At 42.7% G+C, this 144,179-nt stretch overlaps 4 protein-coding genes and 1 long non-coding RNA gene across 7 annotated transcripts in view; 2 read left to right on the top strand and 3 right to left on the bottom strand.

Annotated features, from left to right (window-relative positions):
- Positions 1–6,911, bottom strand: part of LOC138959032 (beclin-1-like) — a 26,727-nt gene extending 19,816 nt beyond the window's left edge. Inside the window, exons 1-4 of the mRNA XM_070330396.1 lie at positions 6,561–6,911; positions 4,636–4,700; positions 4,353–4,405; positions 2,026–2,110 (exon numbers count right to left, since the gene is read on the bottom strand). Coding sequence (XP_070186497.1) covers positions 2,026–2,110; positions 4,353–4,405; positions 4,636–4,700; positions 6,561–6,705 — 348 coding nt within the window. The 5' untranslated portion in view covers positions 6,706–6,911. The remainder of the gene's footprint in view (positions 1–2,025; positions 2,111–4,352; positions 4,406–4,635; positions 4,701–6,560) is intronic.
- Positions 6,912–12,128: 5,217 nt separating this feature from the next.
- Positions 12,129–74,169, top strand: LOC138959039 (uncharacterized). 3 transcript variants are annotated; one of them, XM_070330400.1, is made up of 8 exons: positions 12,129–12,237; positions 23,323–23,469; positions 38,576–38,617; positions 40,469–40,565; positions 41,022–41,166; positions 56,481–56,565; positions 62,831–62,916; positions 68,633–74,169. In XM_070330400.1, the coding sequence occupies exons 1-8, from the start codon at positions 12,186–12,188 to the stop codon at positions 68,675–68,677; spliced, it is 699 nt and encodes a 232-aa protein (XP_070186501.1). In that variant the 5' UTR covers positions 12,129–12,185; the 3' UTR covers positions 68,678–74,169. The 3 variants fall into 3 exon arrangements, with proteins under 3 accessions (XP_070186501.1, XP_070186502.1, XP_070186504.1); XM_070330401.1 differs by having other exon boundaries at positions 12,152–12,280; XM_070330403.1 differs by lacking the exon at positions 12,129–12,237 and adding an exon at positions 22,622–22,704.
- A 6,604-nt stretch (positions 74,170–80,773) lies between these two features.
- Positions 80,774–120,742, bottom strand: LOC138959035 (elongation factor Ts, mitochondrial-like). The gene is made up of 6 exons (XM_070330398.1): positions 120,615–120,742; positions 97,074–97,240; positions 85,854–85,982; positions 84,991–85,098; positions 83,317–83,482; positions 80,774–81,383 (listed from the first exon to the last, which is right to left on the bottom strand). Exons 1-6 carry the CDS (start codon positions 120,622–120,624, stop codon positions 80,989–80,991), a joined length of 975 nt encoding a protein of 324 aa, XP_070186499.1. The 5' UTR covers positions 120,625–120,742; the 3' UTR covers positions 80,774–80,988.
- Positions 118,148–120,377, bottom strand: LOC138959034 (uncharacterized). Its single transcript, XR_011453576.1, has 3 exons — positions 120,074–120,377; positions 118,792–118,933; positions 118,148–118,362 (listed from the first exon to the last, which is right to left on the bottom strand). It is a non-coding gene; the product is annotated as an uncharacterized lncRNA (long non-coding RNA).
- Positions 120,743–129,974: 9,232 nt separating the features above from the next.
- Positions 129,975–144,179, top strand: part of LOC138959036 (uncharacterized) — a 26,847-nt gene continuing 12,642 nt past the window's right edge. The window contains exons 1-2 of the mRNA XM_070330399.1: positions 129,975–130,211; positions 134,882–135,688. Coding sequence (XP_070186500.1) covers positions 135,505–135,688 — 184 coding nt within the window. The 5' untranslated portion in view covers positions 129,975–130,211; positions 134,882–135,504. The remainder of the gene's footprint in view (positions 130,212–134,881; positions 135,689–144,179) is intronic.

Consider the following 144,179-nt stretch of genomic DNA (forward strand, 5'->3'; position numbering starts at 1 on the left):
TCAAACTAACCTCTATAACTGATGAACTAAGTCAATTTAACTTTTGATTTTGTATTCTACATGAAGCTATTTATAAATACAATGCATGTGTGTTTTGACTTCCCTCATTCCTCAAGACTGGGTGAAAGCTTTAAAAAAAACAAACAAAAAAAACACACACACAAAAAACATACACTGTACCACAACTTAATTGAATAAATGTAAATTAAGTCTTCTAGATCTATACAATGAATGTTTTTCAACAATACAGGCCATAACTGTACTGCGTAATTCAGTTAAGCTCATAATGCAGACCAATGGAGACTACATGAAACTGACAAAGTTAACCCTTCACGATTTTTACATTTAGTCAAGTTTTGACTAAATGTTTTAACATATAGAGGGGGAATCGAGACGAGGGTCGTGGTGTATGTGTGACTGTGTGTTTGTGTGTGTGTGTATGTGTGTCTAGAGCGATTCAGAGTAAACTATTGGACCGATCTTTATGAAATTTTACATGAGAGTTCCTTGGAATGATATCCCTAGACGTTTTTTTCGATACATATCTTTGATGTCATATCCGGCTTTTTGTAAAAGTTGAGGCGACACTGTCACACCCTCATTTTTGAATAAAACTGATTGAAATTTTGGTATAGCAGACTTCGACAAAGGCCGGACTTTGGTATTGCATTTCAGCTTGGAGGCTTAAAATTTAATGGATGACTTTGGTCATTAAAAATCTGAAAATTGCAATTAAAATTATTTTTTTTATAAAAATGATCCAAAAACAATTTCATCTTATTTTTCATCATTTTCTGATTCCAAAAACATATAAATATGTTATATTCGGATTAAAAACAAGCTCTGAAAATTAAACATATATAAGAATTATGAATAAAATTAAATTTCCGAAATGGATTTAAAAATAATTTCATCTTATTCCTTGTCGGTTTCTGGTTCCAAAAACATATAGATATGATATGTTTGGATTAAAAACAAGCTCAGAAAGTTCAAAAGAATAGAGATAAAGAAAAACGTGCTGTCCTGCTCAGCGCAACCACCACCGCGCTTTTCTGGATTGTCAATTTCACCGCCTTTGCCATGAGCGGTGGACTGGCGATGCTACGAGTATACTGTCTTGTTGAAAAAAATGCAGTGCGTTCAGTTTCATTAAATAAGTTCGACAGCTTGACTAAATGTTGTATTTTCGCCTTACGCGACTTGTTTTTTCTTCTATTCATCAAACGACTCCTTCGTTGTATACACTTCAATTGAACAAAGTAGCAAGCAAGGAAAAAGAAGGCAAATGATGAAAACATCATGCTGGGTGGATATCAGGATTGAAAGTGGACTTAGCATTCTCTGATTCCAATGTAGTGTACCTTGTGAATATCAAACTTCTGCACTTTTATTTGCAGCTGCCCCTACACAATCAAAACACTGAATCAATTAGACAGTGACTCACAACAACCAACAATGCTGGTAAAATGATAGAGGTTTGGGCACTGAGAAAAACAAGAAATAAAGTCTGAGCTACCAACAAAACAAAAACATACATTTCAGGAGCACAATTAAAGTAAACAAAGTACATGTACATGTACCGTACCTGTTTTACACAATATCCCGGGGCCCCTCTTTCTAACTTAAGATCTAAAAGTTCAAAAGAATGTTTACAGCTTTGCATTGCATAAGAACACATTTATACTGAAAATGCTGTGTACATGCACATGTTAAAAACGAATGTGTATGCACATGCATTTTTGTAAGTGTATGAATGTATGCTGCCTGTGCACATACTCATACATCTGTTGTCTTGTCTAGGCACTCGTGTATGGGTGTGTGTGTGTGTGTGTGTGTGTGTGTGTGTGTGTGTGTGTGTGTGTGTGTGTGTGTGTGTGTGTGAGTAAGTATGTGTGTGTGTGTGTATTTGTGTGTATTTTTACGCGAAATTCCTTGTGCTTTAAATGTTTTTTAATGTCACTTGGCTCAATAAATACTGTATTCTGTCTGTGTGCGTGTATGCATGGGTGTGTGCATGTGTCTTACCTTCAGTCTATGACTGAGGTTTCCCATGTTGCCAGACTCGGTTTCTCCCAGTAAAGTGAAATCACAGCTCACATCCATTTCTGTCCTGAAGTGTAACAACTAACATCGATAAAACAAATTAATGATACTTATGCTAGATACAAAATGTTTTGCGCAAGATGGTATGTCACAATGTGGTTTCCTGTTTAATCCTCTCCAAAGTGATCAGTTTGTTGAAAATCGAGTCTGAACCAAAAGTTAAAAATGATAGACTCATGGAGACATTCTTAATGTGTAATTCGCCTGATGAGAGACATGTCAAAACATTCAACCTTTACAAAACTTAAAATACAGTAAAACCTCCCACTAACTATATCTTGAAAATGTCTAGAAAATGGAGGGGTCTTTATTGGGAATTTGCTGGTCCAGTTTCATTGTAAAGGAGGCAACTGCTTGGCAGTTCACTCGTGGTTTCTCTTTTACTGCCTCTTTATATCACTACAGTGGTACCTGTGATGAAAGGACACCCTTGTGACCAGCCAAAAGTGTCCCTATATTGCAGGTGGCCTTTCATGACAGGTATACTTTGGCAGAAATATAAAAAGGGACAAGAGAAGGTGTCCTTTTAAGTGAGGTGTCCTCTCATGGGAGGGTCCATACATAGCAGGTACTGCTGTATATGACTTTAACTCGATCTTCGAGCGTCAAAAGTTTGTTTTCAGTTTTGTTGGTGTCGTCATGTTAAGACTACCTCTCAATAATTGCATATGAAGTTGAACTAATACAGAGTTCCCAAACTCATCTTGAGTCAAGAGAGGTATTGTATTGTACATGTTTATTCATAATTCATCCACTCTGTTGGTGAATATGCACTCATACTCATAGAATATGTTCACAAACAAACGCGCCCAAAAAACTGCAAGCAGGTTTGTGGTTTCATTATTGAGTGTTTTTTTTTTTAACTGTGCCTACCCTCTCACTCTTACCCCTCTGAGGCTCTCTGCCTCCCCTTTAACTGCAAAAGCAAAAGGTGAGACAGCTGTCAGCCGAAAGCCACTAGAGTTTGCAATTTCAAATGCAATTGACACAACCAATGCGCATGCCATAATATGACCTGCAAGGGAGATGTTAAAGGCACAGTAAGCCTCCCGTAAACCATCACAGATACGATCAGGCTTTTACACACAGTACAAACACCCTTTCATTTAAACACTCACCGCTTGAGAACATCCTAGGTGCCCTCCGTAAAGAGCGAACAATTTTCAAAGAATTTATTTTTGCGTGGTTTATCTTACTGTGCCATCGTGAACTCGTGTGATCCAGTTTCCCTTTTTCACAATGTAGTCGTCAGTTAGTAATTTGAATGCGACTCGATGTGAGCTTATCTGCAATAGCATGTTTATATGCACGAAACAAACGGCTGTGGTTCACAAGAACTCTAGCGATGGCTTTTGACTGTTGAGAGGAACTGGCGATATGCATAAACCGTCGTCTGCTACGACCCTTGCGTGACCCTGCTTCCGGGCTTTTCTTTTTTTAAACTTTCACAACTTCGAATTGTACTGATCTTGTCTTGATGAAAAAAGAATTCTTTTATGATTAAAGACTTTCACAACTTCGAATTGTACTGATCTTGTCTTGATGAAAAAAGAATTCTTTTATGATTAAAGAATGTTTGTGTAACAAGCTGTCAATTTATTATTTAGATTTTAAAAGTTAGGTCTAGCGCAAAAACGCACCACGGTCCAAAAACATTCTGATAATCATCGGTCCACGGCTATCGCCAGTTTAGAATGAGACCCGAAGGGAAGTAACTCATTTTTGACCTGAGTTCAGAATGGGTCCAAAAAGTGCAGGAGACAATCTGCAAAATTAATTCTTTAAAAATTGCTCGCTCTTTACGTAGGGCACCTAGGATGTTCCCGTTTGGTGAGCGTTCAAATGGAAGGGTGTTTGTACTGTGTGTAAAAGCCTGACAGTATCTGTGATGGTTTACGGGAAGCTTACTGTGCCTTTAAGCAATTAGATACCAGCTGCCCAAACTTACTTTACATGTACAGTACTACTGACTAACGCCTGTAATGGGCTGTTCATGATGCAAGACTAATGAGGGGCATGTGCTGGGTAATTGCGAACTTTGACACTAACTGGTGAAAAAGTGAAAGTCGTTATTGTTGGTAGGTCGGTCATCGGAAAAAAGGTGATCATTTACAGTGTGAAAGGCATCCGTGTCCAGAAAATCAGTTGGCAAATGGGGGGTGTCGCTATTAGGAGGGTTTGTGATGGAAGGTTCTATCAATGCTAATAAATCGTTTTTATAATGAAATAAAACAGTCTATTATTCTTACCTTGCTGGAACTTTCAATTTAATAACATTTGGATCTTCTTCATATTGGGCCAACTGAAAAGAAAACAGTGACATTAATTTAACAAATAATATCTCAAATGTTAATACCAACAGTGGAGTGTGCTTATACAAGGCTAAGTTAAATGTTCATGAATGCAGATATTAATTATTATGAACATCAGTAGACAGATTATGGAGAGAATGGCAACAATGCATGGTTTAAATTAAAGAATTCTCAGATTTCACTTCATCATGCGAAAGCTAAATATATTTTAAAGTAATACCGATAGCTGTTGAAATGGTCGTGTGATGCTGTCCCTGCCATCTTCGCTGATGCTCGTCAAAGGCGCTGCACACAGCACAACACAGTCAGGCATGGGAATTGAAAAAAGTAAAAAAGGCTGAAAATTTGTAAGTAATGGCAAAGTTGACGGCGCGAAGCGCCTAGCCCATGCCCCCCGGAATTTTTTTTCTCCAAAGAACCCAAATGGTGCAATTTGGTGTCATCTAAGCTCAAAGTTTGCCATTAAATTCAGTTTTTAGAACCATTTTTGCCTCCCCCATTTATTTTTTCGGCGGAACAAAAAAAAAAATTCGGCGGAAATTTGCCTTTCGGCGGACAATTCCCATGCCTGACAGTGGACATTACAATTTATATACATTGTATATATATATATAGCAATTCATGCTTTTTTTGTAGATTAAGTTCCTTCTTTCAGTTTCACAGATGAACAGAGCACCTGGACTGAAAATATGTATAGGTCCAAATGTCCTGGCTACACAAACAAATTGTGCAGTCAGAAAAGCTCCTACATTTCAAAACAATCGGACAGTCGACTGGCCAGGGGTCAGAACAATGCGTCAGATCAAAATAAAATGTGTCAATGGCCGAAGACCAAGGCCTACAGTACATGAGAAGAACACTGCAAGGTACACTGTTCTGTAACTGAAATGCTGTCTCAGAAAGTGTTCAGAGAATTCAAGATTGTGTTTAGAATCTTGGGTAATTTTGTTCTCCCTGCTTTGTGAAGTTAGTTTTCTCCTGCTAAGTGTGAACGCAGGTTGAAGTAGTTTCACTTCATGTTTCCGCTAACTTTTTTGATTTTATTATTATTTATTTTTTTCTTTTCTTTGATTTTGTGTAGTATCAGTGCACAGGCCGAAGCGGGCTGGCTCACATTCATGATCAGTCACAGTAATGCATTTATGATCAGTCACAGTAATGCTGATCCCTGCTTTTTAAAACCTGATTTTCTAAGATTTGTGGAGGTCTTAAAAGGGGAGTTCCACTGTAGAATAGGCAAAGGCCTATAGGAACGTATACACTCTGACAATGAAAGCTCTGTTACAACTCTAGGCCAATGAAATGCGCCTTTACAACTATAAGTAGCCAATGAAAATCAATCTGATGTATTGACCTCCGCCATATCTTTTTCGGCACTCACATAGTATACAACCACATAGATATATCGATACACACTCCAAGTGTGCTCCAAACTCCGTCAATAACCTTCCGTGTTGCATCAGTTTTGTGTGTGTGTGTTTGTTTTTGTGTGTGTTTATCCCTAGTGTACTTAGATACTATGAATCAGAAGTGATGTGATCCTTCGCAAAATGGCGTCGAATGACACAAGTGTTGATGCGGTTCTCTGATCTTTTATGTACAATCCGAGAATTTAATCTACATTTCAGTGAACAGCGCTGAAAGTCCACAAAATTGGGCACTAGCCTTTGGCTAGTACTTCTCATAATTTACTAGCCAGTGAGCAAATTTTAGTCTTTTTACTCGCCAAACCAACCATTTGTTTCAGCAACTTTACTCGCATTTGGTGAGTAGATTAACATTTCTACTCGCCATTTACATGTTTCTACTAGCCATGGCGAGTAAAATACTCGCCACTTTCTGGCCTCGTGAAGGCCGAGCAGCATCAGATTGTTTTTGTTTTTTGTAATCTCTCATAATTAACTGCTCTGCGTTCCTATTCTATCGCAAAGTGGCGTCGAATGGCAAATTCGCTTCCCGACCAGAAGTTATCGTCGGAGTGTACACAGGGGGCAGAATCTTGTGTACACTCGGAGTGCATGTAGCCAGTACAATATGAATATAGTATGATTTAGACTATATTTAGATTGATGATCAGTAAAACTAAAAGATCCAAATGCATTGGCATTGCTGTTAAATTACTGCTGAAAGAATCTTATTTTTTACCACTAAGTTCCGAAACAAGAGACTGGGAAAGAGTGTTGAAGGTGTGGTCCAGCTTCAGAGGCTGTCGACATTTCTGACACACAAAACTGACGTGCGTTGTAGCTGTTGACAACTTTCCAGATGTATCAATGCGAGAAGTGGCCATTTTGACTTCGCACAAGATGTCTTTCGTCTGAAGACTCAACACACAATGCCCGTAAAGTTTTAACTTCAGAAGTTGAAATTACGATGAAGGGAAAACATGAGAACATGTCATCGTAGTTAGATCGTCGAACTATCGATCTTCGCAGAGATATGAGTAAATAACTACGCCCACTGCTTGCTTGTTTTGTTTTCGTCGATAACTTCTTCCGGAAGTACGTTTTATGGTAGGCTGCAATGATAGCTTCGCATACCACTTCATAAAAATTGCCCCTCATTCTATTAAGCTTACAACTGTTTTTAGCATTGTTATTAATCTATTCTGGAAAGAAAATATTGTTTTTCAAGGTAGTTTATGTCCTTGATATATAAGTCATTTTACGACATAACTCTGGCTATTTAGTTAAAATAGTGGATTGGTCGAAAGAATTGCTTGAATCTCTTGACAGTCGAATTCACTAATAAAAAAATTTAAAAAACTTTTAAAAAACCTTAAAATAGATGAATAAATAAATTCATTAAAAAACGAGTAAATAAATAAGGTTGAAACCACACGAGGTGAGAGGAGGATGATTGTGTTATGACAGTTTTACTGAAATACTTCCATAAAGTCGGAGAGGCATTCATTAAAAAAAGAAAGAAAGAAAAAACATGATTACAGTGCAGTGCTTTCTTAATCATTAATCGGGAATGTTATTGTTGAGTTTCCTGTTTCTGACTCAGTGCACGTGACAAGCAACACCCCCCCCCCCCCCCCCCCCCCCCCCCCCCCCCTTTGCGGCTTCAGGCTTGTCTCAATGCTTTCCGAACTGCTCATCTCAGCGTGCTGACTAAGGTGCCAAGAGATTGGCCCGTTCCGCATAACTCTCATCTTGTTACACATGGCGTATGCATTAGCTTCCACATTTTTGCCCATTTCGCGTATTCACGAGTCAAAGTGCTCCCCATATTGTGAAATCGGCAGTATTTTTCCAACAATGCATAAAGGCTTCTAAAACTTGCTCATTTCGCAAAATCGGCAGCCAATTCTGGGTTAAATAGTTCTCTAATGCCTTGTCACAGTCATGTCACCGTGCAACACGAAGATTGTAGAATTGATAGATATCGCAATAATTGATCAGTTATGGCAAGTTTTTTCTCGTGCATTTATGGAGCCAAGTTATGCCCGACACTGTGACAAACCTGGCCGACACAGACCATGCAAACCCTAATGAGGGAGCTATTTAGTATGGCAATGCAAACGCAGTTTTGATGACTCAAAAGTTACTGTTGGAATGGCTGCTGACTTTCGCAAGTTTTTGAAGCCCAAGCATTTTCGGCAAAATGCTGCCGATTTTGCGAAATTGGCATGCAGCGTTTTGCCAATTCCGACCGCAAAATGAAAATGTTGCTGATTCTACGAATTCGGCAATTCTGTGAACTGATTTGGCACGACAAATAAACTGAAAGAAGATCAACATAAGCATATTCCATGGAATGCTTGTGTTAACCTTCTTTTTATTTGTTGTGGATCCATATTCTCGTAAATTTAAATTTATTTTATCTTATCTTAGAGTCCGTTCACATATGTCTGCCCCCCCCCCCCCCCCCCCCCCCCCATCCACACTAGATTCCCCGGCCTCTCCAGACCCATCCCCCCTCTCATCCCTCCCGACCTATGCGACATTAGTAGTAATATAAATGTATTAGAATTAATCTATCGCTCTTGCTCCATATTGTCCGTCCTGCTTGTACTGTTTCGTCGGGGCCAAGTCAGTGCAGCGCCAGTTGCTGCCACCCCTGTTTTTATTTCCATAGGTACACACTATCCACTTTATCTTTCACGCTAGGGACCTTATGCGCACCAACCAATGAGGATAATTGCTCTGTATAGGGATTCCCTCAATATGAAGAAGAAGAAGAAGAAGAGGAAGAAGACATATTTTTACAAAAAATTAGGTAACAGGTTCAGCCTCGTAAGCGGCACCAAACCATGGATTATCTCAAATCAAATCAAATCAAATCAAATTTTATTTTTCGAGGGTTGTGGCGTAAGCAATACAACGAGCTTTTTTTCAACCAGCCCTCGCCCAGAGAGGGGACTAATCTAATCACATATTTACACGGATATTAACGTAGAAAAAAAGGTAGAGAAAAACAACAACATATGAATATTTACACATTACATATTATACACAAATATAAAGCGTCGTATATGTAACGTAGTGAAAACAATGCTGAATACACATGCATGAGTAAATGTGTTATTAATTTGAGTGTTTTTGTGTGGATATAATGAACACTGATGCTTTGGACAAATGAAAATATAACCAAACGAAGTCTTCCATCACTGTGATTTTTCGTAATTTAACATTAAATACAGTGAAAGGTGTTTTTTGAAAGTATTGAGACTCATTGGGACTCTCACAAATTCCGGGAGAGAATTCCACAGGACGCTACCAGAATAGGCTAAGCTTGATTTGAAGAGATCTATCCTTGGAATTGGGACGTTAAACTTTCGGTTTGGTTTCACTTTAAAGTTTGCAACGAAAGTTCGTGGTGCACGGCCGGAAAGTATTTTGTGAAGGAGCACGCCTTCATTTAATTTAAATCTTTGTTTTAGTGGGAGAATCTTAAGTTTCTTATAATCATCAAATACAAGACTGGATTGTTTCAGTAAAATTAGTTTCAGCGCTCGCCTATGTAAACTATACAATGGTTTTAAAATATTAGCACTGGCAGAGTCCCAGATGGTTGAACAATAATCTGTGATGGTTTGTATATATGCGTTAAAGTATAATAACCTTGAGTGCTGATCTAGAAAGTGTTTAATTCTATTTAACTGATATATTTTTCTGGACATTGTTTTACATACCGACCGAACATGATGGGCCCAAGACAAATTATTATCGATATTTACTCCCAAAACTTTATGATCTCCTACCTCCTCTATTGCGTCGTTACCAATTAATATGGAATGAGGATTGTTTCGTATGTTTTGTCTCTTTTGTCTTGTTGTTATTAACATGTATTTGGTCTTTTTAGGGTGAAGACTCATGTGGTTATACTCCGTCCAATGAATGAGATCATCTACACTGTTCTGCAACGATGAATAAACTTTGTCTAATTTTTTATAAGTAGTGTGTAGGGTCGTTTCGTCAGCAAAGAGTTCGCAGTCATCATTAATACTAAGAGGAAGATCATTAATATACAGGGAAAAGAGTAGTGGTCCAAGGACAGAGCCCTGGGGAACCCCGTATAACACAGGTCTTTTGCTGGATACGGTTGAATTAACGCAGACAGACTGCTCTCGCCCAGCTAAGAAAGAGGAGAGCAGGCATAAGGTTTGGGGTGACATTCTATATTCAACTAATTTTCTTAATAGTAATTCATGATTAATAACGTCGAAAGCTTTAGCAAAATCGACGAATAAGACACCACAGAGTTGATTATTATTAATGCTACTAAGCCAACTTTCAAGAAGGTTTGTTAATGCTGTGTGGCACGAATGATTTTCTCTAAAACCTGACTGGTTGGAATGTATAAGATCGTATTTCTTCAAATGAGTGGTCAAGTGTGTAAATATGTGTTTTTCAAGTGGTTTTGATAAAACAGGAAGAATTGAGATTGGTCTGTAATTGGCGGGGTCAGAAGAACTACCTGATTTAAATAGCGGGATTACTTTCGCCTCCTTTAATTTGGTGGGAAAGTAGGATTTGTCAAGGCACAAATTATAAACATATGTAAGGGATTCTGCGATAAAAGGGGCAGACAACTTCAGAATTTTCCCATCAAGATTATCCAAACCACGAGTACCTGTTTGTTTTAAGCACAACAGATAATGGAAGACTTCGCTAACAGATAGCAGAGGAATGTCTAAATTATGGGTAATATTTTTTGAATCACAAAACTGTTTCAACTTATCCAGATTATTCTGTTTCGATCTATCAGTTGTAATTATTTTGTCAACAATAGAAGTAAAATGAATGTTCAGATCATCAGCAGGTATATCAATAACCGTGAAGATTTTACTGTATCTTTACGAGATAATTGGTTGATCACCTTCCAGATGGCTTTTGAGTTTTGTTTTGAACTGGATGCAGCGAGCTCACGGTAATACTTTCTACGAGCTGCACGTTTCATGGACGTTACTTTGTTTCTCTGTTTTCTGTATTCTTCTTCTTTTCCCTTCCGTTTAAGAAAATCGCGGTAATCAATCGCATGTTGAATGTCGTCTGTAAGGCCAAAAAAAAAATAGGTGTGGTTACGGTAACATAGCCAAAAAAATAGGGTAGGTAGGTAGGCAATCACTTTTTTTTTTTTTTAAACTTTTTTTTCTAATGTGTACAAATTAAACCTACCGTACTTTCCGGGTGACAAGGCGCTTTGTTATCTAAGACGCACCCCCTTCTTTTAAAAAAAAAATTGTAATCCAGTCACCCATTGGACGCAGGGGGCCAATAGGGCGCACCAAAATGACCCAGTTTTTGCCATGAGAGGTGGTTCCCCTGTCATATCTGAGAGAGGAAACACTTCCTGCATCGGGGTCAGTGACCGGTCAGTGACCAAAGGCATTGTGATAGCTGGGTGGCCTTGTTAAAAGACACGACCTTCTTCCCAGGGGTCAATGACCCAGTTTTTGCCATGAGAGGTGGTTCCCCTGTCATATCTGAGAGAGGAAACACTTCCTGCATCGGGGTCAGTGACCGGTCAGTGACCGAGTTTAACAGAGTGGAAATCTGTGTGTGCGGCCAGATCAAAGGCAGGGCAGTACCTAGTAGCTGAAACATGCATTATCACAAGTTGTTTGACTGGTACTCAAGCGGTCTCTTTGATTTTTTTCGTATTTCATACACGGATTAGGCGCTTCGTTATACAAGACGCAGGGGTCGAACTCGAAGAAAAAAGTCGCGCCTTATGACCCGGAAAGTACGGTACTTGACAGGGAAATAAGTGTGCGACACGGGCGCTTTCGCTTTCATTGCGTTTTTTGCACTCGTTTTTTTTTTTGTGTTTTTGTTGACAAATGTAATAAAAAGTTATAGGATCGGCCCCTAAAAATAGGGTAGGTCGGGTTACCGTAACCACACCTATTTTTTTTTTTAGGCCTAAGCCACTTAGGTTTGGGATGTTGCTGCACACGAGAGGTTCGAAATGGTGCATGTTTATCATATACTTTTATAAACAAGTTGTACCATAAATCAAATGCTTCGTCGGGGTCAGTATAATTATAGATCATTGCAGAATCTGTACAACTGAGTTCAAGCCTGGCAAGCAAGGTATCTCGTTGAGACGATTGTTGTTGTTGTTGTTGTTGTTAAGTTAAGTTAATCAACGTCAGGTCGTGTTGATACGCTCATAACAGAGCATAATCTCTGCTCTTGGCTTACAGAACAGGAAGCGTCATTTAAATGCGCGCGGCATCACGTTTCAGGTCCACTTCCAAGACCACAATCATTGTGCTACATGTGGCCAAAAGTGCTAGCAACAACTCCCACTGTTTGAATGTTGTCGATGACAATCTCGGCGAGCCGTGTGCTGTCGCGGCTCAGGATAGGTAACTGCTCTTTCCTTGTTTCCCTTTAGTGCATCACAGCCACGTGAGTAATTATTTTTAAAGTGTATAGGGGGTACTCTTCGACAGCCTTCGTGATGTAGAAGGTTGTCTTATTCATCATATAGGCCAAAAATTCAACCAAAAATTCATACAAGTGTTACACGCTAACACAGTTATGAGTCAAGACGTGTCACTGTCACCAAACAGTGAGAGGAGCGGAGGTGTTCGCCACGCATCAGCAACTCCGAAGAAAAGCTTATTTTCCTGCACATAGTCCGGGGCTGTAATTGGGGCGGCATAGATAGATTTGATCTTATTAATAGTGTAATATGAGCTAAGTAGAGATACAGCTTTAGACTCTAGAGTACGTGTTATCGATTTATGATAAGATCTGTGTCTGTTTTAGTGTTTGGTGCTCGTCAAGTTTGTTTAGGCCGTGTATTACCTAATGAACATTGAATACCTTATTCACTTGTGGGATTAGCCTGAAATCTTTCCTGTTAGTTACTAGTGCTACCTTGTTACACTAACAGTAGTATGTGTTGAAGCTAATATGCATACATGTAGTAATTACATTATTAATTTAAAATACTAGTTGTATTAGATTCCGATTTGAGCAGGAGACTCATTTATCATTAAAACAAAATCAAAAAAATCTTGAACAAGTTGAAGGACTATAATCAAAAATTAATTATCAATGCACACACAGAGAATAAGAAAGTAAGAAATTAATGCTAATTACTGGCTATAATAAAAAAAAAGCTCAGTTAGATAAGTTTTTCAGTTACCAAAATGATGCTCACTGGTAAATTGATCTCTCTACATCAAGACATAAGCGAGAAGACATTTTTTAACAACTTTATTATTTTGAATCTCACAGGACCTTGGGACCATTGTTCACAGTTCTTATATAGTCTGGGAATTTAGCTGACAAGTGACGAACCAGAGGCATAGCCCGGGGCATGAACAGTTCCGTGCATATATAAGTAATTTAAAGCCATATGTACTCGATGACTATACACGCTAATTGCTTTACCAACAGCTGGAGACATGCTAAATTAAGTTCCCTGCAAGATATTGTGGTCTAGGACCCCTTAAATGTTGAGATATTTGAATTTTTATTTTGATCTAGATCGTCCTATTTATAGATTTGCCAACAGAGGGAACGTTGACGCAAGGGAAATAACTCCGCGTCTTTGTTGACATCCTCACTTTTTCAGAGGCTAGAACAAGCTGTAATGCATGCATGTATATGGTCCGCGCATGGCGACATATCGTCATTACATGGTCTTATGGTGCGTTTGACATCGATTATGGGCAAACTACACTTTGTAAACACGGGAGCGCGTACATATGCCTTTAATACATGTACTAATGCTAATAGTACATGTACTTGTTTATCTTGAACTTGTTGTAACTTCAGTATAACTGTAAGCAGCACTAAAAGTAAAACCTGTCAAGTTTCAGAGGTCATAATCTTGTCCCTGCTTAAATCAGCTGACCTAAAACTTGAAAGTTACAGAATTTCCATGCCTGAAAGTCCAACAAAAATTACTAGCAAGAGAGCAAATTTTTACTCGCCACTTATATGTTTCTACTCGCCATTTTACTTGCCACTTTCAGGGCTGATTTTTGATCGGTCTGTTAGTGTTATAACTGAACATGAGCAGCAAGCAAACAATACACAGTGCGCAGACACATGGCCTGCATGTGCATGCATGTACCTTTGCGAGTGCAAATGCACCTACACACACACACACACAATACACAGTGCGCAGACACGTGGCCTGCATGTAATTTCTTTATCATTTCCTGAGTCCAAAAACATATAGGAGGAAGGTCTTTGACCAAAAATTTGGGTAGCCATCTTATCTTGTTTGTTTGTTTTTACTGTTCAACTTATCTTGTTTGTTTGTTTTTACTGTTCAACTAATGTTTGCTATAATATATATGGGTCATTCTCAGAGTCATGGTCCAAAAGCGTGACATAGACATTGAATAATAAAGTTAAAAGAAAATCGTTCAAAACTAGATATATGTAACAGAATAGGCCATTATAGGGTGTGGCAAAACTATAAATTATGAAAAAAAAGTTAAAAAGAAACTTCTTCTTTTTTCTCCTTTTTATTGACTCACATGCGAAGCAAAAGTGAGTCTATGTACTCACCCGAGTCGTCCGTCCGTCCGTCCCCCCCGTCCGTCCGTCCGGAAAACTTTAACGTTGGATATTTCTTGGACACTATTCAGTCTATCAGTACCAAATTTGGCAAGATGGTGTATGATGACAAGGCCCCAAAAAACATACATAGCATCTTGACCTTGCTTCAAGGTCAAGGTCGCAGGGGCCATAAATGTTGTCTAAAAAACCAGCTATTTTTCACATTTTTCCCATTTTCTCTGAAGTTTTTGAGATTGAATACCTCACCTATATATGATATATAGGGCAAAGTAAGCCCCATCTTTTGATACCAGTTTGGTTTACCTTGCTTCAAGGTCAAGGTCACAGGAGCTCTTCAAAGTTGGATTGTATACATATTTTGAAGTGACCTTGACCCTGAACTATGGAAGATAACTGTTTCAAACTTAAAAATTATGTGGGGCACATGTTATGCTTTCATCATGAGACACATTTGGTCACATATGATCAAGGTCAAGGTCACTTTGACCCTTATGAAATGTGACCAAAATAAGGTAGTGAACCACTAAAAGTGACCATATCTCATGGTAGAAAGAGCCAATAAGCACCATTGTACTTCCTATGTCTTGAATTAACAGCTTTGTGTTGCATGACCTTGGATGACCTTGACCTTGGGCATGTATTTTGGTAGGAAAAATGTGTAAAGCAGTTCTTAGTGTATGATGTCATTGCTAGGTTTAGTTATTTGAGGTCAAGGTCATGTAAAGGTCAAGGTCAAGCATGTGAGTCGTATGGGCTTTGCCCTTCTTGTTTAATAATATTTTGGTTAATATTTATTTATTTATTTAAAAAAAAATTTTTACCTACAAAAAGACCATCAAACGTTAATTTAAATAATAAAGAGTTTGGATGTTGCTGTATTATAACAAAGAAACGTTCGGTCGAGGCATAAAATGTGTGACACCAAATCGAGAAAGCCAAGCTGTGTTTGTGTCGCAGTCATGTGTACGAATAAAATGTCACTGCAAGGTAGGTCGAACACATTGTCAGTATGTACCTAAATGGAGTCGTTTTCTGTGCCGGGTACTTTTGTAACACGATTCCCCGACCGAACAGCATTTTGGACCTGGTTGAATTGCTCAATAAGACAACGATTTTTAAACAAACTGATATTGTGATCATAAACATGTGCAGATTCAACCTCTTTGCACCTGTACACTTTGTTTGCACTCTTCACTTTTAGTTAACTGAAGATAAACGTCTGTTTTTCGTCAGGAGAGGATTAATGTCACAAAATGGCCGCTTTCAATCAGCTGATTTTCAGCAAATTATAAGGTCAAACAGATAAACAAGGAAACAGTAGTCAAATATTGTTTGAAAACATATAGATTTATTGCCCGAGACACACAACAGAAACAGCATATTCTTGATTTGATGGCAAATGCTGGTTGTACTTTTTTCATGAAGTTGGTCACCCCCCTCTGGGACATGACTGAGAATGACCCATATATATATATATATATATATATATATATAAAACATCAGAAATATATATATATATATATTATATACACACAATCAAAGTTGTGAAAGAAACAACTGAAAGTCAGCAGAGACTTACTTCCGAGATTTAAAAAATCTCTTAGCAGAGCAAAGGAGAGAGAAAAGTGTCCCTATACCTATTATAAGGGAAGGTTACAACACGAGTGGTTTTTTATATGGCTTGTATTTCAGTCAAGACCGAGCGGATGAATATCAAGGGACTCACGAGCCTCTGGCGAGTGAGTCCCTTTGATATTCCCGCTGGGTCTTGACTGAAATACAAGCCATATAAAAAATCACGAGTGTTGTAACCTGTATATCCCATGAAGATCTAAAAGACAAAGTGTGACGGAAACATCAAGCTTTAGTTGTCTGTTCAGATGAGGCACCTCTGCACATACTTTATTCTAAAGGCATGTCTGTTGATCTATGTCAAATCGGTGCATAATGGTGGCTTGGTTGTCCCTGTGAAAGCCTCTTACACGGATTTGACTGAATACCTAGTGGTTACACACGCATCTCCTGAGATCTTGGACACCTTCATCGTCTATAGGGCCTACTGCACCGCAGAAAAGCTAGAAATACTCGCAAAATGCATTAAACAGCTTGTCCAGAGAACACTCGTTGTCGATGATGTACTGATAAGGGCGTGTGTACCGGGCACGCTGTAACTTTACATGAGCATAGTCTGAACATAGCAGTGCTGGTCGGACGGACTGGGTTTTTAACGATTGCTAGTTTGACTTTTGTTTTAGTTGAGAGCACAAGCACACACACTCAAACACATACGGCTTAATGTCATGTTGATCACAAGAGAGAAATAGAACAGCGAATAGAAGGAAACATAACAGATTATGTCCCCTTAATTATGACGCGATGGACGACAGACGTCATGAAATCTATGACGCTACGATGATAGTCTCGGCAAGTCGAGACTAAAACTCAGCTATAACACTGAACGACTCTCGCGCAAGTTCTCAAAAGCGTGGTTACCCCTTGCACATCCGGTCTATAGACCTCTACATGTGCATTTTGGAATGTCAAGGACGACAGAAAGTAGAGCCTGCAGCTATAATGTATTTCGTGCACCCTTATTTATCCTCTATTTTATGTGTTATAAGAGTGCAATAGTTACATCATAGATGTAACAAGAGAACAATGGAAATACAAGAAATATACCTCTAGAGAGTACATTTACAGAGACAAAGAACGGAGGTCATGGGATATATGTTATATGTTATGTTTGGATTGTAAACAAGCTCAGAAAGTTAAAAAGAATAAAGAAAAGCGAGCTTTCCTGTTGTGCAAGCACACTGCGCAATACTGGCTGTTACTTCAAAGCCGAGTCTGCAGGCCGCTTTGAATGTGTCAGCATTTTCTTCTATCAACAAACCTATTGTCTTGGTGAAAAAAATTGCTTTACTTTCAGTTTTATTCTGTTAGTATAACAGTTTAGACTCAATGTATTAATTTCGCTTTACACAACTTGTGTAAAATTAAATTATTTTAGTGTATGATTGTTGTGTAGACATTATTATTATCAAATATGCAACACTTTATTCTTCACTTTTACTGTGTTAATTCAATGTGCTTTAACTGTAGGAGATGCATTTCACAGTTCTGTAAACCTATGAAATAATTTGATGGCAGGATCAATTTTTACAAGTAGGTTATTATTCTCTGCAGAATATTGATCAATACCACGTTGATCTACAGATCTACATAGCAAGGAAATGCTGCAATTGTACACTTTTTATTCAGTGCATTGCTACTGACCAGTGCTTGAGTGTTGAAGATTATTTCATGTTTCAAGTTCAACTTGAATAAAAAGGAAGCAAAGTTTTAAGTATACATTAAGAGTTTTATTGAGTCACTTGAGAAAAAGTGACTCTATGTAATCGGTCAGTGTTAGTCTGGCCGGATGGCCCCGGCCGGCCGGCCGGCCGTCCGTAGACACCACCTTAACGTTGGACTTTTCTCGGAAACTATCAAAGCGATCGGGCTCATATTTTGTTTAGTCGTGACCTCCAATGACCTCTACACTTTAACGATGGTTTCGTTGACCTTTGACCTTTTTCAAGGTCACAGGTCAGCGTCAAAGGAAAAATTAGACATTTTATATCTTTGACAAAGTTCATCGGATGTGATTGAAACTTTGTAGGATTATTCTTTACATCAAAGTATTTACATCTGTAGCCTTTTACGAACGTTATCAGAAAAACAAGGGAGATAACTAGCCTTTTCTGTTCGGCAACACACAACTTAACGTTGGGCTTTTCTCGGAAACTATAAAAGTGACCGGGCTCAAATTTTATGTGAACGTGACTCATTGTGTTGTGAATAGCAATTTCTTCCTGTCCATCTGATGCCTCATATAATATTCAGAACTGCGAAAGTGACTCGATCGAGCGTTTGCTCTTCTTGTTGGATAAATAATTGTTACCTTGGCAACAAGGGAGTCTTGCGAAAGAATCACAGTGTGAAGGATTGTGATTCCTGGGCCAAGAGGATTTTACTCCTCAGCAGTAATTGCTGTGTGGTCGGCTCTCTCTCTCTCTCTCTCTCTCTCTCTCTCTCTCTCTCTCTCTCTCTCTCTCTCTCTCTCCCTCTCTCTCTCTCTCTCTCTCTCTCTCTCTCTCTCTCTCTCTCTCTCTCTCTCTCTCTCTCTCTCTCTCCTGCACATTCAAAGTCTTTGTCAAAATAGAAGTCAAGCCAAGGGACTTTGTTGCATTAATTGTTACATGGTCAGCTGCACAAAATTATGCCAGCTGCACAAAATTACACCATTATCAGATTATGATCTTTGTGTTGCTTGCAGACTGACTAATGCTTCGGCACAAATTGTTTGCTAAAGTATCCATTTTTGTAATATTAATGACAACAGGGGGGAAAAGGAAATAAAAAATAAAAGAAAAAAAAGAGGAGCAGAGGAAAATTGACCATCAGACTCAAGAGTCCCACCCACTTCTGCCTGACTGAAGAAAGATAGAAAATTGGGTAAAGCAGAGAAGAAAAGGTAGCTTGAAGTTGACAACTGATCTTTGTATCGGCATTGTGATTTGTACCTTGTCAACCAGGAAGTCATATCACTTAATTAGTGGAAGTGCTCCGCTGCCATTTGTCTGAATCTCTGATAAAGGGCCTTTGAAGTGCATCCTCGTTCATTGATCCTACGCTCTCATTGTCCCATGCACACGCATTGACCATTTCTTGCTTGCTGAAAGAGCATCCTGACATTTTCTTGTGCTGAGCTAGTTGTAGAGTTTCTTTTGCTGATGAGATCATGTGTAAAAACGGGGCAGTTGCCTCCTGGTAATGACTATCCTAGTTTTAGAGTGGCAAGATCCCCTTGAATTTGAAGCCTACAAATCTATCTTTATGCATCCCATAAAATAAAATTGAAAAAAATAATTGAAGAAAACCCAGTTATTTGCTTTCAGTGTACATTTTCATAAAATGTAGATCTGTTCATGAATACAAATAAAAATTAGGCCTTTTTTTTGTAAAAAGAATTTGTTACAATTTAAATTAAAAAAAATGCACATTGATCGACTCTTGTTCTGCCATTCGTTTTATGTTGCCTACATATATATATACATTTAACCATCTCACTTTTTTGGCAGAAGTTTGTTGGTTTTGAGAACATTGATACGAGGGCTGTTCTGCAAGTCCTTAGAATCTCATATTATCGCAGAGCTCACGGTTAATTTGACCACGCCATTTTCTCGAAGGATCTTTCCACAGCTGCAACACACTTTAACATTCTGTAGAAATACCTTTCAAACATGTCGGCGCAAGTGTTTTTGCTGATACCCTCAATGACCCTCGTTAACTCTCGGACAGCAGTAGTCAGCCGCTCTCGTAACGGTTTCCTCGGAGCATTTTCTTTAAATGTAAAAACAGGAAAACGTCGAAAGGGGCCAATTCAGGAAAATATAGTGAGCGGAACCCCTCGCGGGTTAGGGGGAGTCCCATATTGGTTGGGCCGAGAAAGAATTTACCCGATGCTCCCCAGCATGTCGTATTAGAGGCGACTAACGGATTCTGTTTCTCCTTTTACCCTTGTTAAGTGTTTCTTGTATAGAATATACTCAATTTTTGTAAAGATTTTAGTCAAGCAGTATGTAAGAAATGTTAAGTCCTTTGTACTGGAAACTTGCATTCTCCCAGTAAGGTTACAAGATCTCAAAAAACATGTGCGGCAACTTGACCTCACTTCAAGTTCAAGGTCACAGGGGCCGTAATTGTTGTCTTAAAAACGACCATTTTTCACATTTTCGCATTTTTTCTGAAGTTATCGAGAATGGCAACCTTAGCTATGTATGCTATACAGGGCAATGTAAGCCCTATCTTTGGACACCAGTTTGGTTGACCTTGCTTCAAGGTCAAGGTCGCAAGGGTCCTTTAAAGTTGGATTGTATACATATTTTGAAGTGACCTTGACCCTGAACTATGGAAGATAACTGTTTCAAACTTAAAAATTATGTGGGGCACATGTTATGCTTTCATCATGAGACACATTTGGTCACATATGATCAAGGTCAAGGTCACTTTGACCCTTATGAAATGTGACCAAAATAAGGTAGTGAACCACTATAAGTGACCATATCTCATGGTAGAAAGAGCCAATAAGCACCATTGTACTTCCTATGTCTTGAATTAACAGCTTTGTGTTGCATGACCTTGGATGACCTTGACCTTGGGTCAAGGTCACATGTATTTTGGTAGGAAAAATGTGTAAAGCAGTTCTTAGTGTATGATGTCATTGCTAGGTTTAGTTATTTGACCTTGACCCTGAAGGTCAAGGTCATGTAAAGGTCAAGGTCAAGCATGTGAGTCGTATGGGCTTTGCCCTTCTTGTTAAAAAAATGGAACCACCCCCTCTTGCCAGTGTTCCGAGATTAACAATACTTGATAGGGGTGGAGCCGTTTAGGAACATCAAAACGGCTGATTGATGTGTTGCCCGGGGTCAGATTGATAGACCCAAATCTCCATCGCCTGTGACAACCTTCACAAAATCTGTACATTCTCTATAGTGACAATTGGAGACTATATTTATGCACATTGCGAGACATAACCCTTTTTGTACACCAACAAGAGCATGGGCACCCACTGTCTGCAACGCTTGTGTACCCATTAAAGGCTTATGCCAGATCACATCGATGGATGCCGATTAAGTTATCTATGTGTCCTTTATACCTCCGTGTGTGTGATTCGTGCATCATCTCTCTTTAACTTTTGAACGGCAGCAACGTTTGTTGCAGTAACAGCATTCAACTGTCGGTCTGGGCGGGTGTCATCTTTGAAGACGTGTCTACCCGATTTAAATACATTGTACCAGTTATAAGTACTCGTTTTGGAAGGAGCGTTCTTCCCCCCAAATTCCTACAATATGCAGTAGGCGTGAGAAACATAACGATCCTTTCAGATATGTTAATTAATACATCATTGTTGTAAACTCCCTTTTTTGGAGCTCCATGACAGGGAAGCAAACATGGACGGGTAGTGTTCTTTAAGAGCTGTTTTCTTGGCAGAGGAAACTTTGAAATACATGAAAATTTGTGTCATCGCTGATGAAAGATTGCAGTATGCATACGTCATTCATGTAAATATCATGAGGCGTTGCCAGGAGCTTGGAGTCAAAGGACTTCCAGAACTCCCTACGTACATGTAGAACCTGACACCATTGGAACAATTTAAGGTTATTAACCAATGACATACGGACGGACACATATAAATCCTAATACTCAACAATTATTCAGGTGAGTCAAAAATGGATACTGTTGCAAATAATTTGTGCTGAAGCATTCGTCAGTCTGCAAGGGACAAAGATCATAATCTGATAATGGTGTATTTTTGTGCAGCTGGCATAATTTTGTGCTGCTGGCCTGAATTGTAACAATTAATGCATCAAATTCCCTTGGCTTGACTTCTATTTTGACGATGACTTTGGTTTTCATTTGACTGCAAATTGACAACACAAAGAATGTGCAGGAAAGAGAGAGTGATAGAGAGAGAGAGAGAGAGAGAGAGAGAGAGAGAGAGAGAGAGAGAGAGAGAGAGTGATAGAGAGAGAGAGATCGAGTGCCGACCACACAGCAATTACTGCTGAGGAGTAAAATCCTCTTGGCCCAGGAATCACAATCCTTCACACTGTGATTCTTTCCCAAGACTCCCTTGTTGCCAAAGTAACAATTATTTATCCAATAATGCTCTTAATGTATACTTAAAACCTTGCTTCCTTTTTTATTTAAGTTGAACTTAAACCAATAACAGTAACAAAAGCCTAGATAAACTCTATGCATGGGGAGGGGGGGGGGGGGGGGGAGAAGGAGAGCTTTTTATGTGTTAATGACTGAGAAATAATTGATTAGAATAATATCATTGCCTTGAGGTATTGCAGTTATTAGAAAATAGAATGATTTAGCTTACATTGCACTTCAAGTTTTTCTTCTTCTCACTTATCTTCTGTTGAAAACCTTGAAACTTGTTCTTCAAGTTATGACTACTGGAAGACATGCAGCCCTGACTAGCTGAGGTTGCCAGTTCCTTCTTTGCAGAAATTTGTTGTGAGAAACCATATAATTTAGTGCCCAGTAAGGGATGAACCTAATACTGCACAGAGCTGAGCCATTAACAAGCAGGGGAGAATGGTTTGATCAGCAGGCCAGTCTGACAGTCCTGCAGCTAAGAGAGAGGGGAGGAGAGAGGAGGAAATCAATACAACTTTTACATCCCTATACTCAGTCCCTGTGTGTGAGCTGTTGGAGACAGGTCGTGGAAAAAGGTGAAGGGAAATATCCCTTGGTCTTGCCTACAGTAACTGAGAATTAAGATTTAAGACTTAGGGAGCCGAGGAAGAGAACGGGCAGGAAATAGGATTATACTCCTTAGCTGACAGCAGGACATTACTCCTGTGGTGGTTTGACAGTAACTTGAGTAAGCACTGTAGAAAACTCCAATATTGAAGTTGAAATTGTTGTAAAATGTAAAGGTTGTTTAGCTTTTGTTATTTTTGATTCATTTTCAATTTCATAAAATTTGAAAGTTGAGCTGACTATTTCTTTCAATTTCATTTTTGTTTGCAAAGAATGCTGTTCGTGAGAGCTGTGTAAAACTGTTAACTTTTAAGGAATTGCAAATAATGATCGAGAGCCACAAAAAGTTACCTCAGTGAAAGCAACCAATCAGACTAAGTTCAATCAATAATGACTATAGTTAAAAAACAATTTGGAATACATTTGATGTATGGTAGAACCACCAGATGCATGAATTCACAGTTGGAAGGGCTGAGTGGTTTAACTGATTTTCTTCCGGAATATTAAAATATCAAATCGTAAAATATGGAATATTTCTGAATAATGTGAGCTCTGGTTACCAGTATTGTTGTATTTTGATGTTGCAGGCAGGCTTGGAGCAGTAACATTAAAGTCTACCATGGCCAATCTTGTTAGGCCAGTTGTGGTCAGTGGACCGTCAGGCAGCGGCAAGAGCACCCTGCTTACTCGACTCTTCAAGGACTACCCTGATTGCTTTGCTTTTAGTGTTTCACGTAAGTACAAGTACTCATTCACTGCAGCGGAAGATGAACAATAAAAGCAACATCACAAACAAACAAGAAAAGAAAATATATGCAAGAACAAGAATCATAATTAAAAGCCAGAATTTGAACAGCAAAATAATTTTTTTTTTATAAGCCAGTGTTTGAAGAGTACAAAAAACAAAACAAAAACGAGAAAGAATAAAAGAATGAATTTTTAATTCAGAGGAAACGATCTTAGATCACCATTAATTTACAGCTTAAAAAGAAACTGTTCGGACCACTGACACTGTTTGTGTAAATGGAATTATTTTTTGTCTGCACAGTCCATTCAAATAATGAGAAAGCCACATTTTCCAGATGCAGAAATCTGAGCATAGCTATGCGTTCTTTTTGCATGATATTGTGTGTGTATGGGTTTTTTGAGTGTGTAAAGCTGTGCATTTTAAACCAACTTACTTTTAAAACTGAGAGAAAACGTGTGAGTATGTAATCAAAAAGCAATAAACTTATAAAGATTACAATTTTGGAACGTTTGATTTTTCTCAAAACGAGACATTCTCAAAGTAAACTTGTCTTAAAACATGCATACTGTGTCACAGTGTCAGTCTGTTGTTTCACGCTGTTGAACAATATCCTTTATTGGTTTAGTGACATTATTGTAGCCATAACTCGCTCAGAATAGCTAGGCACTGAGTGTATAAAACCAGAATCTCAACGCAAGTTATGTTACAGCATCATGGCAGCAAACAGCACTTTGGGGCATTTCAGAAATGGCCATAAAATGACAGAGCAACTGCGACAGAACCATTCAATCATTAATGGCTGTGTTGTGTAAGTTGTGATAGCGTGGGACTATTGACATTAGCTGTCGCATTTATTGATTCCCATCTTTGGCAGCAGAAGGAAAATTGTGGGCTCTGGGGACAAGAACTGGAATCCTCTTATTTTGACACAAATTTCAGGTTGGCAAAAATAACACACTACCAGAAAGGTGTGATTTTGATAAACACCTAGTCCAAGCTAGCAGAGGTATAGATTTCTTGTTGTAGGTTCACTCAGGTTAAGTAAGCAAAAAAGAGTGGCTTTTTCTTGACATTTCCTAGCTCCTTCAATCTCTCGCACAAAAGATTTGTTTTAATAATAATAATAATAATATGGGAGATTTATAGAGCGCTTGACGTTCTCTAAGCACTTTACAATGAATTGGTGAGAGGTCAAGCAGGGATGTTGTTACAAATTCACACCTATAGGACAAAAATGACCTGAGCTCTTCAGAATCAATAGGACATTTGACCGCTTTCAGAAATTCCAATAGGACATCATAATTTTGTGCAAAACATTGTCCTTGGAATGGCTCCAAAATCATGTGCACATACACATGCTTTAACACTCACACATATATATATAGTATAATTATATACACCGAACATTGTTGCATACATTGTTTTATTAATTTAGTTCCAAATAGGACACAGACAAAAAGAAACAAACATCTAAAAAGCAACCAAAACCTTCGGCACTCTTTTTTTAATTGTCTCACAAACTGCATGATTTGACTAGAAAATGAAATACTGAGAAGAAAAAAAAAAGAGTCCGTTTCTACACAGATTCGACAAAGCAGTATACGTCTCTTCAGTCATGAATAGTTAAAAGACCATTTCTGCGAATTTCCTGCTGTGCCGACACCATGTCCTGTACAAAAGACAAAATTTCTCTTTTCGTGGTTGTGTCAGTTTCAGCGGCGACACTGTCATTGGCACTGTCATCTTCAAGAATGACGCTCGCCGCGTTTTCAGCTGTTTTTGACCCAAACGTAGCACAGGATGCCGTTGGAAAACCAAAGGTCTTCAGCGTTTTGTTGATCTGTGGTAGGCCTACATTTTATTTCGGTGGCATAATTCAATGCGCTTCGTCAAAATGTCTCAAACTGAAACCAAAAGCAGACGCAAGACTTAATATAGTCAGTTGGAGTTGTCTCCCGTACTCCTAACTTCAGTGTGCTGCAGACGGGTGTATGCAAACGGCTCATATCGCAAACGGTTTGGAATTCCCGAAAACGCAAGATGACCTTGAGAGCTTCAGTCAACGCTTGAATTTTGCAGTGGTAACATCTGGTTTGCTCTCTCAGAGCTGAGCATATTTGTCAAGAAGGATCGAGCAGAAAAAATAAACGACTTGGCAGGGATTCGAACTCGAAGGCCTCGGATCCTCGAAATGTCGGGGCCGATGTCTTAACCGCTAGGCCACTTCACCAGTGTTGTCAAAGATAAAAAAAAAAGATAATTTTATATCATTCTACACTTGAATTACCATTCATGCGTTGCAAAAACGTCAAAATTGCCATTAAAATTTGCCTTTATTTGCAATTTGCCTTTATTTGCAAACATGTTTCACGGAATCGCAGTACATGTTTACACCTTCATGCTACACGACATTCGCGCCATGCAAATAGCTGCGATATCTCTATTTACAACATGCAACAAAAATGACAAGAACAGTAATTGAATCTCTCCAAAGCTCTGTGCAGTTGAAAACAGACATCTAAAAAATAGTTATACATGTATTCACTTCTGAACAATGGGCGGATAGAGATATAAATCATGCTGCTTCAAGAATAACATAACATGAATTTATATCAATGTTTTTCCTTCTTTTTCTCAATTGGCGCAGTAGCCTAGTGGTTAGGACATGAGACTCGAGGTCGAGAGTTCGAATCTTCGCCGGGGCGTTTATTTTTTCCCCTTGATCTCTCTTGAAGATAAAATATGATCAGTCTTGAGAGAGCAAACCGGATGTTATCCCTGCAAAATTCAAGCGTTGACTGAAGCTCTCAAGGTCATACACGCCGTATAGGTGGAGTTTCGGGTAGTGTTTGCTGTACAGAATTCTGTACATGATTGTATCCCTATTTTTCAACCTCGTAGCCCCGGAAAGTCATAAATAGACCACAGCTTTAAAGCAAAAGGCAACTAATACTGCAAGTGCTGTCCATATGTGTTTTATCTGCCACTCATGGAAACAAAGTGCACCTCACCAGGCTTTCTGTCAAATACCTGCAATATAAAGTTTATAGTATCAATCTTTGGATTGTATTATTACTGTCCAAATATATAAACAAATTAACTTGCAATTCTATTCTATACGCACGCACACAGATACACATTTCGAAAACACACGCATGCAGGTGTTAACATTTCACGCACGCACGTGCAAACAGACACATATATACTGTTCAAGAAAAGAAACGCATAGCTTGTAATATTTGGTTAATTTAGTTATATGGCTACAAGGATATCCACCAAACTGCAGAAAATGTTTATCTGGTCGTCGACCTTTCGTCCATTGCCACAAGTGAGCTCTGCACGTGACGCATGCGTTATCAGTGGCTACAATGTCAAAATTGCTCATTTGGCATGACCACTCGTCATGCTTCAGTGTAATCTCGTGAAACTCGGGGAATATTGAGCTCTCACCATGTCTTCCAAAACCCATAAAAGCGGATTGTTCGCCACAAAGAAATCAGACGACAATTCAGCGACGAAAGATGGCCCGATTGAGCAGAGAAGACCGCCAAATTGCATTGGGTCGTTTACAAGCAGGCCAAAGTCAAAGTGCAATCGCCAGGCACTTCCACGTGTCCCAGAGCACCTTCAGTAGACTATGGGTCAGGTTTCAAGCCACTGGCTCCGTTGCTGACTTGCCACGAGCGGGAAGACCAAGGGCGACAACTGCTGCTCACGACCGCTTCATACGGCTCCGCCACCTCCGGAATCGTTTCCTGTCGGCCTCATCTTCTGTCCAGGCTCTCCCCGGGCCACACCGATTATCGGACCAGACCGTGCGGAACCGCCTGCATGAAGCTGGTTTGAGAGCTCGCAGACCTCACAGAGGAGCTGTCCTCACCCGCCGCCATCGCCAGAACCGAGTGCAGTGGGGCAACCAGCACCTTCGCTGGACCGTCCGGAATCACTGGAGACACGTGTGGTTCAGCGACGAGTCCTACTTCCTGCTCCAGCGACATGATGGTCGGAGGAGGGTCTACCGTAGAGTAAACGAACGTTACGCGCCCAACTGTGTGGATGAGGCACCCGTTCATGGTGGTGGAGGCGTCATGGTGTGGGGGGCGATCAATACCGCTGGAAGGAGCACCCTGGTGCACGTCCAAGGGCGCATAACTGCCCAGCGATACGTGGAGGAAATTCTGCGCCCACACGCCCTTCCTCTTCTGGCTGACCAGGATGCCATATTCCAGCAGGACAACGCTCGCCCGCACACAGCACGACTCACCACCCAGTTCCTCACCGACCACCATGTCCAGGTGCTTCCCTGGCCATCCATGTCGCCAGACATGAACCCGATAGAACACCTCTGGGATGAATTGGACAGACGTGTGCGCAGGCGAGAAGAAGCGCCGGCAAATCACCGCGATCTATTGCAGGCACTTCAGGAGGAGTGGGACACCATCCCACAGCAAGATATCCGGCATCTGATCCAGTAGATGCCCAGAAGGTGCCGGGCAGTTGTTGCTGCTCAAGGCAGTCACACCCCCTACTGACTTGACAGCCTCGGCACCCAATCGTATTGATTGACTGATTGATTTGAAGATGCAAATGAACTGTGTGTGCATTCAACTGTGTCCATACCAAATTTCAAACAAATAATCTAAATATTGGATTTTCTGTTAATTTTTTCGAAAAATAAAACAAATTTGGCAAGTAGCAACTATGCGTTTCTTTTTTTGAACAGTATATGACCAAGAATCTGTGAAGGAGTCCAAAAAGTGTTACAATTTTTAGACTTTTTTAAACCTCCTTAAATTTACATGAATAAACATCTCGGTATTCCTGTCCTTCAATTGCAGCATTTTATTTTCCAGTCAAGTGTTCGGTTTATCAAATATTTGCAGATAAAGCACAAATGACTATGTTACATTTACACCATAACATAATTTCAAGGTGCTGTCATTTTCTTAGGTTCAGCTTTAGGTAACTGTTTCACTATCCAATGGCTTGATGGCTGAATGTAGAGTTGATCTGTACTAAAGCAACACTTGAAAAAAGTTTCTCCTGTCTCAATATAAGCAAAATCATTTATCCGTTAGTTACTTTACACCAAAGCCCAGAATCAAAGTTACAATTCAACATTTACCTATTTACACTGTTTTTAAAACAATGAAATTCTCTATGGAAGTGCAGAAAAGGTTCCAGTAAATATTCATGTCATTTGTTTTGCAAACCTTAACCTCAATCATCAGGTTATTACTTAATTTGAAAAAAGCACGGTCAGCTGTGTAGAAATTATTATCAAATCACCCTCTTTAAATATTTTTACACTATTTTGGTCTGCAGTTTTTTGAGTTACAAACAAGAAATCATAACAAATCCTTTTCACGATAGAATAGTCAGGTTGGTACTCCACTACGGTACCAAATGTTAATTTTACCCATGATCTGTACGTTACTTTACACCAAACAGCAAGTACAAGGTACTGAATTTACATTTAATGGGCTATGCTCACATCAGTTAAACAGTATTTCTAACTTGTTTGTTCTAAGCTACCTGTCTCAAGTCAAAATAAAGGGTTAAATTAATGGTTGTGCCTTTTTGGTTGTGTGTACATCTTTACACAAAAGGATGGTGTAAAGTAACATACAGAAGGCTCCGAAGATCTGCAGGTCCATTTGAAGGGTAATTAAATTACATATTCTTACTCCGAATCACATTAGCATTGAGTCCACTTGAGATGCTAAGTACTGAAAAACGCTAACCTGTCTAAGGGAAGCAACCCCATCACCAAAACGAAAGCGAAAGTAGCTTTGGTAATGAACAGTACACTGGGAGTTACCTCCCATATTGGTGTGTACCACGTCACCTCCTATAACTCCACGTGGCTACCCTCATACGATTTTTTCACCTCTGAGTGAACGGTCACTGAATTTTTCGCTCCTATGGTCTGCTCTTGTGTTTCTTGACACCTGCCGGCCATGTTACCTGTCTGTCTGCTCGTCACTACTACTGTTTGGTGAGCTCGTTCCTGTATTGTGTTCTCTTTCTCGCTTTTGTTGCTGAACTTTCGTCCGTGTTCGGACTTGTTTGTCAGTGACTTGTTGCGTTGTCGCCATTGTTATTGTTTTGAGTTAGCTTGCTAACTTCCATAATAATGGTACTTAGCCGTGCGGGCCTCCTTTGGGTTCGGCAAGCATGGTTATTTTGTTGTTTCTCTAGAGAATTCTGTTTTACTGACGTTGCGGTCCTTTGACGTCTTGCGTGTTTCAGTAAATTTAGCCGTGTGTGTTTCGCCATTTGCATAGTTGTTAGCTTGGCTGACTTTAATGTTTTTGGTAGGTAGCCGTTGCTTGTTTACTTTTGTAGTTTACAAGCTGGGTTAGTGGTTGTTCTTTGAACTTTGTAGTTACTGAAGTTTTCTGTCTGTTGGACTTATGTTTTTTCAGTAATTTGTGCGAATTTATTCGTATTTTTAGCTACTGATAGTTCGTCCGTTTGGATTCGTTTATCAGTAGCTATGTTTGGTTATAGCTTTTTATTGCTAGGCAGACGTTTAAGGCTAGCTTAAGCTTTAGTCCGCCGTCGCCTTTATTAGCTTGGGATGGTTGCGGTTTAGGCTGCAACTCTCTCCTTGTCCGTGCAGGTTTCTGCTTCTCGCACTTGTGCTTTTTGCAGTCTTTCACGTCCGTTGTTTTTTGTGCTCCCTTCTTGTGGAAGGGGGCTTTGGTGTCCTCTCTCTTGTTATTTTTAGTTCCAGAGTTTGGAATTGGATGGGAGAGGAGATGCAGCTTTCGCCGGAAGTGATGGTCCTCCTTCGCAGGCACGCTACGGCGGCTGTGTTCGGATGGAACATTCACTGACTTCCGGTCCTTCCGGATTGCGAAGTCAACCCTCGCAGCCTTCGCTTCCTCATTGCGCGGTTTCGTCGGCTACGTTTCCGGCTTCGGCCGGAAGCATACTTCTGTTCTGCCACTTCCGATGACCCCACGAGGGCTCGGACTGCGGCGGAACAGTAGCGGTGGCCGTTTACGGTCACTGCGTTTCCGGTTTCGACCGGAAGCATAGGTCCTCCCTCATGCGTTTGCTCTAGCAACGGCGATGGGATGGACCGGAAACGGAGGCCGTTTACGGCCACTGCGTTTCCGGTTTTACCGGAAGCATAGGTCCTCCCGCATGCGTTCGCTCTGACAACGGTGACGGGATGGACCGGATGCGGCGGCCGGTTACGGCCACTGCGTTTCCGGTTTCGACCGAAACATGGGTCCTACCTCACGCGTTCGCTCTGTCAACGGTGATGGTATGGACCTGACGCGGCGGCTGTTTTCGGCCGCTGCGTTTCCGGTTTTGGTCGGAAGCATAGGTCCTCCCTGTTCTCTCTGCCAACGGTGACGGGATGGACTGCAGACTGGCCTCTGGGCTTTATGGCTTCCGGCCTCAGTCTATGCAGCCTTCGTCCCCGCTTTTTGCGGTTGCGGCGGCTGCGTTTTTTCCAGTCCTCGCCGGAATAGGAGGTCCCCCTGCACGCGTACGCGAAGGCGACGGTGACGGGATGGACCGCCGACGGGCCTCCTGGCTTTATGGCTTTCGGCCTCAGTCTATTCAGTCCTTGTTTCCGCATTCTGTGGTTTCAGTGGCTGCTTTTCTGGTTTTGGCTGGATACGCTGTCCCTTTTCATGGCTCTTTCAGCCAGAGAGAGAGCAACAGCGGTCGGCCTTGTTGCACTCTGTGCCTCAGCCTGGGCAGTTTTTGCCTCACCCAGAGGGTGTTGTGACTTCCGCTCTTCCAGGTACGGTGGTTGGATGATCGCTCAGCTTACCCTTTTCCTCTATAGTCAAGGGATGAGTCAGGTGATTTCCAGAGACACGGTTTCCGGTTTCCGGTTATTGCATGTATCCTTCCGCCTCTGGGTTGTTGACTTCGGCCAGGTCCTTCACTAGCCCATTCTGAAGTTCAGTCTGGGTCAGAGAAGAGATATAGTCGGGATTTCCGCTCATGCTAAAGTTTTTACTTGAGCTTAGGTGGAGGTTTAATCCTGTTATTTTTTCTGAGGGTGCATCGGTTTCGGCGGCCTCCGTTTTTGGTTGCTCCGTCGACAGTGGCTTATTTCCGTTCCGCGAAGGGTGATGACTTCTCCTTCCGGTTCGCACATTCTCCCTCAGGGGTTTTCCATCTCCTATAGGTGCTGGCTAAGCTGGCACATCTTCGGGGTGGCATTCCTTCTGTCCCTGCTCCACTTTTGGTTCCGTTGGGCCATTTTTGGGGCAGACACAACCTTGGGGGCGGCTGGGCGCTTGTCTTACCCTTTTCTCTTTGTCAAGGGAGGTGTCAAGACGATGTCCGAGTACACGGGTTTCCGGTTTTTCCGGTTTTTTACCTGCATACTTTCGCCTCTGGGTTGGATGACTTCAGAGGCAATGAACGGCCTTCGGGCTTTCTTCACTTGGCTTTTCCTTACTCTCACACCGATCAGAGTATTAGTCAAAGTGATACTCTGGTACACGAGTTTCCGGTTTTTGGTTACCCCGTGCATCGTTTTTAATGCCGCTGGACTGTGACTTTGGTCTTTGTCGTCTGCTTGTCCACTCCGACTGTGTTCTGTGGTGCCGAGCAGACTTATTTGGGATTTCCGTCAAAGCTCAGGTTGCCCTGGAGGCTGTGGCGAAAGTTTCCCTTTTATTTCCGGAAGGGCATCAGCTGTTTTGGCACCCTCTTTGGGGGCCTTTACGGCGATGACAACTTCCGTTTTTTCGTGAAGAGGGAGTTTTCCTACTCTGGTTCGAAGATTCCTCTTCTGTGGCATACCACCTTTTACAGGTTTTGGGCTAATTCATCCCATGCATGAAGTGGTATTCCTTCCGTTTCTGTTCTTTTTCTTGTCCCTCAAGGCAAGTTACGGAACAGTCTCAGCTTTAGCTTGCTTTGGCTACACGGGCTTCGTCTGACACTCGTCCTTTGCTTCTCCGCGGTCGCCTTTACTGGTGACCCGGATTTTGCTTCCTCTACTGGTTTTTCAGTTATGAGAGACTCGGTTGTGTCTGTTTCAAGACGCATCCTTCTCTCTTAGGAGGAGATGGGACGTCAGTGTTAGATCTGGGTCTTTCGCTGAGTCTGGCTCTGTCTTTCTCTAGCAATAAGACTAGTTCTGATGTTTCGTCCAAACTTAAGTTTCGCTTGGGTTGGCCTCGGAGGTAACATACAGATTTTCTGAGGGGGCATTGTCTTCGGCAATATCAGTTTGAAGGATCATCCTTTGGGGCTGACCATCTCTCTCAGTTTTTGATTAGTCCTCTCCTCTTGGCAGAGGGCTAGCTAATGTTCCGAAACTTTTGGGTCGTTCCTTTACCGGTGTTCAGCGGGTAATTTGGAACAGCCTCTGTGTTACGGGCGTCGCGGCTCTCAGCCTTAGTCTGTGCGTCGATCTTCAGCTTTTAGCTGCTTGTCTTCGCTTTTCCGGTGCCTGTGACTGCGGATCTTATGCTTTCTTCATCCTCATTCTAAAATGAGGAGAGTCAGATCGACTTCCGTTAGGTTGGGTTTCCTTTTAAGGTCACCTTTCTACCACAGGCAACATTGACTAAGGTGTTTTGCCTTTTGTCTGGCCTTCCGTCTCTCAGAGACGGACAGACATTTTCTGGTTGTTTCGTCCAAATTTCAGGTTTCTCTCGATTTGGCTACGAAGGTATCTTCCAGTTTTCCGGAGAACTCTTTTTCTCGGGAATTTTCTTGACTGCTTGGCTTCACGGTTTTTCGTGTATGCTTACCAGTCTTGCTTTCAGTCTGGGGTTGGATTCTTTTTCAAATTTTCCTACGAGCAGACTGTATTGCGTACTCTATTGTTCTTGGAACTTCTGGTACGCTTACGCTCTTTGTGAGTTTTTGTCATCGAGTTGGACTCTGGTACCTTGTACTCGGTTGTCTCTCTCTTTCTCTTACGTGGTGATTGGTCGCTCTTCCTTTGAGCTGACTCTCTTTTTTCCACGCTTCTTGTTGACTTTTCCTTCCAAGAAGAAAAAGGGGGGGGCGGGGGAGGGGCAGATTGTCTTTCCCCTCTACTCGGCTCGGGTTCATTTAATCCAGAGCTTTGGTCTCTCTCTGTGCCTTTTTGCTTTTTCGTCCGTGGGTTTGAACGAGGGTTTGGGCACAGATTACTAGCCTTCTGAGGTTTTTTCTTTGGCTAGTTTTGATTTAGAGACTCCTTGGCTGTCATTCAGGACGTTTCTTCGATTCCTTCCTGATTTGTTGGCAGCGGGCCAGTTCCTGGCTAAGGATTAGCTGAATTGGAATTTTCTTTCCACCGGGCCCTTCCTGCCTTGTTGGCATGGGGCCACTTCCTGGCAAGGTTTTTAGAGTGAGTTAGATTTTTCTTTCCCACCGCCTTGTTGATGTTATCTGCTAATGTGATTCGGAGTAAGAATATGTAATTTAATGGAAAATTTCTTAAGTAAATTTTCATTTGATTAATATACTTACCCGAATCACATATTGTATGCCCTCCCGCCTGCCCCGCGTATGGTTTTGATGTTTGTTTAAAAGCCGTATGAGGGTAGCCACGTGGAGTTATAGGAGGTGACGTGGTACACACCAATATGGGAGGTAACTCCCAGTGTACTGCTCATTACCAAAGCTACTTTCGCTTTCGTTTTGGTGATGGGGTTGCTTCCCTTAGACAGGTTAGCGTTTTTCAGTACTTAGCATCTCAAGTGGACTCAATGCTAATGTGATTCGGGTAAGTATATTAATCAAATGAAAATTTACTTAAGAAATTTTCCATTTATCTTTTATTTAGCTCATAAACCCTCAACAGACTGTTATGTGCTGTTTTTAGCATTATTATGTGCTGCATATGGTCTCAGTAAAAAAACAAGGTGATGTATGTTACATTTACACCAAAATGTCCCAACAGTGGTCCTTCTGAGGTAAATTTTGTCATTCAGTGTGCTTGTTTTCATGTTGAAACAAAGGTTTGGTCTTGCTGGTTGTTCTTAAGCACTGATAAGTTATCTTCTGTCTCTAAAACAAATTCATTGTCATTTTCAAGTATTCTCAGTATGTACGTTACATTTACACCCTTGTCAGATGGCCTCACTTAAGTCTCTCTACAAGCCAACAGGTGCAAGCACTAGGAATCCTGTGACCATAGTTTAACTACCAGGTGTCTGAGGTATAAGAAAACACACACTTTTGTGTATTATGGCATTATTTAAAGACTGTGACAAAACTTGTTTGGGCAAGTAGATACAATTTCATTTACACCAAACGCATATTTTTAACTTAGAAGTACAATTAAATTACATCCAACACAACTTTTTCGCTCAATTTAAAAATAAATACAATCATCCTACCTAATGACTTTCCTCTGCAATGATTTTCAAGTAAGTTTGACCAGAAACATTTTTTTAAGATAGTTTCCCTTTTTTCATGATTATTTACACCAAATGTAACGTACTGACCAGCTAAAAAAGAACGTTCAAAATCCAAAACCTATGTTCAGATCAAACTTTCATTAATCTAACATATGTTTCTCTATCCATTTCTGGACCTATTAAAAATTAGATTGAGATGATACCCTTATCAGTAACTTGGTTATTCAAATTGCCCAATGTACCATGCGTTTCGCGTAACGCCTTGTGTGCCCAAAAAGGTGCTTTTTTTCTTGAACAAAGTCAATTTTCTCAGCATCCAGACGACTGACAGACATAAATTTGGTATGGATAGAATCTGCATGAGGAATACTTCATAACTGTATTGTTTATATTGTATTCATTTAAAAACAGAATAAAATACAAAGTAATAAAAGTATCCAGAACAGGATTTTTGCATTTGGACACCTTGACAGATTCCTGACCATATATATATATATAGACACAGAGGGACAAAAAGACACACACACACACACACACACACACATGCACGTATGCACATGCACTTACACACACTCACACACACAGAAAAACACACACAGAAAAACAAACACAGAAACAAACACAGACTAGACGCACACACATGCACTCACACGCACGCACACACACACATACACGCACACATACACACACACATACGATTCTGGGGAGGGAGGGAGTATTCGGGGGGCAGTTGTCGGGGGGGGGGGGGGGGGGGGGGTTGCAGGTGGCAACCGTCCGCCCATGGTTTGGGGCATTTGTCTGGGGGGCATTTGTCATAGGGGCAATTTTTCAGAGGGCAGATGTACAAGGAAGAATTGTCCGGGGGATAATTCAAGCCTTCTACTGGAGACATCATTCACAACACGTCTCGTGTTGTCACTGGTGCGCACAAAACTTAGTCACTGGATAAAGCATCAGATTCATAATATTCGGTTTTGAGAATGCAATACAATGTCATAAGGGAGCAATCTAGGTGAGCGTACACCTTTGTTTTAAGAAAAGGTTTTATTTTAAATCGCAAGATTCCGAAGATGCCGTTACGCTCACTTCATGAGATTACAGGACTGATCAAGCGAAACCCGGTGGGGCTGAAGAACTTCATGGAATTCACACTTGCGTGATTTTAATTTGATTTTTTTTTTACAAACATGCTTATAAATGAATGAGCGACAAAATAATACCAACCTTGTCATGTGAGATTCCCAGGAGTTCAAGCAATCGGGGTCTGCATCTCGCCGGTAGCAGAAGGCTAGCCGGTAGCCGTCCAAAATGTCAACTACAGTAGTCCCTTCCATTTCCGGCCCTTTCGTGGGCGTGAACCTGCCCGGAGCGGCCAGCTTTCCCATGACTAATGAGTTTTCCTTCTATAATTGACTCTTAATGGCCGTTAACCTGTCTGACGCGGTCAACGGTCACTGATTTTTGCCCTAAGGTGCCCCTCTTACTCGACAGGAGCGGCCACTTAACGGCCACTTGTCACTTTCGCGGGCGAGCGCCTGTGGTGTGTGTGTGTGTGTTGTGTGCACAGACGGCACAGCACGAGCAGACGACATGAATACTTACGCATGCGCAAACTGTAAATACAGACATGCGCATACATGTACATTTACGGCAGTCACTTCCGGATCGATCACAGCTGATGTGAGTTTGAAACACTTGTTTATCTGACACTCAAATACATATATAATAATCCAAACAACACACATAGAAACATACGAAACAATAGCTTAGCCAGGACGATCGAGTTAAACACGCAAATAATTAAGATGTATAAACGAAAGCAAAACTAACAGAGACAATGAATCGGCGGCTCATGGATGATCGCTTTCTTTTCTTCATGAAAACTTGATCGTGTTTTTGGGTTTTTTTTGGAGGAGTAGGGGGCCTGTAATGGACGGCCACCTGATATTTGCGGTCACCTTTGCAATGACTAATGGGTGACCGGATATGGCAGGTACTACTGTACACCTTCTTTTTTCATGAATTACGTCATTATTCACGACAAATTGTGAAAAAAACCGTCACGCATCTGTATGGCTGGGTGATTAACAAAGGGGCAAACATGAAAATGTATGCTTTCATTCAGTTGAATTGATGCTAGCTTATAATGAAAACGGCCGTTACTAAGCCATCACGTGTGACACAAAACACTCTCTGAGACATCAAATTCGTCCAAAGTGTGTCCTTGGTTGAATGAATGCATTTTCTGCGACTTCAAGCTGCACTTGTTGACTTGATCGTAAAAAAATTAGTGATTATAAAGAAATTCATTTGGTTACAGAGGTCGGAAAAATTTAAGTGAACGTGACAACATTCGATGCGTACGTAAGGCTGTTTTCAACTTCATTTTTGGGGGTCTCAAACACAAAGAAAATAACAACAATTGCACAGGAACGAACCTTTATCGTTTCACAAAGCACGTGACTTTTCAACAAATTATGCATAATACATTTATCGTGTCAATGGACCGTAGCTTCCAATATATGTACCAAGCCTGTTCCCATTTTTCTGACGCCATTTTTGTTGATTTACTGACATTATTACTCTATATTAAATATCAAAATACAAATATGTTCATTCATTTTGCTGTGGGTGCTTCTTCAAACATATCTTTATCCACATAAACAGGGGAAAAGGTCTAACCACATTTGCTTCTGTAAAAATGTCGTTTTATGAAACGTCTGTCAGTCCGCTTACATCGAGCTTAAGAGAATAGGTTCTATCCGCCCATACCTTACCGAAGATGCCACCAAGACCCTTGTTTCCTCCTACATTCTTTCTCGATTAGACTACGGAAATTCTGTTCTCATTGGCTGTCCTCAGTCTGTCATCCATCCTTTGCAGCGCGTTCAAAATTCTGCAGCCCGGTTTGTCTGCAAAGCCCCTCGGTCCCAGTCCTGTTCCCCCTTGCTAAAGAAACTTCATTGGCTCCCTGTAGAGCTGAGAATCCAATTTAAGTGCTGCTGTATCTGCTACAAAATAATATCTGGCTCAGCCCCATCCTACCTGGCTGACCTGTTCACACTCTATACACCCTCACGATCCCTCCGCTCCTCTGTAGACACTAGAATATTCCGTCTATCTTCTTTTAGTCGCAAACAGCACGGCCAGAGCTAGAGCCTTCTCCCACTCTGCTGCCGTTGCGTGGAACTCTCTCCCTTACTGGCTATCCGACACTGCCAAACATTTTGTTCCTTCAAATCAAACCTTAAAACACATGCACACTTCTTCACACAGTATTTTGATTAATTTTATTTCAATATGGTGCATTTTTGATAAGGTGTTTGAATGATTGAATGTTTTGCCTGTGTTTGTATAAGTATGTTTGCAGCTTGTATTGATGTAGTGTTTCGTTGTTCACTTGTGTGCTGAATGCTGCTGCACATGCTTTTTTGCTTTGCTTTGTATGTATGTATGTTTGTTTGTTTTTTCATATTTTTTTTCCATTGTAAAGCGCTTAGAGAACGTAAAGCGCTCTATAAATCTCCCATATTATTATTATTATTATTATTAAGTGACCGACCTAAGAATTCACCAGCTTTGGAGAATGACTCATATATAAATGTTATGGAATGAGAGTACTGTTTAGGCTATCCAGAGACTGTAGTGTGTAGTTTAAAATGTAAGGAATAGAACGAGCAGGCATACTTTTTTGTTGTCTGCATACGTGTACTGCTGCATTTATTGCATCGTTTCTTTTGTCTCCAGATACAACAAGAAAACCTAGGCCAGGCGAAGAACACGGAAAAGGTTTGTTCCTAATGTATCTCACTCAGTGAATACATAAATCTAATAAAGATTTTGTTTAATGAAATTTTTTTTATTAGCAATGTTGTCCTGGTAGTTCGTTTTCTATAATCTGGTCGGATGATTGGTACACTTTTTCTACTTACAGCAAAGTCTTTTTGTATTCTCATTGCTTGGTAAATTTTTCCACTCACGATAAAGTCTCAAAGTCTCTATTTTTATTCTCAGTTTTCTGTTAGAAAAGTTGTCAATGCAGAAATGCATTTATTTATGTGTCTTGACATGTTTTTACATTTAGTCAAGTTTTGACTAAATGTTTTAACATAGAGGGGGAATCAAGACGAGGGTCGTGGTCTCTGTGTGTGTGTGTGTGTGTGTGTGTGTGTGTGTGTGTGTGTGTGTGTGTGTGTCTGTCTGTCTGTCTGTGTGTGTGTGTGTAGAGCGATTCAGACTAAACTACTGGACCGATCTTTATGAAATTTGACATGAGAGTTCCTGGGAATGGTATCCCCGGACGTTTTTTTCATTTTGTCATTTTGGATGACGTCATATCCGGCTTTTTGTAAAAGTTGAGGCGGCTCTGTCACACCCTCATTTTTCAATCAAATTAATTGACATTTTGGCAAAGCAATCTTCGACGAAGGCCGGACTTTGGTATTGCATTTCAGCTAGGTGGCTTAAAAACTAATGAATGAGTTTGGTCATTAAAAATCGGAAACTTGTAATTAAAATTATTTTTTTATTAAACGATCCAAAAACAATTTCATCTTATTCTTTGCCATTTTCTGATTCCAAAAACATATACATATGTTATATTTGGATTACAAACAAGCTCTGAAAATTAAAAATATGAAAATTATGATTAACATTAATTTTCCGAAATTGATTTAAAAACAATTTTATCTTATTCCTTGTCGCTCCCTGATTCCAAAAACATATAGATATGATATGTTTGATTTAAAAACAAACTCAGTAAGCTAAAAAGAATAGAGATACAAAAAAGAGGTCTTTCGCCTATCAAGCCCCTGTGACCTGGAATAGATTACCACTGCCTCTCAGACACACAGATTCTCTCACTACATTCTAGACAAATCTCAAAACACACCTCTTTCAGCGCAAGTGATTTCCCCCCCCAGCATCTCCCCACCCACCCCATCCCGCCCCACCTCACCCCCTACCTAGCGCCTAAAATAACGTGTATATATATTTTCTGCGCTTTGTGTCAGCACTGTTTGTGTGTGTGTAAATAGTACCGTTGACACGTTTTTATATAGAAGCCTACTGTGGTTCTTGTGCTTAGGCTGTGTATTGGACTGTCATTGTATGCCTGCATTATTAGTTGTCAGTAATTATTACATGTGCTGATTGTTCTCTTTGCCTGCGCGCGTATAGTATGTTGGTTATGTTTGGTCATAGTATGTTTGTTTATGTTTGGTCGTTATCTTGCCTGTGCGTGTATTGTATGTTTGGTCGCTTTCTTTGCCTGTGCATGTATAGTTTGTTGGTTATGTTTGGTCGGTTTCTTTGCCTGTGCGTGTATAGTATGCTTGGTCGATGTATGTATTGTAAAGCGCTAAGAGTAGACATTTTTCTAGAATAGCGCTATAAAAGTTTGCATTATTATTATTATTATTATTATTATTATTATTAAAAAAGCGTGATTCCTGCTCAGCGCGACCACTACCGCACTATTCTGGCTTGTCGATTTCACTGCCTTTGCCAAGAGCGGTGGACTGACGAAACTACGAGTATGCGGTCTTGGTGAAAAAAGCAGTGCGTTCAGTTTCATTCTGTGAGCTCGACAGCTTGACTAAATATTGTTATTTTGCCTTACGCGAATTGTTTTCCTTTCAGATTATTACTATGTGACGATGGAAGAGTTTGAGGAGCTGATTAAGAACAATGGTTTTTTGGAGCACGCTCAGTTCTCTGGTAATCGCTATGGCACAAGGTGAGATGGTGCAGCTCAATCAACTACTTTCCTTACTTAGACTTTATTATTCTCTGTCAATAGATTAAGATCCAAAGGAATTCATTTTTGTTTTCTTGATTTCTGATGTGATTTCAAGCAAAAGTACTTGTAACTGCAAGAAGTGAAGTTGCTCTCTTTTAGTTAAACCCTGTCAAAAGAAAAGTTTTTACTTCTAATTCCTTATTTTTATCGGTTCATCTCACTAATTTTGTTGCAAGTTTGTTTATCTTATGGGGGAGAAGGGGCAGTTGTGAGTGTTGGTTTGGCACTGACTGTGGTCTTTGTTTGTACATGTATTTAATTTAGTTTTGTCATTGTTGAACAAAATTACACTGTATTATATAATCATTTTTCGTGTTTGTAGTTGTACTGTCGTTAATGCTTCCATCATGCATGTTTCACATGAGGTATCTTTCTGTCCACTTCCATGTGCAGCAAAAAATCTGTTCAAGACATCCTTGCATCGGGTCGATTATGCGTGCTGGATGTAGAGATCAACGGCGTGAAGAGCATCAAGGCAGCCAACATGAATCCTACACCTCGCTTCATTTTTGTCAAACCCCCAACCTTTGAATCATTGGTAAGAACAGAACCTGATTAGTTTAGAATGGGACTGTGACACATTCCAATGGCATTATTTACACACTGTGTAACTTCTGTATGCAGAATCGTGTCAGATTTAGTACAAAAAGATGACCAGAGGTTTCAACCAAATGTTCACCCATTTTAAAAGTCTGCTTTTGATTTAAGATTTCTTTAAAGCTGGGTTTTTTCCTCTCTTTTCCATTTTTCCATTTATCATTACAGCTGTGCTGCTTTCTCCGCCTCATTTTTGAATAATGAAGGCTTTGTTTAGTTAACTTGAAACTTTTATCTTCGTCTGTATAATTTACAGGTTTGGCTGTATTCCTTCCCGTACAACATTTGCGGTGACAAAACGACTTTTAGAAATTATCTGTGTACCGTAATTTTTAAAGTTTTTCTCCTTTCTTTTTGCCGCGAGTTCCATTATTTTTAGAATGAATTAAATTACATATTCTTACTCCGAATCACATAAAGCATTGACGTAGTCTGAGATGCTAAGGTCTGAAAAGGCTACCCGTCTTAAACAATGTTAAAGGGAAGCAACCCCACCACAAAAAGTGTAAAGGTAGCCAAGGGGAGTTACCTCCCATTGGTGTGTACTACGTCACTACCGCTCCTCAACACGTGGTCAAGATCATAATTATGACTTTTTCAGCTCTGAGGAGAAGGTCGTGGATTTTTGGCGCTCTCGTGGCTGTTCGGTTTGGTGTTTGCTTGACACCCACCGGCCACATACCCGTCTTACTTGCCTTCTGCTTTGTTAGTTGGTGAGCTCGTTCCTTTTTGGTCATTATTTTGACAGGAATTTTGTTGTAGTTGCTGACTTTTCGTCCATTTTTGGACTTGTAATTTTTTCAGTAACTTTCTTGTTTGGCTGCCATTTTTGTTGGTCAGCATGGCTGACAGTGATAAAAAACGTGGCAAGGCTGATGTCAAGGGCAGGGTTAAATCTTCGACTTCATCTACCAAACCGCCTGTACTGGTTGTTGTTTCGGACGAAGCACGTAATACCGTTTTGTCCGTACCTATTTCTGCCCCTAATGACCATGGGGTTGGGGGGCAGCCAAGCACTTCTTTGTCTTCTTTGTCTTCTTGCTCTCCCTCCGTGTCTGCATCGGAGCAAGGTGCTCTCGTGTCGACGATGCTTAGTTCTTTAGTTCCAGAAATACGCAGCATGGTGAGGGAAGAAATGAAGCGTTCCACGCCGCCTGCCAGCGTTGTTTTCCCCCCATCAGTGGGTGACGCTCTCTCTTTGGCGTCTTTGTCGGTGCCTTCGGCGAAGATTTCCAGGGAGGATTTCCTTGCTGCTTCGTCTTCTGCCTCCGTGGGTGGCAAGGCCGGTAAGTCGAACTGGTCCACCAGCTCTCGTGAAGCTACCGGACACTCCCTTCTGGGAAGCAGTTCCTTGGCGCAGGATCACAACCTGCTAACTTCTGTTCTGACTCCCCCAATTCACATTGCGTGCACGGGCGTTTCAGAGCAAGGGCAGCATCCGTTTTCGGCAGCTGTGCTTCCGGTTTTTAACGGAAGCATAGGTCCTCCCGCGCAAACACACGTAGAGGTCTTGACTGGAGTTGACTGAGGACTGGCCTACGGGCGTTCGGGCTTCCGACCCCAGTCCACGCAACCTTCGCTTCCGCATTGTGCGGCTTCGTCTGTTGCTTTTCCGGCTCTGTCCGGATACACTGTTCCTCTTCCTGACGCTTCCTCTCGGATGTCGGTGAGTGAGGAACAGCGGCTGGCCTACGGGCATTCAGGCTTTCAGCCTCGGCCGGGGCAGTTGTCACTCCACCCGTCGGGTGTTGAGGCAGTAGCCTATTCAGTTCCAGTGGCTCCGGATGTTCCCTCCTCTTACTCTTACCCTCCTGCCAGTCAGGGGATGAGTCAGGACGTGTTCCGGTTGGACAGGTTTCCGGTTTTCGGTCATCCAGTTCATCAGTCTACCACCAGCAACTGTGACTTTGGTCCGTGTCCGTCGCTTGACTATTCTGATGCACAGTCTGTAGCCAGCGAGCAGACACGTTCTGGATTTCCGTCGAGGCTCAAGGTTGCCCTTGAAGCTGCGGCGGAGGTTACTTCCAGATATTTCCCGGAGGGTGCATCGGCTTCGGCGGCTTCCGCTTCGGTCGCTCCGTCGGCGATGTCGGACTTCCGTTCCGTGAAGGAGGAGGATTCTTACTTCCGGTTCGAGGAGTCACCTTTGGTGGCGTACCAACTTTCGCAGGTTTTGGCTATACCATCTCCTGCCGGAAGTGGTATCCCCAGTGTTCCTGTTTCACTACTCGTTCCTCACGGTTCAGTTCCAGAACAGGCTCAGCCTTGGCTGGCTTCGGCTGCACAGGCTTCGACTTTTGTTCCTTGTTGTCACAAGAAGTTCACCTTGCCGAAGCCTGGTCGGAACTTGTTGGCGTCCTTTGCTCTTCCGCGTACACCGTTACCGGTGACACAGGAACTGCTTCCTCTGCTTGCTAAGCAGTTTAAGAAGGACTCGAGTGTTGTGTTTCCAGACCACACCCTCGTCGCTTCAGAGGAAATTGGACGTCAGCTTTTGGAACTTGCTTCTATCTCGGAGACGATCATCAGAGCGCTCTCTCGTTCTCTCACTGAGTCACTGGATCCTTTCACACTTAGTGCAGATCAGGACGCTGATGACATCTCCACTCTTTTGTCTGCCCTTGCCAGGGTGAACGAAGAGCAAATGAGGCTGTCCTCCCTTCACTATGCTCATACAGTCATGTGTCAGAGGGACTTGTTCCTCTCGCATTCTCAGTTCTCTGAGCAGGCTACGAGAGACACCTTGAGAGCTTCGCCCGTGGTAGAGGGATCTCTTTTCGGACATCTGGTGTTAGATTCCAGAAGAAAGGAGATCCAGTCGAACAGAGATCAGCAGTTCTCCGACTTCTCTCTACAAGGGTTGAAGCAGAGCAAGCCTCCTCAGCAAAAGCAGGCTCAGGCCTCTGGCCAAGCTAAACCGGCAGACAAAAGGCAGTCTCGGTCGGCTTCTCGAGGTTCGAGAAAAAGATCAGCGTCGGGCAGGGGGAGGGGCAGCTCTAGCAGCAAGCCTCACCCCCAATGAAGTGCTCCCGATCTCACCCCCCCTCCGCCCTCCATTTTGGTGATGGCAAGGGGCCCCTCCCAGGCACTTTCTCATTGGATGGTCTCTGTACACAGCCAATGGATTGTGGGCGTGGTGAGGTCGGGCTTCCGCCTGCTTTGGCAGGAAGCGAAGGCACCTCTGTCCAGGCGTCCGCCGGTTTTCAAGCCCCCCTCCTCGCAGGAGGCAAGGTCCGTTCTTCAGGCGGAAATTGCCTCCCTGCTGCAGAAGGGCGCGGTGGAGAGGGTCTTAGACCACAGCTCCCTTGGGTTCTACGGGCGGCTTTTCGCCGTTCCCAAGGCCTCAGGAGCGTGGCGTCCCGTCCTGGATCTATCGCATCTCAATACTTTCTTGAGAGCAATACGATTCAAGATGGAGACTCCAGCCTCGGTCAGAGACTCCCTCGGCCACATTCTTATGCATCCAGCCGACCTCCCCTTCGGGCTGTCTCTTCTTCTTCTTCTTCTTCTTCTTCTGCGTTCGTGGGCTGAAACTCCCACGTACACTCGTGTTTTTGCACGAGTGGAATTTTACGTGTATGACCGTTTTTTACCCCGCCATTTAGGCAGCCATACGCCGTTTTCGGAGGAAGCATGCTGGGTATTTTCGTGTTTCTATAACCCACCGAACTCTGACATGGATTACAGGATCTTTTTCGTGCGCACTTGGTCTTGTGCTTGCGTGTACACACGGGGGGTGTTCGGACACCGAGGAGAGTCTGCACACAAAGTTGACTCTGAGAAATAAATCTCTCGCCGAACGTGGGGACGAACTCACGCTGACAGCGGCCAACTGGATACAAATCCAGCGCGCTACCGACTGAGCTACATCCCCGCCCGATTCAGAGCTGTCTCTGGCACCTTGGGTTTTTACCATTGTGGGGAGACAGTTCTGCGCACAGGTGAGGTCTCAGGGTATTCGACTGCGGGTGTATTTGGACGATTGGCTCATTCTGAACAAAAGCCAGACAGGCTGCGCGCATCATACCCAGTCGGTTCTTCGAGAAGCCAACATGTTGGGCTTTTCGATCAACCGATCAAAGTCGGAGCTGATTCCGTCTCAGACGTCGTGTACACTATATTGGGGTGTGCACGTTAAAGATCCCACGATTGACAAAAGGGTCTTTCCTGTCAAAATTGTGTAGGCATAGATAAAAATGTCCATCAAATACCCGTGTGACTTGGAATAAAGGCCGCGAAAGGTGAATGCTCGCCTAACAGGCTTGAGGTTTGCTGGTCGATGTGAATGCGTTATATATTGTGTGTAAAAAATGTTTGTTTGTCTGTCTGTCTGTAAAAAAAATTCCATTTCACACGGCAGAAATTAATATGTAAAGCGCGGAGAGCACAGTTAATTGTGGTTCGCGCTATATAAGCTCACCATAATAATAATAATAATAATAACATTAAATAACATATTCTTACTCCGAATCACATTAGCATTGAGTCACCTGAGATGCTTATCACTGAAAAACGCTTACCCGGCTAAAGAATTTAAAGGGAAGCAACCCCATCACCAAAACGAAAGTGAAAGTAGCTTTGGTAATGGGCCAGCACACTGGGAGTTACCTCCCATACGGGTGTGTGCCACGTCACTTCCTCTAGGAACACGTGCCTATTCTCATACGTCTTTTTCACCTCGGAGAGGACGGTTCACTTTTTGACGCTCTGTGGCTGACCTTGTGTGTTTGAGTGACACCCGCCGGCCACGTTACCCAGCTTTTCTGCTCGCCTTGCCTACAGTTTGGTGAGCTCGTTCCCGTTTGTTGTTGGTTGTTTGCGCTGTTTTCGTTACTGTACGTTGTCCGTTTTTTGCGGACTTGTGTGTCAGTGACTTGCGTGTTTCGCCATTTTGTTGTGTGAGTTAGTTAGCTAGCTCGTGTGACTTTGCTAGTAGCTCTGCGTGCCCCCTTTCTGTTTGGGCAAGTGTAGCTTTAGTATTTTGTTGACGCGAAAGTGTGTGTGTTTACTGTGTTTTCAGTCGTTTAGACTTACGTTTCAGTAAATCTTTTTCACTTTGCCACGTGTTGTTGACTAGCGTGTCAGTGACTTGCGTGTTTCGCCATTTTGTTGTGTGAGTTAGTTTTCTAGCTCGTGTGACTTTGTAGCTCTCCGTGCCTCTGTTTTTGTGGGGCAAGTTTAGCTATCGTATTTTGTGGACGCGTAAGTGGGTGTGTTTTCTGAGTTTTCCAGTCGTTTAGACTTATGTTTCAGTAATTTTTTTTCGCGTTGCCACGTGTTGTTGTCAACATGTCTGATTCAGACAAGCGCCGTGGCAAGTCGGACCCCAAGGGGAAAGTTAAGTCTAAGTCTTCCTCTTCCAAAGCAACGTTACTTGTTACAGACCAAGAGCGTAACACTTTGTTGGCTGTACCTATTTCGGCGCCTAGCGCTGTTACTACTTCTGCTTCTTTTGCGGCGCCTAGCGCTACTGTTACTTCTGCACCTGTCTCTACATCGGAGACTTCGTCATCGTTGTTAGCACCTGGACAAGGTGCGTTGGTTTCCTCTCTGTTAAAGTCACTGGTTCCGGAAATCCGCAGCTTGGTGCAGGCAGAGTTTCAGCGTTCCATCGCCAGCAGTTCGGCGTTTCCGGCATCTGGCAGTGACGTCCGGGCTTTGGCTTCCGTGTCTTTGTCCTCCACTTCCGGCTTGGAGCAGCGTCCTCCCTCTTCAGCGTCGGCTGGTAAGCAGAGCTGGTCCGATAGCCCTCGTGAGGCGCCTGGACGTTCTCCTTCGGGGGACAGCTCTTTCGCATCGGGTCACGACCGATACCATGCTGATCTTTCATTTCCGGCGATAACCTACGAGGCCCTGGATTTGATCGAACAGCGGCGGCAGTCGGTTTCGACTGCTGCATTTCCGGCACTCGCCGGAAGTGATGATCCGTCCGCTCCGGCACGCTACGGCGGTCGCGGCAGGATGGAGTATTCACTGACTTCCGGTCCTTCCGGATCGCGAAGTCAACCAGTGCAGCCTTCACTTCCGCATTGTGCGGTTCCGTTGGCTACACTTCCGGTTTCGGCCGGACACGCTTCTTCCTCTTCTGGTGGTTCCTTCCGGATACCAGATAGTGGATTACAGCGTGCGCCTTCCGGCCTTCAAGTGCCTAGGCTTGAGCAGGCATCACTCCACTCAGTCGGGGGAGTGACGTCAGCTCATCCAGCTCCGGTTTTTGCGGATGGTCGTCCTGCTTACCCTTTACCTTCACAGGGTTTTGGGCTGCAGGATGATGTTAGTGCTCAGGCTTTTCCGGTTTCCGGTTTGCCAGGGCATGCTTCTGCTTCCGGAACTGGTGACTTCGGTCATGGTTCCACGTGTGACTATTCTGATGCTCCATCAGTGGTCAGCGAGGAGTCGCGGGGCGTGTTTCCGTCGAAGCTCAAGTCTGTTCTTGACGTCGCGGCGGAAGTAACGTCTCGTTATTTCCCTGAAGGGGTGGTGGCTGCGGACTCTTCCGCTTCATTCGTTCCTTCTGCCATGGCGGACTTCCGGCCGGCACAGGAAGATGTTTCTTCCTTCCGGTTCGCCGAGTCTCCGTCAGTGGTTTACCAACTTTCGCATTCGCTGGTTCGTCCAGCACATGCGGGGAGTGGTATTCGGCCAGTGCCTGTTCCGTTACTGCTTCCTTTTGGTCCAGTTCCGGAATCAGCTCAGCAGTGGGTGGCTTCAGCTGCTCAAGCCTCTTCCTTTGTGCCTACGGCCAATAGGAAGCTTGGCATGCCCACTCAGAGCCAGTCCCGCAGTGGGGCACTGCGGTTATGAAATTAAAAGCCCCTCCTGTTTTTGGAACCGCAGGAGCTTTCTAGTTTGCTGTTAGGTAGATTTTTGGTTCCTCTTTCCTGTCATGCTCTCTTTTTCTTCATGAATTCTTTTCTTTTTTCTGCCTTCTTGCTCATTCACCTGTATTTTTTCCAAAAATCTCTTCTCTTGCCGCTTGTCTCGCGATTCATGTATAGTTTAATCTGTTAGTGTTCTGATGTAAGTCCAGCAGTAGATAGGTTAAGCCTATTTTAACATACTGGAAACTGGTAATCTTCCAGTAGGTATTAATTTAGTTTTACTAAAGCCTGCTGGGACACAAGTAATGGGTTAGTGCATTTGTAAACAGGAATCGCTTGACAAGTGGCCCCCTTCATCCCCCCCTTCCTCGTCCTGATATGGCTCTGCGTAGTCGGCTGGACGTTAAGCAACAAATAAACAAACAAACAAACAAACAAACTCAGAGCCAGAGTTGGCTGGCGTCTTTTGCACTCCCTAGGGCTACCCTTCCGGTTTCCCGGGAATTGCTGCCTCTTCTGACTAAACCGATCAAGCGTGATTCGGTTTTGCCGGTTTCGGAGGCTTCCCTCCTCTCTGCTGAGGAGGTTGGACGTCGGCAGATCGAACTGTCCTCCATTGCGGAGACTCTTGTTCGGACTCTGTCTCGGGCATTGACTGATTCGCTGGTTCCTTTCACTCTCAGTGAAGAACAGAATGCGGACGATGTCTCTGCGCTTTTGACCGCATTGGCCAAGGTCAATGAGGAACAATTGCGTCTTTCCTCCCTGCAGTACACCCAAGCGGTACTCTGTAGGAGGGATCTCTTCCTCTCGCAGTCCCAATTCACGGAGCTGGCTACTAGGGAGACCTTGAGAGTCTCCTCGGTCTCAGAGGAGTCTCTCTTCTGTCCGCTGGCACTGGATGCCAGACAGAAGGAGATTCAGTCGAACAAGGACAGTCAGTTCCTTGACTACACTCTGAAGGGGGTGAAACAGTCTCAGCCTTCTAGGCAGAAGCAGGCTCAGACATCGTCAAACCCCAAGCCAGCTCAGAAGCGGCAGGCTCCGCCGGCCGCTCGTGGTGGGAAGAAGAGGACGGCATCGGGGAGGGGGCGTGGCGGCTACACCCCCAATGAAGCGCTCCCGATCTCACCCCCCTCCCGCCCTCCACCTTGGTGATGGCGGGAGGCCCCTCCCGGGCACTTTCTCGTTGGATGTCGGTAGTAGACAGCCAATGGATTGTGGGAGTGGTGAGATCGGGCTTCCGTCTACTCTGGCGGGAGGAAAAGGAGCCTCTTACCCGAGTGCCGCCGCGGTTCAAGCCCCCCTTCTCGCAGGAAGCTTGTTCCGTCTTGCAGTCGGAAATTGCCTCCCTGGAGCAGAAGGGCGCGGTGGAGAGAGTTCGGGTCCACAGCTCCCTGGGATTTTACGGGCGTTTGTTCGCCGTTCCCAAAGCGTCAGGAGGATGGCGTCCCGTGTTGGATTTGTCTCTCCTCAACACTTTCTTGAGGGAGATAAAATTCAAGATGGAGACGCCAGCCTCTGTCCGAGACTCTCTCCGCCCAGGAGACTGGGTGACCTCGATCGATCTCACGGACGCATACTTTCACATTCTTATGCATCCGGCCGACCGGAAATGGCTTCGTTTCCGGTGGGGAGATCAGATCTACCAGTTTCGCGCACTCCCTTTCGGGCTGTCTCTCGCACCATGGATTTTCACCATGGTGGTGAGACAGGTCTGTGCACTGGTGAGGTCCCAGGGTATCCGTCTGCGGGCTTATCTGGACGACTGGCTCATCATGAACCAGTCCCAGAGCGGCTGTTCGCAGGATACCCTGACGGTTCTTCGAGAATCCAACTCGTTGGGGTTCTCGATCAACCGGGCAAAGTCGGAGCTGACCCCGTCACAGACATTCACTTATCTGGGGATGTCTTTCGACACGGTCGCTTGGACTGTCCAGCCTTCTCAGAGAAGGGTGGACAAGCTCCAAGCTCAGATTCGCTCCACTTTGCCTCTCCTGATGGCTTCCATCCGCTCGCTCGCCTCCATCTTGGGGCAGATGGAGTCTATGGCTCTTCTGGTTTCGCTGGGCCGGGTCCACAAACGTCCGCTTCAGTTCGCTCTGAAGCCGTTTGTGGACTCTCCTCTGGTGGACTGGGACGCCCTCATCCCTTTGCAGGGATGGTTCCAGTCTGCGACCCTTGCGTGGTTGGACACGGAGTGGGTCTGCAGAGGTGTTCCGATCGTCGTGCCCCTCCCCGACCTGGACCTCTTTACAGATGCGTCCAGGGAGGGTTGGGGGGCACATACAGATCTTCAGACTACTTCCCGTCTGTGGACGACGGAGCAGTCCTTGTGGCACATCAACTTGTTGGAGCTAGAGGCAGTTGCTCTAGCTCTGGCCGAGTTTCTGCCCTTCCTGTACGCCAAACATGTTCGTCTGTTTACAGACAACATGACAGTGGCGGCGTACATCAACAAGCAGGGAGGCTCGCGGTCCCCGTCTCTCTCGGAGAGGGCTTGCGAGATCCTGGTGTGGTGCTTTCAGCATCATATCACGATCTCGGCCAGGTACCTTCCAGGGAGGCTGAAACCTCTGGCGGATGCGCTCAGTCGCTCCGGTACAGTGCTTCAGTCGGAGTGGACGATCACTCACGGGGCACTGCTTCGCCTTTGGGCCCAGGTCCAAAAGCCTCTGGTAGACCTTTTTGCCACAAGGTACTCGAAGAGGCTTCCGGTGTTCGTCTCGCCATTCCCGGACCCTCAGGCATGGCGAGTGAACACTCTGGACTTTCCCTGGACGGGTCTGGAGGCGTACGCCTTTCCTCCCTTTCCGTTACTCAGCCGAGTAATCCGGAAAGCGGAGATGGAGGGACCGGCCCTTCTTCTTCTGGTCGCTCCTCTGTGGCCGTCGCAGGTCTGGTATCCAGATCTTCTTCGGCTCGCCCAAGGGCCCCCCATTCCTCTCGCACTCGTGCGAGGGGAACTAGTGCAGCCCCGAACAGGCATTCCACACGAGGAGCCCAGTCTTCTGAAGCTTCACGTGTGGAAGTTGTTCGGGACTCGCTGAAGCGCTCTGGGGCGTCGTCTTTGACTCTGGACTTGGTGGCTCGCTCGCATAGAGCGTCCACCTCTTCAGTTTATGCTTCCCACTGGAAGGCATGGACTGCCTGGTGTTCAGCTAGAGGGGTGAGTTCGGTGGCTCCGCGCTCTATTCAGGTCGCTAACCACCTCTCTTTCATGTCTTCACAGGGCGCCTCAGTCTCCTCGTTGAGGGTCCGGCGCTCCGCTATCTCGGCGACTCTTAAGCAGATTGGTCGTTCTGTTCGAGTCGGGGGCGTTATAGCTGCAGTCATTAAAGGGGCTGCTCTTAAGGAAGCTAAGGCTCGTTTGCCCGCTCCCAAGTGGGACTTGTTTTTAATCCTGGAATTCCTTCGTTCTGCGGATTTTGAGCCTTTAAGCGAGGCCAGTCTGTTTAATGTCACTCGCAAAGCGCTGTTTCTTCTTTTGTTGGCAACGGCCCGACGGGGTAGCGAGGTCCACGCCCTGTCGGGTCAGCCTGGGGATATCTCCTTTGAGCCGGACGGTTCCGCATCTTTGCGTTTCCGGCCCGATTTCCTGGCCAAGAATCAGTCTCCGGGGCAGGCCTCTCCGCTGGTTAGAGTCAAGGCTCTGACCAGCGCGTTGGCCCCGGATGACCCCGATTCGGTCAATTGCCCTGTGAGGGCACTCCGTCTGTACTTAGCCCGGACTCAGCCGATTCGGTCTAGTTCTCAGAAGTTGTTGTTTATCTCTCTCCTTACTAGGCGCGAGAAAGATTTGTCGAAGGTAACGTTGGCCCGGTGGGTGTCCTCGCTCATCAAGCAAGCTTATGAGTGGAGTCGCACAAAGAGGGGGGGGGTTATGCCCTCCTTGCCACTTGACTCGGCCCGAGCCCATGAAACGAGGGCGTGGGCATCCTCTCTGGCAGTTCTGCGCTCCAGACGTCTAGAGGAGGTGCTGACAACTGCGTATTGGCGTTCCGAAGATGTTTTCATAAACTTTTATCTTCGGGACGTCGCAGCTCTTCGACAGGATGGCTCCAGAGGCCTTCCAGCGCTCATAGCAGCAGGCCAGTTCCTGTCCAAAACTTGATGGTGAGTTTTGATTCATTTCTAGCCCACCGCCTTGTTGATGTTATCTGCTAATGTGATTCGGAGTAAGAATATGTTATTTAATGGAAAATTTCCTAGATAAATTTTCATTTAATTAATATACTTACCCGAATCACATACTGTATTCCCTCCCACCTGCCCCGCTTATGGTTTTAAGATTTTTTAAAGCCGTATGAGAATAGGCACATGTTCCTAGAGGAAGTGACGTGGCACACACCCGTATGGGAGGTAACTCCCAGTGTGCTGGCCCATTACCAAAGCTACTTTCACTTTCGTTTTGGTGATGGGGTTGCTTCCCTTTAAATTCTTTAGCCGGGTAAGCGTTTTTCAGTGATAAGCATCTCAGGTGACTCAATGCTAATGTGATTCGGGTAAGTATATTAATTAAATGAAAATTTATCTAGGAAATTTTCCATTCACCTACTTGGGGATGTCCTTCAACACGGTTTCTTGGACTGTCCAACCCTCCCAAAGGCGGGTGGACAAGCTACAAGCTCTCATTCGCTCCACTTTGCCTCTCCTGCGGGCTTCCCTCCGGACGCTAGCCACCATCTTGGGGCAGATGGAGTCCATGGCTCTCTTGGTACCCCTGGGCAGAGTTCACAAACGGCCATTTCAGTTTGCGCTGAAACCGTACGTGGACTCTCCTTGTGGGGACTGGAACGCCCTTGTCCCTCTCCAGGGATGGTTTCAGTCCGCAACCCTTCCGTGGTTGGACACGGATTGGGTCTGCAGGGGTGTGCCGATCGCCTTGCCTCCAGACACGGACCTCTTCACAGATGCGTCCTTGCTGGGGTGGGGGGCACACACGGACCGGCATACAGCGTCGGGTCTGTGGTCGGGAGAGCAGAGCCTGTGGCACATCAACTTGCTGGAGCTAGTTGCTGTGGCTCTGGCTCTGGCCGAGTTTCGGCCCTCCCTTCAGGCCAAACATGTTCGTCTTTTTACAGACAACACAACAGTGGTAGCTTAATTATTTGAACAAGCAGGGAGGGTCTCGGTCCCCGTCGCTCTCGAGCAGGACCTGCGAGATACTGGTTTGGTGCTGGCAACACCAGATCACTCTCACAGCCAGGTACCTGCCGGGGAGCTTGAACACTCTGGCGGATGCGCTCAGTCGCTCTGACAGAGTGCTTCAATCAGAGTGGACGATCACTCACGGGGCGCTGCGTCGCCTTTGGGCCCTGGTCCAGAAGCCTCTGGTGGACCTCTTTGCCACCAGATTTTCAAAGAGGCTTCCAATCTTCGTCTCGCCCTTTCCGGATCCGGAGGCTTGGCAGACGAATGCATTGGACATTTCCTGGACGGGGCTGGAGGCTTACGCTTTTCCTCCCTTCCAGTTACTCGGCCGAGTAATCAGGAAGGCGGATCTGGAGGGGCCATCACTGCTGCTGGTCGCCCCCCTTTGGCCCTCTCAGGCGTGGTTTTCGGACCTACTGAGACTCGCTCACGGCCCTCCCATTCCTCTCCACCTCAGGAGAGGGGAGCTGGTGCAGCCTCGAACCGGCGTTCCACACGAAGAGCCCCAGCTGCTGAAACTTCACGTGTGGAGGTTCGCTGAGGCGTTCTGGAGCGTCAGAACTGACACTGGACTTAGTGCAACGCTCTCACAGAGCGTCCACTTCGTCCGTGTATGCATCACACTGGAAGGCCTGGGCAACCTGGTGCCATGTCCATGGTTTCAACGCGTTGGCTCCATGCTCTATTCATGTAGCAAACCATCTTTCTTACCTGTCCTCTCAAGGAGCTTCAGCTTCTTCTCTGAAGGTGAGGAGATCTGCCATCTCCGCGACCTTAAGACAGATAGGACGTTCCATTGATGTCAGTGGCGTCATTTCGGGAGTCATTAAGGGCGCTGCCCTTAAAGAGGTTAGGACTCGCACTCCCATGCCTAAATGGGATCTCTTCCTGGTTCTAGAATTTCTGCGTTCAGCAGATTTCGAACCTTTGCGAGATTCTAGTCTTCCCAATCTGACGCGCAAAACTCTGTTTCTATTGCTGTTAGCATCAGCTCGCAGAGAAAGCGAGATACATGCCCTCTCCGGAAGTCCGGAGGACATCTCTCATGAGTCTGATGGCTCAGTTTCATTGAGGTTTCGCCCAGATTTTCTGGCAAAAAATCAGGCTCCAGAACAAGCATGATCTCCGCTGGTTCATATCAGACCTCTAACCAACATCCTGGCTCCCGGAGATCCAGATTTGGTCAATTGTCCGGTCCGAGCCCTTGACATCTATCTTGCCCGTTCGCAGCCGCTTAGATCAGAATCTCAAAAGCTTTTATTCATCTCCCTTAACACAGTGAGACAAAAAGACATTTCTAAGACGACTCTGGCAAGGTGGGTGTCGGCTCTCATTAGACAACCTTACGAATGGAGCCGTTCGGACAAGGGGGGGACGCAGCCTGTCTTTCCCCTTGAGTCCACGAAACCAGGGCTTGGCCCTCCTCCTTGGTCGTTTTACGGTCGAGGAGGCTGGAGGAGGTGTTGTGCACAGCTTACTGGCGCTCCGACGATGTTTTCATCAATTATTACCTCAGAGACATCGCGGCTGTCCGTCAGGACGGTTCTAGAGCCCTTCCTGCCTTAGTTGCAGGGGGCCAGTTCCTGGCAAGGATTTAAGAGTGAGTTAGATTTTTCTTTCCCACCGCCTTGTTGAAGCTATCTGCTTTATGTGATTCGGAGTAAGAATATGTAATTTGATAGAAAATTTTAATAGTAAATTTTCATTTGATTAATATACTTACCCGAATCACATACAGTGGAGTCCGGGTACAACAAATCTCAAGGGAGATACATTTTAGTTCGTAATTCGCTGTAGAGTTTTCAACCCTAAATGGCCTCAAGACAAGTTTTCCCAATCACCTTCAAATGACCGTCCCATCGATCTTTCCTTGGAGAGTACAATCTCTGCATGTTTTCAACAGCTTCATAATCCATAGAGAGAGGCAAACTAACAGCGGGAGGTGCATGAAAAGCTTCAGTTTTCACGATAAAACTTTGACTCGCTCATTCACGGGACATAACTGCACTCCGGACTGTCCACAGTGTTGAGCAATTTAGGAGACTTCACTGCCTGAGGAGAGTATTGATTCAAACGAACGCGTGGTTCTATATCGCGTCACTCGGTCACGGATCGGAGAAAACAAAAAAACAGATTTCGAAACCATGTTCGTCAGCCATTGTTTTTAGCAAGACAGACCACATGTGCACGAGCTTCGCTGACGTACATCGCAAAATGTCATGACGTCACCACAACTTTCGGTTTTGGTTCGATCTGTTCCGTGCACCTCCCGCTGTTAGTTTGTTCAGAGTTCGCTCATCACGCGATCTGCACTTGTGTTTGTGTATTTTTGTCTTTGGAGACAATTATTGACATCAGTTCGTTGTAGCCTTGTGACTTTTAGAGACAAAACGGCTTTCTTTATTTGGTGTTTAACGTCGTTTTCAACCATTCAAGGTTATATCGCGACGGAGGGAAGAGGGGAGATGGGATAGAGCCACTTGTCAATTGTTTCTTGTTCACAAAAGCACTAATCAAAAATTTGCTCCAGGGGCTTGCAACGTAGTACAATATATTACCTTCCTGGGAGAATGCAAGTTTCCAGTACAAAGGACTTTACATTTCTTACATACTGCTTGACTAAAATCTTTACAAACATTGACTATATTCTATACAAGAAACACTTAACAAGGGTAAAAGGAGAAACAGAATCCGTTAGTCGCCTCTTACGACAGTCATGCTGGGGAGCATCGGGTAAATTCTTTCTCGTCCCAACCAATATGGGACTCCCCCCAACCCGCGGGGGGCGACAAAACGGCTCTGGGGCGATGAAAACGTGTTTGTTAAAAGAAGGGTTCGTTATGCAAATGAGTTCAAAAGGTTCGATGTAGCCGGAAAGTAACAAGTAAGAAATAGAAGGCTGTCTGGAGGGAAATCAATGGCAGTTTGTTAAAAGAGGGATTTCGTTATACCCAGGTTCGTTATAGCTGGACTCCACGGTAGTTTATGCCCTCCCACCAACCCCGCTTATGGTTTTTTAGTTTTCTTTAGAGCCGTATGATCTTGACCACGTGTTGAGGAGCGGTAGTGACGTAGTACACACCAATGGGAGGTAACTCCCCTGGTCTGTGGTCATTACCATGGCTACCTTTACACTTTTTTTGGTGGGGTTGCTTCCCTTTAAAATTGTTTTCAGGCCTTAGCATCTCAGACTACGTCAATGCTTTATGTGATTCGGGTAAGTATATTAATCAAATGAAAATTTACTATTAAAATTTTCGATTTAATCATTCTGTTTCAGAAAAGTAGATTACAAGGGCGTGGTACAGAAACAGACGAAAGTCTTCAGAAGCGGCTGGATACAGCCAAGGAGGCTATGGATTTTGGTGAGAAGACCCAGAGTCTAGAGATTGTAGTTTTCTTCTCTGATTATTATAAGTCCAGTACATGCATATTTTTATTTATTTTATTTTTTTATTTACGAGGATTTATATCACGCACTATCTCACCACACAAGGCGACTCAAGGCGCATGTTACCTATTTAATATCATATTCTTACTCCGAATCACATTAGCATTGAGTCACCTGAGATGCTTATCACTGAAAAACGCTTACCCGGCTAAAGAATTTAAAGGGAAGCAACCCCATCACCAAAACGAAAGTGAAAGTAGCTTTGGTAATGGGCCAGTACACCGGGAGTTACCTCCCATACGGGTGTATGCCACGTCACTTCCTCTAGGAACACGTGCCTATTATCATACGTCTTTTTCACCTCGGAGAGGACGGTTCACTTTTTGACGCTCTGTGGCTGACCTTGTGTGTTTGAGTGACACCCGCCGGCCACGTTACCCAGCTTGTCTGCTCGCCTTGCCTACAGTTTGGTGAGCTCGTTCCCGTTTGTTGTTGGTTGTTTGCGCTGTTTCGTTACTGTACGTTGTCCGTTTTTTACGGACTTGTGTGTCAGTGACTTGCGTGTTTCGCCATTTTGTTGTGTGAGTTAGTTAGCTAACTCGTGTGACTTTGCTAGTAGCTCTGCGTGCCCTCTTTCTGTTTGGGCAAGTGTAGCTTTAGTATTTTGTTGACGCGTAAGCGTGTGTGTTTACTGTGTTTTCAGTCGTTTTGACTTACGTTTCAGTAAATCTTTTTACTTTGCCACGTGTTGTTGACGTTTGTGTCAGTGTCTTGCGTGTCGCCATTTTGTTGTGTGAGTTAGTTTTCTAGCTCGTGTGACTTTGTTTGTAGCTCTCCGTGCCTCTGCTTGTGGGGCAAGTTTAGCTATAGTATTTTGTTAACGCATTAGTGCGTGTGTTTACTGAATTTTCCAGTCGTTTAGACTTATGTTTCAGTAAATTTTTTCGCGTTGCCACGTGTTGTTGTCAACATGTCTGATTCAGACAAGCGCCGTGGCAAGTCGGACCCCAAGGGGAAAATTAAGGCTAAGTCTTCCTCTTCCAAAGCAACGTTACTTGTTACAGACCAAGAGCGTAACACTTTGTTGGCTGTACCAATTTCGGCGCCTAGCGCTGTTACTACTTCTGCTTCTTTTGCGGCGCCTAGCGCTACTGTTACTTCTGCACCTGTCTCTACATCGGAGACTTCGTCTTCTTTGTTAGCACCTGGACAAGGTGCGTTGGTTTCCTCTCTGTTAAAGTCACTGGTTCCAGAAATCCGCAGCTTGGTGCAGGCAGAATTTCAGCGTTCCGTCGCCAGCAGTTCGGCGTTTCCGGCATCTGGCAGTGACGTCCGGGCATTGGCTTCCGTGTCTTTGTCCTCCACTTCCGGCTTGGAGCAGCGTCCTCCCTCTTCAGCGTCGGTTGGTAAGCAGAGCTGGTCCGATAGCCCTCGTGAGGCGCCTGGACGTTCTCCTTCGGGGGACAGCTCTTTCGCATCGGGTCACGACCGATACCTTGCTGATCTTTCATTTCCGGCGATAACCTACGAGGCCCCGGACTTGTTCGAACAGCGGCGGCAGTCGGTTTCGACTGCCGCATTTCCGGCACTTGCCGGAAGTGATGATCCGTCCGCTCCGGCACGCTACGGCGGTCGCGGCAGGATGGAGTATTCACTGACTTCCGGTCCTTCCGGATCGCGAAGTCAACCAGTGCAGTCTTCACTTCCGCATTTTGCGGTTCCGTTGACTACACTTCCGGTTTCGGCCGGAAACGCTTCTTCCTCTTCTGGTGGTTCCTTCCGGATACCAGATAGTGGATTACAGCGTGCGCCTTCCGGCTTTCAAGCGCCTAGGCTTGAGCAGGCATCACTCCACTCAGTCGGGGGAGTGACGTCAGCTCATCCAGCTCCGGTTTTTGCGGATGGTCGTCCTGCTTACCCTTTACCTTCACAGGGTTTTGGGCGGCAGGATGACGTTAGTGCTCAGGCTTTTCCGGTTTCCGGTTTGCCAGGGCATGCTTCTGCTTCCGGAACTGGTGACTTCGGTCATGGTTCCACGTGTGACTATTCTGATGCTCCATCAGTGGTCAGCGAGGAGTCGCGGGGCGTGTTTCCGTCGAAGCTCAAGTCTGTTCTTGACGTCGCGGCGGAAGTAACGTCTCGTTATTTTCCTGAAGGGGTGGTGGCTGCGGACTCTTCCGCATCATTCGTTCCTTCTGCCATGGCGGACTTCCGGCCGGCACAGGAGGATGTTTCTTCCTTCCGGTTCGCCGAGTCTCCGTCAGTGGCTTACCAACTTTCGCATTCACTGGTTCGTCCAGCACATGCGGGGAGTGGTATTCGGCCAGTGCCTGTTCCGTTACTGCTTCCTTTTGGTCCAGTTCCGGAATCAGCTCAGCAGTGGGTGGCTTCAGCTGCCCAAGCCTCTTCCTTCGTGCCTACGGCCAATAGGAAGCTTGGCATGCCCAATCAGAGCCAGAATTGGCTGGCGTCTTTTGCACTCCCTAGGGCTACCCTTCCGGTTTCCCGGGAATTGCTGCCTCTTCTGACTAAACCGATCAAGCGTGATTCGGTTTTGCCGGTTTCCGAGGCTTCCCTCCTCTCTGCTGAGGAGGTTGGACGTCGGCAGATCGAACTGTCCTCCATTGCGGAGACTCTCGTTCGGGCTCTGTCTCGGGCATTGACCGATTCGCTAGTTCCTTTCACTCTCAGTGAAGAACAGAATGCGGACGATGTCTCTGCGCTTTTGACCGCATTGGCCAAGGTCAATGAGGAACAATTGCGTCTTTCCTCCCTGCAGTACACCCAAGCGGTACTCTGCAGGAGGGATCTCTTCCTCTCGCAGTCCCAATTCACGGAGCTGGCTACTAGGGAGACCTTGAGAGTCTCCCCGGTCTCAGAGGAGTCTCTCTTCTGTCCGCTGGCACTGGATGCCAGACAGAAGGAGATTCAGTCAAACAAGGACAGTCAGTTCCTTGACTACACTCTGAAGGGGGTGAAACAGTCTCAGCCTTCTAAACAGAAGCAGGCTCAGACATCGTCTAACCCCAAGCCAGCTCAGAAGCGGCAGGCTTCGCCGGCCGCTCGTGGTGGGAAGAAGAGGACGGCATCGGGGAGGGGGCGTGGCGGCTCTGGAAGTAAGCCACACCCCCAATGAAGCGCTCCCGATCTCACCTCCCTCCCGCCCTCCACCTTGGTGATGGCGGGAGGCCCCTCCCGGGCACTTTCTCGTTGGATGTCGGTAGTAGACAGCCAATGGATTGTGGGAGTGGTGAGTTCGGGCTTCCGTCTACTCTGGCGGGAGGAAAAGGCGCCTCTTACCCGAGTGCCTCCGCGGTTCAAGCCCCCCTTCTCGCAGGAAGCACGTTCCGTCTTGCAGTCGGAAATTGCCTCCCTGGAGCAGAAGGGCGCGGTGGAGAGAGTTCGGGTCCACAGCTCCCTGGGATTTTACGGGCGTCTGGTCGCTGTTCCCAAAGCATCAGGAGGATGGCGTCCCGTGTTGGATTTATCTCTCCTCAATACTTTCTTGAGGGAGATAAAATTCAAGATGGAGACGCCAGCCTCTGTCCGAGACTCTCTCCGCCCAGGAGACTGGGTGACCTCGATCGATCTCACGGACGCATACTTTCACATTCTTATGCATCCGACCGACCGGAAATGGCTTCGTTTCCGGTGGGGAGATCAGATCTACCAGTTTCGCGCACTCCCTTTCGGGCTGTCTCTCGCACCGTGGATTTTCACCATGGTGGTGAGACAGGTCTGTGCACTGGTGAGGTCCCAGGGTATCCGTCTGCGGGCTTATCTGGACGACTGGCTCATCATGAACCAGTCCCAGAGCGGCTGTTCGCAGGATACCCTGACGGTTCTTCGAGAATCCAACTGGTTGGGGTTCTCGATCAACCGGGTAAAGTCGGAGCTGACCCCGTCACAGACATTCACTTATCTGGGGATGTCTTTCGACACGGTCGCTTGGACTGTCCAGCCTTCTCAGAGAAGGGTGGACAAGCTCCAAGCTCAGATTCGCTCCACTTTACCTCTCCTGATGGCTTCCATCCGCTCGCTCGCCTCCATCTTGGGGCAGATGGAGTCTATGGCTCTTCTGGTTTCACTGGGCCGGGTCCACAAATGTCCGCTTCAGTTCGCGCTGAAGCCGTTTGTGGACTCTCCTCTGGTGGACTGGGACGCCCTCATCCCTTTGCAGGGATGGTTCCGGTCTGCGACCCTTCCGTGGTTGCACACGGAGTGGGTCTGCAGAGGTGTTCCGATCGTCGTGCCCCTCCCCGACCTGGACCTCTTTACAGATGCGTCCAGGGAGGGTTGGGGGGCACATACAGATCTTCAGACTCCTCCCTTTCCGTTACTCAGCCGAGTAATCCGGAAAGCGGAGATGGAGGAGCCGGCCCTTCTTCTTCTGGTCGCTCCTCTGTGGCCGTCGCAGGTCTGGTTTCCAGATCTTCTTCGGCTTGCCCAAGGGCCCCCCATTCCTCTCGCACTCGTGCGAGGGGAACTAGTGCAGCCCCGAACAGGCATTCCACACGAGGAGCCCAGTCTTCTGAAGCTTCACGTGTGGAAGTTGTTCGGGACTCGCTGAAGCGCTCTGGGGCGTCGTCTTTGACTCTGGACTTGGTGGCTCGCTCGCATAGAGCGTCCACCTCTTCAGTTTATGCTTCCCACTGGAAGGCATGGACTGCCTGGTGTTCAGCTAGAGGGGTGAGTTCGGTGGCTCCGCGCTCTATTCAGGTCGCTAACCACCTCTCTTTCATGTCTTCACAGGGCGCCTCAGTCTCCTCGTTGAGGGTCCGGCGCTCCGCTATCTCGGCGACTCTTCAGCAGATTGGTCGTTCTGTTCGAGTCGGGGGCGTTATAGCTGCAGTCATTAAAGGGGCTGCTCTTAAGGAAGCTAAAGCTCGTTTGCCCGCTCCCAAGTGGGACTTGTTTTTAATCCTGGAATTCCTTCGTTCTGCGGATTTTGAGCCTTTAAGCGAGGCCAGTCTGTTCAATGTCACTCGCAAAGCGCTGTTTCTCCTTTTGTTGGCTACGGCCCGACGGGGTAGCGAGGTCCACGCCCTGTCGGGTCAGCCTGGAGATATCTCCTTTGAGCCGGACGGTTCCGCATCTTTGCGTTTCCGGCCTGATTTCCTGGCCAAGAATCAGTCTCCGGGGCAGGCCTCTCCGCTGGTTAGAGTTAAGGCTCTGACCAGCGCGTTGGCCCCGGGTGACCCCGATTCGGTCAATTGCCCTGTGAGGGCACTTCGTCTGTACTTAGCCCGGACTCAGCCGATTCGGTCTAGTTCTCAGAAGTTGTTGTTTATCTCTCTCCTTACTAGGCGCGAGAAAGATTTGTCGAAGGTAACGTTGGCCCGGTGGGTGTCCTCGCTCATCAAGCAGGCTTATGAGTGGAGGCGCACAAAGAGGGGGGGGGTTATGCCCTCCTTGCCACTTGACTCGGCCCGAGCCCATGAGACGAGGGCGTGGGCATCCTCTCTGGCAGTTCTGCGCTCCAGACGTCTAGAGGAGGTGCTGACAACTGCGTATTGGCGTTCCGAAGATGTTTTCATAAACTTTTATCTTCGGGACGTCACAGCTCTTCGACAGGATGGCTCCAGAGGCCTTCCAGCGCTCATAGCAGCAGGCCAGTTCCTGTCCAGAACTTGATGGTGAGTTTTGATTCATTTCTAGCCCACCGCCTTGTTGATGTTATCTGCTAATGTGATTCGGAGTAAGAATATGATATTAAATGGAAAATTTCCTAAATAAATTATCATTTAATTAATATACTTACCCGAATCACATACTGTATTCCCTCCCACCTGCCCCGCTTATGGTTTTAAGATTTTTTAAAGCCGTATGATAATAGGCACGTGTTCCTAGAGGAAGTGACGTGGCATACACCCGTATGGGAGGTAACTCCCGGTGTACTGGCCCATTACCAAAGCTACTTTCACTTTCGTTTTGGTGATGGGGTTGCTTCCCTTTAAATTCTTTAGCCGGGTAAGCGTTTTTCAGTGATAAGCATCTCAGGTGACTCAATGCTAATGTGATTCGGGTAAGTATATTAATTAAATGATAATTTATTTAGGAAATTTTCCATTAATGCATAGTAATTAGTTGTAATCTGGAAGTAATGGATGGATGTGTTTCAAATCTAAAAATGTTGTGTCTGTTCAAGAGTAAAGTTTGGTTTCTTGATCTTGTGTTGACTGGAATTTTTCTGACCTTAGGGGATGTATGTTGTTGAAAACAGAGCCTTTCTGTTTCAGCTGAACAGGCAGGTGCCTATGATCACATCATAGTCAATGATGATGTAGACGTGGCATATGAAAAACTGAAAGGAATTCTTATAGAGGTTTGTATTTCAGAAAGCAACTTTTCTTTCCTGTCAAGAATGATAGTACATACAGTATATATATTACAGTAAGAACACGTACCTAGGGATTACGCGTAATCGCTGAATATTTCAGTGAATACGCGTAATCCCCGTTTCACTCAGGGATTTCACGTAATCACTGAAATTTCTAGTGATTACGGGTAATACCTGAAAAATTGTCCCAGTAATTACGCGTATTCCCTGATGCTCATTTGATCATCATTGCCAATGTTGCGACGATCATAGCATACCTGGTTTGGTCTTGTTAAAAAAATGCAAACATTGACATATAATACAGTATGCAGAATTTTATTGGTCAAACATTCAGTAAGGTAAAACAGACTGACTCTCTCCCCCTCTCTCTCCCTCTCTCTCTCTCTCTCTCTCTCTCTCTCTCTCTCTCTCTTTCACTCATACACACACACACACACAAACACACGTGCGCGCACGCATGCATGCACACACACACACACACACACACACAACGTAAACTGCTCCACGACCTAAAACAAAGCATTTAAAAATTCTCAAGAATGGCAGAAACCATTGGCATAATCACTCCTTGTTCGCCAGCTCGCAGATATACGCAACTTCTTTTAACCATCCTTTCTGCTTAAGAAGTTTGTGCATCGGCTGCTTCGCGACGACGCCTGTTGATTTCTTTGATGCGTTCTGCCAGAATGGCAGAAACCATTGACATAATCACTTGTTACAACAATTGAGGCTGCTATGACAGCGTGAGTTACACAGAAGCCCAGCTTTAAGGCATTTACATCGCCTTGTCCTACACTTTTTGGCGCCAGTACAGTTGCATCTTGTGAAGCCTTGTCCACCTGAAGCGGATTGAGAAATCATCGCCGAACGCAATGAAACGGTTTTTTCAGTGTTCATCTCGTCAGCGTTTAGAAGGCGCTGAGGGCACAGATCGAATTGATTTCTGGAATACAGACCACTGAGAATACCAGCTTTTACGGCTATCTGTGTCTTCTCGTCTGTCAATTATGACACCAAGGATATTTCTAGGATCACCTCTCCCACGATCAACGAGTGGAACTGGCCCAGCAACATTGTCTCCTTGTTCGCCAGCTCGCAGATCTACGCGACTTCTTTTCGCCAACCTTTCTGCTTGAGAAGTTTGTGCATCGGCTGCTTCGCGACGACGCCTGTTGATTTCTTTGATGCGTTCTGCAACTCTGTGGTTTTCAGCAGAGGAAACAGGACTGTCAGATGGAGAGGGTGAGAGAGACGCCACGTGCTCTTCTGATTGTCCAGAAGAAACAGGACTATCAACATCGTAAGCAGATGGTGTTGCTGTGGGCGAGGAAGGTCCTGTGGGTAGCTCAACGATTTCAGCTGTTATTGGCTGACTTGTCACATTGTCACCAGTGTCTTGTGCTGATGTGCTGTCATGTTCGTCTGGGAGCAGAACACCGTCTGTCACATCATGTGCTGGTGTTTCATCACTTGTAGCTTGGATCTGGTTTGCAACACCATCAGTTTGGGAGAGAGAGTTGTCATTGTCCGAGTCTGGCCTGATTGGTGTGACAGCAAGAAGATCCTCCTCAGTCTCCATCTGAGCAATCACTTCCACCGGCAAAGCCGAAGTAGTAAGTCCACAGAGCCTCACAGCCAAACATTGCAGAATATGGAGAGCACTTTATCCCGGAATGGAGAGCACTGTTTTTCTGGAACTGAACAAACTTGATGCCCGTAGGCCAATCTTGTGAGTCATTGTCAGCCATCCATGCCACCAGCATATCTTTAATGCAGACCTGGGATGACCCCTGTTTTGCACTTTGAGTATTCTCAAACAAACTTGGTGTATTTTCAAAACAATGAGCATACTCCACACAGCGTTTGCACATCCATGATTAAAACATGCCTCATGCGCGTCCGTCACACCGTTAATTAAGTTTACGTATACATTTAAAACAAATGCTTTTTTCAATCTTTACTGACACAAACTGTACCGTATTTGACGACTACAAGCCGCGACTTTTAAAAAAAAATCGCATTGCGGCTTATAAAAAGATGCGGCTAAAACGTTACCTAAACTTGAATAGCATTCACCTAATGGAAGTCGCCGCGGATTTTCATTTCGCTCGATTAGCGATTACCGGTACTTTATTAGCTCTCTATACTCAAGACTCGGCGCTTTTCTCTTTCTTTCGCGAATCTTCGTTTGTCAACAAGTCGTCGTGACAAGCGTACAGAGAAACACCGGATGTATCAGAATCTCGCGCGCGCGAGATTTCGTTTTTTTGTGTCTCGCGATAGTTGGAGGAGCAAGAGCCGCCATGTTGTGTTTTCGTCTGCTCGAAATGTGTGCAAAAGTCGTAAATCATCCCAAAAAAGCTTATTCCGGGCGGGACTACATGTGTGAGTTGGTTACAAATTGTGTGTGTGTGTGATATTTTTCTTCAAACTTTTTCACTTTTCTTCTTTGTTTCACTTGTTTATTCTCGGAGCCGATTTCGCCAAATACCGTGCTTTCGTTTGCCTGGTTGTTTTGATTGATTGACACGATCCGATTATATTTTTTTCGACGGCGGCTAATATAGTGACGTAATCATGTGCCAAAATACTGGATCGGCTTCAGGATGGGCTTGTGAAGAAAAGTAGTCTAGGAATTTTTCTCGTCGTATTTTTTTCCCACTGACCGTACTGAGCGTATTCTCAACAATCATGCGTACAAAATACGGCGAAATCGTATGGGTTCCCAGGTCTGTTAATGTCACCGTTGGCGCGCTCAACCGACCCCTGACTTTGGGGATGGCGAGGCTTACCATGCACCAGTGTTAGTTTTGGCCAAACTTCCTTCAGCTCTGTAATGACTTGTGAAGTGAACTCAGATCCGTTATCGCTTTGGAGAATAACGGGGGCACCAATGAGAAGAAAAATGTCCAGTAGATGAAAAGCGACCTCCGCAGCTCTTTTGGACGTCAAGGCTCGAAGGATGCAAAACTTCGTCAGGTGATCCTGGTACACCATGATCCATTTCTTGTTGGATCCACTAGGCATGCTTTGCATGTCAATTAGATCTACCTGACCCCTTGACGAGAATTCCTTGGTGAGTATTGGACGAACGACAACACCCTTCGTCATCGGCCGTTTTCGTTTCTTTTGACATTCTTGACAGAATGACTTGAACAGCTCAACGGCCTTAGTTGGAATGTTTGCATACTTCTTTTGTAGTTCTTTCAACATCCGGTCTCTTCCGCCATGGCCTGTTGAGACGTGGGCGCTCTTGACAACGTCAAACGTCTCCTCGATGCTCACGTAGTAGAGTGGCGACTCCTGCCGTGTCGAACGTCTCTGTATCAGTTTTTCTGTATGCCCGCACTGGAGTACTTCATACCTGAAAAAACAATTAACATTTCACACATTGACCTTTCATTGCTCACCATTAGTATGTCTCAGAGAGAGAGAGAGAGAGAGAGAGAGAGAGAGAGATTTATTACTCAAGGATGGAGATTTTAGGCTCACACCTAGTCTTACAATCTGTCCCTGCTAAACTAAGACATAAAAATAAAGACAATAAAAGGACAATTGTCAATCGCAATCATACAGTATTACTAATTACAACATTACCTATACGACTACATAATGCATAATAGAACATTGAAATGTACATGTACCGGGTATGTCAATATAATACAAAGGAAAAGAAAATTCGACTCGCACACACACGCGCGCCGCATGCCTGCAATCACGTTCGCACTCAATACAACACACACACTCACACACACACACACACACATACATACACACACACACACACACACACACACACACACACACACACACACACACATATATGGGCACACACACATACGCACACACACACACACACATACACACACACACACACACACACACACACACACACAGAGTCGAGAGACAGAGACACTCAGAGAGAGAGAGGGACAGAGAGACAGAGAGAGAGAGAGGGGGGAGGGAGAGAGAGACAGAGACACAGAGAGAGAGAGAGAGGGACAGAGAGAGAGAGAAGGACAGAGACAGAGAGAGGGGGGAGGGAGAGAGACAGAGAGAGGGGGGAGGGAGAGAGACAGAGAGAGAGAGGGACAGAGAGAGAGAGAGAGGGGGGAGGGAGAGAGACAGAGAGAGAGAGAGCATTTGTCTGAGACTGAGTAAAATACTAGATTTTGAAGTGAAAACTTACTTCTCCAACAGATAATATCCGAGCCGCCCCTTGGCATGGGAATTATCAGCTGCTGCATTCAGGGAGAGAGAGAGAGAGAGAGAGAGAGAGAGAGAGAGAGAGAGAGAGAGAAAGAGAGAGAGAGAGAGAGAGAGCATTTATCTAAGACTGAGTAAAATACTAGATTGAAGTGAAAACTTACTTCTCCAACAGATAATATCCGAGCCGCCCCTTGGCATGGGAATTATCAGCTGCTGCTTTCAGGGCATCGATGGTCTTCTGATAGTCACACTTTGGAATTTATCCTTTTTTGTTTTCTTTAAAATGATCCATGAGCTTTTGTTTAAACCTTTCCTCGATAGACATCTTGACTTTGCTTGAGGAAGAGGAAGAATGAAGCAACAAGCAGTGGTTCAGACACATTTGAAAACTGAATAGTATTCACTAACATTCGCTCATGTCTCCGTCGTTTAAACACACTTCAACTGCACTCACTGACGAAACTGAAAGGTCCTCTAAGTTAAACTATGCTGTGTGTAATTGTAGGTCATAGGTAATGTCGGTGTTCAGAGATGAAGATTACGCGAATTCACTGAATGCTCAATAGTAAGAACCCGTAAAATGACAGGTCTAATTTCAGGGATTTCGCGTAATCACTGGGAATTTCAGAGATTACGTGAAATCCCTGAGTGAAACGGGGATTACGTGTATTCACTAAAATGCTCAGAAATTACTCGTATTCCCTAGGTACGGGTTCTTACTGTAACATATATATATATATATATATTCACAGAAACTATATGAGTAGTCATCAGACTCCTACTGTAGTATTCTTGGCCAAGAGACAAATGACACACACAATGTTATCTTCATAGTTTACAAAGATTAGTAAAGAAAGAATTCAGTTTGTGAGAAGGACTTACAAGGAGAACGTTTATGGAAAGACAGGGGCAGTATAGATATAAAAAAAAAAAGCATCACAGTTTAATTCGGGATTTCCCAATTTTGATTTTAGTCCTGACTGTAAGTTAATGGAACGTTTAATTATTGACAAGACAAAACGTTACATTTACAGTACGTCGACCCAGTAGACAGAATTTAGACAAACACTTATGATACAAATAATGAACTTATCTCAAAATCGTTGATGAATCTCGCATGCAAAATGCCGGCGAGGTAAATTGGTAATGATGATGACGACCACCAACATATAAGATTATTTCCTCGCCAGCATCTTTCCTGCGAGGTTTATCAACGATTTTGAGATACGTTCATTATTTGTATTATAAGTGTTTGTCTGTCTACTTCAATGACCACTTGATTGACGTATTGTAAATGCAACATTTTGTTTTGTTATTAAACGGTCCATAATTCTACAATTCTTGTTTTTTGATTTTGACCACTTTTGGTTGGTCCCTTGGGTGTGCGTTATAGACAGGTTTGACAAGCATTATTCTGCCTTTTCAACAGTTCTTTCTTGTTGTGTGTTGTTTTTTCCCCTCTTCAATTTGAACACTGTTTTGATTTCGGCAGGACATCACTGAGCTGCAAAAGACAAAACTCAAAGCAGGCAAATGAGGTACATGCAATGAAGGGCTGGCCAGCTCAGTAATCTTCACTTCTGACTCGGTGTTTACTTTTCTGCACGTAATATAACGTATGCTTTGTATTATGATGTGGGTGTAGTTAGTTATGAATTGGCAACCTCTAATTTAGTCTAATGGGGCTAAATAGGAATCGGGTTCATAAGGTCTGGCATGGTTAATGGCTTTGCAGTGTTGCTGCTCCCAAAAAATAGGAGTAGCAGTGTGGGCAGAGTATTCAGAGGACCCGAAAGCATTGAGGCAGAGAATCTTGTTTCAACGTTGCCACCATGTAGGCTTAAAGTGTTTCTGTCCATGTGTTGTGTCACAAAACATGTTATTGTCAGACGCAAGAATGTCCTGGCTAGTGCAATTATAACAACTTTAAAATCACTGTAATCTTTAAATCATGAATCACATGTGCACGTCACTCTTCATTTTAGTATGTCACCAGTCGGACTGAAAGGATGCACCATTCTGTCCTTATAATCATACGCACATTTATTTTGGGTAATGAGGCTGATCCAGATGTTGGTTGTTCAGTTGCATCTTGGCTACATGTGGAAGTGCTGGTTCCCAGGGATACATTTTTGTCATGTGTTTCTTTACCACCCTCAAAAAGAAAGAACAAGTCACATGAAGCGATATAAAAACATATAGTCAATCTGTAGGCACCAAACTAAAAGATCAACACCAAAAACCAGTCATCGCCGAGACTACATTCAGATGGTCTCGGTTAAACTTCCCCAAAGACCGAGACGGGTCACACTCGTCTCCGCGAAGCATGCGAACATTATACTCGACCTATTTTTGGCTCACGAAGTGTAGCCTATGCGATGCTAACTTTTGTCTGTCTGTGCGTGCGTGCGTATGTATGTATGTATGTATGTATGTCTGTGGTAGAAACTTTAACATTTGAAGACGTCATATTACATTGACGTCACATTATGACGTACGAGGGTTAGACGTCACGCGATGGAATTACTGAAAGTCTCGGTGATTGTTATTTTGAGCGGGCCGAGACTATTTGGCAGTCGTGTCCATGTAAGTAGGCTACATGCAGACAGACAGATCTAGTGTCTCGCTTTCTTGCACAGTTTCACCTATGCTCTTTCTGTGTGTGTGTGTGTGTGTGTGTGTGTGTGTGTGTGTGTGCGCGTGTGTGCGTGTGTGTGTGTGTGTGTGTACTGTGTGTGTGTGTGTGACGGAGTGATTGAGTTTGTGTTACTGTTTGTCGATTTCTTACGTGAGCCTTGAAGGCTTCGCCTCTTGTCTTTAATTCTGAGCGTGTTTTTCAAGTAAACATAACGTATCTATATATTTTTGAATTCAGGAGAATATGAAGAATAGAATGCAGTGATTTTTTAATCTGTAAGTGAAAAATCGTTTTTAATGACAACTTTAATAAGCAAACAAATTACTAATTGTTGAGCTTCCGAGCTGAAATGCAATCCCAAAGTCCGGCCTTGGTCAAAGATTGCTTGAACCAAATTTTGATTAATTTGGTTAAAAAATTAGGGCGTGACAGTGCCGTCTCAACAATCACTAAAAGCCGGATATGACGTCATCAAAGACATTTATCGAAAAAATGAAAATAACGTCTGGGGAAATCATACACAGGAACTCTCATCTCAAGTTTCCAGTAATTTTGTCTGAATCGCTCTACACATACATTGTACATACACACACACACACATACATACACACACACACACATACACAGTATTACACCACGACCCTCGTCTCGATTCCCCGTCTATGTTAAAACATTGAGTCAAAACTTGACAAAATGTAAAACACAAGTCAACACAAGAGGAACAAACGTATGCATTCAAATATTTAAGCTTTCATGATGAAGCAAGGTCAATTGTGTGAAGTGAGAAAGTAAAATGCTATTGCAGGTATGAGTGCATGGGTCATTCATTTTTTATAACTTTTCCCCTGTTCATATGACCTTGTCTGTGGTAATGGGATAGATCTGTTATTGTGAAGATCAATTGCCACATACTGATTAGTTTCTATCAAGAAAGCTCTACATATTGAAATACGGCAAGCTAAGCAAAATGCTGTGCCTTGCAGCTGCGTGCAATTGCTTGACTTTTTCTGAGAGACAAACAAGTTGATTGTAAGTGAAGGTATCTTTGCATATTTGTTTCCACAGTCTGGTGGGCTGGCATCGACTGAAAATTAAAATCTCCCCTTCTTAATGAACAAGAGTTTTTGATGTCGCTGTTAAAAGTATTAGGATCGAACTGTGATGATCATATATTTAAAGGACCAAGTTCGTATGGTGTTCAAACCTGTCAGGAAAGAGTGAAATTTATATCATATGTCTGAGAAATGTCTTCAATGCATTGCCCTGTGACCTCAGGTTTATGCTTTCACTTCCTCAGATCACGTTTTGTTCATTTCCTTTGACTAGTTTTGCATAAATTTATTTTAATGCAGTATTCTTTGTTGCGTTTCCATGCTGATGTTTGCTTTTCTCAGTCTGTCTTTTTTTAACCTGCTTGAGTTTTGAAATAAAAAAAAGATTCAACAACTGTGCTACTATGTCTATGAACTGCTCAATCCCTCTGCCTAAAGCGACTGCTCTTCGTGACTTGGGAGTCTTTTTTCCAGTGATAATGATATTTTCTTCAAGTATCATATAGTCTGTATCATAGGCGTAAGTTCATGTTTGAATTTTTGTTTTAAATCTTTGAGATTTTACATGACATGATTCAAAATCACAGTAAAATGTGATTGTTTAGGGAGAGGTTTCTGTTAGAAAAGCAGAGGGAGAGGCCGGGAAAGTCAGGCCATCCATGTAAGCTGTAGGTAACGTCCTTGTTTAAAAAAAATTTGTTTAGAGTTGTGGCTTTGCATGTGGAGAGGTTCATTCTTCACTGTCCAGGTATAGTTGCATTCCATTTTGATTTGAGCCATCTTCACAAGTTGTGGCATTTAGGCCGTTTTTGATGTGTGTATTTTAACTGGTAACAACTGCAGTGGGACAAAAAAGTAGATTTGTAAGTTAGTTTTGTTGTCATAAGTGTCATAAAAACAATACACAATTATGAATCTTCTTTCCTTTGCCCAAATATTGCTGGAGGTGGTATTCAAGTATGTAAATTGCTGAAGATTTAGTGGACTACTTGAATGAAAATATAGTTTTGGTTTATCTTTCATTGATAACTAATCTATTTTCTGTTGCAACATTTGCTTTGTGCTTGATTTTAGAGTGAGAAACATTGATGTTTGCTAGTGATGCTGCTTTTATTTGAATACTGGATATAAATTGCTTTTTTATTTTTTGTTTGTATTTATGATGAATTTAGAAAGAATAACAGCATTTTGCTGTATCATGTTCCTTAACTTGTTGTAGATGCCTCAAGAGGTCTTTGTGATAGTCTTTTATAAATTTGATGAAGCTGTTAGCAGATTGATGACGTTGGTAACATTTACACACTAAATGCTTGGCAGTTAGTTCTGGGAAAAAACAAGTCAAGCCAACATGTTTGGGCTATAGTAATCAATTGTGGTTGTGAGATTGGTAAGATACATTATGCTTATAATATGGAAAACATTCTTTTTGATGGGGTGAAAATGGCGCTATGTGTTAGAACATTATGGTTAAAGCTGTTGTGTGCTACTTAATACTGTGAACACTTTCTGAGTGTAGGTTCTTCACTCCATATGGGCCAAAATGTCGAGGACGTGTTTCATGTTTTGGGGCTACACTTGGGGTCATGCCATTTTTGACTCGCATGCGAAGCAAAAGTGAGTCTATGTACTCACCCGAGTCGTCCGTCCGTCCGGAAAACTTTAACGTTGAATATTTCTTGGACACTATTCAGTCTATCAGTACCAAATTTGGCAAGATGGTGTATGATGACAAGGCCCCAAAAAACATACATAGCATCTTGACCTTGCTTCAAGGTCAAGGTCGCAGGGGCCATAAATGTTGTCTAAAAAACAGCTATTTTTCCCATTTTCTCTGAAGTTTTTGAGATTGAATACCTCACCTATATATGATATATAGGGCAAAGTAAGCCCCATCTTTTGATACCAGTTTGGTTTACCTTGCTTCAAGGTCAAGGTCACAGGAGCTCTTCAAAGTTGGATTGTATACATATTTTGAAGTGACCTTGACCCTGAACTATGGAAGATAACTGTTTCAAACTTAAAAATTATGTGGGGCACATGTTATGCTTTCATCATGAGACACATTTGGTCCCATATGATCAAGGTCAAGGTCACTTTGACCCTTATGAAATGTGACCAAAATAAGGTAGTGAACCACTAAAAGTGACCATATCTCATGGTAGAAAGAGCCAATAAGCACCATTGTACTTCCTATGTCTTGAATTAACAGCTTTGTGTTGCATGACCTTGGATGACCTTGGGTCAAGGTCACATGTATTTTGGTAGGAAAAATGTGTAAAGCAGAAGGTCAAGCATGTGAGTCGTATGGGCTTTGCCCTTCTTGTTGTTTGTTTACATGTAATCTGTATCATGGTGGGTTCTTTTTAATGTTTTAGAAGGGGTATGAACATTGTGGGACACAGCACACACATTTATGAAGCAGAATGATCACCTGTATGTGTGCAATGTGTATTATATTGTTTTTGTTAAAGTACCGAGTGTTGGGTAGTCAATAGATGCTATCTGCAGCAATACATATCGGTGATAAGTGTGACATATCTGGTCTATTGTAGAAGTTTAAAATGACTTCCAATTTAATAGTTTTGATTGAATTTGACACCCCCCGCGGGCTAGGGGGAGTCCCATATTGGTTGGGACGAGAAAGAATTTACCTGATGCTCCCCAGCATGTCGTAAGAGGCGACTGACGGATTCTGTTTCTCCTTTTACCCTTGTTAAGTGTTTCTTGTATAGAAAATAGTCAAATTTTGTAAAGATTTTAGTCAAGGAGTATGTAAGAAATGTTAAGTCCTTTGTACTGGAAACTTGCATTCTCCCAGTAAGGTAATATATTGTACTACGTTGCAAGCCCCTGGAGCAAATTTTTGATTAGTGCTTTTGTGAACAAGAAACAATTGACAAGTGGCTCTATCCCATCTTCCCCCTTTCCCCGTCGCGATATAACCCTTCGTGGTTGAAAACGACGTTAAACACCAAATAAAGAAAAGAATTGAATTTGACGTATTAATTAGAATCGGTTTCGTTGCTTTGTCGTTCAGTAAAATGTTAGATAGCTCTCAATACAAAGTGTAGAGAAGGAGGACCCAAAAAATTACTAAAGCAGCACTACATTTTTAACGTTAACTGCTTGTATGAATTGAAATCCAAGTGGAAATCAGAGGCTGTTAACATGCACAAATATAGATGTTTACACATTTTTTGTAAGTAAACAATTGAAATGCATTACAAATGTTCTTTTGTTTTTGTTTGTTTTAGTAATAATTAACAGAATTTAACTGAAAGGAATTCCATTTGCATTATGTAAGAACTTTTTTTTTTAAATATAGAAATTGTGCAAGAAGTTTTGTGTGTGTGTGTGTGTTTGTTTATGATGCAAGACTGGACACATGACGGGACCAGTCACATTTTTTCAGGTGTCCTTTCTAGGCATAAAGTGTTGTGTTGTTGGACATATCATCCCCCACACACACACACAGCAGCCTTTTTAGATGCTACATATGTATTTTAGCAAAATATGGAGGCTTGCCACATCTGTCATCTCTATGCATTAATTCTATATGTGTATATATGCCTAGCAGCACAATAAAACACACACATTGGACACATTTTCATGTAATATTCGTTATTTACTTGTACATGTAGTTTCATACTCACTCAGTCAAACAACCGATACACACTGATCATTCTTACTGGTATGTGATTTATTATGATCAGTGTAGATGAGGTTTATGCCTACATGCTTTTTCCCATCAATTCAGAGAAACTGTAAAGATGAATAGTGGTCACATAATCTTTGTCACATAATTGACAACATATATGATGTTGTGACAAAAGGTCGTGGAAAAAAGAGTACATGTAGAAAAATCAAAAATCAAAAAATATTTTTTGACACAAGTGCATTTTTATGCTGAATGTTTCATATTTTCATTACATAAAATAAAATAGGAAAAGATAGTTTGGTCAGCGGGTTCTGTAGAATAAGCATATTTTGTTAACAATCTGACAGATGTTGGTCGTGATGCTGGACATACCATTTGATTGATTTACCTCCATAAATGAAACTTCTGCAATCCAAATACCTTTTATAAATCAAAAGAAAGTACAACACCAGTGAATTACACGCAAACAATTCCAAAACCAACTTACATTATTTATTTTTTTATACATGATGTTATGTCCAACATCACGACCGACATAAACATCACGTTTCCGTTTGATGTGTTTACAAAATAAATTAAAATCAAGGATATGTAATTCCTTTTACATAAAAACACACACAAAAGAGCTCACAAACTTCAAATTACCATGATCATGGCACTTTTTGAGTCGGTTGTGATTAGGCGATGGACAAACTTGATGCTTGTCATTTCATGCTCAAACAAAAGAGAATACAAAAAACAATTTTGGGGGGCTATTACCTTAACTACTACAGATCTAGTATTTGCAAAAAAACATAAAGGGGACTGGAAGAGCCTTTGTTACGATGACTGTGCTTAATCTTATGGTCGGTTGTGATGACATAGCGATGGACCAACAAAATTAAACATAACACTTAAAGTTAAAACTAAAAGATAGACAACTCTTTTTCTGTCTTATTTTGCATTCTCTCTCTCTCTCCATATATAATACTAATAATATGCAAAACAAAACTCATAAAGAGGACTGGAAGAGCCTTTGGTTTATGGCTTGGCATGTTATCGTAGCGAACGTTCGCAAGCTCTTTCCTCTGTGCAACTCACGACAGGCCTGGAAAAAGTCATAATTAATTTGTAGCTTAAGTTAAATAAACTGAAAATGGGAAAATGCTGTAGAGTGGGAAAGCATCTTAAATGCACCTTCATCAGCGATGATCAGGACTCTGCAGTAATCTGGACTACAACATAAATTGTTTAGGCTACGTTAATTCAAAAACGTTAATTCAATATAAGTTATAAGCCCATAACTATAGCTTATGTAACTCTGTAAGCAAGCACACACACACACACACACACACACACACACACACACACACACACACACAGAGCCTGCACTGACAGTGACACCCAACATTTTTTTTTTTACTTAAAAGTTAAACTGAGTTTTTAGGCCATGACCTCCTGGTAGGCCTACTACAACTAGTGTCGTCTGATAATCAATTGACAACTGACCTACTTCTTTACTACTACTTTAAAAGAAGGGAAAACAGCTTACAACAACAAAAATTCCAAAAAATATACCAAAGAAATGTAAGGTAAGTTGGTTATGACAGTGAACATAGCAAGTTTGTCTCCTGGAAAAATCATCACAACCAACATAGCAAAGAGTTTGTCTTCTGGAGAAGTCATCACAACCGACAGTAAACTATGTGTGGATTGGAAATATTCATGCAGAAATTCATTCAGTTGCTTGTCGTCAATAATTAGCTGCTGTACAAAACATCGAACGAACATTTTCAAATTGTTTGCTTTCTCGAAACAGCCGTGAATTACATTTCGTATGTCGGTCATGTTCGGTTGTGACTTTGGACATACAAAATAATTTGTCCTCTCTCAGCTTTTTACCTATCGCACTCATTCGGGCCCGTATGCTTATGGGGGAAGTTCGCGACAACTCCCGAAGTTTTGAGTGACATCGGAAGTACTTGCCTCACTTTCGTATGCATGGGCCGGAAAAAGGGTTTACCTCGAAGCAAAGCGAGGAAGTAACTCAGGGTATTTCGCGACTACTTCTAAAGTTTTGAGTGACATCGGAAGTACATCCTCACTTTCGCATGCATGGGACGAAAAAAGAGTTTACTTTGGAAGCTAACGAGGAAGTAAATGAGGGTAAATGTACTACAGCCAGACCCAGTAGTAAACACGCTACTTCCACAGTTTCTCAGTGCAAAAAGGCAGGGCTTTTCTTCAGTTTTTCATGTCAAACCGAGCTGACGCTCCCAAAGAGAGAAAATAGAGGGAAAAGTCGTATCTTCTGCATGCATTTCGTGCAAATTTCCCTGAATACAAACCCGAGTTGCCAGCTTTGACTTTTGTTTGTTCTGGGTCATTGGCCACCACTCTTTCATTCCCGCTTATACGAGGGGGTTACTGTGTTTCTATGAAAATGGGCGTCGTTGTGTGCATGTGTGAGTGTGTGTGTGTGTGTGTGTGTGTTTGTGTGCGTGCGTGCGTGCGTGGGTGTGTTTGTGTGCGTGTGCGTGTGTGTGTGTTCGAGTGTTGAAGTGTAAGTTTCTGCTATTTTTTTTGTCATTGCTTTATCTGTGTGTGTTTGTGTGTGTGTGTGTGTGTGTGTGTGTGTGTGTGTGTGTATGTATTTGTGCGAGTGCCTGTCTGCCTGTGTGTGCGTGCGTGCGGGTATAATTGTGCGTCTGTTCCTTCATACGTTTGTTTGCGTGTTCGTGTGTGTGTGTGTGTGTTTGTGTGTGTGTGTTTGTGTGTGTGTGTGTGTGTGTGTGTGTGTGTTTTCGATGTTATGTGTGTGTTCGACGGTGTGTGTGTGTGTTCGACGGTGTGTGTGTGTTCGACGGTGTGTGTGTGTGTGTGTGTGTGTGTGTGTGTGTGTGTTTGTGTTCGACGTTATGTGTGTGTTCGACGGTGTGTGTGTGTGTGTGTGTGTGTGTGTATGTGTGTGTGTGTGTGTGTGTGTGTGTGTGTGTGTGTACCCACTCCCCACACTATGATGAGCTGACTATATTTGCGCCTTGATATTTTATTCATGTTCTTACGTTTTATGCTGTTTATTGTGATTCACCACACCCGAGTTTATCGTAATTGAGATAATAAAGTGTTCTATGTCTATGTATTATGTCTAATACACATGCACACACGCACGTAGGCTACAAAAATCCAATCTTGACTTTGAACTTTATATAAACATACATCCTCTTCACAATTAACGAGGACAAACGTAATTTACAAACACCTAAGTACAACAATTTTTCTGTTTTAAAAATTCGGACACACATTTTCTCAAATAATATGAAATTCGCTGAACTTATCTTCTTTTCACTACACCTTATATCTTGATTCCCCAAAAATGGAGTTCTGCCTTTTTAAATTTACCAGTAACACAAACATTCGCTCTGACCAAACTATTTTTGTCCAGCAGTTTTACCGATACACAATCATTAAAAAAAACACTACAAAAAGAGTTTTAAGTTAACCGACTTCGCTACCACATAAACAACCTTTTTTTTATTGTCCCCAACATTCTGGTTAACGAAATCATTATTGTAGACAGTCATTCTATTTAAGGACAATTATCACAGCTTTCGTTCAACCAGTTAAAAACAACAATTATAGTAAAAGCTACAGCGCGATCAACGTTTGCCCATTTACGAACTCGCGATGAGATTCGTTTCTTCTGGTCACCAAGCCTACCGTTTACAAACGCATGCGCACTAATTGGGATTCCCCCAATTTTCTCGACCTTGACCTCAGAACTCTCGAAGCCACTACTTCGGCGTTCAATTTAGCTCGTGCATACCGAGTAGCTGGCAACTTTGCTTTCGAAGTTCCCACTTCCAATGTCAAGGGCCTCTCGCTTGACATAATTATACGACGATATCGCATCTCAAGGGTCCTTACCCACCCAAAAGAAACCTCCAGCGCATACTACAATTGCAGGACATTCCGTTTTTAAAGGCAGCTCATTGGGAAATGATCTCAGACACAATATCGAAGACGTGAAATGCGTCAATCGAGCAACTGTCGTAACTTGGCTACAATGAGACGGTCTCCTACCTTGCACCATAGACACGGACTGTGACATTCTTGTTTAATTTAGGTGAAATGCTTGAAACAGAGTGACTCAAAAGCGACAGTTCGATTAGTTACTGACCGAAAAAAACGTGCACGAGTCATTAGGCGAAGGTGGCGAGCTTTCAAACCAGCACGACTGAATAACTCAGAATGCCTTTTTTCATCATGCCTATATTCTACACGAGTAACATAGTGCAGTGGTAACGGTTCCGGACTCTCGTTCATTCGCTCCGGGTTCAAGTTCCGCCGGGAGCTATATATTTTTTTTATTAATCTTTTCCTTTTTAAGCCTCCGCAATTGCATTCCGGCTGCAAAAACCGGGTTTTGCCTCTGTGTTAATTTTATTCATTTGCAAATGAAACCTTCCTATGCTTTGAAAAAATCATATCATGTCTTGACTTTCAACTGTACGCGCGTGTGTATATGTGTGTCACTACGGTGAGTATGTGTGTGTGTGTGTGTGTGTGTGTGTGTGTGTGTGTGTGTGTGTGTGACGTGTCACTTGTGTCATCATAGTTTCAGTGTGTGTATGAGTGTAGATTGAGAGAGAATGAGAGAAAGTGAGGGAGAGTGAGTGTGTGGTTATTTGTTTGTGACTGTGTGCGTGCGTGTATGGGTGCGTGTGTGTGTGTATATGTGTGCGCGCGAGCGCGCGCGTGTGTGTGTGTGTGCAGTGTGTGGTGTGTGTGTGTGTGTTTATGTGTGCCGTCAGTGTCACTTGTGTCATAGTGTTAGTATGTGCATGAGTGTACGTTTGTCTGTGTGTGCGTGTGTCGTAAGGGAGAGAGAGAGAGAGAGAGAGAGAGAGAGAGAGAGAGAGAGAGAGAGAGAGAGAGAGAGAGAGAGAGAGAGAGAGAGAGAAAGAGCTGAGAGAGAGAGAGAGACAGAGACAGAGACAGAGAGAGACAGAGACAGAGACAGAGACAGAGACAGAGAGAGAGAGACACTTCTTTGGCAATTTTGGATCAGACAGCGTCTTTATGTTTAACAGTTAGACTGTTCTGAAATTTGGACAGAATAACCGTTCTTTCGTAAAACACTTCTGTCAAGAGTACAGCAATTTCACCTTCTGAAAAAGGCGCAGAACGCCCCTCCGTGTCTACTTTCTTTTTGAGCGGCACACGTGCCTTGCCATTTTCGTTGACTGCCATGTTGATAGAAACGTGCGCATGCGTATTAGTAGGGATTCCCCCAATTTTCCCGACCTTGACCTTAATACTCTCGCTGTCACTACTTTGGCGTTCAAGTCAGTTCATGCATTGTGAACAGTTAGAAAGTTGACTTCGGGAGTTCCCACTTCGAAAAGAGGCCTCTACTTCCAGTGTTTCTTACTTCTAGTTCATGCATACGGGCCCCGATGAGCGCGAACAACAAACAGAGAGCAGTGTGTCGTATTTTGATGCGCTCTGTTTCGTTTGAATAACATGCAAATTCGAAATGAGTTCAATGAAAAATTATTTCTAACAGATTGTTTGTCGGTTGTGATGTAGATGTCGGTTGTGACGTCAACTTGTAATTCAGAAAATACGGACAAACGAAGCTCTTTTACCTTCCCTTCTTCGACGCGCCATTTCCAAGAAAAACAAGCCTCGGTTTGAAATCAGTTGGGAGCAATGCTATTAAAACGTACGATCGGAAGTCAACGGAGAGTGTCAGTTGTTGAAAAATTCGTGATTGTTTGGTTGTGACGTCCGGACAAATGATTCGATGCTTAGCAAATTATTCGGCATATCTCTGTCATGTTTGTAAATTTCAAATGCCCAGCGATCTCAACTAATACATTAATTCTTTTTGTGTTCTGGAAACTGCAAAAGTTCGGACCGGAGCATAGATGATACATGCACACGATGTCAAAACATCGTTGTCACTTCGGACAAACATCATCACAACCAACAACCTGAAGTTAATTTCTCCGTTTCTAATTAAATATTTGTATATAGAAGCAGGTTTGTTTACACACATATTGATTTATTATTCTTATTTCCAGATTTACAATGCAGTTTGGTTTTGTGCATTAAAAAGAGTGTTCTGGGTTGATAACAAAAGTATGAGTTCTTGCTTATTGGTTTCGGCGGGAAATTTTTCCACAGTTTTTCACTTTCATCGTAGATTTAATTCACAAAGCTGTTGTTAAAACACACAATTTTATCGTAGGTATCTCTTCATCATATTTTCAATCCAACAAACAAACACAGACACATACATGTTTTTGATAATGTTGTTTAATTGCTTACAAACACACATGGGGTCTGGAGCACGACCTTTTGTCACAACATCATATATATCTCAATAGGTGATAAGCTTATTCCAACAACAACAAAAAATAACTCGTGTTACTCTCCAATCACAGCAGATTTGTAGCAGAGCACAAGCTGATATTTCCTCGTCCTTAGAAATTCCCAACACACACACAAATGGCTCAGTTCTCTTTCTCATCCTGTGGTAGTTCCTCCCCACAGGCAAAACGGTAGAACGTATCGACGGTTACACCATTTTCCTTCAACAGTTCTCCTACATATGTACTAGGATCTAAAAGAAACTCTTGAAACACAAGCCTCTCTTCCTCTTCCTTCTTCTCGTCACTCTCGTCCTTCTTCTCGTCACTCTCGTCCTCCTTTTCCTCCTCCTCTTTTTCATCTAAACTGCCAACAAGCCTAGGGTTCATGCCCACTATATGCTGTCCCAGCTTGTGACCAATGTCTTCCAAAGACGGTGTTTGTCCATCTTCCCTGCTTGGTGCAGCAATCTGGCCGAGGCTGAGAATGACGCCGTACTTACCAAGGCGGCATTCAGAGTCTGAGCTGATCTCCGGACCTGTAAAAGAAGTGGACAGACAATGAGTCTTTGCAGGGCAGGAAAATATTGTTTCTAGTTGGAAGCCAGCAGTACTTGATGGCCATACCCTTTGATAGAGCAGAATAAGTAAGTGGGAAATTGAGGCCTTGTGTGGTTCATCTTAAAAAACTTTAAACAAATCATCGGAACAGAAACAGGTTTATAGGAATGTCTGGCATAACTGTTGCAGGCAACATGTTCAGTACAAGAAAAAAATAACAAAACATATTACAAAACATAACATGCATCACAAAAATGTAGTAAACTACCAATGCGAGTTCTTTTTTATTACATTTAGTCAAGTTTTGACTAAATGTTTTAACGTAGGGGGGGAATCGAGACGAGGGTGTGGTGTATGTCTGTGTGTGTGTGTCTGTGCGTGTGTATTTGTAGAGCGATTCAGACTAAACTACTGGACCAATCTTTATGAAATTTTACATGAGAGTTCCTGGGAATGATATCCCAGGACGTTTTTTTCTTTTTTTCGATAAATGTCTTTGATGACGTCATATCCGGCTTTTTGTAAAAGTTGAGGCGGCACTGTCACACCCTCATTTTTCAATCAAATTGATTGAAATTTTGACCAAGCAATTTTCGACGAAGGCCGGACTTCGGTATTGTATTTCAGCTTGGTGGCTTAAAAATTAATTAATGACTTTGGTCATTAAAAATCTGAAAATTGTAAAAAAAAAAATTTTTTATAAAACGATCCAAATTTACGTTCATCTTATTCTTTATCATGTTCTGATTCCAAAAACATATAAATATGTTATATTTGGATTAAAAACAAGCTCTGAAAATTAAAAATATAAAAATTATGATCAAAATTAACTTTCCGAAATCGATTTAAAAACAATTTCATCTTATTCCTTGTCGGTTCCTGATTCTAAAAACATATAGATATGATATGTTTGGATTAAAAACACGCTCAGAAAGTTAAAACGAAGAGAGGTACAGTAAAGCGTGCTATGAAGCACAGCGCAACCGCTACCGCGCCAAACAGGCTCGTAACTTTCACTGCCTTTTGCACTAGCGGCGGACTACGTTCAGTTTCATTCTGTGAGTTCCACAGCTTGACTAAATGTAGTAATTTCGCCTTACGCGACTTGTTACATTTAGTCAATGTATGTATGAATTTAGGTAGACTGGGAATAGAGAGCGAGATGTGGGTGTGTATATGCCTATTGAGCTATTTTTTTTTTAATCTACTGGACAGATGCTTAAGTTATGAAACTTTAAATGTGAATTTTTCCACATGCTCATGCTTCCACAGCTTTTTAAAACAATTTTTCAATTGTTGCCTTCAATGACATATCAAACTTTGAAATAAAAAAAAGTTGAGGCGGTACTGTGGTTGATGTTCATTAACCAGGTCCAAAGTATAGGATTGCATTTCAGCTTGAAAGCTTCAAAAACTAAATAGCTAATTTCAAATTGTACTAGGAATTGAAATTGTAAAACTAGAATCAAAACTTACTGCATTGTATTCTTCGTTATTTCCTGAATTAAAAAATATTGGATATATTTATATTAAAAATGTGCTAAAAAAAAAAGTGTTTAAAAAGTAAAGTGCAAATTTAGGTTAACATTTTGTCTTCAGTCACCATGACCTCTGAGTCTACACTGTCTCGGTCAAAGGGTTTCAGTCAGCCTAAAACGTTTCAGTTTGGGCTTCATATGACCCAATGTTATCAGTTTCAATCGGTTGTTTTTTTTACCAGACTAGGCTTCATATGACCCAATGTGTTCAGCTTCAATCTTTTATGACAAAATAATTTGATATTGCTTTATGCGACTTATTTTACATTTACTTTTGTAATTCACGCCCAACCCCCTTTTCCGATCTGTGTAAATAATTAGCTCTGGCATTCCCTTCATCCCACAGTTTCCGCCCACTGGAGGCAAAACTCACCTGAGGCATGCACATAAGCAGCCAGGTATGAAGCGTTGCCCTTGAGGTGTACAGCTCTCCTTAGCAGCATGTTTTCCCCAATGTTGCCCACCTCCAGCGCCACAAGGTCCGCCAGAGACTTGCCTTCTGCCGTCACCAGGGATCCTACAGCCTTGTCCAGCTCTAGCTATGAACCAGGAGAAAGAATTTACATTAACAGACACAGCAAAACAAATCAATCAAAAGTGTGCGTACTTGCAGTTAAAGACACAATTTCCCATGCAGAGAAAAACATCAAAGAAACGAACAAAACACTTGTTATTCTTTTCAACTCAGGCACTAACAATGTACTCTAATACTTCAGTTTTCCTGAGAATTTAGCATCATGGGGTCTTTAAAACAATATAAGATGTTTGGTGGCTTGTTGACAGACCAGCTTTTTTTGTTGGTCCGAGGGGACCATATCGTCTTCGGTTTCATATTCATCGACCAAGGCCAAAGGCCGCGGTTGATAAATATGAAAACCGAAGGCGATATGGTCCCCGAGGACCAACAAAAAAAGCTGGTCTGACAAGCCACCAAACATCGTTTTTGTCATCATTTTGGATGAGCAAAAGTTTGCACAATAACACATGGGGATCCCTATTCTGAACGTAATTTTCAGAATGCCCTTTCCAGGGCCCCAACACGTCAGAAGTTCGAGATAACACATCATACTTGTTTGTGACGTCAAACGTAACTTGTTCGTAGATTTTGTTTCAGACTGAAAATGCACAGAGCTTCCATCTTATTCAGTAAGTTTTTAGCTTATTCCTTTTCTTTCAAGCGTTTTATGACTTTACATTGTGGATTTTGCGATTACAGAGATAAGTTGCAAATTGACCATGAGTCGCAGCGGTAATCATCACCTTGATTGGGTCTTTGAGAGTGAATGCTTACAACCGTTGTCCTCGGAAACACGAATCCAAAGCCGCGATGGTTCCTCACATCAAACAATCAGCCTGATTGGCTTTTATTTTGACAATCCACGTTTCACCTAAAAGCTCAAACCCATTCACCACCTCAATTTGTTGCATGGGGAACATGAGATTTATTTACCAACTGGTTATGAATGAAAATTCGTGAAAGATGACAATTAACAGTTATTCAGAAAATCATGACTAGTCTCCTAACAAGTTCATCTGAAATAAATTCTGTCCATTCTCTTTGAAACCCCCCGCGGGTTAGGGGGAAGAATTTACCCGATGCTCCCCAGCATGTCGTAAGAGGCGACTAACGGATTCTGTTTCTCCTTTTACCCTTGTTAAGTGTTTCTTGTATAGAATATAGTCAATGTTTGTGAAGATTTTAGTCAAGCAGTATGTAAGAAATGTTAAGTCCTTTGTACTGAAAACTTGCATTCTCCCAGTAAGGTAATATATTGTACTACGTTGCAAGCCCCTGGAGCAATTTTTTGATTAGTGCTCTTGTGAACAAGAATCAATTAACAAGTGGCTCTATCCCATTCCATTCCCCCCTCCCCCCCCCCCCCCCCCCCCCCCCCCCCCCCCCCGGTCGCGATATAACCTTCGTGGTTGAAAACGACGTTAAACACCAAACAAAGAAAGATTCTCTTAGAAGTTCACAGGCACAGTAAAACATACATCCAGTTTTGAAATAACTTGAATTCGACCAGCTGAGTCTGACTCTACTTACAGATGCCTCTGATTTCTGCAGCAAAGCCTGGTGACAATCCTGTGCAAGACTTGCCGTCAGGTTGATGAATTTGTTGTTCCTTGCCACAAAGTCAGTTTCGCAGTTCACCTTTTATGATTCAAAAGAAAACAAGACCGAGATAAAGAAAATGGAATAAAATAAAACAAGTATAATCCTTTCTCAAGACCGAAGTTCCACAAAAAGTAAACAGAAGAAAAGCACCCCATAGTCATCTCTTTAGCTGATTATGTGTACTTTCATTGTTTGCATAATGTTTGTCAATGATGAAAGTTTGCATAATGTTTTTCAAATGATGAAAGTTCAAAGAACAGTCACCAATTCATCAAAAACCCCAAAAGTTCTTGCATGTTAAAAAATAACTATCGCTGTTAAACCCAGGAAGAAGTCATGAAACCAGGCCTTTGGGAATCCATAGGGAACTTCCTTGAACGACACTGGCAGAATTAATTCTGGTTGCCTCAGTAAAGATGGCTAGATGTGCTTGGCGATAAAGCGCTCACGCACACTTTCTTTCACTTATGGCTCCAGAGAGGAAGCGATTTGTCTGGAATTTGGTAAAGATTTGCCACAGATATGTCCAAGTTAAAGCCAAATTTGAGGCAATTGGGTCAAGAAATGCCAGCAGTAAACAAAAGAAAGCATGGCTGAGCGCTTCATTGTTCATAACTCCGCCGTTCGCATAGTTACTGGGTAGAAAATATCCAATACAGTTATGCCACAGGAATGGCTTGTGTCATGCTGAATTTCAGGTGAATCAGGCCATAAACACAAGAGTTATAAGCGATCAAAAGCTTGACAGACCGACGGAGAGGCCCAGACCTTAATATAGACGAAGCTGGTACCTCAATCATGGTAGCGGCCTGCTGGTTGGAGACGACGGCCACCAGGCCGTTTGACATACTTCTGCTCTGCAGCTTGGTGGCCTTGGCCCAGCCCTCTTTCTGGGCCTGCTCCTTCAGCCACTTCTCAGCCTGTAGGCAGGTCATGTAGACAAATCAACACATTATGAATCCATTTATCCAAGCCAATGTTCTTCATGTTTTAGTCTTTAAATCAAAAATAAAGAGGGGGAGGATAAGGTTAATCTGTATTTTTTAAGAGATCTATATGGCCTTAAGTCTGAAATGGTGTCCACAGCTGAAATAGCTGTGCAACCTTGGTTCTAACCTGATTTGTACATCAAAGAAAAATAAAATCCTTGTAAAGATTAATGAGACTTGTAAAAAAAAGTATGAAGTACACACCTAGAGAAACATTGTGTGCTCAGTTGTTGTTTTTAATGAAAATGTCGCCATTATCTGAAGTCAGCAGCACTACATTTTGGCCATTTTTTGTGACATGACCTTACAGCATATTGAAACATGGTCTACTGTGTCATATTTATGAGACAGAATGTCATGAATGAGTTTTCACTGAGCCAGTAAAACTCAAATGTACCTTTGACAAAGCAAAGTTTTTGAATTTTGTCAGTGAGCCTGCAGAAAATGGGGAGACAAAATTTCACAGAAAGTTCAAAACTATTTCCGTAAGACTTCATTTTTGTTCACTGATCAGCTCTAAATAATAATTAAAGATTGAAACCTGATATATTTTTGTAAAAAAGTATTTTACAGTATGTTTTGCAGAGGTATAAAACATAAAAAGGGTTGTTTGACTTGTTTTTGCATGTTCAAAAGTAGTTTGAAGTTTACGTGCAGATTTTCTTGTGAAAAAAGAGTTATGAACTTTCCAACCTTTTGCCTTATAAAGAGAGTAAATTGACTGGTTGGGGAACACCTAGCTTTGTAATGCATTTGGATCCACTAGCAGCAGTCACACTGAAAGTTTGCATCAAGTTCATTCATTGGTGTTTGAGTAATTGAGAAATAAAAAATTCTTGTGAGAAAGTTATGAACTTTCCTACTATCTCCACTGAGTGTTTTTTTGTCCTTAAATGCTAGCCATGAAAGTTAAGGTTGTAGTGGAACAGCAATTTTGCATATAAAAGTACATTAGATTTAGATACTAAGCATTTTTTGTCACTAAAGTCAAGCAGTATGCTTTAATTAGCTATTTTCTCTGTGTCTTGCGCACTATTTTCATGTGAGAGTTACTAACTCATGTCAAAACCCAAAATATATGTAAAATGACTATTTTCAGTTTCCAAATTACACTGTACCATGATTTTCATCACAAAAAGAATCTACTGGCTGCTGACTGTTTCTTTCTGAAGTACTTAGCCGTTTTGTCATGAAGTTCATAACTTCACATAACTCAAGCTCATTTTTCAAGGGCGTGTTTAAAATAATGCCTTGTTAATAGCAAAAGAGTACATTTGACTTTATCTGGACATTTTGTAAGAAGTTTTCTGAATATCAACCCTCAAAATTACATTTTGATAATTCCAGTATGAATCTGGGTTGACTGCACGGTGTACATAACTTCACATCAACTGACCCTCAGCCCCACGGTGTGAAGTTATGAACACATGCCATGAGTATGATTTATACAAAATAATTAATTTACTACACTAAAACACTACCTCAAATGATGTGCTGCTCTTCTCCAGAGTAGGCTGTTACAGTTTGATGTCATTTTTATTTTAATTTACCAGCAGATTTTAGTACGTAGCTTTTCAGTTAAATAAATGATGTGAAGTTATGAACACACAGTCAGCTGACATAAACACTAACTAAATAATGATTTCGGTAACAGTTTTCATGACTGAGTTTGGTTAAGTAAATCATTAAGGCTGGAGTTCACACCTGAGGCCATATTTCAAAGTGGTTAGGCAGTTTTAAAGGTTTGTTTTTATGTTAGTTCAGTGTTTTGTTTATCAGGAAAAAACAAAATGAATAGAGCTTGTCGCGCAAAATTTTGAGATAGCGACTGAAGTTTGAGCATAGGTATGAGATTTTTTCACACAAACCCTACTGAAGAAATTGTGATATTGTATTGTGAATATGTTAACAAAAAAACAATCGGATGATCAGAAACTGAAGAAGAGAAATAGGGAAGCAAAATAGAACATCAAACATAGTGATTTTACAGGTGAATTTGGAAAAAAAACCTTATGTATCCATTTTTGAAGCCCAATTTGAAGCATGGAACACAGTCAAACATAAATTAAAAGTGTTAAAGTGGTTACAGTGTTCAGAAATAGTGTTAAATAACAAGTTGAGCTATCCCTCTTCACAAATTTTAAGAGAAATACACCTCTTGTCGCGCAAAATTTTGAACTGTGATGCTTTTACTACCCCCACCCCCTACTAATTTTTCAGAAAAGAGTGCATATTATCTTCCAAATAGACAAGCAAGGTAGTCAGATGATCAAAACTTCAGAACAAAAATAGGGAAGCAAAATAGAACATGCAACATAGTGATTTAACTGGTGAATTCAGAAAAAACACACTTTTTTACTCATTTTATTAGCTGAATTTAAAGCTTGGAAGACAGAAATAAATAAATTAAAAGTGCAAAACTGGTTACAGTGTTCAGAAATAGAGTTAGATACCAAGTTGAGTTATCCCTCTTTATCACAGTTAAAAGAAACGCACCTCTTGTCGCGCAAAATCTTGAACTGTGATGCTTTTACTACCCCTACCCCCTACCCATTCTTCAGAAAAGAGTGCATATTATCTTCCAAATAGAAAGGCAAGGTAATCAGATGATCAAAAACTTCAGAACAGAAATAGGGAAGCAAAAAAGAACACCCAACAGAGTGATTTAGCTGTTGAATTAAGAAAAAAACCACTTGTTTACTCATTTTATAAGCTGAATTTAAAGCTTGGATGACAGAAAAAAATAAATTAAAAGTGCTAAAGTGGTTACAGTGTTCAGAAATAGTGTTAGATACCAAGTTGAGTTATCCCTCTTCATCACAGTTAAAAGAAACGCACCTCTTGTCGCACAAAATCTTGAACTGTGATGCTTTTACTACCCCTACCCCCTACCCATTCTTCAGAAAAGAGTGCATATTATCTTCCAAATAGAAAGGCAAGGTAATCAGATGATCAAAAACTTCAGAACAGAAATAGGGAAGCAAAAAAGAACACCCAACAGAGTTATTTAACTGTTGAATTCAGAAAAAACACACTTGTTTACTCATTTTGTAAGCTGAATTCAAAACTTGGATGACAGAAAAAAATAAATTAACAGTGCTAAAGTGGTTACAGTGTTCAGAAATAGTGTTAGTTACCAAGTTTAGTTATCCCTCTTCATCACAGTTAAAAGAAACACACCTCTTGTCGTGCAAAATCTTGAACTGTGATGCTTTTACTTCCCCCACCCCCTACCCATTTTTCAGAAAAGAGTGCATATTGTCTTCCAAATAGAAAATCAAGGTAGTCAGATGATCAAAAAACTTCAGAACAGAAATAGGGAAGCAAAATAGAACATCCAACATAGTAATTTAACTGTTGAATTCAGAAAAAAACACTTTTTTACTCATTTTATTAGCTGAATTTAAAGCTTGGAAGACAGAAAAAAAAATAAAAGTGCTAATGTGGTTACAGTGTTCAGAAATAGTGTTAGATACCAAGTTCAGTTATCCCTCTTCATCACAGTTAAAAGAAACACACCTCTTGTCGCGCAAAATCTTGAACTTTGATGCTTTTACTACCCCCACCCCCTACCTATTTTTCAGAAAAGAGTGCATATTATCTTACAAATAGGAAAGCAAGGTAATCAGATGATCAAAAACTTAAGATAAATAGGGAAGCAAAATAGAATATCCAACATAGTGATTTAACTGTTGAATTAAAAAAACACCTTTTTTTTCTCATTTTTAGAAGTTTGGAATTTCTCCGAAAGCGGCGTATGGCTGCCTAAATGGCGGGGTAAAAACGGTCATACACGTAAAAATCCACTCATGCTAAAAACATGAGTGAACGTGGGAGTCTAAGCCCATGAACGAAGAAGAAGAGGAGGAGAAGAAGAAGTAGTTTGGAAGACAGAAAAAATAAATTAAAAGTGCTAAAGTGGTTACAGTGGTTACAGTGTTCAGAAATAGTGTTAGATACCAAGTTGAGTTGTCGCTCTTTATCACAGTTAAAAGAAACACACCTCTTGTCGCGCACAATCTTGAACTGTGATCCTTTTACTACCCCCGCCCCCTACCCATTTGAACACAAAAGAGTGTATATTCTCTTCCAATTAGAAAAATAAGTAATTTGCAACTGGACATTTTTAAAATACATATTTTCTGTCAGTCCAAGGATTGCTTAGTCCATTAAAAACAAACAGACTAGGATTTAGCGCACCCATTTTAAGAAAAAGTTAACATGATCATATATATATCAGACTTTTTTTATGCAATTACTACTGAAGATTCCAGACCAGGTAAAACAATCATTTTATATTCTTTGTGACATTTTTTACTTTTTTTCCATAAATTTATCTATAGCGAGTCTTGTCTCTTTGTGTCATTTAGTTATTTTGAAGAATTCTATCCTGGCAAAAAAAATTAAAAATCCCTACCTACCTACCCTATTTTGTTTACCCATGTTATTAGAAACAGACAATTTATTTTTTATTGGCCTAAAGATCTTGAAACATTTGTTTTAATAGAGAAATAACAAGTACAGCCCTTAGCTGTGTCACTCGAATTTCTTTGTCAGGCTGAAACTTAGCTGTTGCGTTGAAGTCTGCTGTGTGTGTCTGGGTCCAAAGCAACTTTCACATTCTCATCTACACATTCTCATCTACACACTCACGTTACTCACACAATTATACAATTCTACCCACAGAGGCGTTCGGGGATGGGGGCGAATCACACCACAAAATACAAAGTATAACGTACACAGATTTTCTATTGAACCAAAAGGCAAATTAAATCATGAATAAATCAATCAAGCAAAACTTCCACACAATGACACATTCACTCTCGGTTCACACTGCGCTCTGGGCATGCACACTTGGCAGCACGTATACGTTCCGACGCCGTTTGTCTTCCTGCAAGTCCAGCACAGGCACACGATTGTCCAAGAATCACAATAATCCTCGTGAATGTCACAGCAGGCATAGTAAGGTTACGTAGAAAAGTCCAAAAGGGTGCGTCAGGGTTCCTGCAGGGCAGAGCTGATACAATTCAAGGAGTTTTCAAGGACATTTCCAGGACCAAATAAATGCTTTTCAAGGACATGATTTTCCCCAAATTAATGCGGTTCTCCGCGTCTGCAAACTATTAGTCATTCCGTAGTTGTTTCCCTTGCTAACTTCCGGGAAGGAAAGCAACTACGGGTGACTAATAATAGTTCGTCTGCTTTCGTTTTCACTCGATCTTTTATTCTCCCAAAATGTGTGTACTGTATTTGACGAAAAAAAAGGGGGTTACATTTTTTTTTAAATAAGACAAGCTGCTGACGAAATGTATAGGCAACAATTTGGAAAAATCAAGTACTTTTCAATGACCATTTAACAAAACTCTATTTTCAAGCACTTTTCAAGGCCTGGAAAAGGTTTTCCAATTTTCAAGGAGTTTTCCAGGGTTCAAGGACTCTGTACGAACCCTGGTGCGTTAATGATGGTAATCCGGCACACACACACACACACACACACACACACACACTGACACTGACACACACACACACACTCCGGTTTGGTAAGTTACCTGATAAATAATGTAGCCTGTAGATTTAACGGGGAGACTGATCAGACAGGTTTGTTTGTTTATTTGTTGCTTAACGTCCAGCCGACTACGCAGAGCCATATCAGGACGAGGAAGGGGGGGATGAAGGGGGCCACTTGTCAAGCGATTCCTGTTTACAAATGCACTAACCCATTACTTGTGTCCCAGCAGGCTTTAGTAAAACTAAATTAATACCTACTGGAAGATTACCAGTTTCCAGTATGTTAAAATAGGCTTAACCTATCTACTGCTGGACTTACATCAGAACACTAACAGATTAAACTATACATGAATCGCGAGACAAGCGGCAAGAGAAGAGATTTTTGGAAAAAATACAGGTGAATGAGCAAGAAGGCAGAAAAAGGAAAAGAATTCATGAAGAAAAAGAGAGCATGACAGGAAAGAGGAACCAAAAATCTACCTAACAGCAAACTAGAAAGCTCCTGCGGTTCCAAAAACAGGAGGGGCTTTTAATTTCATAACCGCAGTGCCCCACTGCGGGAGATCAGACAGGAAGAGTAATACTTTCACATTTCCGATGTTCAGCGATAAACTTGTTTTCTTCGAGAGTTCGATCTTCGTGCGATTCTGGTGCGTTGTCACCAAGAACGTTAAAAAAACACAGGATATCATCATGATGCCTCTCTACAAAAACCAGGTCTAGGAACTCTTCATCTAAAGTCAGTCAGTATTAACCTCCTCAACACAATCCTCATCTTGTCCCATAATAGTGATTTCTGCTGCCAAAGAACATGTGGTTCTCAACTCAAAAGACCGATTTGTCGTCTTCCGGCATTGCGAAATTCAGATCTACCCCAACTTCGTGCATTGATCTGAGCAATAAAATGTAGATGCGATAATCTGCAAACATCTCTTCAACACAATCTGCATCTTGTCCCATCGTGATTTCTGTCGGCAAAGAACATGTGGAACAATTTGTCATCTTCCAGTGTGAAATTCTGGATCTGCCCCAAGTACGTGCAATAAAATGTAGAAGCGATAATCTAAAAAAAATCTGTTCGCGTGAACGCTGCCACGTTGTCATCAGTCCAATGTCTTTTATCCAGAGCAGGGACGAACACACTTTTTCATCAGCAGTTTGTTATGTTTATCCGCAGACTGCTTTCCATTACTTGTCTGTTTTAGATTGACTCGTATTCAGCCAGGCAAGAAGTGCTTGTTTACAGTGACACGTTCTCACGCACGACATGTCGTAAATGCAAGTTCTAACGATTGTTTTTTATTGCACTGATAGAGAATGTCGATAGTTGTAAACTTCTGACATTTCCTAATGTTTATTTCATTATTTTGCATACGGATATGGCTAATAAGTGGATAATCTGTTACGACACGAAACGCGTTCTAAATCCGGGAAGGGAGGCTACTCCAGCGTACTGTCAGGTGTGTTCTAATACCTTAAGTAACAAAACCTTGTTTAGAATTATTTGCAAGAGACTTTAGTTAGTTATTTTAGTATAAATGTGTGATTGATGTGAAGTTATGAACTTTCACAAGTTTCAAACAATTTGTTTTATTTTGGCAATTAAAATCTGATTTTGTAATATAAGTGCAGCTTTAGCCTATACTACAACTCTGTGTTCTCAGTTTGTCATTGTTTTGCAAATATATTATACAGTAACTGTACTAGAGACCAACATAACAAAAATTCTTGTGAAGTTATGCGCACGCTCACATTTTATGATTTTTGTTATCGTTTGTTTTCACAAATGTTTTACTTTTATTACTTAGTTGTATGTTGATTACAAAGAGTAGCTGGAGAGAAAATAAGATGGCATATGCACTTTCTTACTTTGGTTTGAATTAGCCATAGTTTGTGATGTCACGGTGTGAAGTTATGAACTCCTAGGACATTCTAAAAATACTTTCAGTTTCTGCCAACTCTTTGAGTCAGACAAACATTTTGGTGTATTGAAATCCTTTTGATGGTACTTTTCAAGCACATTTTGCACAAAAACAGCAAAATTGTAGATTTAATGATAACTTATGCCAATATTTGCTGTGAAAAAATTGTGACAATATTAATTTCTATAAATAATACAGATAACCAAAAAATCTTCTCCACACTTCATCTTCAAAAATTACCTTCATGTTCCAGCTCACCTTTTTCAGATTAAAAAACAAAACACATTTTTTCCTGCCTGTATAAATTAAATTTATTTTACCAATAAAAGTAAATTATGTGAAGTTATGAACTTCCCATTAATGGAGTTCACATCTGCATCATGCGTGGCAAAAACAAGTTTAACTTGCTTGAAATGCAAAGTAATTTGCTGTAGCAATTTGCTCAGATGTCTAAAACAGACCCAATACATGTAGCAACAATGATTTAACAAGTCTAAATTTTGTGACGGTGTGAAGTTATGAACTCCTGCAAACTTTTAAACCTGAATCTGTGAAGTGATCAAACAAATGAGTTTTCTTAAATCATAGGTGTTCCTTGCGTATTTATGCTCTAAAATACATGTCTATTTTCAAAACAAAGAAAATGTTCATTTTTGACTCACATGCGAAGCAAAAGTGAGTCTATGTACTCACCCGAGTCGTCCGTCCGGAAAACTTTAACGTTGGATATTTCTTGGACACTATTCAGTCTATCAGTACCAAATTTGGCAAGATGGTGTATGATGACAAGGCCCCAAAAAACATACATAGCATCTTGACCTTGCTTCAAGGTCAAGGTCGCAGGGGCCATAAATGTTGCCTAAAAAACAGCTATTTTTCACATTTTTCCCATTTTCTCTGAAGTTTTTGAGATTCAATACCTCACCTATATATGATATATAGGGCAAAGTAAGCCCCATCTTTTGATACCAGTTTGGTTTACCTTGCTTCAAGGTCAAGGTCACAGGAGCTCTTCAAAGTTGGATTGTATACATATTTTGAAGTGACCTTGACCCTGAACTATGGAAGATAACTGTTTCAAACTTAAAAATTATGTGGGGCACATGTTATGCTTTCATCATGACACATTTGGTCACATATGATCAAGGTCAAGGTCACTTTGACCCTTATGAAATGTGACCAAAATAAGGTAGTGAACCACTAAAAGTGACCATATCTCATGGTAGAAAGAGCCAATAAGCACCATTGTACTTCCTATGTCTTGAATTAACAGCTTTGTGTTGCATGACCTTGGATGACCTTGACCTTGGGTCAAGGTCACATGTATTTTGGTAGGAAAAATGTGTAAAGCATGTGAGTCGTATGGGCTTTGCCCTTCTTGTTAAAATTGATTTTGTATGTCACAAAAATGGACACCTATTCTGACTTTGGGCCATATATATATGCCCTTTCATATTTGTATGCATCCTATTATAAAACAAGTGTGAAGTTTTTTAGTTGATACAAAAAACAGTTGAAATACAACCGGCCCCTGTAGCACAGTGGTTAGCGTATCGGGCTGCGGGCTGGGAGGTCGTGGGTTCGAATCTCATCAGTCATGTGGGTTTTTCGGGCTACGGCCGGCTCCTACCCAGAGTGGAAGTGCTATGGTTCCTATGGGAAGGCTGGGTTCACACAGCCGAGTGTCATTCACTTCACGAATGCGAATTTGAGGGTGCTCAGGTTCTGTTTTCCTGACCAACACCGCAGGTGCAGCAGTTCTCGGGCCTGGTTGACGCCAGGATATATTATAAAAGTAAGCGTAGAGTGCTGCCCTGTCATGTAGTCTCAAACCAAATTGGAAATCCATAGCATCATCATTATAATCATCCTCATTTCATTAATCATCCAAAATTATAAATTGTCCTGGCTCTTGTGGCCTTTCATGCCTGGAGCTCTCATGGTGACCATGGTCTCAGTGTTCCTGTTCCTTCCTTCCCTGAAAAGTAGTTCTGCTGTCAGTCTTCAACTTGTGACGTTCTGGGGGGGGGTGGGACGTAGTGGCGGTCTGCTCTCTGGAGGGGACGCTCACTCAGTCTGGCTCCGCGACTTAACAGTTAATGTTGTTAGTAGGGGGCATAGTAGATAGTGGGCCGCGTCTGTTGGCTCGGAACAGCACCACTACTGAACACCGTCGAAGTGACTCGGCGGTGCAGTGTCATCTTCAGAGGGTAGCCCACCGCAGCGACCCGACATCCCTCCCTGGAACGTCTGTAAATCGGTAAGTCTGGCAGCGGAATGAAATTCAGATGTGGTCGGAGCAGTTGAGCCTGGACGGGGCGGTGTGAGAGCACACCAGCACAAGGAAGAGGTGTTAGGACAGCAACAAAATAAAACTAACAAAAACAACAAAAACTGTTGTAATACATGTATTCAGGCATGGGAATGGTCCGCGGATCCGCTAATTTCAGCGGTTTTCGTGAGTCGTTTCAGGGGAAAAAAAAAAATTCAACAGAAAAAAATACCCTCAAAAATCGTATGAGGTTTTTATTCTCAAATGGTCGGGTGTCTTCAAATGGCACAAGCCACTATCCGGAACTGACGGTTGACTTCAGCTTTTGTGATCTTGGCTGTCCCACTTGATATGAAACAGACGTTCGCGCAACATCCGCTGGATGTGGTTTACTTGTCCGAGACAAATACGCGTTTGTTTGTTTGTTTGCTTAACGCCCAGCCGAACACGAAGGGCCATATCAGGGCGGTGCTGCTTTGGCATATAACGTGCGCCACACACAAGACAGAAGTCGCAGCACAGGCTTCATGTCTCACCCAGTCACATTATTCTGACACCGGACCAACCAGTCCTAGCTCTAACCCCATAATGCCAGACGCCAGGCGGAGCAGCCACTAGATTGCCAATTTTAAAGTCTTAGGTATGACCCGGCCGGGGTTCGAACCCACGATCTCCCGATCACGGGGCGGATGCCTTACCACTAGGCCAACCGTGCCGGTACAAATACGCGTCTCTTGTGTTAAATTTGAAAGACAAATTTATGTCTTCGGTATCAAACATTGTTCGACGCGGCCAGGATTATGACGAAAAAGGTGTGGTTAACCAATGGAAATGGGAGTGGGAGTTCACTGGCTGCTTTTTTCAAGAAATAACTTTTACCATTCAGTCACTTTTTTTGTCTTTTTTTTTTTATCATTATATTATTCATTCCTTGGATTCAATGCCTGGAACAAGAGAAAGTTAAAGGTGAGCTGGATCCTATCACATGTTTCCTGGTGGGTTTGACAAGTATGATTGAGAGTGATAGCAGTATCACATGTTTCCTGGTGGGTTTGACAAGTATGATTGAGAGTGAGAGCAGTATCACATGTTTCCTGGTGGGTTTGACAAGTATGATTGAGAGTGAGAGCAGTCAGTGAATGTTAGCAAGAAAGTCATGAAGTATGCACATTCCTTGGTTCAGAATTTTTAAAACTTAAAGTTGCAGCTAAAACACCTGCATATTGTGTGGGTTTTTTTCTCTCCAAATTTATGTAATGGTACATAGTAATCGTACATAATGACCATGTATATTATAAAAGTATTAATGAATCGTCTTACCTTTTCTAAGTCATTTTCAAACTGTTCCAGTGCTTTTTTGCAGTTGATGAAGGAAATCCCTGTCCGTTTCCTCAACTTGCTCAGCATTGCCTTGTCCACAGAAGCAGCCATGCCTCGCACTTGAAGGCCATTGTAAAGAGCCGATGACACACGCAAACATAACAGACCTGAAAACCAAATGATAGTCTGATTTACTAAATTTAGTAAACAGAGCTGGACTCCAAGTGTAAAGAAGAAGAAGAAGACTTAAATTTAGTTTTCTTGCAATAATAGCTCTGAACCTATGCTTGACTCACTGGGTCTTCTTTTCACAGAAGCACTAGTCAGCCTTAAATATAGTAGACTTCCACGATATCACTGTTGTTGGGGTCCATAAAATACATTGACAAAATATGGAGCAGGTAATATCTGTGTCTGTGTCTGTGTTGACACACAATTTATGCCTACTTGACACAAATGAACATTAGCTGATCACATTATTTTCATCCCGACCCATAACAAAGACGACAACTTGTCTTGGCATGAAACAGACATTAGCTGACATCACCATCCCACGCAACAAAATAAAAAGGTGAATAAAATTAGAATGGGGAAAAAAAGTTGGCGTGCTATCTCAGAGCCTATTTTCTTTGTAGGCCAAAAATATTGCACCTAGTCCTAGCTCATGTATTGTGTGTAAAAGCCTGACAGTATCTGTGATGGTTTACGGGAGGCTTACTGTGGCTTTATGCAAAGTCAATCTTGGGTCCTTGATATCAGAATGTATACACGCGTATCGTATCTCCAGTACATGTGTGCTTTAGTACAAACTAAACTGAACCCCTGTGGAAAGAATCCGACTTGCAAAATCCAAGACTCAAACAGCTTTGTCACAGTCGCTTTCCTTCTTTGCCACTACTAAAGCAAACGTGTGCAAGATTGTATGTTACACGCTTTGGAGCATGGCAAGAACGGAGTCAAACTCGAAATCATCCCTCCAAAAGCCCAAAAATGCACACACGACTTTCATTTCTCCTGCTGTTATCGTTTTTTCTCTTTACAAATACTTCAACGCTGAAATTACTGAAAACGGCATCCCAGTAGACAGTACTGTTTCCATACGCGAATTTAGCTGCCCTTGGAAAGTGGCTCACTCACGAAGCCTGTTGCTCTGAATCTACACTAATCGCCATAAAAAACTAAACACATACATTTAGCTGTAGAACACATACATTTAGCTGTATTGTAAACCAAGTATATTGCCAGAAAGGTAATTCATACCCCTACCGTTTGAAACAAAGAGTTTCATTTTTCATCAATTAGATTTTATGCAGTGTACCGGAGACCTAGGACACCCCCCAAAATTGAAAATTTTAATCTAAATTTTAATTTGATTATATACTTACCCAACTCACATAACGCAATTTACTTCAGTTTAGTGCTAGGACGCTGAATAGCATCGCCTTGGTAACAAGGGGAGGTCACCCTAAAAAAGAGCTACCTTGACCCCTTAACAGGACAAAGTCACGCGTGACTTCCTGACCTTGCCGCCATCTTAGAATCATTCAATCGAAAGCGAACATAGAAAAATGTCCCTCTTTTTTAGGAAAAAACCCCCATAAAACCCCAAAAGCGGGGCAGGAGGGCGGGTATACACTATGTGAGTTGGGTAAGTATATAATCAAATTAAAATTTAGATTAAAATTTTCAATTAAATTACATATCTTATCCCAACTCACATAACGCAGAATGCTAATGAAGGAGGTGGGAAAACAAAATTCTACTTGTCCAGCAGCGACAATGGCTGGTAGGGAGCTACTGCCATCATGACGAGTGCTGGCCACATCTCGCAGGTAAAAGTTGATGAAGACGTCCTGCGATTTCCAATAGGCAGCGTCTAGGACCTCTGCCAGCCTGCCCGAGCGGAGGACTGCCAGAGAAGTAGCCCAGGCTCTGGCTTCATGAGTTCTTGACGACGTCATAGTAAGGACAGAATGCCCAATCCCAACTTGTCTGTGCCACCACGCATACGCTTGTTTAATAAGCGTAGAGACCCATCTTACCAAAGTGACCCGCGACACGTCCTTGCTCCTTTCAGTGTTAATTGAGATGAAGAGCAGTCTTTGGTCCCTAGGCCTAAATAGGCGTGGTACGGGATAAGTAGCTGGTAAGAGTATGAACAGGACAATTGACCATATCAGGGTCACCAGACGCAAGAATCCTACTTAAAGGAGGAATGCGAATAACAGGAGGACAGACCAGGTTTTTGGTTTTTGGCAAGGAACTCCGGCCGAAATCTTAAAACAACAGAGCCATCGCTCTCAAAAGAAATATCCTTAGCCAGGCCTGAAAGAGCGTGCACCTCACTGCCTCTACGGGCAGAGGCTAACAAAACGACAGGGATCGCGTTTACCGGTAATTTCCGGTATTTTACCGGTTAAGATTCGCCAATACCGGAAAAAAAAGTGGATGTCGGTCAGACGTACCGATTGTTATTTGGTTTGACCGGTAAAAAAAAAAGTAGTAATTACAAAAATCGTTTGTCAGTACGAGAGAGAGAGAGAGAGAGAGAGAGAGAGAGAGAGAGAGAGAGAGAGAGAGAGAGAGAGAGAGAGAGAGATTTGGATGGCTTGTTGTGACAGCGCTAGCCTACAATGTTGCGATTATTTCTCCATTGATGACACTTGATGTCAAGGTGTCAAACATGACGTCAAAAATCAGACATCATACTTTTCGCGCCATTTCTTTCGGTTCCCGGTCCATCGTAAAATCTTTCAGTTTATGTTATAAGGGACGGCGTCTAACTATAGCCGACATAGCATCATACCGGGAAATCACGTACTCACACCAGCTTAGATCTTTGTCTACATACAGTTGATTATTGTGAGGCGAGTCGATTGCGATGAAGAAGCAACGATCTTTACTGTCTTTTCTACCCCCAAGAGGTGAGAAAAAGGCCTTTGAATGAAGGAACTGAAAGTGAAAGTACTTCACGGCCTAGTACATCTGCAGAGCCCGAGTCTCAAGCGGCGGCAAAGAAACCAACATCGGCATCTTCCACTGTCAAACGATTTCAGGAAAAATGGTGCAAAGAGTTTCTGTGGTTGCGGACAGAGGGGGAGGGGGAGAACTTTCTCATGTTTTGTGAAGACTGACTGCAAAAAAACACGTCAAAAAAATGGTTACACAAGAGGTTGTCGAAATTTTCAACATTCATCTCTCGAAGACCATTCAAAATCGCTAAGTCATAGAAATGCTGTTGGCTCTGCGCGTGAAAACTTTTTGACAACAAAGACTAGGCGAAAGTGAAACTGTAACAGTAAGTAACTAGTGAGTAAGTCTTCCAGTTGCGTGATTACTATTTGCTTTCCTATTTTATTTCGGAAGTCTCTCTCTGTCTCTCTCTCTCTCTCTCTCTCTCTCTCTCTCTCTCTCTCTCTCTCACAGCGGCTGCTGATGTGTCACTGTCAAGTTGTGCGACAGTTGCTTTTTTGAGGGGGGGGGGGGGGGGGGAGAAAAAACGTCCGCATATCACTGACATTGATTTTATGTATTGTTAGTCATTGTTTGTCTTTTACTGGTTGCCTTGGCAAGCTTACCGATTTTCGTGAGAGCCTTGTAGCCAGCTCATGACGTCATACCGGTTTGAAAAATACCTAGCGCGATCACTGAACGAGGAACAAGGCTTTACGAGTCAAGTTAGCAAGCTCGCTGAAGCTAAATGTTCGAAATCCGAAGAGGCTAGAAACTTGAGTACCAAAAATAAGTCCCACGCGGGAAGAGGGGACTTAGCCTTCGCAAAACCAATCGCTGCCCCCTTAAGAACACTAGCAATTACACCGCCCAGGTTAATGCTATGCCCTAATTGCTTCAGAGTAGAAGAAATGGCTGAGCGCCTGACTCTCAAAGAAGCCAAGCCCTGAGCAGCCAAACACGAGAGATGATTTGCTACATGCATAGAGCGAGGTGAAGTAGCAGTAACTCCATTCTCCGAGCACCACTTTGTCCAAGCTGACCAGTGTGATGCATAAACAGTGCTGGTCGATTCCCTGTGGGCCTTTTGGACAAAGCCTAAAGCAGCGTCTGAGGAGCCAGAACGGCGCAGCGACCTAGAAAGAAGGGAGGGCCGTCTGCGAGGCGAAGGAGGTCCAGGAACCAATGTTGGCTGGGCCACCAAGGGGCCACCAACACCAAGCAAGGCTGTTCCAGCTCCGCCTTCCTGAGAACGTTTCCCAAGAAATGAAACGGGGGGAAAGCATAGGCTATCAGACGCGACCAGTCTACTTCGAGGGCGTTTGTTTCCCACGCCTCTGGGTCTGGAAAGGGGGAGACAAAGACCTGAAGCCTGCGGGAGAATCTTGTCGCAAACAGATCGACTGTAGGCTTGCCGAAATGCCACCACAGACGTTGTAGGACCTGATGAGTCAAAGTCTACCCCGTGTGCATCGTACACGACGGGCGACTGAGGTAGTCCGCAAGAACGTTAAGTTTGCCTGGGATGTACTTCGCTGACGACAGAATAAGGTGCTGGCTGCCCCAGGCCAGAATCTGACCTGACCTGACAGAAAGAGTGAGAGACAAAGTGCCTCCCTGTTTGTTGATATAGGCCGCCACGGTCGTGTTGTCTGTGCGAACCCGAATGTGTTTGTTCCTGACCATAGACAGAAACGATTGGAGTCCCAGGAAAACAGCCTCTAACTCTAGGGCATTGATGTGCCACCCACTCTGCGTCTCGTTCCACAGACCTGACGCAGTATGAACAGAAAGATGGGCACCCCAGCCCTCCATAGACGCGTCTGTGAACAGAAACTCGTCCGGGGGGGCCATCGAGATTGGCACTCCCTGTGAAATCCCGGGGAGCAGCCACTGCCTCGTTGTGTGCCGAAACCAGCTTTCGAGAGAGACTACTGTCTCCCAGCCCTGAAGAGAAGGCTTCCACAGCGAACTCAGGGCAGCCTGAAATGGCCGCTTGTGGACTCTGCCTAAGGGCACAAGAGTGGCCATCGATTCCATTTGGCCAAGAAGAGAGGTCAGAACACGTACAGACGCTTTCTTTTTCAAGGACAGAGTTCGAATCAGACTTTGCAACTTGTCCACCCTTCTCTGTGAAGGGCGTACCAGCCAATCGACGGTGTATGTCTTTTGCGTGTGGAAGAAAAACAACCCCAATGCTAAAAACGTCTGTGCCAAACCTAGGTTTAGCCACATGATGGTGTTTTAGTTCTTTCCGTAACCTCTTAGAAAGAAAAGCTGAAACTAAGGAATTACTGCGAGTCCTTCGTGCTGCGCAGCGAAAGTCGCTGACAGAAGCCACTGCCTCAAGAGGTAGGCTTAGCCGGAAAAGTTCCGACTGAGAGGTTACGAGCAGTGGCTCAGTGAGCCTAAAAAATTTTAGTCAGAATGTGAGCCCGTAATTTGGACATGTTCTGGCGACTTGTCGGAAACCAAAGCTTATGACTCTGATGAGAAAGCGCAATTCCGTAACCCGTAAAAGCTGAGATTGTTTTAACAGATCACAGCTTCTCCCAGAAGATGGGGAGGGATGCAGCGTAGCATAGACGTGCGAACACTCCCCTGATGAACCACAAAAAGCAAAGAGCGGAGTAGATCCGCCTCTTGTTTGTAACCTGAGCCAAGCAATGTGCCAAGAAAAGCGCTTTATAGACTTTAGCCAAAGTGGCTAGAAGCGACATGCCAACCTTCTCCCGTACGACACGACGAAACTCGAAGTTGACAAGAGCAGAGAAGATAGAGCGCTATAAAAAATCTTTGCAAAGTTTCCGAAAAAAAGGATAACTTGAAAAGATCATGTGCTTATTCCCTCAGAGACAAGAAAGAGGACTCAGTATAACGTACTGTTCTACTGTAGCCGTCTTCCCTACCAGAATAGTGACAACTTTCTCTACCGCATCGTCACGAAACCTGAATGGGTCTAATGACGACACGAACGGTCTCGACAGAGATCTCTGCAAAGTCTCAGAGAGAGACGATAACTCAAGCAAGCGTAAGCCAGTTACTCCAAAGACAAAAGAGAATTCTCCGAAAACGGGACTACTCTGTCTCTGCTGTATCATCTTGCCGAAGGACTGCAAGTTCCGGTGTGACCGGAAAAGTGGAACGAGGCAAGGCAAACGAGTCAATCAAATTGACTGAATTATGCGGCAGTGTAAACTTCTTAGCCAAACCAGCAGGCAAAGCTGAGGCTAAACACAAAGAAGCACGGTAAGGCTGCGCTGAACCAGGAGCCAGACCGTGAGCTGTTAACCGCGGTCAGCGTGAAACGCACCGCCATGCTGACCAGTAGTCAGTAGCTTAGACAACTCGAACGCTACCAACGGGGATTCCCGAAAACGGAACTGCTGTTTCTAGTCCTTCGCAGAACGGAAATCCCCCAAAGCGGAAGGAGGTTGGGCAAACAAACCTACAAGTGTTGCCGCACCCTCCTCGAACTACCGTGAAGCAACTTCCGCCGCCAAAGCCAGTGCTAGCGGAAGTTCAACCGGTACGCGGAAGTTGGCATCTTCGTCATCCTGAACGAAAGCACCAAAATCCGACTCATAATCCCGCACATCCGTGCAACCAGGCAACGAACTTCCGCCCTGACTACAATAGTCAGGCGAAGCGTCACCCAGAAGGGACGACACACGAGGGATGCGACACCCAAGCAGTGTGTCCCTAGGGACTGCTTTCCTGCCCAGAGGGCGAAAGCGGGGAATGTCACCCCCTCCTCAAAATACCGAGAAGCCACTTCCTCCGCTAAAGCCAGAGCTTGCGGAAGCTTAGTCGGTATGCGGAAGTTGACATCTTCGTCACCCTGGACGGAAGTGCCAAAATCCGCCTCGTAGTCCCTCACTTCCGTGAAGTCAGGCAAGACACTTCCGCCGTGACTACCATAGTCCGACGAAGCGTCGCCCGGAAGAGACGCCACACGAGGGATTTTAGACCCAAGCGGCACGTCTCTAGGGACTGCTTCCTGCCTGGAAGGCGGAAGCGGGGAAAGCTGTGAAAGCTGTGCTGCCGCACCGACTGCTCTTCCAGAGAGCGACGGCGGACGCACTTCCCCTGTTCGGTCGGAGACCGAACGCGTGTCTGGGCTTTTCCCTCGACCTAGAAGTTCACTCAATCGGAACAACGTAGACCGAGGGCCTAAGCTTTCGCGCACACGTACCGGTGTGGCTACTCTCTCCAAACCACGCACTTCGTTTTGGCCGGAGAACCCAGTTACTGGCGAAGTATAAATACCTTGATCGTCGTCAGTCCAAGAGGCCTGGGAACGCAGCAGGGAAACACCACGGCTACCATCAAACGAGGCGTGTACGTCGGCAGACGTAAAGATGGAGGAAGGCGGAACACGCATCCTGGCAAGGGAACGCACACCTCCCACACCGGAAGGCAAAGACAACATCTCAGCCTTGGTAGATGAAAACTCGGCTGAAAGAGAGGATATCTGAGCACTCAAGGAGTGCAAAATAGCAGAAACATCCTGCTTCTCGCTAACTGGACCTGAAAAGGACAAGACCGGTGAAGCAGCTGAAGGCAAACTAGGCATAGCCGGAGAATTTGGCAAGTCTATCGCAACATCAAACGAGGATTTAGTCAAAGGGTCAGTGACTTTAATCGAAGCTTGACCTGCCGAACTCTTAGACTACGAGAAGACTTCTTCGTGGGAGAAGGCTCGGCCACTGACTTAGCATTTTTCTTCTTTTCCTTATCCGACATGGCGAACGGAAAAAATGTAAACAAAGCTAAGTACTCGACAAAACCTAAGTCACAAAACGATAACAAACGACAAAAAAGCTCACCCAAACACACAGTAGGAGCAGACTTCTTCGTGGGAGAAGGCTCGGCCACTGACTTAGCATTTTACTTCTTTTCCTTATCCGACATGGCGAACGGAAAAAATGTAAACAAAGCTAAGTACTCGACAAAACCTAAGTCACAAAAAGATAACAAACGACAAAAAAGCTCACCCAAACACACAGTAGGAGCAGAGGGACCGTGTGCAAGTACCAAGGCAGGGTCTGACAAAGGCAGAAGTCAGACAAACCGGCTGAAAGCCGGAGCAAAATCAAAACACGTCTGTAGCCACAGACCGCTGAAGAGTGAATGATTTTAAGATGGCGGCAAGGTCAGGAAGTCACGCGTGACTTTGTCCTGTTAAGGGGTCAAGGTAGCTCTTTTTTAGGGTGACCTCCCCTTGTTACCAAGGCGATGCTATTCAGCGTCCTAGCACTAAACTGAAGTAAATTGCGTTATGTGAGTTGGGATAAGATATGTAATTTAATCAATTTCGCAAAGGCAAATTTGCAGACACTATAATACACAAAAAATCAAAATAAACAAGAGTGACCCCGTTTTTGATCGCAAATTGAAGAACAACTCATTTTCTACCCACACAAATTAATTTGGTTCAGCTGTTGTGCCTAGCAGTGTTGTTTTGCCATTTTGAAGAAGACTGGTGTCAGCCTCGTCAGAAGCCGTAAAAGGCCTGTTTTGGCGTCATTTCTTGTGGGCTATGTGGGTAAAAACCCTGTTGTTTTGGAATGGCTTATTGTATTGCTTTTAAATTTGACATGAGTATTGATAACACAATTGCTAAACAGTGTGTACAATTTCATGGCGTTTTGATGAGTTTTTTGACGTACTGGAACTTTTCAGAACAGTTTGTTTACAGTATAGTTGCAAAAATTCACCATTTTGCACACTTCAACACAAATGAATGTTACAATTGGGAATCAATTTTGGTACAAAAGCAACAACGCGCTTGGGTGGTATGGAAATGTGAATGCGAAACAACAATTACGAAAAACAGGTCTTCGAACATCAAAACCAAGTTCAGCACAGCAGACTTAACTGGCACGTCACTTAGTCATAGCGATAAAAAGCGTGCCAGTTGGATAAATGTGACATGTAAACGTAAATACTGAAAAAACCAACAGCACAGAACAAGTAAGAATATATCATTCTTTATTTTCATAATAAAAAAGTCACCAGAGATATAAACAAAGTGGTGAAAGTTGCAGCATTTTCATAAAAAATCGCTGTGCTTGAGGCAGTGGGACCAAATAGCTACAGTTACAAGCTTAAGTTGCTATCATGGTGAATGCAGGTGAAAGAGTGTATGAGAGAGGGAGAATGATGCTCTGTTTTTTGTTTTGTTTCTCAAATAGATCAGATAGATGTAACTGTTGTAAACTTTGGGATTGTGAAGTAAATGTAACAGCAGAATACATCGCGCGTCGACAACTGCAGCGCTCCTCGAAGCGCCGCGCGTCGTATAAATCGCAACGCTGCACAACGGGCCGCGCTTCGTGAATCCACTTCATTCAGACTTGGTCGTGTGACAGTTTTCTTCCACACTCGTTTAGCTGATGTCTAACTCAGCCTGATGGCTTCGTTAGACAATCAACGTAATCTCGTGTGGAAGAAAACGCCTGTACACGACCAAGTCTGAACAGCAGGTAATATCATATGGCTATATTATAAATGGGCAACTCCCAAAAGGTGTTCCCTGTCATATGACATTTTTAAAATATCCACACGTAGTTTATTTGTGAAAAAATACCAATCAAGCTGCTTTCATTGTAATCTGAAATGTTTGAATGTAATGATACCAAAGGTTTGTAGCAAATACTAATGTATTAGTATTTTTTTTATTGGATTTCAAACGTAAATTTACCCCCAATTTTTGCTGTTTTTCCTCCACTTTTTTTGGGTGTGATCAGAAAAGCTTACATTTGATAACAAAATAATTGTTTTCTTTTTATTTGAAGTAATGAAACATGTTGAATAAAGTTGCTTCTACGTTATGGAACACTCGTTTGTTTAAAACATATGTTAAAGTTATGAAATTAACACTTGGAAGTGTACAGTTTTTTGTGACTGTTCACGTCACACTCAGCCACTGTCCCTTTTCTTCTTTGCCCAAAGTAATCAAAATCAGGCAACCCAGAATGAGTTGCTTCAGAACTACTCCTCGTAACAGGGGGTAGGATGGCAGTCAATGGACACGATGATTTCATGATTAAAACTTGTTTGTGTGTCACAAAATTCACGTCACAAATGTCACGAGAAACAGCACTGCTGTTACTATATTTTACTTTCGTTTTCTAACGGCAAGAATGACATTTTGATTTACATTAACCGTATAAGTATGTAGTCTGTGCAAAAAAACGACATCCGGGAAGAAGAGCGAAATGGCAGCCTGAGTTCAGTGTGATCGCGTCACACCAAAATTACATGTCACAAGAAACAGTACATCCTTGTAAATCCATTACTTTATTCAATTTACTGCTTCTTTTGATCTAAAATGTTTCTGATCAAGAAGTTAAACAAAACAAAAGCCCACTATTGCGTGTAATAATGGCTCGGGATAATTTCAGATGTTTTTCGTTACAAGTCACAACACGTGATGCTGGTATTGTCACAAGAAACATTTACATATATGCTTTTTTTCTCCAACAAAGGGTTTTATGATTAGAAGAAAAAAAATTCTTATTAAGGTTCTTCACATTGCTTAATTTTGTGCTGCTTCGACTCCCTATTTTTGTGGATAAAGGATTTGGTTTTTCACAAAAAACCCAGATGTTTAGCTAATTTTGAGATCAAATTTCACTCAAGCCTTATTTGTATCTTTTGCAGACAAATATGTTAATACGAACAAAGTGGGATATTAAAAAGTTTGATCAGGAAGAAATTATTATTTTTTGTGGGATGCATTGTTGCATAAGTGAACAAGAGGCGAAGCCTTCAAGGCTCACGTAAGAAATCGACAAACAGTAACACAAACTCAATCACTCCGTCACACATACACACACACACAGTAAGCATAGGTGACACTGTGCAAGAAAGCGAGACACTAGATCTAGATCTGTTTGTCTGCATGTAGCCTACTTACAGGGACACGACTGCCAACTAGTCTCGGCCCGCTCAAAATAACAATGACCGAGACTTTCAGTAATTCCTTCGCGTGACGTCTAACCCTCTTACGCCATAATGTGACGTCTTCAAATGTTAAAGTTTCTACCACAGACATACATACATACATACATACATACATACGCACGCACGCACGCACAGACAGACAAAAGTTAGCATCGCATAGGCTACACTTACGTGAGCCAAAAACTGTTTCTCGTGACATGACACGTATACATAATGAGAATCGCAGGGATGCCGTTAGGCGTAGGACATCGCCATCAGACATAGACCGATTGAAAGGCTCAAATGTCCGATTCATATAGCCGCATGCAGGGATCTTTCTTTTCTTTATTTGGTGTTTAACGTCGTTTTCAACCACGAAGGTTATATCGCGACGGGGAAAGGGGGGAGATGGGATAGAGCCACTTGTCAATTGTTTCTTGTTCACAAAAGCACTAATCAAAAATTTGCTCCAGGGGCTTGCAACGTAGTACAATATATTACCTTACTGGGAGAATGCAAGTTTCCAGTACAAAGGACTTAAAATTTCTTACATACTGCTTGACTAAAATCTTTACAAAAATTGACTATATTCTATACAAGAAACACTGAACAAGGGTAAAAGGAGAAACAGAATCCGTTAGTCGCCTCTTACGACATGCTGGGGAGCATCGGGTAAATTCTTCCCCCTAACCCGCCGGGGGTGCATGCAGGGATGTCGTTAGGCATCGGACATATAACGATGAAAATCCCCAAATGTCCGATTCACATTGCCGCATGTCGGTCAGATATATATGTCCTATCGTTTTAGCCTGAGCGTGGTCATTGTCCGATATGTACTCCATTCCTTCGGACAGCGTGATATTCGTTAATTTTCATTTCAAGATACAAATCTTCTAAAAGACCGAACGCTCGAGCGCTCTCGTGTTCAGCTGACACTGAAGTTGCCAGTGCCGCGTGCGGATCTTTTCTTTTGTCAGGAATTCCCGAACCGTTTGCGGTATGCGCCGTTTGGGTAAAACCGTCTCGGTGCAGCGCACTGATCTAAAAATAGTGGATTATTTTTAGATCAGTGCATGCTACAGGAGTACGGGAGACAACTCCAACTGACTAAATTTGTCGTCTGCTTTTGTTTTCGATACGAGACGAAGCACTGAATTATGCCGCTGAAAAAAACCCTAAAGCCTGCAAAAGATCAGCATTAGATCAAACCGATCATTTTGTTTTTCAACTTTTATCCAAATCATGCAGTTTGTAATCAAAGTAAGAGCTCTGAAGTTGTTCATGTTGGTTTCTTTTTTGTGGTTTCTTTGAAACTAAACAAATACATTATATGCACACTGTTTTGATGTATTTACTATATTATGTGTGTGTTCTACTGCGGGCGTGCGTGGGTGTGTGTGTGTGTGGGCGCATGACTTTGGAACAATTCCATGGAATGTGTTATAAGCTGTTTGGCGCAAATTCATAATGTCCTATTACACTTTCTGAAAGCGGTCAAATGTCCTAATGATGCTGAAGAACTCAGGACATTTGTCCTATTGATGCTGAAGAACTCAGGACATTTGTCCTATTGATGCTGAAGAACTTTGGCTTTTCAACGGCATCCTGTGCTACGTTTGGGTCAAAAACAGGTGAAAACGCGGCTAGCGTCATTCTTGAAAATGACAGTGCCAATGACAGTTTGTTTGTTTGTTTGCTTAACGCCCAGCCGACCACGAAGGGCCATATCAGGGCAGTGCTGCTTTGACATATAACGTGCGCCACACACAAGACAGAAGTCGCAGCACAGGCTTCATGTCTCACCCAGTCACATTATTCTGACACCGGACCAACCAGTCCTAGCACTTATAACCCCATAATGCCCGAAGCCAGGCGGAGCAGCCACTAGATTGCCAATTTTAAAGGCTTAGATATGACCTGGCCGGGGTTCGAACCCACGACCTCCCGATTACGGGGCGGACGCCTTACCACTAGGCCAACCGTGCCGGTCGCCAATGACAGTGTCGGCGCTGAAACTGACACAACCACGAAAAGAGAAATGTTGTCTTTTGTACAGGACATGGTGTCGCCCAGCAGGAAATTCGCAGAAATGGTCTTTTAACTATTCATGGCTGACCCTTTTTGGTTGGTTTGAAGGGCAGCTGTCAAGTTGCCTGGTCTCAAAAATGCGCGGAGTCGCGTGCAAAAACGCGTTTAAGAGTTTTCCGAGTTGATTCAACTAAAGACTGTTGATTTGGTCCAGAAGAAGACACTTTCATCATTAGTTTGAAACCATTAAAATGCGTGAAACTTTCTGCTAGTTCTCACAATCCGCAAAAAAACGAAGCAGTTGGCAGGCCGAAACGACTCAAAATCCGCGACCGACAACTCTGTCAGCACAAGAAAGACGCCGCAGCGTTAGCCTTGCTGTGACGTCACTCGAGGAAGCCGATAAGGCCGCTGTGAAGTTTACAGTACAATGTAGACTACAGCTGGACATCTGTAATGCTGTACGCGTGATTGATTCTTGCACAAAGTAAAGTATTATGATGGTAATATCTTCTCAAGACCCACGTTCACATTTTCTCTTCTTTGATCTGACCGACTGCAACCTTTACAAGTCATTTCTAAAGTGGTTCACATGCTGTTGCTACTCCTCCAGTCCACCCGGTTAAACCATAAAGTTGCTCAACCACAGACCCTCGTGTCCCTTGTCAGCAGACACTGTACACTTATGAAGAAGGTCCGCTTGAGGTGTCACACCAATTACCGTGTACGTGTGAGGTACTGAATTCAAGACAAAAGCCAACTCTGTCGGTGGGAAAATCTAGGAAAGAGATGATGATAATACATCTTCAGTTACTCACTCAAGTAGATAGACGAGATAAGATAAAGGGAAGAGAGACGGAGACAAAGATGAAACAGTGGATCTAGTGTGGAAAATGGGGGAGGGGGGTTCGGCCGCAAAAAATCAAAGATGAATTTGTCAAACTGTGTTTGTGATGGTTATCGTGTGTGTGTGTGTGTGTGTATGTGTGTGTGTGTGTGATAACACGTATGTGTGTGTGTGTGTGTGTATATGTGTGATAACACGTGTGTGTGTGTGTGTGTGTCTGTGTTCCTCGACGCGTGACAATATCTGCCAATAAGTTGAACAAAAACAGGGTTCAAGTGGAACAAAAGCAGGAGGGGGACAGAAGACATGTTATGAACTCCGTTTTTTACTGCGAAATTTTGGCCTGGGAGAAGTCACCCCATCCTAAGTTTCTCTTCACCTACCCGTGAAGTATGCTTGAGGGCTTGACTAGACAACCTGATTGCGCCCATTACACGGCATAAAGAGAGCACCGTTCCACCCGGCCGATTCCGCGGCTGACGTCACGCGTCCAAGGGAAGTAATTTTCGAGCGGGCTGCATTGACTCGGCCAAGAATGCAAACTTTCTTCGATTAAAGACATTGTAGCATGTCTAAAGTCTTCGGACTTGTGTTATCAAGCTGTCAAAATCACCAAGTAACTTTTAAGTATAGTTTCAGTTACATGATAACTCATTCTAAGGAACAGATTTTGAGAGCCACAACCCGACAGCTGCCCTTTAAGATCTTGACAGCAAAGAGACCATACTGCTTTGTCGAATCTGCGTTGAAACGGACACTTTTTTTTCTCAGTATTTCATTTTCTAGTCAAATCATGCACATGCAGTTTGTGAGACCGTGAGTGAGTGAATCACAAAAAGAGTGCTGAAGGTTTTGGTTGCTTTTTAGATGTTTGTTTCTTTTTGTGTGTGTCCTATTTGGAACTAAATTAATAAAACAATGTATGCAAAAATATATATGTGTGTGTGTGTCAAAGCATGTGTGTGTGCACATGTTTTTGGAGCCATTCCATGGACAGTGCTTTGCACAAAATTATGTCCTATTGGAATTTCTGAAAGCGGTCAAATGTCCTATTGATTCTGAAGAGCTATAGGTGTGAATTTGTAACAACATCCCTGGAATTGTCAAGGAACATGATCTGTGAGCACTTTATGTGGCTATGAATGAAAAGAGTCCATCAAATGCTTATATAACAAATGTTTTTTAATCTTGGTTTTTAATTTAACTAGAACCATAGACCTATATTAGATAGATAGGAAACTCCTTCACTGCGCCTGCGAGGATGGTCGCCTACCGCAGGAAAAGGTAACTGCGTATGCCACGAACTGTCCGCGGCGGTCCGCGGTAGTGTAATACCGTCCCTTGCAGAGCTCTTCTCTGCCGGAGATACAACTTAACCGATTCTGTTCGGCTTCCTGTTTACATTTTAGCGCTTGTTGTGGGATAAAGGATGTCGACAAAAGAGGATTTTCTGAAGTGGGACGACTTGCCACTGGAGTACATTTTTGGAGAATTTACGGAGGATGATGTGAAAGCGGTTCCGAACCTGAAAGTGACGAAATCGCAAGCGAAACGATTCTTCCGCCTCCTGCAAAGCGTCAACGTTCGTCTGCGAAGAATTTCAAGTGTCCCGATTGCACCAACAGTTAATAGTTATGCCTCTATCAGCGGTTTCAGAAGACATGTCACCAAGAAGCACAACAAGCCACATTTGAAAGGTAAGACTTCATATATATATCTGCGCGTGTGCGTGTGTGGTTCATAATTATTATCATAATAATATATATCTAGGCTAACTGAAACACCTACCCTAATAAAATAAAAATGTAAGTTATTATAGTATTACATGGAATACCAACATACCAATCACAGTAAAACCGTGTTATCAGTGGACCTTGAAGCCCAACAGATTAATGCATCTCCTTAAAGCAGTGAAGTAGGAATTTGTGAATGGGGATTTCTGTTATAGTAGACATCTGTTTGGGAACCTGCATACTTACAAAACATGTTCATTTTAGTTTTTACATGATGAGCAGTAAACATGCATTGTGCTGTGTATCCTGATGTTAAAATTACGGGACTGCATTCATTAAGTTGTATGTTATCATTCTCTGTTTCAGCCAGTGAGCATTGAATTGACAACGGTGACGCCCAGTCTGATGCAGTTGCAGTTTTAGACGGACTGGTTGAGGGAGACTGCTGTGACGCTGAGAGGAACACCCGCCTAAGCAATGCAACCTTCAGAGACCTGCTCATCAACGCTATTAAAAGGATTGAAGAGGATGCCTATATTAATATATCTTCAGAGAAATCATCTCTTACTGCCATAGCGGCAAGTATCGTCTCAAGAGATGGCAATGTGGATGAGATGATGAAACATTTAAGACTTTATAAGCTTCACTCATGCATCAATAATAAAGATGCAGGGTGCACAGATGTGGACAAGGTACCATGAACTTATGAATGATATTCCTTAGGTTCAGGACTGAAGGTATTCATGTTCAGTCACTTTATGCAGCATGTGCATCTGGTAGACATAGCTTGAAGCAGTATTCAGATGGCTAGCATGTTTTGGACATATTTGGCAGTCCATACTGATCTCTTTCCTCAGTATTTTCAGTGTATGGGTACAGGTGAACTGATGTGTGGAGTGCAAGCATTTATATTTGGGAACTGAACTGGTTATGTTGTCCTGTCAAACTCTGTGAAAAGTCCAGAAGCAGAATAATGGTTTTCTTTTCCATTGTCATATGCATTTTTTCGTACTGCAAATATTCTGATGCTTGTGTGAATTTTAAACTGTGCTCATATGCATAGTGACATATTCAGGGTGGGCCATAAAAAGTGTCCACATTTAATTTGTTAATATTTTTCCTGTAAAGTGATATTTTCTTTTCTGTTTCAGATAGAATTTGAGACAAGCATCTTAGAATTCTTTTAAAGCCTGAATGGATCGCATTCCAGTACAGGAAAGGACCAAAATCGTTGAACTTTACTTTGCTACCAATTCTGTGGTTCTCGCCCATCGGAGATGAAGCCAAGAAAACGTGGAAAGAGAGGTGGAGTACGGCTAAGGAACAAGAAGAGAAAATGTAAGCCTGTCTTGCCAACTATCATCACTGGCAATGTACAATCACTCGTCAACAAAGCAGACGAATTCTCTGCCACTGTAAAGTACATGGATGTCTTCCACACCTGCAGCATAATGTGTTTTTCAGAAACATGGCTGAAGAGCACCATTAGTGACGACCATGTAGCAGCCGACGGTTTCAGTCTCTACAGAGGAGACAGGTCTAACGAATCGGGCAAAAAGAAAGGGGGCGGTGTCTGCGTCTACATCAACAAGCAGTGGTGCAACCCAAACAACACAACAGTCAAGTACACACAGTGCACTCCCGACGCTGAAATTATTACAGTGAGTGCACGGCCGTACTACTTGCCCAGAGAATTTACCAAAGTAATGGTTTCTGTCGTGTACGTTCCACCTTCTGCAAATGCTGCCGCTGCTGCTGACATCATCACCAGTCATGTGCACAACCTCGAAACAAGTGCTCCTGATGCGCTTAATATCATCACAGGAGACTTCAATCACTGTGATTTGAAGAAGTCACTTGGTCCCAAGTTTGAACAACACATTACCTGTACTACACACGGTGATCGCACGCTAGATTTGCTTTACTCGAATGTGCGTGGTGCTTACAACTGCCGCAAGTTGCTCCCCTTAGGCAAATCCGATCACTGTCTAGTGCATTTGATCCCGAAGTACATGCCTCTAGTGCAAAGAGTACCACCAGTTAAGAAGACAGTGTGTGTGTGGTCTGATGACGCGACTGATGCTCTGAGGGGGGCTTTGGATTGTACTGACTGGAGTGTGTTCACTGAAACGTCTGCTGATATTGATGAACTCACCGATGTTGTAACGGATTATATTTCGTTTTGTGAGGAAGTGGCCATCCCAAAAAAGACTGTGAAGGTGTACGCGAACAATAAACCATGGATTACTAAGGACATCAAGGCTGTCATAAATGAGAAGAAAATGAACTTTCAGGACAAAGAAAAACGACAGAACATACAGAAGAAACTGAATACTGTGATACAGGAAGGGAAGAGACAATATAAAGAGAAAATAGAAGAAAATTTCAAGGACAACAATATGAAGAGGGTGTGGGAGGGTATGAAGATGATGAGTGGGTACACGGGTAAGAAGGGTAGTGGCAAGGGTGGCTCTGTTCCAAGTGACTATGATGTGAACGATCTCAATGCGTTTTACAAACGGTTTGACAGGCATGATTTCAGCCAGACCAGGACTGAACTGACCGATCGACTCGTGAACACTCCTATGAATGAGCAGGGCGAAATCATGTCTGTGACTGAGGAGGATGTTGTGAAACAGCTCAAGAAGTCTAATGCTAAGAAGGCAGCAGGCCCGGATGGTATTACACCAAAAGTCCTACATTTTTGTGCTGAGCAGCTTTGCTCAATTCTCACTGTGATTTTCAACATGTCTCTGTCACAGTCAAAAATCCCATCCCTTTGGAAAACATCTTGCATCGTCCCAGTTCCAAAGAAAACCCCGGTCAAAGTGATGAACGACCTGCGACCTGTAGCATTGACTTCTGCTGTCATGAAGGTTCTTGAGCGACTAGTATTAGTGAAGCTTCAGGTGCTTACCGCGGAGTTTATGGATCCGTGGCAGTTTGCCTATAGAAAGGGTAGAAGTGTTGAGGATGCCGTTTTACATGTGTTGCACAGTAATGTCAGTATCTATTCTCATCTGGATAAACCTGGAGCATGTGTTAGACTGATGTTTTTTGACTTTTCTAGCGCGTTCAATACGATACAGCCTCACCTTCTTGCTGAAAAGCTACTGAAGATGAAAATTAGCGTTCCAACTGTATTGTGGGTCACAGACTATCTGACCAACCGACCCCAGTTTGTTAGGGCTGGTACAGTACCATCTAATGGCCCGAACACAAACACCGGTGCTCCGCAGACCGCGCTATCTAGTGTACTGAATACCAACACAGGAGCTCCGCAGGGAACAGTATTGTCACCTTTTCTGTTCTCCCTGTATACTGCTGACTGCAGGAGTTCTCACGGGTCGTGCTTCATCGACAAATTTGCTGACGATACTGGACTTACAGGACAGATTACTGACGACAATGACACACACTACAGACAAGAAGTTAGCAGCTTTGTGGACTGGTGCGACGAGAATTACCTGGACTTGAACACAGGAAAAACTAAAGAAATGATTTTTGACACTAGAAGAAAAAAGGTAGCACACAAGCCTATCGTGATAGCTGGTGTTGAAGTCGAACAGGTTGAAAGCTATCGCTACCTAGGTGTAGTGATCGACAACAAGCTGTCTTGGCATGCCAACACTGACCAAATCTTGAAGAAAGCGCACACGCGCATGTACTGTCTAAGGAAGCTTAGATCGTTCTCTGTTCGTAATGACATCCTGCAAATGTTCTATCTGTCCACTGTTGGTAGCGTGTTGACATATGCATGTGTGTGCTGGGGGGGTAACCTTAGTAAACAGGATAGTGACAGGCTAGAAAAGCTAGTCAAGAAGGCTGGATCTGTTGTAGGCAGGAAGCAAGAGACCATTGAATCAGTTTGCCAGAGACGACTGACTGACCGACTGACCTCAATTTTGGCTGACGAGACACACCCACTGAAACCTGAATTTGACTCTCGACGCATTGACAGGAGTGGTAGACTGAGGGCTATGGTTGCTAGAACGTCACGTTTCCGCAATTCTTTTGTTCCCAGAGCTATCCATGCTTTCAACCAATCACATGTTAGAGGCCTCTATCATGTTTCTCTGTCATAATTATTACTGTACTCTGTTGCTGGGTTATCTGTAATGTATGTATTTTTAGTAACTGTATTACCGTAGCCCAAATGTGCGGTGTTCTAGTCGACATGTGGTGCTTTGTAAACCTTGTGTGTGCGTGGATGTGGAGGTGGACTCTTGGACGTCTTTTTGTTATTGGAATTATGGTTTTTGAGTCACTTGAGAAAAAGTGACTCTATGTAATCGGTCAGTGTTAGTCTGTCCGGCCGGCCGGCCGGCCGTCCGTAGACACCACCTTAACGTTGGACTTTTCTCGGAAACTATCAAAGCGATCGGGCTCATATTTTGTTTAGTCGTGACCTCCAATGACCTCTACACTTTAACGATGGTTTCGTTGACCTTTGACCTTTTTCAAGGTCACAGGTCAGCGTCAAAGGAAAAATTAGACATTTTATATCTTTGACAAAGTTCATCGGATGTGATTGAAACTTTGTAGGATTATTCTTTACATCAAAGTATTTACATCTGTAGCCTTTTACGAACGTTATCAGAAAAACAAGGGAGATAACTAGCCTTTTCTGTTCGGCAACACACAACTTAACGTTGGGCTTTTCTCGGAAACTATAAAAGTGACCGGGCTCAAATTTTATGTGAACGTGACTCATTGTGTTGTGAATAGCAATTTCTTCCTGTCCATCTGATGCCTCATATAATATTCAGAACTGCGAAAGTGACTCGATCGAGCGTTTGCTCTTCTTGTTGTTAATTTGTATTGCTGTTGCTGTTGTTGTGTGAGTGAGTTGTGAGTTGGCAGACTTGACTTGACGGATGACTGTTTGCGTTAGTGAGACTGTGTTTAGTATGCATTCTTATTCTTTTGATTGGAAATGAGTATTGTTACAACATAATTTCCATTTGGATTAATAAATTTGAGTTGAGTTGAGTTGAGTTGAGCTTTTCGGAGAGAGTTCCCTGGCACACACTGTCCATGTGCGAGAACTGTGAAGCGCCTCGTAGATAAATTCAGGAACACTGGTAGTCTCGCAGATAACAATAAAGGGCATAACCCTGAATTTATCCACGAGACGCTTCACAGTTCTCGCACATGGACAGTGTGTGCCAGGGAACTCTCTCCAAAAAGCGCGCTGGGCGAGAACCACAGAATTGGTAGCAAAGTAAAGTTCAACGATTTTGGTCCTTTCCTGTACTGGAATGCGATCCATTCAGGCTTTAAAAGAATTCTAAGATGCTTGTCTCAAATTCTATCTGAAACAGAAAAGAAAATATCACTTTACAGGAAAAATATTAACAAATTAAATGTGGACACTTTTTATGGCCCACCCTGTACTTCATTCATTGTGACTGCATTCATCTGCCTGCTCTTTGGTTTTTTGTGTGTGAATAAATTAGTTTCCTGTCATACAGTGTCATCAAGTTTTGGTATGAAGGTGATGATGCGCGCTTTCTTTTCTATCATCTCTCCCTATTTTAGTGGGTTTTTTTGTTTTGTTGCATACACAAAAAATAAGTACAAAGCAAAGAATCAAAAGTTTTCTGAGTAATTTTTATTAAACACAACACCTGTCATCAGTTAAACTAAGTTAATCTTTAAAATCTTCGGTTCCTGATGAATCGGGATCAACAGTTAGCTCCGCACACAGCAGTCCAGGGCAGTCCTCAATCAGAAAATCACCCCACTCCCTAGGTTCTGCTGGAGCACCCTCGTCAAGCTTGAAAAATAAAAAGGAAATATATAGTAATTTAATCAACTTGATATTTCCAACAACAAGTACAGAAGTAGCCTTGGAAATGTGTTGATAGAAAGACTAGTACTAGTAGGTCCTTTCGAGGCAAAAACTGAAAAAGGCTCTGTCTAGTGACAACTTCTTTGGCCCCGTGAAAATAAAAGACACACACAATTTGCATCTGTGGGGTGTTGTTGTTGTCATTGTGTTATGTCATTATGTATGGCTTTGCTTTTAACTCTGTCTCACAGTTGGGAACAGGAGAAATATGTAGTTAGTCCCTCCTTCTTGCATTTCCCTTCATAAATCCAGGCTAGAGTACTTGACATACCTAAATTCGGTCATCCCTTCTACATTCAAATCTGCTGACAATATAGTGTATTATTTTAAATTTAAATTATGAAAAATACTTACTGGATCTGAGTACAAAACTGCAACAACTTGTCTTCCTCAGTCTTCATATTCCTTTCTTCAGCATTCTTTCTGCATGCTGCATCATGTTTATTTAAATCTCGATCCTTTCCGAGGCATTCCAACACGTTTTCCGCCGCCCCATCTGGAAAATCATTAAAATAATGACAACATAAACATATTACATATGCCTCTACATAACCAATTAAATGTGTTTCTGATTCTTTGTTGCAACACTCTTTTCAAACAATAATTATTATTATAAGTATAAAATTAACAGCTACCACTAACAAAATTGAAAAAAATGTATACGCTTTGACTTTAAGGTAACTGTAAATTTGTTAAATTATCATTATTATATGAAATTAAAGTCAGATAAACAGCAGTACAGATCATATGACACATGTACAGATGAATTGTGCAGGAAAAACCCTTTCTTTTCATGACATGACATATTTTATGATTTATTTGACTCTTTCATTGTCGGTAGAGTCATGCAGCAATAGCTCTTAGACTAGGACTGAAATTCTGTTATCATCTGCAAATATGTCCAAATATCCCAGCTTTAATGCAATGATTTAATTAAAGTAAAAAAAAGAAAGGAACCATTGGATGCTTCTTGCTTTCAAAAACATAATCATTAACACCATTACATTTTTTCTGAAATTTTCTGAATTTTTCTGTTGAAGATATTGATTGCAAAACTTTTGGAAATTAGCAAAAAAAGACGCATTTTCGAGGCTTCCCTGCTGAAAACATTTTAATTCTGAGACTTGAGGAGACTTTTTAGTATAAATCGTGGACTTCATGTTTAAAAAGTTCGCCGCCATGCATTACTATCATAAACAAATTACAACACACACAGGGCAGCTTTAAAATCAAATGCTTCTTTTTATGTATTTTTCTTGTCACAAAATGCAACTTTTGCACATCGGACTTTGAAACTTTTCGGCCCTGTTGAATAATTTCACGGGACACCGTTTTCAGTTTTACTTTCAACAATAACAACTAGCGTAAATCAGTTAAAATTTCAAAATTAGTTTTATTACTTACAAAGTTAGTGAATGCTTGCCCCTCTGCCGATTTTAAAAAAATCCACAATGAATGATTTCATCATGAAAATGGAACCATCGCGGGTTGGTGCATGAAAACGCCATTTTTTCTCAAAGCCGTGACCGGCGGGGTAACCGACTGCCAACTTCGATGCTAACTTACGTCGGTTTTCATGAGTTGAATGACAAAAAGAAAACAAAAACTTGGACTCCTGATAAATATAAACACTCACCTTGAACAAGAGATGTCGAATTCCAAGTGAAAACGCAGTAAACAGAAATAAACTGGACGGTAAATTCCCATGCGCAAAGTCTGTGATCTCTGGCACTAGTCAGCTGACGCGCATCGCGGTAGGCACGCATTTTGCGTGAGGCGGAGGAGTTTCCTATCCCTCTAATATAGGTCCCTGCTAGAACTAAATTCTACTGATTTCTAGCACTGAAAATGTTATGTGTCACGAGAAACAGTAACATCAAACACTAATTTCTCATTATGTCGACAACCTGCAGTCTTTTAAATGAAAAATTTGAACAGTTCAATCATTTATAACATAACAAAAATACAAAAGACATATTGAGAAACCCCAAATGAAAATTCAGTGTCCTCTTCAGGCTCTTGGTTACCTTTTGCAGTTTTGGGAGTTGCCCATATATATATATTATCGAATATCAGTTTTGCTTTGCAAGTACAACTCGTTTAATTTGATCCGAGCTGTCTACGAATGTGCGGGAAAAGTGCCTTGGCCGACATCACCACATAAAGCTGCAGTTTACCTTTTATCATGATTGATGAATGATTAACACGTCCAACAGCAGCACGGATACTTCGTCAGCTCAAAGAGTAGTGTTGGTTCTTATGTCAGCTGCAAGGTCGCACATGTTACAGGAACAGGAACTAAAATTAGAAGGGGAGTAAGTCACAGTTACAAAACATTGTGTTAAAACATATTGCCTCCCTTGTACTGTGTGGCAAGTGCGTGCGAGTGTTCCCGGTCACAGAACTTAATATTATAAGTTCTGTGTTCCCGGTCCGGGTAATACGAAAACAAGTCGCGAAAGGCGAAATTACTACATTTACTGATTTAGTCAAGCTGTCGAACTCACGGAATGAAACTGAACGCACTGTATTTTTTCACCAAGACAGTACAGCTTCGTCAATCCCCGCGTGAAGGAAATCGCTCACCTCCCACGTGCAAAACGTAGGCTAGTGATTGACACGCCAGATTTGTGCGGAAGCGTATTGTGCTAAGCAGGAAAGCGCGCTTTTCTGTATTCTTGTTAACTTTCTGAGCTTGTTTTGAATACAACCTATCATAGCTATATGTTTTTGGAATCAGGAAATGATAAAGAATAAGATAAAATCATTACATTTAGTCAAGTTTTGACTAAATGTTTTAACGTAGAGGGGGGAATCGAGACGAGGGTGTGGTGTATGTGTGTGTGTGTAGAGCGATTCAGAGAAAACTACTGGACCGATCTTCATGAAACTTGACATGAGAGATCCTGAGTATAGTATCTCCAGACGTGTTTTTTGCTTTTTTTGGATAAATGTCTTTGATGACGTCATATCTGGCTTTTCGTGAAAGTTGAGGCGGCACTGTCACGCTCTCATTTTTCAACCAAATTGGTTGCAAATTTGGTCAAGTAATCTTCGACGAAGCCCGGACTTTGGTATTGCATTTCAGCTTTGAGGCTTAAAATTTAATTAATGAGTTTGCTCATTAAAGTTGTCATTAAAATCGATTTTTCGCAAACACTAGATTTAAAATTGATTGCATCGTATTCTTCATCACATTCTGAATCTGAAAATATATACATATGTCATGTTTACTCTTAAAATGTGATCACAATTAATAACGAAAATAGATTAATTAGTCTTACGATTAGAATTTAAGAAATCGATCCAAAAATGATTTCATCTTATTCTTTATCATTTCCTGATTCCAAAAACATATGATATGATAGGTTGTATTCAAAACAAGCTCAGAAAGTAAACAAGAATACAGAAAAGCGCGCTTTCCTGCTTAGCACAATACGCTACCGCGCTAATCTGGCGTGTCAATATCTCTACGTTTTGCACGTGGGAGGTGAGCGATTTCCGGCCTTCACGCGGGGAATGACGAAGCTGTACTGTCTTGGTGAAAAAATACAGTGCGTTCACTGAGTTTCATTCCGTGAGTTTGACAGCTTGATTAAATGTAGTAATTTCGCCTTACGCGACTTGTTTTTGGATCGATTTCTTAAATTTTAATCGTAAGACTTATTAATCTATTTTTGTTAATTGTGATCACATTTTAAGAGTAAACATGACATATGTATATATTTTTAGATTCAGAATGTGATGAAGAATACGATGCAATCAATTTTAAATCTGTTTGCGAAAAATCGATTTTAATGACAACTTTAATGAGCAAACTCATTAATTAAATGTTAAGCCTCCAAGCTGAAATGCAATACCAAAGTCCGGGCTTCGTCGAAGATTACTTGACCAAAATTTCAACCAATTTGGTTGAAAAATGAAAGCGTGACAGTGCCGCCTCAACTTTCACGAAAAGCCGGATATGACGTCATCAAAGACATTTATAAAAAAAAATTAAAAAAAAACGTCTGGAGATCTCAGGATCTCTCATGTCAAGTTTCATGAAGATCGGTCTAGTAGTTTTCTCTGAATCGCTCTACACACACACACATACACACATACACCACGACCCTCGTCTCGATTCCCCCCTCTACGTGAAAACATGTAGTCAAAATTTGACTCAATGTAAAAAGAACTCCAAGAAAAATTTACTCCGGAGTAAAAATGTCGTCACGAAATTTTTACCACGGGTACACCTGTCCTACGAGATATGAACTCCCCAAGGAACAAAAAAATCACTCCTTCCACGACATTTTTACTCCACAAGGTTTTACTCGGAGTAAAAATGTGTGGAGAACTTTCCTTTCGTTCGATGTACGAATAAAAACTACTCCTTTTACGACAATTTTTACTTTACTGACGAAGATGTTACTGTCAGAAAAAGTTACTCCATATGTTATTCTTGGAATACATAAACAATTGTTAGTTTGTTTGGGTCGTTGTTTATTTGCTTGATCTGCCATGCGTTGCTCAGAATCACAATAGCCCGCTCAGAGAAAAGTCGCTCTGGATTGGTCTATGCAACGGGCTCACAACGAGGCAAATCGCTTCACGAAGGCGACGAAGAAAGCACGATTGCTGCGAGATACGAAAAAAGTTGTACTTCTTAAACTAGTAGACGATTCGGTCAGTGAAATCGTCAGAGAGAACGTAGTTATGATGGGAAATTTAGCCTGGCTGGGGTAGTCCCTGAACCTTGAAAAGCGGTGGATCCCTCGGGTTACGTCACGCCGAGAAGATCGCAACACACTACACGGCATCGCAGTGTAAACACCGCCGCCATCTTGGATTACGCAGCGCGCTGTGGGCGAGCATATATACCAAAGCCGCTCGCCGAGTGCTTCGCGAGCGCTTTCCTGCACTGCCCTAAGAAACGGCTTTCTGTCATTCGCACTGCGGGCGACCCTTGGCGAACCGCTCTGGGCAACTCGTCTCTGTTCTCAGTTTCAGTCTCAACTTGTTGTTAGATCTGTTATTTGTTTGCTTGTTTGTTTGTTTAAAACATGAGGTCGTGACAGTACTAGTGCCGCCTGATTAATTTTAAAAATCCGGATCATCATATCACCGTGCCTGGAAGAATTTGTATGTAAAGTTTCATGAATATCAGGCTGTCAAGTAGTTTTCCGGAAGTTGCTCTACACACACACACACACACACACGTGACACACACACACGAACGCACGCACGCATGCACGCACAAACCGGCAAACACACTGACACACACACACACACACGCACACACATTCTCTCTCTCTCTAACATACACTACAACCCTCGTCTGATATTTCTCTAAATTTAACATGTGATTGTTATTTTTGGCTCACTTAACGGACGAGACGTACGTACAGAAGTGCTAAAATGAAATGATTGTAATTATCTCATTGTGGTTTCTGTAATGTTTCAGTGATAAATATTATCCGTTTCGCATTGATAACAGAATAACTACAGTTGGCGCTTTTATGACGTAATAGTCTGTTGCAAAATGAGAGGAAGAAATTCATCGCACCAACGGGGAGTAAATTCTTCGTAACTGCATGGGGGGTAACTTCTTGTAAGGGAAGTGATCATATCTTGCAAAACGTATTAGGCGAGTAAAATGTTCGTACGACATCTTTTACCTGTCGTTTGGAGTAATTTCCTCGTGCTTTGGGGGGGGGGGGGGGGGGGGAGTACAATTTTTCGTGAGCGGAGTAACATTTTCGTACGATATTTTTACTCGTATTATGGGGGAGTACATTTTTCGTAAGGGGAGTTGCATTTTCGTACACAATTTCTACTCGGGACCCAGTACACCTGTCGTGGGGAGTAATTTGCTCGCGCTACACCGCCGGGCAAGAGAGAGAGAGAGAGAGAGAGAGGGGGGGGGGTAAGCACGCGTGTCTGTGACACTGCATTTTTTTTTAGGTGTGGCCGCAATTTCCGCACGTGTTGGTTGTTTTTTAAATGTTGTTTGATTGTTTGTTGGTTGTTCAGGGCCGGACCAAATGAGTTGTAAGGGGGGGGTTCCTCCATTTTTGGGGGGGCAAATCAGCGAAGTGGCGAAGCCACAAGCGCGCGCCTGCAAAGCAGGCGCGCAAACTAGGGGGGTCCGGGAAAATTTTTGAAAAACGGTTAAAATCTGTGCAATCTGGTGCATTCTGGGCCTTGTTTTGAGGGTTAAGAGCAGCATTGTTTTGGTGCTGAAAAAAACAACACTCAAAGCAAGGTACATGCTTTTTCCAGGGGTGGGGTTCCGGAACCCCTGGAACCCCCCCCCCCCCCCCCCCCCCTGGGTCCGGCCCTGTTGTTGTTGATGTTATTGTTGTTGTTTTGTTTTGTTTTGTTTCGTAGTTGTTTAATCAAATCGTTAATATATCTGATTAGTAGTCTTTCATGGTCATGCCATTCCGTGGCTTACACAAGTATAATTTTCAGCTGGGCCAAAACAAAACGTACACGACGATTCTTACATCACTTGAATGCACCTATGACCCAGCGTGTAACAGCATCGATGCAAAGAAACGACAGCAGTGTTCACGAAATATTTCCATCGCCTGTGGTTGTGTCTGTAACAGGATCGATATCGGGGCAGTTAGCTTTTCCTCCTTCAAGCGTGTTGTCCTGCCAATCATCGGGGTCGGGTCGCTGTGACGGAGATTTTCTCCTTCCTGGGCCCGTATGCATGAACTAGAAGTAAGAAACACTGGAAGTAGAGGCCTCTTTTCGAAGTGGGAACTCCCGAAGTCAACTTTCTAACACTGTTCACAATGCATGAACTGACTTGAACGCCAAAGTAGTGACAGCGAGAGTATTAAGGTCAAGGTCGGGGAAATTGGGGGAATCCCTACTAATACGCATGCGCACGTTTCTATCAACATGGCAGTCAACGAAAATGGCAAGGCACGTGTGCCGCTCAAAAAGAAAGTAGACACGGAGGGGCGTTCTGCGCCTTTTTCAGATGGTGAAATTGCGTTACTCTTGACAGAAGTGTTTTACGAAAGAACGGTTATTCTGTCCAAATTTCAGAACAGTCTAACTGTTAAACATAAAGACGCTGTCTGGTCCAAAATTGCCAAAGAAGTGTCGGTCTCTCTCTCTCTCTCTCTCTCTCTCTCTCTCTCTCTCTCTCTCTCTCTCTCTCTCTCTCTCTCTCTCTCTCTCTCTCTCTCTCTCTCTCTCTCTCTCTCTCTCTTACGACACACGCACACACAGACAAACGTACACTCATGCACATACTGACACTATGACACAAGTGACACTGACGGCACACATAAACACACACACACACACACCACACACTGCACACACACACACACGCGCGCGCTCGCGCGCACACATATACACACACACACGCACCCATACACGCACGCACACAGTCACAAACAAATAACCACACACTCACTCTCTCTCACTTTCTCTCATTCTCTCTCAATCTACACTCATACACACACTGAAACTATGATGACACAAGTGACACGTCACACACACACACACACACACACACACACACACACACACACACACACACACACACACACACACACACATACTCACCGTAGTGACACACATAATTATACACACGCGCGTACAGTTGAAAGTCAAGACATGATATGATTTTTTCAAAGCATAGGAAGGTTTCTTTTGCAAATGAATAAAATTAACACAGAGGCAAAACCCGGTTTTTGCAGCCGGAATGCAATTGCGGAGGCTTAAAAAGGAAAAGATTAATAAAAAAATATATAGCTCCTGGCGGAACTTGAACCCGGAGCGAATGAACGAGAGTCCGGAACCGTTACCACTGCACTATGTTACTCGTGTAGAATAGAGGCATGATGAAAAAAGGCATTCTGAGTTATTCAGTCGTGCTGGTTTGAAAACTCGCCACCTTCGCCGAATGACTCGAGCACGTTTTTTTCGGTCAGTAACTGATCGAACTGTCGCTTTTGAGTCACTCTGTTTTAAGCATTTCACCTAAATTAAACAAGAATGTCACAGTCCGTGTCTATGGTGCAAGGTAGGAGACCGTCTCATTGTAGCCAAGTTACGACAGTTGCTCGATTGACGCATTTCACGTCTTCGATATTGTGTCTGAGATCATTTCCCAATGAGCTGCCTTTAAAAACGGAATGTCCTGCAATTGTAGTATGCGCTGGAGGTTTCTTTTGGATGGGTAAGGACCCTTGAGATGCGATATCGTCGTATAATTATGTCAAGCGAGAGGCCCTTGACATTGGAAGTGGGAACTTCGAAAGCAAAGTTGCCAGCTACTCGGTATGCACGAGCTAAATTGAACGCCGAAGTAGTGGCTTCGAGAGTTCTGAGGTCAAGGTCGAGAAAATTGGGGGAATCCCAATTAGTGCGCATGCGTTTGTAAACGGTAGGCTTGGTGACCAGAAGAAACGAATCTCATCGCGAGTTCGTAAATGGGCAAACGTTGATCGCGCTGTAGCTTTTACTATAATTGTTGTTTTTAACTGGTTGAACGAAAGCTGTGATAATTGTCCTTAAATAGAATGACTGTCTATAATAATGATTTCGTTGACCAGAATGTTGGGGACAATAAAAAAAGGTTGTTTATGTGGTAGCGAAGTCGGTTAACTTAAAACTCTTTTTGTAGTGTTTTTTTAATGATTGTGTATCGGTAAAACTGCTGGACAAAAATAGTTTGGTCAGAGCGAATGTTTGTGTTACTGGTAAATTTAAAAAGGCAGAACTCCATTTTTTGGGAATCAAGATATAAGGTGTAGTGAAAAGAAGATAAGTTCAGCGAATTTCATATTATTTGAGAAAATGTGTGTCCGAATTTTTAAAACAGAAAAATTGTTGTACTTAGGTGTTTGTAAATTACGTTTGTCCTCGTTAATTGTGAAGAGGATGTATGTTTATATAAAGTTCAAAGTCAAAATTGGATTTTTGTAGCCTACGTGCGTGTGTGCATGTGTATTAGACATAATACATAGACATAGAACACTTTATTATCTCAATTACGATAAACTCGGGTGTGGTGAATCACAATAAACAGCATAAAACGTTAAGAACATGAATAAAATATCAAGGCGCAAATATAGTCAGCTCATCATAGTGTGGGGAGTGGGTACACACACACACACACACACACACACACACACACACACACACACCGTCGAACACACACATAACGTCGAACACACACACACACACACACACACACACACACACACACACACACACACACCGTCGAACACACACATAACATCGAAAACACACACACAAACACACACACAAACACACACACACACACACACACGGCACGCGCGAACACGCAAACAAACGTATGAAGGAACAGACGCACAATTATACCCGCACGCACGCGCACACAGGCAGAGAGGCACTCGCACAAATACACACACACACACACACACACACACACACACACACACACACACACACACACACACAGATAAAGCATTGACAAAAAAAATAGCAGAAACTTACACTTCAACACTCGAACACACACACACACACACACGCACACGCACACAAACACACGCACGCACGCACACAAACACACACACACACACACACACACACACACACACACACACACACACACTCACACATGCACACAACGACGCCCATTTTCATAGAAACACAGTAACCCCCTCGTATAAGCGGGAATGAAAGAGTGGTGGCCAATGACCCAGAACAAACAAAAGTCAACGCTGGGAACTCAGGTTTGTATTCAGGGAAATTTGCACGAAATGCATGCAGAAGATACGACTTTTCCCTCTATTTTCTCTCTTTGGGAGCGTCAGCTCGGTTTGACATGAAAAACTGAAGAAAAGCCCTGCCTTTTTGCACTGAGAAACTGTGGAAGTAGCGTGTTTACTACTGGGTCTGGCTGTAGTACATTTACCCTCATTTACTTCCTCGTTAGCTTCCAAAGTAAACTCTTTTTTCGTCCCATGCATGCGAAAGTGAGGATGTACTTCCGATGTCACTCAAAACTTTAGAAGTAGTCGCAAAATACCCTGAGTTACTTCCTCGCTTTGCTTCGAGGTAAACCCTTTTTCCGGCCCATGCATACGAAAGTGAGGCAAGTACTTCCGATGTCACTCAAAACTTCGGGAGTTGTCGCGAACTTCCCCCATAAGCATACGGGCCCTGGAGTCTGCTGGCGGAAGACTGTAGCGGGACAACACACGGGACACATGGGGGGAGAGTGAGGGTAACGGCCACCGATCGAAAGTCTCCACACCTGTTTCAGTATGGCTGCAGCTGAGTGATATTCAGCCTGAGGTCTTCGTCTCAGTGTACGTGTTTGTGGCCGGGGACATTTTGTATAAGAGATCGACTTTCGGCGTGTGTCAGTGTGTGTGTGACAGGGCGCCTAACTTTGGAACTGTGCAGGTAGAGATACTAATTTAAAGGATCTGAAGACTGAGCACGACACTTGTTTGTGACACGTTTCCGTAGCCAACCTGACAATGTAATCTTTTGTATAAGAACGTATTAAGGTGCTTTGTGTGTATCGAGTGCACACATATTTGAGTTCACCCTTCAGTATTTTGATGTCTTCGATCGACAGGCTTTAAATCATAAATCCTAACTCAGTGTTCAGAGAAACCTGTATTGTGCAATAGTTTGCATAATTATATAATAATACATGGAATAAATATATATGTACGTTGTTTTCTTGTGAGTTAACGAAGCGGCACGTTGTTCCTCGCCGCGGCACTGATGCAGTGTGCATACGGAGCCATAGCAGCAGCTCTCACGAAGAACAAATTCAGTGTTTCTGTGTCACTAGGGAGATTTAATAAACGAAACGTCGGGACGTTTCGTTTTGAAGTTGTGGTAAACGTCATCATTTCGGGGGTCTCTCGCTGGAAAGGTGAAGGTCAACTGAAACGGAACGTGGAACGTCAAAACGCAGTCACGTTTTCCACCCCCAAAAAACGAACAATATTTCGTCAACTTTTGTGAGTATTTTTGCACACTAACAGTTTTATTTGTTGGCCATTTTATGCATTGCTAGATTCATCAACCCTTTCACAGTCTTTCAGCGCTGAGAATGTGTTCATTGGAGGTAGACAACTGTTGTGAACTGAAATATTTTGAAGGGTGCTGATCCTGGTACATTTATCCAACTTCATGGTGAGAAAGCAAATGGCGAAGCAGAAGTAGGTCATCGCATCGAATTTTTATTCTGGCTTCGTATGTGATTTTGTATAAACAAAGTCTGTGTGATTTATTTGGACTGAAAATAATCAAAGTATGCCCGATTCTGGACCACCTCCTGGGGTTTTTTTTCCATTCTGATCGAGGACAGACGTGATAATTTCACTTGAAGATTTATCGCCCTTCCTTCATTCCGAAACGAAACGTGAATACATCTAAATCTTGTCTGCGGCCTATGCCGTCTCGTTTCACGTTCCGTTTCGCGGGGTGACTCATTCACCAAACGAAACGAGCTGCAAAACGAAACGTGCTGTCTTTTGAATCTCCCTACTGTTTCAGAGAGCTCGGGTATAAAGTTGCCTTTTTGCGGTGTTGACTGTGCGAATTAAGACTTGATTCCAATTTCCGTTGAACTGCGCATTTACTGTTTGCTGTGTGCACATTTAGACATCGCTTTTGGCCACAGCTGTGTTGTTCAATGATCACTGCTGCTGCATGGCAGTTTTGTCTGTGTTGGAAATCTTTCAAAAAGACGACTGCATCTGGCGAGTGAAGGAAGGATATGACGGGTTGGCCATTTGACAGCTAACTAGGTTTGTGGGTTTATGTTGCTCAGAAAATGCATGAGCGCGTAAATATCTGAGAGAGAGAGAGAGAGAGAGAGAGAGAGAGGTCTGTTTGCAAGGCGTTTCACTAAGCTTGTATCAGTCTTCCCACGGTTATTTTTTCTCTCTCACCATTTACGTCTTTCCTATGGTGATTTTCCTACCACTGATACACAGAAAGCATAGCGCGAAAATAAAGCTTAGACGTAGTTTTGTACAATTTCAATAGGCCCATGCAATTGTATAGTTTTTAGTTTTGAATATGTAAAAGAATATAACATATTCTATCACATACGTACGACTTTCAAATTAGCTTGACATGGATATGTCACGTCATGCTGATAGCTGAACGGGATATAGGTTATCTGTTATAACATAACCACAAAGCTGACGTTATAATACAACTTGTACAACTTCATTATACTTTTTTTTTCTCATGCAATTTAATCTCCTCGCCAGTAATCATAGCACGAGTCTACGCAGTTAGCATACTTTCGGTTTATACGTTCTTGGATTTTTGGGATATCAGGAATCGATTTGGCCCCGACATGCACCCTGCGTGCGGGGTTTTGGCTGCATGCAAAGCTGGCCTGCCTTTTTCCAACAGCTGTGGCGACAGCAAGTCTTTAACTAAACTTGTCGAAAAAGTTATTGCAACAAATTTCAAACCCAAATTAAAGCATTAATCCCCGTGTCATTTCATTAATACTTTATATGCCAGTTAAGGCCGTCCACCTAACCTTCAGGATCACCTTTTGGATAACATATTTCTTTTACAGGGATCACGTGACCGCCGCTCGAGTAAGGGTACCCTCAATATCGTCAAGACAAAAACGGAAGGGCCGAATTAAAAATCGACAAAAAAATCACAATTGCAAAACCTTTGCAACTTTGACATTCCAAATGAAAGTCAAACCAATTATCTACCCTGAACAGATTGTTTTGTTTTGCTACCTTGCGTTTTTCGAGAGCTACGCTATTCCTAGTGTTGCAGGTGTCGATCGCAAGAGCGGTCAAAAACGGGACTTTTTGCGTCATTTTTTAGGGTTATCATGACAAAAAAGACTGCACTTTAGCAATGACTTGGTGGATTGCTTTGAAACTTTCAGAATATTTCATGTGTTTGCATGACTAGCAAATTAACGCCAGCGGCTACACGCAAATGAAAGTTTGACAGAATCTGTATCAATCATTTATCTGTAGATCTGCAAAGTCATGAAATTTTTTTGACACAAGTAGACAATCCTATGACGAGTTTGACAACATTTTCCGAAACATTGCGTCACATCTCAATTGACAACAGTAACGATCCACAATTTCGCACGAAGTATTTCTAGTATGTTGGTAAAATATTCTGAAAATTGCAAAGCAATCCACCATATAATTGCTAAAATATAGCGCTTTTTGACATGATACCCATACAAATAGACGCAAAATGTCCCGTTTTTGACCGTTCTTGTGATCGACACCTGCGGCAGTAAGAATAGCATAGAACGCATAAAACGCAAGGTAGCAAAACAAAGCAATTTGGGGCCCGGGTAGCTCAGGTGGTAGAAAGGTCGCTGGTTCGAATCCGGGCCGGGACGGACACGGCCGGTGTAGGATCCGGTCCGGTCCCCCCTCTGAAGTAGTCCCCCGGGGGACCAATTCGTGGCAAAAACTGCTCTATAATGGTCCCCCCTTAGACATCCAGCCTCGTTTTCGACTGGTCCCCCTGGGCGATTTTGGTCCCCTTTCGCGGTCAGAGGGTAAGTGCCATTTTTTTAAATAGTTCAACACGTTGTCATACAGAGTGTCGTCCATGATGATAGCCAATGAAAAACGAAGACTGGCTGACGGAATGAATTGTCGTGTACTTATAATTATAGGCATGTTTGACACGAGTCACGTGACGTGTCAAGAAGCGTGGCGACCGTTTTCTCATTCCACAAAAAAAAAGAAAAGAGAAAATAAAAAACAAAAGTATAGGCTACATAGAACGGCAAATCTACGAAGTTAAATCACTTTTAAAAGTTTAGATTTGACACTGTAACCTTCACCCAGTTCAAGATCATCTTGAATAACATCTCTGTACAAAAATGAAAATAATTATACATATAACGAAAGAGGTGTGTGTGTGTGTGTGTTTGCGTGCGTGCGTGCGTGAGTGAGTGTGCACGCGTGCGTGCGTGCGTGCATAATGTGTGTGTGTGAGTGTGCACACGTGCGTGCGTGCGTGCGTGCATAATGTGTGTGTGTGTGTGTTTGAGAGATGGGGAGAGGAGAGAAAGTGTGGGGGGCGAGAGAGAGAGTGAGAGAGATCCAGAGTCACGTTTTCTACTGAGTTGACACACACTATAACAATAAAGTTAAAATAAATACTGACATAGCTCTACATTGGTTAGAAAAGAGGGGGACCAGTTCGAGAGGGGGCCTATTTTGGATGCGAGGGGGGGACCAAAATCGCCCAGGGGGACCAGTCGAAAACGAGGCTGGATGTCTAAGGGGGGACCAATATAGAGCAGTTTTTGCCACTTCAGAGGGGGGACCGGACCGGATCCTACACCGGGTCAACTTTATGTGCAGACCCAGAGACGGTATCCATCTCCCACCCCCGTGTCACCACAATGGCACGTTAAAGATCTTGGTCATTCTACCATAAGTGAAGATGGCTGATACCACCTAAACACGCATACATCAAAAGCCGTGAGGGCGTAAAAACTCGAATCGTTTAAACCAATTCATGTCCAATATAGGCAATTAAGACCTGACGGACAATAAGCCCCTTAAAATTTACTTTTTTTTTTACAAAGCAATCTGTTCAAGGTAGATAATTGGTTTGATTTTCTTCTCGTATGTCAAAGTTGCAAAGTTATGCCTATCGTGATTTTTTTCCGATTTTTAAATCGGCCCTTCCGTTTTTGTCTTGTCGAGTTTGAGGGTACCCTTACTTTGGGTTTGAAATTTGTTGCAATAATTTTTGGCCAAGTGTATGTTCATTATCATCATTATTATGACGTTCTTTTGAGTAAACGGCATTGAAGCTTGTTTCTCAGCCGGGGTAGTAAAAGGATCAAGTATTCTTTCATTAAGCCTATAGATAAACCACCAGTGGTTTCAAAAGACATCGTCCTAATGTACGTTTGGTTTAATTTTACGCAACTCCTTCACGCACACAACGTTTAAAGGCACAGTGCAGCTCACAGCCTTCGTTTTGCGTTTTTGTTGCAGCTGAGTGCATTTACAGTTCAAAAATCCTCCTATGGTAGTAAAACAAACCCAAAACTACCCAACGACGACATCTGTGAAGCTCGACAGTTTCTTGTTAACGCGAGTGCATAAATTAACCTAGTTATTACACCCCCGGTATAGGGGTGTGTATAGGTTTCGCTCGATGTGTTTGTGTGTTTGTGTTCGCATATAGATCTCAAGAATGAACAGACCGATCGTCACCAAACTTGGTGAACAGGTTCTATACATTCCTGAGACGGTCCTTACAAAAATTGGGACCAGTCAAACACACGGTTAGGGAGTTATTGGTGGATTAAAATTATACAAGGACTTATAGAGGCACATATTAATGGTCAAAGGGAAATAACCATTCTCACTGCCACCAACTGAGAAGGTTATTTCCCTTTGACGGGGGTGTTTTTCCTACCTCGGAGGAATTTCTTGTTACGTGGTGTTTGGTCGGAGTTCGATTCAACTGAGTGATTCCGGCCTCCATTTTGTTTTACACAAACTCATGATGACGTCTGACATATTTTGCTAGTGACGTGTCTTTTTGTGCATGATGTGGTGATCTACCTGATCTAAATTTAGATCCAAAAATAGGCCAAGACCAGCCGGGTCCGAGTACGAAATTAATTCGTAAAAAAATCGCAGTTTTTGACTTTTTGGGTGCAAGTCAATGAAACTTGGTAGTTCTTCTAACGGATAGCTGTCTGAGGTATGACTAAAAGCCGCAGGGGCTCCGTGCACCTGGATTTGACAAGTTCAGTACCTTTAAAGTGTGAGAAGTAAAATGCTTTGGCGGCAAAATCAATGATTCAAACACTCTAATATAACTAGGAAGACGATGAAATGACGATTTGGAGGAGAAAAAGGAGGCGGAGAAGGAGAAATATAATTTGTGTACAGAAAAACACGAACAAGCAGGCCGTGATAGGTTATTGCAAGACGAAAGTCTAATACCAGTCTGTTATTCGTTCTCACATTCCTGTTTTGCCCCCCGAATAATTGCCCCCCCCCCCCCCCCCCGACAACTATCACCTGGACAATTGCTTCCCATTGCAATTACCCCTTATGACTTGAAAATGTCCCCCATCTAATCTCACACACACACACACACAAACACACAATTCACGAACACACACGGACACATATACATGGGTAGCAGTTATCCGGAGGGGCGATTGCCCGGCGGGTATTTGTCTTAAAATGAGGGGCAAAGGTTCTCTGGGGGCGATTGTCCTTTTAGTCCGGGTCGGGGGCAAGTCAGCCTTTTAAGGCCCGTACCTGTACAGTTCACAAAAGAGATCAGCGGTAGTGTGTGTGAAGTATTACATGCGATTTCTTTCACAACCTCTCTTCCTTTCAGTGACGACCAGAAGTAGGCTGCGTTTTATCTGCGCCTTCTGATAATGAACTGAATGTCTATATAAATGCGTTGGTTTTAGGTCGGGCCCACTCCAAGCAGTCACGATTCGAGGCAACCCTTAGAGCTCCGTCAGCCCTAAAGGGTGTGTACGAGAAAGGCGAGGTAGACTTCGCTCATACATACCCAGTCTTTGTCACCAGTGGCAGAATCACGTTGAAAAGAAAACTGTGAGCCTCTCTGCTACCCAACCCAGCTATTCAAACAAGTGCTTGCCACAGAAGTAAAACTTGTATAGTTTGCCATGCATGGGCCGCAACCCATGCTTGACAATCAGGACAACTACCCGGAGATACCCGAGGCTATGTAGCTCTGCAATCGGGGTCTGTACCCGCCTAACCGGCAGCCCTTTTTCACAGCGCTTCACCCACTACTGTATTGCGTGCGCTGCCGTGGCCACAAGGGGAAAGAATCGAGCCGAGACCCAGGATCAACGAAACAGACGACAGGTCCCCTTTCGCACATGCGGACGAAAATGGAAACTTTGGGAAGTTCACGAAGGGGATTTTGAAACTACAGTTTCAAAGTTTGGATTACAAAAGTGAGAAACTTTCGAAGAAACTCGACGACCTGCCGAAAATTTTAAAGTAGTAAACAACTGTCGTCACTGACTCGCTTCAGCCATATTTATCAATCCTGTTCAGTATGGCAGGGCGAACGACTTTGTACGTGATCTGTTTGGTTCTGTTTCCTTTGGCTTTTGCTGGCTTCGTGGTTGGATTTGGAACTCCTGTTTGGATTGGAAGTGATAATACAAACAAAGGTCTCTGGCAAAACTGTTCCAAAGTTATCAAGGACTGCTCCACTTTCGATTTTGACTCAGGCGGAGGTGAGTTGATTTTTTAACATTGCAATGCTTATTTATTTATCAGATTTTCTGTCCATGTTTCTGTCTGTTTTTCTGTCTCTGTGCCAGTGTCGCCTGCCCGCACTCCTACCTGCATGTCATGAATCCATCCACCCATCCATCTAATCATCCATCCATTTATCCACGATTTTGCTCATTACATGTTCTTCAGTCTATCTATCGGTCGGTCGGTCGGTCGGTTTTTATTTAATTTGTTTGCTGTTGCTTATCAAGTTCTGGGTTTTTTTTCTTTTCAGTTGTGCTGATATTAATTGATGACAGTTGTGATACATGCATTCAAGCTTCTCGCTGGCACGGATAAATATTGTTCTTACGATATTGTCTACGTCTCAGCGTTAGTTTCCGTGTTTGTTTTTTGTTTGTTTTTGTGTGTTTTCATTCTGAAGTACTGGTTTAGCAAGTTAACAAAACAACGAAATGACACAACAGTACGTTTCAGCTGAATAGCGGACTGCCACTCCGCATTGACAGATTTATCCTTGGCGGATTATGACATTATTCAGTTATTCTGCAGAAAAACCAAAATGCTGGAGAAAAACTGTCTTTGCTTCAGCATTTCTGCATAATGTCATCTTTCGCCGAAGCAGCGTTTTTTTCTGCAGCAAAACATTTTACTGCAGTAAAATTGAAATCAAGAATGCTTCAGTAAAACGGTGCTGTTGTTTTACTGCAGAAAACCTGCTTTTATTTTTTCTGCAGCATTTTGTACTGGCTCTTGGCGGATTATGACATTATTCAGTTATTCTGGAGAAAAACCGAAATGCTGGAGAAAAACTGTCTTTTCTGCAGCATTTCTGCATAATGTCATCTTTCGCGAGAGCAACGGTTTTTTTCTGCAGTAAAACAGTTTTACTGCAGTAAAATTGAAATCAAGAATGCTGCAGTAAAACGGTGATGTTGTTTTACTGCAGAACCGAATAAGCCCACCTTGCTTGTCAAGCCGAATTTTCATTGTTTTCTATCTCACGGGTCGCCAGAAAACAGTATTTTATGTGAATCTGTTCTCTTCCATTTTGTCCGTCAGACATTTTTAAGCGTGCATACTGAGACTGTAACACGTGAAGGCGTGACTCGTCTTGAACGAAAACCAAACAAAGAAATAAACACGCAAACAAACAAACAAACACACAAACAAGCAAACAAGCAAACAAACAAACAAACAAACAAACAAACAAACAATCAAACAAGCCAACAAGAGAGAGAGAGAGAGAAAAAAATCTGATGTCTGACACAAAGAGAAAGAGATAGAGGGGGAGTGAGAGAGAGAGAGAGAGAGAGAGACAGAGACAGAGAGAGACAGAGACAGACAGACAGACAGACAGGCAGACAGACATGCTGGCAGAGACAGGTAGGCAGGCAGGCAGGCAGGCAGAGGTTGAGTACCACCACTTTAATCATCACGTACACTGTTTTCAATGTGTGCAAGATGAGCATGCATGTCGCACAACAGACTGACAGGTGCTAAGACAGACAGGCGGACAGACAGACAAACAGACAGAGAATGATATCGCCATTGCCCTTATTGTAGGCAGTCTGTGGTGCCTTAATTACTGCCATGGACACATTCTGCAGTTAGGACATTCTTTCTCGGCTTGATCAGGCTCAGCTCAACTTTGAATAATCGATCCATCATGCACTTTTGGATTTTAATGATCGATTTTTGTGCAGCTAAGCCAATATCGCGCGCATTCGAGATCAATGACATTGTTCGACGATCACACGAAAACGAATAAAAAACGACTTTGTGCAGGATTGTTTTGACTTAATTACAGTATGTATACGCCACATACCTTCATGAACACACAACATACTGCAACTCATAGCGGTTAACTGCCCGAAGGACAGCTGGCTGTCGAAGAATAGTTTACAAAGGCGTGTCTCATTGTCTTGTACTTGTTGATCTGAACGGGATTATTTCGCAATCTGTTCCACTTCTCGATGCGTCGTCGCAACTTAAGCGCCTGAGAGGATTATGTACTTGAGTGCAAACGGTGGTTGTGTAAAATAACTGCTCGACCTCTGCTGGGTGATCATTGAAAGCAGCACGACACCACTACACAGCTAGTGATTTGGTTCTTCAATCTTCCGAATAACTAATTCAGTCGTTTTATTTTAGCTTTCCCCAACATACCATGTTATTGTTGTTATGTATGAAATAAAATTGATATCACTTTCTGTCATGAATAATATCGATTGGCAGAATAAACAGAATAAATTGTGGCTTTTGTAAACGTGTGTTCGTGTTATGCTGTCGTTATTGAACACGTTTTTGTCTGCTTCAGTCGACTGCTTAATGAGCAATTCTTCCATATAAAATGTACTTCTACGTCTTATTGCATCGCAAATATAATTCTCATGCGTCAAGCAGTAAGTTAAGACAGGACATTTTCACGTAACTTCAGATTTCTGACTGAACGTTTAGTACTGACTCCACACCTGTAGGACGTCTGAATTACCGTCTAGCGTGTATTAACTTGTGTCTCGCCGTTTGTGTATCAGATGCGCTGTCGCTAAAGTTTAGTATACAGATGATCTTATTCCAATAACAAAAATAACAATAGCAATAACAACACTTAATTGTACATTAAGACGAGTACATTCAAAATAAAAAATTGTCATAGACACATCTAACCTTCCTGTCAAAAATAATAAAATACACATTGTAATACGAACTATTGGGACATTCAAAAAGACAGAAACACATAAAACACATACGTTATTATATTAACAAGCTCGCATATTGCAACTGACCCGAACTCAGTGTACTGTCAACTGATATTATATATCATATTACATTACATGTACCATATTTTAATTAGTTTGTAGACAGCCAGTTTGAACAAATATTAATCAAAGGATAACTTTAAACATGATTATTATGCTATTATAGGCGCTGAATCCCTTTAAAAGTTTAGTTTGAAAACGGTTCGACTGATCGAACAAGGGCCGAGCAGGCTGGTCTACTCTCTCGTACACACACACACTGTGACACACACACACACACACACACACACACACACATACACACACACCCGCTGTCTGAATGCCAGCTTTAATCATGGGCAACAGTGAGATTTTGCTATTTCTGTCAAGTGGAACGAAGAATGTCATGGGGTGCCCCGCCATTCACCTCTGCTGATAAAGTGAGGTGATAGTCAAAAGGTGTGGGCGTGGTTTCGCTACATTGAGATAGACGTTTAGGGTCCCAGATGCCACCGCTTTGACAAGCAAGAACTGAATGCTAGCTTGGAATTTATGCGCGTCTTATATAGACGTACTTCGGGTCTTTTAGGTCATTGCTGAAATTTGTTTTGGGGATTCTCCACACTCAGTTTTCGAACAAGAAGAAAATCAACAGCAGCGTGAAAAAACCCACAAATCCTTCTTCCTTCTCAAAATCACATGAACATGCCCACAATGTTTTACAAAGGGAAGAGTTCGAGAAGACGAAAACATCGTCTGACAATGAAATATGAAATAGTCTCCAATTGAGATCCTCACAAAAACACCAGACATAATACTTATACAGGTATGCGGTCCACAGAACAGAAGTCCGCCAACTTGTTGGTGGAAACAAAACAAACATATATACACAGAGCGAACATAAGCGATACGAAACAAAACAAACATATATACACAGAGCGAACATGAGCGATACGAAACAAAACAAACATATATACACAGAGCGAACATGAGCGATACGAAACAAAACAAACATATATACACAGAGCGAACATGAGCGATACGAAACAAAACAAACATATATACACAGAGCGAACATGAGCGATACGAAACAAAACAAACATATATACACAGCGAACATGAGCGACTGATACGAAACAAAACAAACATATATACACAGAGCGAACATGAGCGATACGAAACAAAACAAACATATATACACAGAGCGAACATGAGCAATACGAAACAAAACAAGGAGGAATAAAAGAAAAACAAAAAAACTAAACAAACAAACAAGCAAGTTAACAAACAAACAAAGAAATCCAATGACCACAATCGAGAGTCTAGCTGCCTCAACAAGTATTTCGTTTTTCCGCAGCACAAACAATCTCGTAAAGAGAACTGGTGATATCAAACAGGAAGAAAAAACCATCATCGTCAGATGACCTCCACTGGTCGTATCGCATACGAAACCTGAGTTCCTCTGTTGTTTGCTTGGCGAATGTATTCATAACACATGTATCGTACATATAACTGCGCGGCATGAGTTGTATTAGGGAGGATTTCCTGGCTGGAGGGTTGAGTTGCTGTGTCCTTTGTTATGTTGCAAATGCGGGATTCTCTGTTTCTCAGTATTTTATAAAAATACAATTCAGGTGTTATTTGTTATTGTCAGTGTCACACGGTACAGGTATGTGAAAAGTCTGTCTGCTGTGACCAAACCAAACACATGCATACGCAGATATACAACTAATGGTTTATTTTGTAGGCTAGATCAAGAGCACTCCGTTTACCCATAGATATCTATATATATATACGACTAGTGTCTGTCTGTCTGTCTGTCTGTCTGTTCGCGATGCACGGCCAAAGTTCTCGGTGGATCTTTTTCAAATTTGGACACCGTATTCAGCTACACCCCGGACACAACCTCATCGATGAGATATTTCAACACGTGCTCTCAGCGCGCAGCGCTGTGCGCGCTGAACCGATTTTTTTGTTGTTGTTGTCGGGATCCACTACCAGTAACTCTTCCTTATCTTCTCCAGTGTTTTCAGCCGCGATTATCTCCCTTCCTCCGTGTGGCGTCAATCCATATTCCCGTAACTACGTTACTATTTTTAGAAGGTCACTGCACGTTACTATTTTTAGAAGGTCTCCAGTGTTATGCGCGTTTATCTCCTTTCCTTCGTGCGCAGCCTGGTATTCGGCTCTACTTCTTCCCGGCGAAGCCGGTACCCGGCGAAGCGGGTAATCATCTAGTAAATAGATATAATTATGGTTTACCTAAGCTTTCCGTCACCACTTCTCTGACAAACTTGAACGCCAAGAATATTTTAGGCATTTCTTACGAATCAAAGGCCACAATACTTCGGTGTTTTAACATATAAATCATCAAGCAAACAAACAAACAAACGAAAAAACGAAGTAGCATAACTTATATGGGTTGCGAGTCCTGCTGTGTCCAGCGGTGGCATAGGCAGTATTGGTTTGCGTTTGTTTACAAGTCAAGTGAATGAACAAGCCCTGCTTGTAGACGAATCCACCATCAAAGCAGTTAACATGTACAGTACCACACACTACTGCCTTCCACAACAAGGTACACATCTCAAGATATATATCGCACGTTGTGTTTGGGCCAAACGGGGACTTATGAATTGTGAGGCGGGTGTCCATGCCCTGTCATTGAGTGGAATTTATGGCGGGGTAGGCGGGGAAGACGGGTGGCAATTTAGTCTGCCGGTTTCCTTGTCTCGTGTTTAGTGGACACTGATCTTGGCCATTCAGTAACTGTGACTTGGGTCTGAATAGCGCACAGCCAAAGCCCTGTTTGAGTGTCAACACAAACAATTATTCCGTTTCTACACCTGTGGATACTTCTTTGTGCTGTAGAGGGTGGATGATGCTCAGCTCTCCAGCGTAGCGCGCAAGAATCTTGGAGGGGGGCACGAGCTTCCCCTGCGATATTTTTTAAAATTTAGTCTTGCCACGTTAAAATCATCAAACACCGCCCTCGATTTTGCAAAATATTTAAGTTGAATAAGTGTCCCAACGTAGTTACTGTTAATCAGTTTAAGATGATTTGTACACAGTATATTTTAACAAACGGAGCAACATGTGATACATCAGCAAGGGACCGACGTCGACGGAGAGAAACTGTCCATGCATAGTTGCGTCTTTCGACAGCGTCAATGCAATTATCGCCGATACGATTTTGTCACTGTTCCATTCCCTGTCGTAGAAGAAGAACTAGACGTTTTCAATCTAGTTCCTGTTGTAAAACACTACCAATGACGGACGCAGACTCCGAATAACTGTTGAAATATATTTAGTTGTCATATAAAGGAGCAAACAATCCAATGAACCATGACATGGTTTGCTTAGCTATAGGGTACCATGAACGGACCATAATCTTCAACGGCGGCAGTTCCTAAAGGGGCCCACGGACATACCACAACAAAACCGTTAGGTCTACTCGTTCCTGAGGGCAGCTCAAAACCACACACTTCCTGAGATCAGTGAAGAGCAAGGGGTGAACAGTATGAGTTTCTCGGCGCCCTTAGGGTTTATTCCAATCGATGTTAGCTCTTGGACTGAAGTATAAATATACAGGACACGAATCTGAAACAGTCCAGTTGAAACAGAATCAGGTGAATTAATAAAACCTCCATCCCCGAACTACCACCATCACCCACCAATCACTCCCTATCTTCTCTTTTCTTTCCTGTGTCCATCTTTTATGCTTATTTGTAAATAGAACTGACACTGCTGACTTTAAACATCGAAACCTCATTATTTACCGCCGTCTCTCATTGACTTGCCTGCTAGATACAATAATCTAGACCCACAAACAGTCGCGTAACGTAACTCTTTGCACTGATCCCCTCGCATTCCACGGATAACTTATTGTGAAATCCTTACAGTATCACTCTCACGACTGACTTGATGAATAAAACATTAAGTATAGACAATGACGCATGGGCGGGGGACAAGATGATGTCAGCAGTAGCACGCAACAAACACTATACTATGACAGTGAGGTGCTGCTGACAAAGATTGTTTTCCTACGTAGCCGTACGTGTTGCAATGCCCGAGGTTACGTTCTGACATCAGACTGAACCGTAAGGCGAGAGAAGACACATACAAGAAAGGTGGTTGACAACATTCTAGGCATGTATTGCAAAAGTTGGAATTCAGTCAGTATGCATGTCTGTCTGTCTGTCGTTCTGTCTGTTCGTTTTGTCTGCATCTCCGTATCTGTCTCTCTTTAAAATGCGATAAAACTAAAACAGTCTGTCTGTCTGATGTGTCAACCTAAACTGTTCTACGTGTATGTTTTTGTCTGTCCCTGAGACAGATAAGGCACACACACAAAAAATAGGTGTGGTTACGGTAACATAGCCCCCAAAAAATAGGGTAGGAAGGTAGGCAATCACTTTTTTTTTTTAACTTTTTTTTTCTAATGTGTACAAATTAAACCTACTTGACAGGGAAATAAGTGTGCGACTCGGGCGCTTTCGCTTTCATTGCGTTTTCTGCACTCGTTTTCTTGGTGTTTTTGTTTTTTACAAATGTAATAAAAAGTTATAGGGTCGGCCCCTAAAAATAGGGTAGGTCGGGTTACCGTAACCACACCTATTTTTGTTTAGGCCTAAGATAAGTAGATAATGTTAACAAAGGTTATAAGCAGTTGTTGCTTTTAACAATCAGCCCTCGCCAATGAGGGGAAACACTGTTGCCAAGGGATTAACTTCGTCAAGACGTAATCATTTTTAAATTCCAGTCAACCCAATTCAACCAAACAAAAGGAAAGTTAGAATGTTATCTTCCTTTCTGGGAATGGGAATAATTGTTTCAGTTACGCCTATTAACATTTACAGCATTTTTGTGAAATAGTTTTGAGAATCAAGCGGACAGTTCGGCTATTTTAAAATCACGCGCACGCACACACACACACACATAGACACACGCACACAGACACACACGCACACACACACACGCACACAGACACACACACGCACACAGACACACACACACACTTCCACCCACCAACCCCTCACCCCCCACACACCCACACACACCCACCCATCCACCCATACGCACGCACGCACGCACGCACATACACACACAGGCACGCACACACATACACACACACATACACCCCCCACACACACGCACACACATACACACACCAACCCACCCAGACACACACGCACACACATACACACACCAACCCACCCAGACACACACGCACACGCACACACACACACACACACACACACACCAACCCGCCCAGACACACACGCACACTCACACACACAGACACACACGCACACACACGCACACACAGACACACACACACGCACACACACGCACACACACACACACACACACACACACACACACACACACCTTAATGACTCCTACTGCTCTCATGACCCACTCACGTTGCATATAACATTGCACAGAATCAGTTGGCTCTTGATGCAAAGGTGCGGATATTATACACCTCATTTCGGTCGCTGGATTGTTGACACATACATGTACATACAGCTGTCACGTCTGACTGTGAGTGTGTTGTTCATTGCGATGGCTTGATGTGGGAGTAACTGTGCATTGGGCACATAGACAGAAACAGACTTTGCTGAACAACGATTTCTGCATTGATTCATCTGTTTGGTGATATGTTTTGTGTTTGTAGAATATACTGAAAACAAATTGTAGTCAGTTTTTAAATTCATTTTTGTCTCGATATTATTTTGCATGATGAAGG

The sequence above is a fragment of the Littorina saxatilis genome, linkage group LG2, assembly GCF_037325665.1.
Source record: "Littorina saxatilis isolate snail1 linkage group LG2, US_GU_Lsax_2.0, whole genome shotgun sequence".
Lineage (NCBI taxonomy): Eukaryota > Metazoa > Mollusca > Gastropoda > Littorinimorpha > Littorinidae > Littorina > Littorina saxatilis.

Coding starts and splice junctions, on each gene's coding strand:
- LOC138959039 (XM_070330400.1), top strand. CDS start 12,186: ATGTTGTCGATGACAATCTCGGCGAGCCGTGTGCTGTCGCGGCTCAGG. Junction 12,238..23,322: donor GCTGTCGCGGCTCAGGATAG/GTAACTGCTCTT, acceptor TTGATGTTGCAG/GCAGGCTTGGAGCAGTAACA. Junction 40,566..41,021: donor GGTAATCGCTATGGCACAAG/GTGAGATGGTGC, acceptor TTCCATGTGCAG/CAAAAAATCTGTTCAAGACA.
- LOC138959035 (XM_070330398.1), bottom strand. Junction 83,483..84,990: donor TGCAGAAATCAGAGGCATCT/GTAAGTAGAGTC, acceptor CCTGGTTCATAG/CTAGAGCTGGACAAGGCTGT. Junction 81,384..83,316: donor TGCTTATGTGCATGCCTCAG/GTGAGTTTTGCC, acceptor CTTCTTTTACAG/GTCCGGAGATCAGCTCAGAC.